The sequence below is a fragment of the Camelus dromedarius genome, chromosome 17 (genome assembly GCF_036321535.1).
Source record: "Camelus dromedarius isolate mCamDro1 chromosome 17, mCamDro1.pat, whole genome shotgun sequence".
In the NCBI taxonomy this organism is placed as follows: domain Eukaryota; kingdom Metazoa; phylum Chordata; class Mammalia; order Artiodactyla; family Camelidae; genus Camelus; species Camelus dromedarius.
The window spans coordinates 35,287,904-35,407,083 of record NC_087452.1 but is presented as its reverse complement, the minus strand read 5'-3'; the positions used below and the strand labels follow the sequence as shown (position 1 = coordinate 35,407,083).

At 44.1% G+C, this 119,180-nt stretch overlaps 3 protein-coding genes, 1 long non-coding RNA gene and 3 other non-coding genes across 12 annotated transcripts; 4 read left to right on the top strand and 3 right to left on the bottom strand.

Annotated features, from left to right (window-relative positions):
• Positions 1–9,681: 9,681 nt before the first annotated feature.
• On the bottom strand, positions 9,682–51,454 carry KIF9 (kinesin family member 9). Of its 3 annotated transcripts, none has more exons than XM_010997283.3 (22): positions 51,303–51,398; positions 50,071–50,320; positions 46,592–46,689; positions 44,916–45,081; positions 43,052–43,158; positions 40,865–41,089; positions 33,509–33,592; positions 33,320–33,412; positions 32,404–32,551; positions 31,262–31,326; positions 29,166–29,243; positions 26,009–26,077; positions 25,049–25,153; positions 23,784–23,839; positions 22,923–23,013; positions 22,332–22,465; positions 20,592–20,768; positions 19,159–19,373; positions 16,264–16,440; positions 15,845–15,960; positions 15,328–15,432; positions 9,682–10,656 (listed from the first exon to the last, which is right to left on the bottom strand). In XM_010997283.3, exons 2-22 carry the CDS (start codon positions 50,105–50,107, stop codon positions 10,606–10,608), a joined length of 2,397 nt encoding a protein of 798 aa, XP_010995585.2. In that variant the 5' UTR covers positions 50,108–50,320; positions 51,303–51,398; the 3' UTR covers positions 9,682–10,605. The 3 variants fall into 3 exon arrangements, with proteins under 3 accessions (XP_010995585.2, XP_031326058.2, XP_031326057.2); XM_031470198.2 differs by having other exon boundaries at positions 50,071–50,317; positions 51,303–51,389; XM_031470197.2 differs by lacking the exon at positions 50,071–50,320 and having other exon boundaries at positions 46,592–46,685; positions 51,303–51,454.
• Positions 38,152–38,255, top strand: LOC116158387 (U6 spliceosomal RNA). Its single transcript, XR_004142693.1, has one exon. It is a non-coding gene; the product is annotated as a U6 spliceosomal RNA (small nuclear RNA).
• LOC135323350 (uncharacterized) lies at positions 40,031–46,037 on the top strand. Its single transcript, XR_010384863.1, has 4 exons — positions 40,031–40,063; positions 40,532–41,355; positions 42,449–42,549; positions 45,732–46,037. It is a non-coding gene; the product is annotated as an uncharacterized LOC135323350 (long non-coding RNA).
• TRNAP-AGG (transfer RNA proline (anticodon AGG)) lies at positions 48,840–48,912 on the top strand. Its single transcript has one exon. It is a non-coding gene; the product is annotated as a tRNA-Pro (tRNA).
• A 169-nt stretch (positions 51,455–51,623) lies between the features above and the next one.
• Positions 51,624–99,336, top strand: KLHL18 (kelch like family member 18). Of its 4 annotated transcripts, XM_031470203.2 has the most exons (12): positions 51,771–51,904; positions 55,515–55,659; positions 56,842–56,945; positions 77,073–77,203; positions 78,543–78,683; positions 85,391–85,589; positions 86,785–86,945; positions 88,164–88,300; positions 90,097–90,334; positions 93,510–93,614; positions 95,225–95,336; positions 96,076–99,336. In XM_031470203.2, exons 4-12 carry the CDS (start codon positions 77,139–77,141, stop codon positions 96,460–96,462), a joined length of 1,545 nt encoding a protein of 514 aa, XP_031326063.1. In that variant the 5' UTR covers positions 51,771–51,904; positions 55,515–55,659; positions 56,842–56,945; positions 77,073–77,138; the 3' UTR covers positions 96,463–99,336. The 4 variants fall into 4 exon arrangements, with proteins under 4 accessions (XP_010995577.1, XP_010995570.1, XP_010995563.1 ...); XM_010997261.3 differs by lacking the exon at positions 55,515–55,659 and having other exon boundaries at positions 51,769–51,904; XM_010997275.3 differs by lacking the exons at positions 55,515–55,659; positions 56,842–56,945 and having other exon boundaries at positions 51,624–51,904; positions 90,112–90,334.
• A 9,682-nt stretch (positions 99,337–109,018) lies between these two features.
• On the bottom strand, positions 109,019–112,073 carry LOC105103932 (15 kDa protein B). The gene is made up of 4 exons (XM_031470206.2): positions 111,871–112,073; positions 111,131–111,235; positions 110,366–110,482; positions 109,019–109,711 (listed from the first exon to the last, which is right to left on the bottom strand). Exons 1-4 carry the CDS (start codon positions 112,048–112,050, stop codon positions 109,619–109,621), a joined length of 495 nt encoding a protein of 164 aa, XP_031326066.1. The 5' UTR covers positions 112,051–112,073; the 3' UTR covers positions 109,019–109,618.
• A 1,087-nt stretch (positions 112,074–113,160) lies between these two features.
• On the bottom strand, positions 113,161–113,234 carry TRNAA-UGC (transfer RNA alanine (anticodon UGC)). The gene has a single exon. It is a non-coding gene; the product is annotated as a tRNA-Ala (tRNA).
• Positions 113,235–119,180: the final 5,946 nt, after the last annotated feature.

Sequence of the window (119,180 nt, the reverse complement as noted above, 5' to 3'; positions counted from 1 at the left end):
GGTATAGCTACTTCGGAAAACAGTCTGGCAGCTATTCAAAAGGTTAAACATAGAGTTACTATTTGACCCAGCATTTCCACTCCTAGGTAAATACCCAAGAGAAATGAACATGTATGTCTACACAAAAACTTGTTCTTGGCTTGTAGCAGCACTTTTCATAATAACCAAAAAGTGGAAACAATCCAAATGTTCATCAACTGATGAATGGATAAACAATTGTGGTATATCCATCAATTAAATATTATTCATCTGTTTTAAAAAGGGTGAAATACTGATACATGCTGCAATATAGATTAACCGTGAAAACATTATGCTAAGTGAAAGAAGTCAGTCACAAAAGACCACATATTGTGTGCTTTCATTTACTTGAAATGTTCAGAATAGCCAAATCTCTTGAGACAGAAAGTAGAGTTGTGGTTGCCTGTGGCTGGAAGAGATAAAGTGAGGAAATAGGGAGTAATGGCTAATGGTACAAGGTTTTTAGGGGGCAACAAAGTGGTCTAATATTAGATTGTGGTGATGATTGCACCACACTGTGAATATCCTAAAAAGTGTAGAATAGCTGTGACAGACCATATGGTCCTCAGAGCCTAACACACTTACTGTGGAGCTCTTTACAGATAAGTTGCCAATCTCTCCCTATTTATAGTAAGTTTTAAATTGAAAAGTATGAGTCCTCCAACTTTGTCCTTCTTTTTAAAAATTGGTTTGACTATCCTGGATCGTTTGCATTTTCATATAAATTTTAGGATCAATTTGTCAATTTTGCAGAAAAGCCTACTAGATTTTGATAGTGATTGTGTTAAACTTACAGATCAAATTGAGGAGATCATTTTTAAGTTAATCTCAAAATGTCTCAGATTTTATTAGTGAAAGCCTCATTAACTGTCTTCTATGTCCTTCTGATAAGAACCGTATCATTCTTTGAGTACTTCCTTGCTTTCTGGCATAACTGATTTCCAGCTCCTTTCATACTTTTTTTTTGTCACAGCCCAGAAGTTCTGGTTCTTTCAGTGGAAGATTTAGAAGTCAAATGGTACTAGATCTTGGTCCATTGTTATTGGGGGTATTACTGCTCCAAAGCCTTCTCAGTGCTCAGAGATAGAGTATATTTGTATACAAATAAATAAATATATAGGTAAATAAATAAATCCCCTATATACACACACTTACATCTATATTATTTATTTCTATGTCTATATGCATATATTTATATATTATATATCTATATCTATATTGACATTTATGAGTAGTTCACACTGAATCCTCTAATTCTAATCCAATACCACAGAGTTCTTCCAATTTTCTTCCTTTCCATATTTGTAACTCCCTTCTTTGACGCTGAGAAACCTGGCTTCCATCTTTCTTAATACACCTATATGATTGTATATTTTATGTAGTTAGATAAATAGATACTTAGCTCAGAGGACTTAGCTAATGCTACTACTACTGCTCAGTGTCCAGCCCAACCACAGCAGAGACCAATGATATGACACTATCCTTTGAGGACTCCCTGATACGACTCCATCCCTCAAGGAGTCAAACGACCACATTGTGTCATGTTGATAATAGGACCCTTTCAAACTGGAAGGAGAATCAATTAAACAACTAGAATTGACACATATTTCCTACCTGCAAGGCCGTGGCCAGCATGACTATCTGAGGACTTTCAAAGTGTTTGATCTACCGACGCAATATTTGTGTAACAATACATGAGACCAAGAATCCCATTTCACAGCAGGGAAGAGGTGCAGTAAGGAAATGACACCTCACTACCCAGAAGCTACCAGCCTAATAAAGCAAATGGAAAGGCCTTCTGAAGGCACAGCTGCAGAGCCAGCTTAAAGATGATATCCTCCAAAGATGAGAAACCATGTACAGCATGCTGTATTTAGCCAAATAGCAAAATGCCTACCTCGTGATCACTTCTGACTTCCCTGACCTTGTCATCAATGATCACATGGTACCCCTGGACATCAGCAACCAAAGTCCATCTAGTGAACCAAACTCCTGCTTCACTTGATGACTCTTGTAGGTAGAATAATGCCCTCCCCCCCCAAAGATGTACATGTCTTAATACCTGAAACCTGTGAATATGTTAGGTTTCATGGCAAAGGGGAATTAAAGGTGCAGATAGAGTCAAATTTGCCAATCAGCAGATTTTAAAATAGATTATCCTGGGTTATCTGGATGAGGGCAGTGTAATCACAAGGGTCCTTAAAAAGTGAAAGAAGGAAGCTGAAAAGGAGGGTCAGAGGGAGACATGACTACAAAAGAACCAACAGAGAGGTGGCTTTGAAGATGGAAGAAGGGGGCCATGAGCCAAAGAATGTAGGCAGCTTCTAGAAGTTGGAAAAGGCTAGGAAATGTATTCTTTCCTATTGTCATCTTGATTTTAGCCTCATGTCAGACTTCAAAATATAAAATAATAAATTTGTATTGTTTCAAGAGGCTCAATTTGTGGTAATTTATTACAGCAGCAATAAACAACTAATACAATCATCAAGAGATTTCTAGGTCTAACAACAGAGTGAATCTTGTGAAATAATATTTATGGTATGGAAAATCAATTAAGAAAATGCTTGATGAGTGTCCTTGACAATGGAATACACAAGGTAATGACCATGAGTGGTTTGGTAATCATAAGCACACAATATTTTGTAATCAGATGTTTGTTCAGACAGTCTCTTTAGTGCAGTAGGATATAACAGAATTATTAGTCAAAGGTAAAGAGTGGGTTACTTTCATCATTTTTCTTCAGGGCAGAGACATTACCTGACCTGTCAGAGATTTGGGAACTGCCTTGTCATGCATATACAAGTTGCCCAAACAAGATGAAATGGCAGTCATGAGGTATTTAAATATAATGACAACAAGGAAACTTACCACTGTTTTTCAATAATAATACCAGCATAGTAGGACTTACTAACAACCAATCGTTGCTTACGACAAAATTATTTTGCTGAAGCCTGGTAAAGAGAACTGAAACCAATTTAATTTCCTGTCTCTGGGTTAAGAAATACAGAAACCAGACATAACTTTCCTGTTCTTACACTAAATAATACTGAGAATAAGCAAAAATAACTATTTGCTCCAAGAAATACTTGATCCTAGACTATGAACTAACAAAAAGCTTACTTATGAAAACTAGTATTTTACTCATTGAGACTTGCTTAAAGACTGTTGCCTCACTGTGCCTACCAATCTAAAATTATTGTTATAAACTCTGCCTAGTCTCAGTCAGTTTCCTGCTTTACAAAACTCTCTTTAAAACCACCCAGTTTGGGCCCTAAAGCCCTGTAAATATCCTCCCCCTGACTTTCTGAGAAATTATTATGCCTTTGTCAAGTTGGCATTCTCTTTAACGCTGTAAATTTAATAAATTTAACTTTATTGATTAACAGGTTTTTAAGGGGTCTTGTGGAGAGTCTGTATTCACTAGAAGTAACCTTGAGAGTGCTAGTATACCTTCTATTAACCCTCCTCTAAAGATTCTTCTATATCCCCACTCCAGGGAAGATTCTGAAGTTGGTGTGTATGCAATGGAAGCTAAGTATCACATGGATATTCAAAGACAGTTTTTTACCTTAAACACTAGTCAGATTTCTCCATAGCCACAGTTCTAGGTCCAAGGTCAAAGGAATCTATTAGAAATTAAAATATATAAGTGAAAGTAGCAATGTTACATCTGATATTTAGTGTTTTCTTCAAGTAAAGCAAAACTCTTCAGTTTGTGTGTTTGCTTCAATGAAATTGTGTCATCGGCTTAACCTCAAGCCCAGGAATTGAAGAGGAGATAAATCTTCACCCAGTCAGTTGACTGTTAGAAAGGAAGGAAACTTTAGTAACTCTATGACAACAGTCAGCTAAACACTTTACTGCAGAACCTATGGAAATAAGATGGCTCCTCTACTCACCTTTGCTAAAATTTAATGTCTGGTATCTCAGAAGTACACATAGAATTGAGCAGCCCATGGTGCTTGGAAATTACAATTCCCATAAGTATTAAAATGTAAAACTTTTAAAAAATTGATTAATAAAATAATTCTAATTGTTTGTAAAAATTACTACATAATAATAAATAATAACTTTAAAATAAAATAATTCTAATTAAAACTTGCATTTGAACAAAATGCCTATGGTACACTTCTGTTATACACAATTAAAATTGTTAAAGGTATTGCCAAATTTTTATCCAAATGTTTGCACTGATGTATAAAGTACATACCGATATATACATGTTTAAGGCTCTGGAGATACACTACGTAATTGTTCTCCAAAAAACGTGAGCCAGTTGATTTTCCAGCACTGAAGTAGAATGTTAATTTATCTGTTGTTAAAAGACAATTTTTCAAAGAAGTTCTAATTGTGAACAGGAATAATAATTGGTATTTATAGAAGACTTCAAACATTGCAAAGTCTTCATAGATATTAACTCGCCTGGTCATTTTAGCCTCCCTGTAGCAGGGTGGGTTGCTTCCCCTATTTTACAGATGCAGAGATTGAGCCTCAGAGAAGTAAGGGCACCCAGAGTCACAGACTCTCAGTGGTAGCATATGGACTTGTATGTGATTCTTAGATCCTGTGTTCCTTTTTCATGTACCTGGCCACATACGTAATCATACTCTCTATGTTCTCAGCCTCTTTGAGAGCCTTCCAGATCCCTCCTTTAGCCCCTCTAGCCTTCTGCATATTTAATAGAAAAAATAAAGAAGATATTCTTTGAAATTTAAAGGGAGAAAAATCACTTTGTTTCATCCATAAACAACCACTTTGACATTTTAGTCTTTTTATTCATATATGTGTGAATATCTGTATAAGATATAATTTTCAACTGATACGTTAAACTGCCTTTATAAAATCACAGCTTTCCACAACTGCTTTTATAGAATCCGGAATTTATATTTAGAAGAAAGCTCGAGGCCTTTAATACCTTTCTTCCTTGTTTGAGGACCTTGACTGGGTCTGCCCAGACACTGCTTACATCCTGCAAGGGCTAGAAGCCCAGTTTGCACCAAGACCATCCATTCCAGGGTTGGAAAACTCTTATCCCATTTTTTCCTACTGAAATGACAGAAGTACCCCTTTGGACTTCTATTCTCAGATTGAATGCCCCTGATTTTCATGATTATTTCTTGCTTGATGGAATTTTCAGTGTCTCGTGATGCTGGTCACCCTCCCTTGGGGAGTCTGTCCACTTATAACACTGCCTTCAGCCCCGAACAAGTGCAGCCTGGCAGATGTGATGTGCAGGGGCTACTACCCTGACCCCAGACACTTGACCTCCAGTAACACTGACCAGGATGTCACTGGGTATATTTTTAGTAGCTACTTTTACTGTAAACTTTTGGATTGGTCTTAAAAATCCATCAGTCAGGATTAATTTTGAGAAAAATAATGCCAGTCTGAACACTGCCTTTTCAAATCCAAAATCTGTTTTGGGGAGTAGAAAGGGAGCCTAACATTGGTTGGTGTGTGTGTGTGTGTGTGTGTGTGTGTGTGTGTGTGTGTGTGTGTGTGTGTGTGTGTGTGTGTGTTCACCATCAGATGTAATGCTGGGCACATTCGTATCTATTATTATTATAGTTACTATTACTGTCATGGCAGTTTCAGTTGATTGGGGCCCAACTGTGCACTAGACATACATTAATATCTTCATTTCATAGAGCCCCAGGACTATTAATTGTTGTTTTACACACAAGGAAAGGAAAGCAGGGAAATTGGACAACTTGTCCAAGGTCTGACACCAGTAAGACAGTGGAGTCCCAATTTAAACTCAGATGTCTTGGCCCAACACCCATACACTACATTTATATTGTATTGCCTCAGAAAAGTGCAACCTGCTAATCAGTGATCAAGTTCAGACTGAGACTCCCTGGGCCCAGCTGATGGTGGAGCAAGTGATTTGGAACCTCCACATAGTGTCAGAGGAAACAGCAACAGAGGTGTCTGAGTCTTTGAAATTAAAGATTCTAGAAGACAGGACTATCCAGAATCCTTTGTCCTACCTTGAATCTCAGAACTTTAGAAAGAAACCTTGGGTGTTATATTGGTTCAACCTTATCCTTTTCATTATACTTTTATTAAAAATTATATAACACTATTAAAACAACCTTAAATATTTCATAATATTATTTCATTGACAATCCCATGAACTTAATATAACAACAGATTTTTTCATTTGGTTCCATTCATGTATATGTGAATTTGTATTTATATTGGGAAATCCCAAGAAATAGTGGAGAACATGCCTCAGAGTTGTCCTATCCGAGGGAGAGGAGGTTGGGGTACTCACCCACCAATCACTGGTTGAGGGTTGCTCCTAAATGTGTTAGCTCCCTGGTATTTGGGCCCACTGCAGCAGTTAAGTACCTATGGTTGAGAAAGCCTTTATGTAGAAAGTTGCAGATGCTTTCAGGGGGATGCCATTAGCAGGAATAGCACAAGGGACTACAGTCAAGGCATGGCAGCATCTGCTACAGAAGGTGATATTTACACAGAGGCTTAAACAAAGGGAGGAGTGACCATGTAAACATCTCAGAGAATATTTCAGGCAGAGGGAAAAGACAATGCAAATGTCCTGAGGCAGAAGCTGCCTGGCATATTTGAGGAACAGTAAGGAGGCCCATGTGGTCAGAGCAGAGTGTGCAAATAAAGTCACAGGAAGCAAGATCCTGTAGAGCCTTGTGAACTGTTTTAAGGACCTGAGTTTTACTCTAAGGAAAATAGGAGCCATTAAAAGTTTGAGAAGAGGCATGATGTGATCTAACTTACATTTTAAAAGGATCACAACCAGGCTGCTTTTCTAGAAACAGTCTATGAGGGAGTAAGAAAATAAGGAAATAAGGACACAGTGTGGAAGCTGTTAAGAGTATCCAGGCAAGAGATGATAGTGGCTTAGACCAGGGTAGGGGCACTAGAAGGATGAGAAATTATCAGACTTTTAAAATAGTACAAAGGTAAAGTCCATTGAATTTCTTGACAGACTTGATGTGGGAGGTAAGAGGAGTGAAGTACAATACTTTAGCCTGAACAATACAACTGAAATAAAGGAAACAGTAGATGGAGCATGTTTTCAGGGGGGAGAGCAACTGAGCATTTAGGGTTTTGGTTAGTTTGTTTGTTTTTGAGCATTTAGTTTTAAACACAATGATTTATAGATGTCTTAATAGACATTCGACTGGAGATGCCAAGTTAGCTATACAGGCATACCTTGTTTCACTGCCCTTTGCTTTATTATACTTCACAGATACTGTGTTTTTTACAAATTGAAGATTTGTGGTAACCCTGCATTGAGCAAGTCTACTGACACCATTTTCCAACATTTGCTCACTTTGTGACTCTGTCACATTTTGGTATTTCTCACAATATTTCAAGCTTTTCATTATTATATTTGTTATGGTGATCTGTGATCAGTGATCTTTGATGTTACTAATGCAAAAAGATTACAGTTCACTGAAGGCTCAGATGATAGCATTTTTTAGTAACAAAATATTTTTAAAATAATATATGTACATTTTTTAGACATAGTGCTATTGCACACTTAGTAGACTATGGTGTAGTGTAAACATAACTTTTATATGAACTGGGAAACCAAAAAATTCATATGACTTGCATTATTGTGGTATTTGCTTTATTGCAGTATTCACTTTATTGCAGTGGTCTGGAACCAAACCTGCAATATCTCCAAGGTATGCCTGTAGAGGTTTGGAGATCAGGAAAGCAGTCTAGGCTAGATATATAAAATTGAGAGTTGGCACATGGATGATGTTTAAAGCCACAAGACTGGACGGGATCATCAAGAGAGTGATCTCCCTGTTATCTCCTCTGAATCTGTGATTAGATGTATACTGGATCTTCTCATTCTGCCCACCATGTCTCTTATCCATACTTTCAGTTTTCTTTCTCTTCCTCTCTATTCTACAATTCCTGGTAATTTCTTCAGATCCAACATCCAGGTCATTACTTCTCTCTTTTACTGTTTCTAGTCTGTCATTTTTAACTTTTAGAGCTACATTTTCTTTATTCCTAGGAAGTCTTGTTTTTAAAAAATATGCACTGTATTTTGATAGCCTTTATCACATTTTTGATTCCAACTTGTCTTTATTTAAAACGTACATATATATTGTATAATCTTTATCCAGTAATTTATCTGGAATTCTTATAAGTCTAATCTTTCATTGTGCCTCCTCCGTGATAGGTTGTTTCCATGTACACCATATGTACATGCATGTGTATGTGTATTTAATCTTTGGAGCTCACGTTTACTAGGGTTTGTGGAAGTTCTGTGTAGCTGGGTAAAGGGGATGTACAGTAGTTTTTTTTTTTAATTTGATTCTACTAGGTATTTCAGCCATGGGCTAATTTTTATGTTAACTCCTTAGCCTGGTGGTTCCTGGCCCACACAGTGTAAATTTGAATCCCAAACCTGTGCATGGTTAGAAATTCTCACAGGATCTATTCTCCCTCATCCTTGGGGAAAGTTTCCTTACTGTTTCTCCATGTCAGCAGGGGAACTTTTGCTAGCTCATCTCTTCATCAAGTGCCACCTTTATGCAGGGGGTCTCATTTCCAAATTCCTATGGCACATGGGCCAAAGACTTATTTCTCACACTTATGTAGACATTAACGCTCAAGAGCAACCATCTGCTCACATACCTTCTCCTGGCTCTAGCGGACACAGCTGGTTAACATGCTGACCATTCTGGTTTTCAGTCCTCCAGCTCCTCGCAGTTCCCTTTCTTTTCTGCAAATTTAACTTTGCAGTTAAAAGAATGTTATACTTTAGCCGGCACCTCTGTTTGTAGCCGGAGTGTTTTCAGGTTACCTTATCTGTCACATTGACGGAATTGGAAGTCCCTTCAGGGGTGATTTTGATGGTCAGATTAGCTCAAAGGGTACTATTTTCTAGAACCCATTTTTAGGCCCATTTGAGTGAACAGAATGCCTCCTAACTCCCTGTTATGTTGGAGGTGTCTGCTCCTGTGCAGAGTTTGCATGGAGGGTGAGCACCATCTTCCTTTATTCCTGTGGCTCTCCCCACACTGATGATCACGTTTCCATTTGCACCAGAACTGACCAGAGAGGCTTATGTGGGGAAGCATGAGCTAGAGACAAATAGGACCAGCTGCCATGACAAAGGCCCAGCTTGCCCCGACCTGTGGGCCCCCAGGACTGGCTGTTCAGGAGTTCTGTGGAGGGACATCCTGTGTGCCACATGCCATTCTAGCCAGTGATGGGGGATGAAGGGAATGGGGCATTGGTAATGCCTCAGACAGCAGTGTCCTGTGACCCCAACAAGATGATGTACCCCCTGTCTGCTGTGTCCTATTTCCTGAGCTGCCCCAAAGACCTGGGAACCCAAAACAGGTCCTGGTAAGGGCAAGGGCAGCCAAGAAGGGAAAGAATCAGAACTCTCTGTCCAAGGCCTCCGACAGCTAAGAGGATGAGTAGAGCCTGGACACATCTGTCTGCTTGGCCACAATTAAAGGAAACATGAGGACTGACCAACAAGGCTGTGTGCACATCGTTAAGTGCTGGTCAGTGACAGCCCCCATGTGTCATCTAGGGGAATGAAATCAGGGACTTCAGAGCTGCTCTGGGAAGCCTTAGCATAGCAGGAGTCTCTAAAAGTTGCTTCAAATTTCACACAACATTGTAAAATGACTATAACTCAATTAAAAAGTTTAAAAAATAAAATTAAATTAAAGTTGTCTCAAGACCATTGTGTATCAGTCAGTGAAAGAGAAAGGGGTAGACAGGAGAGAGGGCAGAGACTTCAAGGAAAGCCTTTCAGCTTTCTCCCTTCAATTAAAGCCCCATTCGGCTGCTCACCGATGGACTGAAGAACACAATCACTGGGTCTTTGATTGGACAGGTGCCATTTAGTTCAACCTTCCATCTGATGCAGGTTCTGCCATCTCCTTGCCAGACAGCCTCCCACCATGGGGCTCTCACTGCTAAGTTCATGGTAGGACTGATCTCATTTTAAGCCTCTTCTTATTTTGAGATAAAAATCTGCCTTTCAGTCATTTCCACCTACACCCCATCCTCTCCTGGTTTCTGAGGAAGGAAGGCCTCCTGCCTTCATTGGCTCAGGAACACAGAGGATGCCCTGAGACAACCTATGAGGGAGCTGTGGGAACCAAGGCTTCGCAGACCCAGGTCATTCCCAGGATGGCCATCCAGGAAAGGAATGAGGTTGACCAGTGGAACAGAGGCCTGCTGGGGGAGCCTGGCTGAGCTACTTTTTCACTTTCTTACTGGAGACTCGGTTAGGATCCCATCTGTATACAGGGAAGACATCCTCCCAGACAGGAAATTAAATAAAGTTCTTGGATGAGCACTGAAAGTCCAGACTAGAAAGCTATTTTATCCTGTTTCTGCACATAAGACAGTGAATTGAAACCAAAAGTACTCTGTGAAGATAGGCAAGAGTGTCTTTTGAAGGCTGTCCCTCTTGGCAGGCAGGCCATTGTGTGTTCTCTGTGCTGGGCCCCAGCCTTGGAGCAGAGGGTTGGAGTCTGGGCAGGTGCTTTGGCAGCTCCACTAGAGCAGGCAGGAGTTGCTGGGGGTGTGGTCCTTCAAGGCACTGGCGATGAGTCCTTATTTCCTCTGTGTCTGCTGGAAGCCCATCATGGTTTTCAAATAATTTTGCTGGACACAGAAAAGGGTTCGAGAAAACAAGAGTTGATTAGGACATGTGGACTTAGGGAAGACTCAGAAACCATGCCACTTACATCTACCCCATCATTCTTCCTGCAGACATCACCATTTAGGTACAAGGATTCCCTCCAACTAGCCCTAACTCTGTGAGAAATAATGTTCCATTCAATCCTTTTCATTCTTTTATCCTAAAGAAAGTGTGTAAAGCTGTTTTTAAATGGTGGGGCAGGCATGCTTAAAAGGAGACATCATGTTTCAAGGGCCCCCTTGAAGGCTTCTGACAAGAATTAGGTTTGAAAAGATAAGAAAAGGGTTCTTTCTCTAGAAGATGGGGGCCTATATACTCTGAAGGGCCCTCTCTCTGCAAATCAACTAGATGTTCATGAATCCTAGCCTTCTAATGCACTGCTAAGCTCTCAGAAAGCTGGTGGAGAAAGTAAGCTGAAGCTGAATCAGTGGGCAGTAACCAAGCAAATGCTAAAACCAACTTGGAATATGGAGGTGAATCTCAGATTCCCCACACAGTGAATCTGAACAGAAACTGAAGGTCCCACGTTAAGCTGGAATTCTTTCTTTTCCCCTAATTTTTTACTGTGGTAAAATACACATAACATAAAATTTACCGTCTGAACTATTTTTAAGTGTACAGTTCTGCAGTATTAAATACACTCCTCATAATGTTGTGTAACCATCACCACCATCCATCTCCATAACTCCTCTCATCTTGTAAAATGGAAACTCTCTGCCCATTAAACAGTAACTTTCCATCCCCCCTACCCCCAGCCCCTGGCAACCACCATCCTTTCTGTTCCTACAATTTTGACCATTTTGAGTATGTCATATAAGTGGAATCTTACAGTATTTGGTTTTTTTGTTTTGTTTTTTTGTGGATGGTTTATTTCATTTAGCATAGTGTCCTCAAGATTCATCCATGTTGTAACATATATCAGAATTTCCTTCCTTTTTAAAGCTATTAATACTCCCCTTGTATGTATATGCCACATTTTGCTTATCCATTCATCTGCTGATGGACACTTAGGTTGCTTCCACATTTTAGCTACTGTGAATAATGCTGCTAGGAACATAGGTGTACAAATATATCTTTGAGACCCTGTTTTCAATTCTTTTGGGTATATACCCAAAAGTGGAATTGTTGGATCATATGGTAATTCTGTTTTTTATTTTTTATTTTGATTTTTGATTTTTAAATACTCTTTTTCACAGCAGTTATACTATATTTTTCCACTTTTTTACTCTGGTAAAATACACAAAATTTATCATCTTAACCAGCTTCAAGTATACAGTTCAGTGGTATTAAATACATTCACAATGTTGTGCAACCATCACTACCATCCATCTCCATAACTCCTTTCATCATCCCAAACTGAAACTCCATACCCCTTGAACAATAACTCCCCATTTCTCTCTCCTACCAGACCCTGAAATTCACCATCCTACTTTCTATCTTTATGATTTGACCACTCTAAATACCTTATATAAGTGGAATCATACAGTGTTTGTATTTTTGTGACTGGCTTATTTCACATAGCAGGTGTACCATTTTACATTCCCACCAACAGCACACAAGGGTTCCAACTACTCCAAATCCTTGCCAACATGTGTTATTTTCTGGGTTTGTTTGTTTGTTGACAGTAGCCATCCTAATGGGTATAGAGTAGTATCTCATAGTTCTGATTTGCATTTGGTTTGTGACATTGAACATCTTTTCATGTACTTATTGGCAATTTGTGTATCTTCTTTGGAGAAATGTCTATTCAAGTCCTTTGCCCATTTTTGAATTGGGTTTTGTTTTTTGGTTGTTGAGTTTCAGGAGTTTTCTATATATTCTGGATATTAATTCCTTATCAAGTTGGAATTCTTGAAGGAGCTTAAAATGGTCCTGGATTGGTTATGCCCCATGGCTAAAGGCAAAAGTAGGTCAAACTCTTTCAGGAGGAGAGTAATTTCACCTTATGCACTCAGGACTCCTAGAGCTTCTTAAGTTCAATCACATTTATGGTCAACTGAATTTCAACAAGGGTGCCAAGACAATTCAATGGAGAAAGAATCATTTTTTTTCAACAATTAGTGCTGGGAAAACTGGATATCCACATGCAACGTTTGACCTCTACCTCACATCATATGCCCCCTCCTCTGATCCCAGAAGGGGTAGGCCTCTCTGTGGTCAGAAGAGGAAGCCCCTGCATGGTGGTCACAGCCAAATGATCTCTGAGACTGGGCTGCCTAGGCCTACTTGCTCCTACTCCATTCTCTCCCATAGAGCTCTACCTACCCACAGAGAGATTTTCATGGACAACCCTGAAGGAGCTCTTTGAAATCAGCCAATATGGTCCATGGAAGCAATCTGGCCAGGGTCTCCTTCCCCAGCCACAGTGGTTGGGTTCCAGCAAACCTTTCCAGAGGGGCAGGGCCCTGTCCATTGATTAGGGCCTCCCTCTGGGGACCAGGTTAATAAAGCTTGATGTTCACAGTATAAGGCTAAGTGGCTACCTGAGTAAAGCCATCCTCTGTCCTGCTGAAGGAGCCCAGGTAACTGGGATGGGCAGGTGACCCTGCCTCAAGCCACAGCTGATTACTCTAAGAATGTACACTTAACTCAAAAGAGTCAATTATGCAAAAGAGACACAAAGTAAGTGGTCCAGGTGATATTGGGCCCTGGGACTATGAAGTCTGGGAAAATAAGAGCATGCTAGGGCCAAGAATGAAGCTACAAATTGGGAGGTGGGGTGCAGAGAACAGATAGGCGAAGGAGCAGACCTCAGGGAGAAACTAAGGCCAGGTCTGGAGGGAGAAAGGCCTGGAGGAAGAGGAGCCTGGGGCCTGCTTCCTACAGATGAGTTCTATGTCCCGCTACTCAAAGTGTGGTCCTAGACTAGCAGCATGGGCATCATCTGAGCACTTATTAAAAATGCAGGCTCTCAGACTCCACCCTAGAACAGCTACATCAGAATCTGCAATCTAACAAGACTCCTGGTGACGTGTACACAGCACAGGATGAGAGGTGCTACTCTATGAGACCTTCACAATCTGTGCTAACAGATCCCTTCACTCAAGCCTCTTTGAGTGGGCTTCAGCTCCTCACAGCTATCAGCATCAGTAAAGGTATCAGCTTAACTGTAAACATAAAGAATGATCTCAGTCAGGAGGAGGGCTTTCTAATTACAACACAAAATCCAGAAGCCAAGGAAGAGAAGACTTCATAAAATTCAACAAAATAGCTACAAAAAAACATAAGTAAAGTCAAAAGACAAATGACAAACAGGGGGAGATATCTGCAACTCATATAATAAAGAGCTATTTTCCCCAATATATCAGAGTTCCTACAAATTAATAAGAAAAAGACCAACAACCAAGAGAAAAATGGGCAAAAAATATGAACAGGCAGTTTACAGAAAAGAAATTAAGATGGCCCTTAAACATATGAAAAGAAGCTCAACTTGACTGATAAGAGTAATGCAAATTAAGACTACACCGAGAGACCATTTTTTTACCTTTCAGATTGAAAAAAAAACACAAAAAGTGCGATTCTACATCTTGTGGGGTAGCTGTAGGAAACAAACATCCCATATATGCTCCTGGGGGGGCAGGGGGGTGTGATGGGTCCAGCTCTAGGTAGGCAACTTGGCACCATCCATGAAAAATCCTTTTGGCCAAGAAATTCACTTCTACAAACAAGCCTCTCACATACATTGACTCCTGTGTGAATTCAGATTTGTACAAGGTTAATTATTCCAGCAATGTCTGTCACAGTAAAGAAACACAACCTCCTAAAAGTCCCTAAATATGAGATGTGCTAAATGAACTGTGATACACCCTGGCAGTGGAGTATTACTATGCAGAGTGAAAAATAACACAGCAGCACCGATGGGTAGACGTGGGTTGATCTTCAGGATATACTGTGAAGTGGAAAAAGCAAGATGCAGAACAACATGCAAGAAGAACTCTAGAAACAAGTGATGGTGGTTCCTTGTCAGAGGGGACTGGTGGGAGCTGGACTGACAGGGAACTAGGTATTAGTACTTTCATGCTTTTTAATGTTTAAACGGAACGAATCACCTATTGGAAGTGTAAATGAGTACCACAAAAATGTTTTTTAAAGGATGAGTTCACTTGCCGCTGCCACTTGCTGTATAAGAACTGCTTCTGGGCACAGAAAAGCACACAGCATTACAGGCCATCTGTGTTCTAGCGCCAGGCTGGGCCTCAGCAGAGTGGAGAGCCTCTGCTCCAGCCCAACCTGCTCAGGAAGGAGAATACCAGGCCTATGTCTACTTTGCCTCAGCTGCATGTGGTCCTCTGGTCCCCTGCTACCTGTGCAATGTGGCTCCCGCTGAAGAGGTTCTCTCCAATAGGCAGTGGCCTCAGGGGATCCCCAGGACCTCTCTTGGGCTGTTAACCACACATCGGCTGGCTTAGCATTCACCAGCCATGTCCAGGCTTGACCATAGTGTGTGGGACTCCTGTTGGGTCCAGCCCAGTCCCAGGACTCTGGAGTTGGCAGAAGACTCTGCATGACTCCGGATTTCCCTGGGCTGGCATATTCCTCCTCTGCCTCTCTAAAGTGGGGAGTATAATCCTGGGTGTCCTAGTAACGAGGTCCCTGAGGCCTTGCCTTCTGGAGACGTGAATCTCCCCAGTTACCTTCTGTTCTGTCTTGACTTTGGCGTTGTAGAAGGAGATAGAATCAGGGCCCTCGGGAAGCACCGTCTGCTGTAGCTGGTTGAACTTGTCCTGGTCATCTTCTCCCTAGAAGAGGCCCAACTCAGCACAGTCCCTTCAGCCTGGCTTTGCTGGGATCCACCCTGACAGGGCCTGTGGTGGGCATCAGGGCTGCACCTTGCTGGGTCTGCAAACCCTCACACAGGGTATCTCACAACCCCTCAGCCCCATGTTTTCCAGTGTCATCACAGACACCCTATATCTGCCACCTGAGCAGGATGAGCCACTCAAGAAAGGTGGCAGCAGCAAGTGATATTTCTGTGTCCTCATCCTTGGTAACTGAGAAAAGATCTGAACTTGCCCCCCTGCCTGGGTCAGCTGGAGGAAAGGCTGGGAGAAGCCCATACACACACTTTGTGGCAAGAACATAGCACAACGGGCACTGCCCACTGCCCCTGTGTTCATCCACCATCCCCACCCCTGCCCTTGTACCACTCACCAGAGACACAATCCTGCTGACAGGCATCATGCCTGGCCTGATGCTGCAACCTGGCTTCACTGCCACCTGCAGGTCCTCAGGGACGAAGAAGGACTCATTGTACCAGATGTCAAATTCTGCACAGGGAGATAGCACTGTGAGTTGTGGAGGAGTCCCTGAGAAAGCTGGTCAAGGAGGTGTGTGCCTGTCTGTCTTGTTCCTGTCACAGGCTTGCCCTCCGTTCGTGCTGCAGGATCTCACCCTTTCCCATCTCCATCTCCTGCCCTCAGAGTCCTGGAAACACACACATCTAAAGCCCCTGCCCAGCCCCTGCCTCTGCCAGAGAGAAGTTCTGAAACTGCTTCTAGAACCCAGGCAGTGGCCCTGACCTGTGCCTCCTGGAATCTCAGGTGGCCGGCCAACCTTCCCAAATGGCGCACCTGTAAGTAGGCGGTGGCGACACTGATCCACCAGGTGCTGGCAGTACTGGATCTCAGCCCTGAGGTCGCGCAAGTCCTGATACTCCGTACGGTACTGCTTCTTGAGGTCTTTGAGCTTTAGGATCAGCAGAAATTCCTCCTCATCGATGATCATCAGCCCCTTGTTCTCATACTCGCCTGCAGGGGGATGAGGAGGTCAGGGAATGAGGTGCCCACCTGGGGAGCGGGGAGGAAGGCATTCGGAAAGAGAGGACAGGGCTGGCAAAGCATGAGGAGGCCAGGCTACCAGGACGTGTCTCATGGGGAGAGGAAGCTCAGATCAGAGGATCACACTGGGATTTTTAGAACAAACAGGAGGGGTGGACAGAGGAAAGGGTAGAAATGTCCCATGTTCCAAGCTTCTTTTCATCTTAAACATCGTTAGACAAAGATATCCAATAATCACCTTTATTATACATGGATGTTTACCTTTTTGTAAATTACATACATGGACTGCCACCTCTGGCTAGTACCTCAAGGCACCTGGGTAAGATTCCTTATTTATATCAATAGATGTAAACCCAGCTGTCTTCTTGATGATTTCAGTGTTCACCAGCTACCTTCTTGTTAGAGACTATTAGATGTGTTTATCATGTTGGGTGGCTGTCAGAGAGCTCCAGGAGAAGAGGGGTCAATGGTGCTACTAGTCATCTCCTCCACTCATGATCTCTCTGCATAGACCTTTTAAGGTCTGTCAGTTTGATGAGGGTTGTTGGGTTAAGACAAAATAGCATGGTCTGTAGAACCACTCACCTGGCTCTTCACTGCTCACAGCACCTTGAAAGTTCAGCAAAGGCATCATGTCAACCCCCTCCAGAGTATGGGGCTTCCATCCCCAGAAACCCTGGAGGGTGAGTCCTGTGTGTGACTGAGGTGTATGGCCAGGGTGCACAAGGCAATCCCAGGTACTGGAGGAAAGCATTAGCACTTCTGCTGATGTTTACAGGGGAAAAGTAAGGCACATTGTGTCACTGATACCATAAATGGAGAGGCAAGGGTTCCAATTCAAGGCGTCTGATATGAGGGGGTCCAGAGTCACCCTCACCAGGTCCCTCAGTGCAGAGCAACCTGGTTTGTGTACTGTGGGCCATCTCTGATGTGGTCACTTTGATAAACACAGATCCTTTACAGAGTTGAGTCTTTTCAGTACTCTGCTGAGATGGGGAGTGACGCCATCTTTTGTACTATTCAGAGGTTCTCTATCTTCAAAGAAAAAACTTAATGAGAGTTGAACTTAAGATGACTTTTTCATTTTTCTTTCATGAAAGACTTATTAATGTTTTAAATTCACTGACTGCTCTAGGCAGATAAGTGGCTACCAGTCAAGGTGCCAGCAGATATTTAAAAAAATGAATTTACTTGATCTGTTCCCTCAAGATGAAGGTATTTTATTCGATGTTTTAACAACCAACTGGAAAATAAATGCTTTGTGGGGAAAAGAGGAAAAAAATTTTTTGATATTGAAAAAATTTTAAAATATTTAAAATATTGTTTATCTCTTCTTGATCTCATCTTTTAAAATATCCATTTTCATGTATAGTGAGGGGCAAATGATATGTCAGCATAGCATGCATATGTGTTATTTAATATATATAAATATGTAATAAACAGTTGCATATTCCAAGAAGGTATGAGCAGAAGGGACAAAGAAGTGCTTCTTGTTGGTCTTGCAAGGCCTTCATTCTGGAAGCTCTGGGTCGGGGGCATGTCTGGAGCCACCATCACCTGCCTTACCCTGCTTCTCAAACCCATGGAGGGCTTTGCCCTGTGGAATTGTCTGTTTGGTCTGTAGGGTACAAGCAGAATGGCTCCAAGCATTTGGAAATACAGTTTACTCTCTGAAAAATGAATGAGTAAAATGCAACCCCTGTGAGTGAGAAGATCCCTCTGACCAGCAGAAAACCAACTGCCATCTGGAGATCCCAGGTGATCAATGAGATCATTCATGAAAGCCAGCCCAGAATAGGGTTGTGATTTACGAGGGAAAGCCCAGTAACTGGTGGTATGCCCTGTCCCTTTCTATGAACAAGGGGGTGACCTCTGAACCAGCAGTCTCACTGTTGGGAGGGTCAATCATTAAAATGCAGGTTCCAGACCCTGCTCCAGATTGTTGAGTCAGAACCACTGGTTGGAGCCTAGGAATCTGCACCTGACCAGCCGTCCCAGATGCTCACTTAAGCTTGAGGGTTCTTGGTGCACAGTGCAGTGTGGGCAGTGTCTGCCACTGGGACAGGGCACTAGGTCAGGGTAACCAGGTGAGCACCCTCTCCATGCAGGAGTCCCTGCTCTTTGAGCCTGAGGGTCACCCCACAACCTACCTTAGGGGATGAGACTTTGCCAGGCCAGCATGGGTGTTGGGGGTTTGGCATGAGGAATGGTCTTAATGAAGTTAGTCCCTTGGCCCCTAGTATCCATATTCTCATTTCCCTCCTCAGTTTCTTATGTCTTGACCAGCATTCCCACCCCAAGCAGACTACCATAGGCATTGAGGAGACCACACCAGGACCCATGGACCTTGTGGGGGTCGTCAGCCACCCATCTTCCTGAGGAAGCCCCTACAAGACCAATGACCTGTTTCTCCATGAGCAGCAGCACATAGCAGATGAAAGGTCCAGCACCTGGGTCTGAGATAATGCAATAATGCAGGACCCACAGGCAGAGGCTAGCTGACACGGAAGGACTCTGTGACTCCCCAGGGCTCACTAGAGCCAAGTTATGATGCAGGGATGAAGGCTGCACCCCAACATCTCCTGCTAGCCCCCTTCCTACTCAGTCCTCCAGTGCCCAAGGCTGGCCCATTTGGAATAGGATGACTCAGATCCCATAATCCCTTAGCTATCTTCCCATCATGTTTACCTTGCTTCTCCCGTAGTGACTTCTGGAAATTTAGCGCCTCCTTGGTCACGTCAATCTCCCGCTTGATGGCATTGATGCGGTGTGTGGTCTCACTGGCCTTTTTCCTCCTCTCATTCAAGATGGATTTGTTTTCTTTGAAGATGCGGTTGATCTCACTACCTCGCTCGTTCTTAAAGTCCTCAAAGGCCACAGGCTTGGAGGGCGGGGTGCTGGGCCTGAAGACGGAGGGAGAGGAGGAGGAAGAAATGAGGCAGTTGTCTTCGAGCAACCAGGCACTTCACCTTTCTTCCCTGGGGCTTCTGTGAGCAGGAGGTCAGAATTCCTGGGCACCACCTACCCCAGATGGGAGCTAAACTGTATGGGAATCATTCTCCCATCTCTGTTTTACTCAGCACACAAAGGCATGTGACTATTGCAGAAAATGAGGAAAGCAAGGAAAAGTAGAAAAAACAAAACAAAAACACGCACACACAAAAACAGAAAACAAAAAGAAACCACTCACTACCTATTGGCAACCACACTTTGATGTATCTCCTTCAGGGATCTCTTTGATAAAATTTTTAAATGTTTGGGGTCATGCAGTATATATAATTTTATATTTTACTTTTTTCACAGAAGCATTCTTTCATGCTATTAAAAACTCTTTGAGGAGTCTGGTTAATGAGATGTCAGATGAAGTGTTGTACAGGGGAAAGTAGATTGTCTGCAACTTACTTTGAAATCCATTAGGTAAAAAAGATGGGTGGAGGGTGAAGAGAAAGAGAGATACATGATGAAATACACATAGTAACATTAATTGTAGAATCAAGAGAGTTTTCACTATACAATTCTTTCAGTTTCTCTGAATGTTTGGAAATGTTCACAGGCTGGGGAAAAATTCTTCATGTGCATCTTTGTACTTTTCAAGGGCAGAGATAATAATTCACTTAGTGCCCTTTTCCTAATGTTGGCTACTGAAGGTGTAACCAAAAAAAAATTTTTTTTCTTTGTAAATTAGTGACACAATGAACATCTTTTTGTATAAATCTTTGTCCACATCTCTAAGTATTTCCTCAGGCTAGACCCCTAAAAACTTAATTTCTGACTCACCAGGAATAGGAATTAGGTGGCTGGAGGAAGGGGTCTCATACCTTGAGAATTTTGTATCTTTTGAATATATTACTTATCCAAAAACATGCAAATTTAACTATTTAAATAATTGCTATTTGGAGGGTCTAATGATTCTGTGTATAATTACGTATCTTGGATGACTCGTGGTCAAACCATTATGATTGTGTATAAGCCACTGTGTTTCTTCTTTTTGGACTGTGCTCCTAGTCTTTGCCCATTACCCCCTATTTTATTTCTCTTCTATCTGCAGGTGCTCTTCCCTTGTTGAAGATCACATTCTGGTTTTGTATGATCTAGGGCAGGAGCTAGCATTAGATGGTCACCTGAGTGGGCGTAATTCCTCCTTTGGGGAGTCTGAAGTATTGGAGGTCTCTCGGTCCCGCAGAAGCATGTCTTTGACATCCCCATCCTTGGAGGATGGGGTCAGCTGGGACTTGGAGGCGGAAACTTCCAACTCCTTGCTCACAGGGCTGCTTGCACCTTCCTTTCTTGCTGAGGAGCTGGAAGGAGAAGGCAGAGAGACCCCAGGCTCAGTCATGCAGTGAGGGGTCTCCAGCGCTGAAGGGAGTGACCTCACTCATCACTCAAACACCAGAAGCCCCATCCCACTCAGGTCCTCTTAACCTAGGCCAAAAGGTAAAGAGTACAACCCTAAGCCATGCAGATGGGGAGGAAGAGAGCATCTCTCCCTTTTGTCAGAACAAGAAGCCTCCCTCCAGCAGTCTGGGCAGTAGACAACTGGGAAGAATGGGCAGTCTCCAGGTTTGAATGCATGACAACCTTTAGGGTGGGCAACAGGCTCTAAGGAGCATCATAGCTGCTGAGGTATTAGTCACACAGGCATCCCTGGGAAGAAGTGGCAGAGCCCCCACCCAGGGTGCATCTATCTGCGGACCAACAGTAAAGCAGGGCACATCTGCCCTGCTGCTCTGACAAGTCCATGACCTGCTTCTCCCCGCCTCCATCAATGGTTCCAGGAAAGTAGCCATCCTGCCTCTCCAAGTGATGGCTCCCGAGATCCTCCCTCCCAGAGAGGCACATGCAGGCAGGACTGTACTGCAGGAAAGATGTCCACAGCTCTTCCCACTGTTTCTTTCTCTTTTCTTCTTGCAGCAAGTGTGGCTTAGGGGTCCAAGCCTCAATCCATCTATTACTGCACTGATTACCCAATGGCAGAACAGAGGGGGCGGGGCTGTGACTGCCCTTCCTGAAGAGGCAGTAGGAAGCCAAGGCATCCTGCTACCTGACCCCAGTCCTGCATGTGACAGTTTTCTTCTACAATCAGCTTTGGCCCATGACATTTTACAAGTGATAATGATGGTAACAACATATTTCTATTGAGTTCTTCCAAGTACAGGGACTGCATTTACTCACTTATCCTCACAACCACGCCAGTGACTTTGATGCTATTATTATTATTATTATTCCCATTTTAGGGATGAGGAAACAGAGGCAGAGAGGCTCTCCTGCCTCACACAAGGTGACCCCTTGGGTGAAAGAAGTACAGCACAGAGACAGGAGCCCAGGCATTACCTCCGGAGCTGGTGCTCTTGTCCACCACGACATTCCAGGGAGGCTGGCTCATTAAGGGAACATTGACCCTCTTCCCACCCTGCACCCACAAACAAGTCTTGCCTGAAAGGGGAATTGGGAGTTTTTAGGTGACAGGGGAGCCAATCAGCTGGGTCACAGAAGGAATTTGGTGGTGCAGGATGGGTTTCCACATGCAGTACCGGAGGGCGAGTGCTGGCCAGCTTCTCACTTCCGCTCTACCACTCCTCAGCAGTGTGACCTTGGGATGACTTCCCCTCTCTCAGCCCTGGCTTCCTCATCAGTAAAATGGAAACATCAACTCCCACCTCATGGAACTGCTGTGAGGATGACAGGTGATCAGCCCCACCCCTGGCTCCACAGATGCTGCTAGTACTGGCAGGAGTGACATCCATTGTGAGCAACCAGTAACTAAGATACCAGGAGGAAGGGAGGGACAGCTTTTGTCCTCCCCTTTACCAGCCAGGCAGGGCCAGGTGCTGAACAGCCAGAACAGCAAGAAGGTCACTCACCTGAACTGCTCTTTGAAGGTCTTCTTGGACTTGGATTTCTTCCCAGGTTTGGTAGAGAAAGGGGCAACTCCGAGTCCAAAGCCTTGCCCGTCAGGCTCGCCGACTAGGTGGCCGTCAACGTCTATGAGCCCTGCCTGAACAGAGGCCAGTTACAGGTCTGTGGGTTAGGTTAAGGGTGCAGGCCCCTGGGGACCCAAGTCCAAAGGCTTAGGTGGGCATGTTCATCCCACACACTGCGATGTGGTTCCTGCTGATGTCAGCTGCAGTCTGTCCCCAGAAGAGCTGTCTCTGACCCCCTTCCCAATTGTCCACTTTCTACATCAACTTCTATCATGATCTGGTGTCTCATTCCATACACTGAGGCTCTTGAAGCCTGTTTCCAACCTACTCTGGGAACTGGTCTTGTCTCCAACTTATGGAGATCATTTTGAATTCATATGTGGTTTACTATTGCTTGAGTCCCCCATGCCCCTGGTGTTGCATCCCACATCTGCTCTAATGTAGGATCTGACTGCCTCTGGAAAGGTCTGGGGATGGAAAAATCTGTCCTCCTCCTGTCTCCTCTTGTTGGCAGGAGGTAACTGTGCTTACCTTCTGGACAGCAGAGATGGTTGCAAAGTCATTCTTGTCTACAAGGGTGTACTTTCTGCGCAAAGAGGATTCCACTTCCTGTTCCTGTTGTCTTGGGAGAGAGAGCAAAAGAACCCCTTACACCTGGGGCCATACTGAACCCACAGGGGCAAGAACCAAGTACTGGAGTTAGAAGTCCAGTGGCCCCTTGTGATGGAGCCACACCCCCCATCATGAACCAGACCAGACCAAATAAGCTCATTCTCAGCTCCCCACTCCCCAGTGCGCATACCGTCCAGTCCCCAGACCTGCTGTGGCCACCCTGGGTGCCAGGCACAGTTGCTCTAAGACCTTTAATAAGGACTGTAAGCCTGCCTTGGGACCAGGCTTTCCCACCCATCTGTCTCTAAAAGCCCCCTCAGAACCACATGCCAGCTATCACGTGATACCACCCACTATGGGCCAGTCGGGCTACAGGTACATCTGTACTCAAATAAACCACAAATGCCTCCTGAGGTGGGGAGGGAGTGCAGGAAGTATTCAAAATACACTTCTCCAGCCATGCTCAGGACTGGCACTTCATAAAGACCTCCTGTCCAATTAACAAACTCAGGAAACCAGGGACAGCCTTCTCTCTGAGGAGCCGTGGAATGGAGGGCTGTCCTCCTCACTTCCCCCAGGGGAAGGGAAGGGCAGGAGGATCTGAGAGCTCAGGGGCAGAGACTGTCTGGGACACCAGGGGCCTGCATGTACCCAGAGGACTCGGATGTGACTCCTCACACACCAGAGAGAAGGTGGTGTACTTGGAGGCTAGCGCCCAGACCACAGGGAATAAAAATGGCAGCCTGATGTAGGAGTAGGGTGGATGGGTAGGTCCCTTACCTCAGAACCACCCGGAACTGGTTGAACACCTCTTGGATTTGTCTGAGGTTGATAATCTGGTAGTAAAGAAAGCAAGGCAGAGGTTAGACCAAGGGCACCATGGGACCGAGGCTGTGTCTGTGTTAGTAGAGAAACCAGGACTTTTTGGCTAATCCTTGGACCACCTGTCGTGAGAATGTGACATCTGAAAACAGCCCCTCAGCAAAGTGGCAATCAAGCCATCTTCAAGAACAGAGAAATACCTGATTAATAGTTTTAAAACTATTTACTGAGGCTATAAAAATCACCTTTTCTGAGTGGACATCTCTCTATACATTTAAAATGATTCTAGTTCTTGAAAATGCTAAGAAAAATTTTAAATAAAATTTATTGTCCTCCTGCTTCCAAAAGGTGCCATTATAAATCTTTCTGTGTGGGCACAGACACACACACACGTGTGGCTGGAGGAAGGCCATCAGCCTCCCTCTCAGCCCCGTAGCCTGCCAGTATTACCACAATGCCTCTGTCAGCTGGGGGCTGCCCTTGCTAGGAAGACCAGAAGAGGCTGCTCCTCAATTGTCCCAGGCCTGCCTTTTGCAGCGGCTCACGGTAACAGGCCAGGCCAGGGTCTGCCCATGAGCTCCCTGATGAGGGACTTGCTGGCCTGTGCTATAAAAACAGAATGCATCTTTCCACCTGAGAGCACTTCCCTGTGTGCTGTCTCCTCCTTGGCCTACTCCAGCATGGGCCCTGGGTCGGGGAGGGGGACAGTCTTCCTTATAGACAACCAGCATGACCATCATCCTTTACTGCCTTCACTCTGCCTGGCACAGCCAAGCACCTGAAATGCTACACCTCAGTTCATCCCCATTTGAAACTTTCCCTCCCCAGTGCACAGGTCAGGCCACCAGAGTACACGAGGTTGAGCATTTTCCTGAGGTCACTCGGCAAGGAGACAGCTGAACTGGGATTTGAGCCAGGGTAGCCTGGCTCAAGGGTCTGTGCTTGTGCCCCGAGTGATGGACCCCCTCCAGTGTGTTCAAAGTTGTTTAAGGCCATTGGCCACTCTGTAGGGCACCCCTAGCCCTGCAACCCCAAAATGTGAATGCTGAGGCCTCAGTGGGCTGAAGAGCCCCTGAGGCCAGGAGTCCAGCACCACCTACCCTGCACCCCCTGTACCCACTCAATGTGAGGTTCTGAGGTTAGCAGGACATGCATCAGGGTGTGGCTGGGAGAGGGAGGCCCAGGCCAGCTGGGCATGGTGGTCCCAGGGAGGGGATCCTTACGTCAATCTCATCCAGCGTCCCCTCCAGGTACCTCCGCACCTGGGAGTTGATCTCAGCAATCTGAATTTCATCCATGGGGTCATAGTTCACAAGAGTGCGATTGGCCTTGGAGGAGAATAAGGAACATGTTAAGTTCCAAGCACTGGAGCCCAAGCAGGGAAGGCAGGGACCATCCTGAGAACCAAAGTAAGGAGATTGGGCACAGACTTTGGCCACCCAAGCTGGTGCCATTCCCTTCATCACCAGGTCCTGGTGGGGCCTGAACCACCAGCCAGGTACTCACTCAGGTCTGCAAGGGACAACCAAGTGGGGCAGGGAAGGAAAGGCTGCCCAACACAGGGCTTGCTACTCTAAGCAAGGGGGTTCTACTGGTTGAGTCTCAGCAGACTCTGTAGGATGAGGGTCACAGGAAGGAGGGGCTGCCTCTGCCTCATGGCTCCTCTGGACAGTAAGCATCAGCTCAGACAGCCTGTTGGAGGACTTCTGCCCCCATCCACTGTCTTCATGGCTCCCTGCTGCTGCCCTTCCCCCACCAACTAGCCTGCTCCACCTCCCCTGACCTTCACCCATCATACTGTCTGTCCTTGTACCCCTACCTGCCAGGCGTCTGGCCAGTGCCCCTCATCCCCCTGCCCATTGCCTGGCTCTGCTCCCTGACTATCTGACACCCACATCTTCCTGTTCTTCCAGTACCCCTGCCCTCCAGACATCCCTGGCCCCCAAGTCTCTCTTCCCCACCCCAATCTCCATTCCCTCAGTCTCCCTGTCTACTCAGCCCCTTTACCCATCTGGCCCCCTGTCCACCAAGTCCCTCTGCCTGCCCACCCCACTGCCAATCCAGCATCCATGCCTTGATGCCTTGCCCCCTCCCTACCTAGTCCTTCTGACCAACTGGTACCCTGACTACAGTTCCTCTAGCATTCCAGCCCCCGCCCTCCACCGTAACCTTTAGCCACTTACCAGGCTGTCATGGATGGCTAGCTCCTGCTTGAGCAATGCCAGCTCCTTCTCCAGGTTCTTGACCATTCGCTGCCAGGGAAACATATTAGGGTGGGGGGAACAGGGAGGACGGTCAGAGAGGCCACCTTGCCTCTCCCATATCACGTCTACAATTCCCCACACTGTGCTGGGACATCCTGGCCCTTCCTGGTAATCTATGGAGTGTGATCTCAGCATTTAAACAATTCCCTCCCCACTGGTGACTTTTCCCCAACTGGGTGAGTTTAGAGACTGAAGGGGTGGTCTCAGCAGTCCCCTGACCTCTGCCTTTTACCACACAGGAGACTGAGAACAGAGTGAGCACAGGCAGCCATGGGGCCACCTCAAATCCCAGCTCCCAGGAGCTACAAGATATTTTCTGTCCACCAGGGTAATGGCCCTCTTAGTGCAGCCCATGCATCCAGGATGCTTTCCACCCTTATCCTTCCCAATCACTGCACAACTATCACCGTTTCTTACTGATAATCAGGTATGCCACCTCCAATCTATTGCTGCTACAGACAGTGCTGCAAAACATCTTCGTACTGCTATCTTTGTGTCCTTATAGGTGCTCTACGAGGCTCTGTGTGGTCTGCCCCCTTACTCCTTTCCTACCTTCTCCTCCTGCTCACTCTACCCCCACCAGATTGGCACACTCCTGCCTCTGCATTCCCTGTTCCCTTTGCCTGAGACACTTTTCTCCCAGGTATTTCCATGGCTTACTCCCTCACCTCCTTCAAGTCTTTGTTCGAAAGCTTCTAAATTAGGCGCACCTCAGTCATCCCATGTCATACTGCAATCTCCTTACCACCCCCATGCCACTCTTTTTTTAAGTCTTGCTCTAATTTTTTTTCATAGCATACATCACCAACATACCCTAGAGCAGTTCTGTCTAAAAACTTGCTAGAATGATGGAAATGTTCTATATTTGTGCCACAAGCCACATAAAGCTATTGAACACTTAAAATGTGACTAGTATAAATAAAGAAGTGAGTTTGTAATTTTATTAACGTTAACTGATTTCAGTAGCCACATATGAGTAGCAACTACTGTATTGGACAGTGAAGCTCTAGAATTTATCTGTCTTGGTTTTAAGAAAAGTTATATATATATTTAAGGGGTATGACATGATGTTTTGATATACATGTATACAGTGAAATGATTATTGCAGTCAAGCTAATTAACATACCATCTCCTCATCTAGTTACCATTGTGTGTGTGGTAAGAGCATCTGAGATCTACTTTCTTAGCAAATTTTCAGCATAACGTACAGTGTTATTAACTATAGTCACCATGTTATACATAAGATCCCTCAAACTTACTCATCTTATAACTAAAAATTATACTCTTTGACCAACATCTCCCCATTTCTCAGCCTGCCCTGCTCCTGGTAACCACTGCTCTACTCTGTTTCTATGAATTTGAATTCTTTAGGTTCCAGACACAAGTGAGAGATTATGCAGTATTTTTTCTTTTGTGTCTGCCTTATTTCACTTGGCACAATGTCCTCTAGGTTCATCCATGTTGTCACAAATGGCAGGATCTAGAACTGACCTATTTCTTATGTTTATTATCTCTCCCTCTCCCACTCTCAGCAGACTGTCAGCTCTTCAAGGACAGAGGTTTGTATTTCTGTTGGTACACTCATGTATCCCAAGTATTTAAAAAAATGCCTGGCACATAGTAAGCACTCCGTAAATTTTAGCTGAATGAATAAATGACACATTTCTAGAAGCAGAATTGCTAAGTCATTTTGCAGTTGATGATACTGCCCTGGTGTCTTTCATATAAGAAGCACAAGGGACTTCATGCTGAGAACCTTCACTGTGAACAAAATGGCTTCTTTTAGTTGTCAAAAAAGGTCAGTTGAGGGGGCCCCGACAGCTAGTTCTCAGGCCTGGTGACCAAAGCATGACCAGTCTGTAGCAAGGGGTCTTGGTATCCTGGTGGCTCAGTGGCAAATCAGGGCACAAAGCCTGACTCAAGACACACAACTGGGGTCCAGATTCTCTGGACAGCCTCAAAATGGTCCTTCAGATGGACTTCCTAGAGGTGAGCAGGAGAGGCTTGGTGGCCAGCCCCATCTCCATCCCCTCCTCCCAGCTGAGGGATCTCAGCTCTAGAAAATGCACCATGCCCCAGCTAGGAAAAGTCTGGCTGTGCTGCTGGGGGCCTCCTGCTGGATGACTCTGTCAAATGTGGCATGAGGAGCCAGGCTTAGACCTCTGGGCCAATCAGGTGATGTGTGGAAATGGGCCATCTGCTCCCATGGGTCACCAGCGTCCATGTTGCACCCTGAGAGCATGAAGACCACTCCTCCTACTGCCTGGTAGGCTTTGTGGCCTGAGGGGAGGGGATGGAGATGAGTAAGGGCTGGCCACCAAACCATGGGGTTAGATCCACAGAGCCCCAGGGGCTGTTACTTTCCTTCAGGATTTAGAATCTGGAAAGTTTAGGAGTTTGTCATGGGTTTAGGCCACACATATGCTCCTCTCCAGTAACTACTCCATAAGTTTCTTAAAGGAAACCCAAGTTATTGGTGTGTTTTTACTTTACTAGATGTTGCCAAAATACTCTCCAGAGTGGCTGTTGATTACACTTTGACCAGGAATAAATAAGCATTCCTGTTTCTGCACATACCCACCACTGTTTTGCATTGTCAGAAAATTTCTAATTTTTGCTAGTCTGAGGGTGGAATTCCACTAAGGTTTTAATTTGCATTTCCCTAGTTAATGGTGATGCTCAGCATTCCCTCTGATTGGTCAGCTCTGTTTGCTGGGAGGGATCACTCCAACTGGGAGGAAAGAGGTTCTGTAGTGACCCAGCTAGATGAGTCTGAGAGATGGTCCACACCGATTTAGCTCAGAAACAGTTAGCTCTATACAGAAACCGATGGTACGCAGAGGTCTTGAAGCCCCATATAAAAACCGACTGGGAGCTCTTTCACCTTTGTGGCAGCCTCCAAGGGGGTCTTCAGGGTCTCCGAACACTGGCCCATCCCATAGTGGAAAGGGAGTGAGCCAGGATTGCATGGGTATCTTTGGTTGAGGCAAGAAAGGAAGCCAGGCTCGTGTGATCCAGGCACCAAACCCATACACCTCCCCCACAGTGAGATGACTGCCCATAAGCCCCTTCATACCTCAGCGTCATACTTTTCATTGATGGCAGGTTCAGTGGTGACCAGCTTCATCCTGCTGGCGAACCGCAGTGAAGACAGCTGAAAAACAGATCAGACCTGTGTTCTTGGCCAGTTACTGATGAGTAGAGATATTTGCAAAACAGGTAAAAGGAGCCCACTAGGAAAGACAAATCCCTGCACAGAGGCATGCTCCACAGTGGACTGAGGGGTCCCCTGAGTCCATGGAATGACGTCTGGGGGGTCCTGCCTGAGTCCCTCTCAGGGCACAGGCAGTCAGGTGTAATTATGGCTGGGAGCCCAGCAGGCAACCACAGAAGCAGGCACTTGGGAAATGGCCTCATTGCACTAATGTCCCATGAGGAGTGGAGGGCTGCTCCCTGGCAGCAAGGAGCAGCCAGTGGTGGCAAGAGGCAGGCCTCACACCATGCTGGGCTGACTCCGTCATACCCACATGCAGTGAGTGTCACTGCATAAAGCAACACAAACCATGACAAACAGTTTGAAGGTTTTCAAACATTTGTAGAAGAGAACCATGAGCTTCCACACCCCTGGTATGCCTTTATCCCAAACCCCTGAAACCTCTCCAGCAGCATCTTGGGGCTCTGTAGGCTCAGTCCCGAGCAGGATCCCCAGTGGCATTGGGACAAGCCTCTGGGGACGGCAAGAACTAGGAGAGTTGCTTCCTGTCTGGTGACGTCTCAGGGGATAAGGGGATAGAGGGTCTTCAATGGTCTTGGAGAACATATTTCTTAAGCAGGCACCTAGGAGGCCCAATATTCACATGAGTTCAGTGAACTCTTGGGGTTCACTTGTGCTTTGCTGTACTGAGACCAGTAGGGTCCTGAAGCCTTCCTCTGGGGATGCTGTCTGCATGTCAGCTGAGCTACCCTCCTCCCTGGCCTCTCAAGTCCCAGGGTGTGTGGCAGAACTCCCCCTGGAAGCCAGGATGGTCCCTAATGCACAAACCTGGGTGGCGATGCAGGAGCATTTTGTTCTGCAGTGTCCCTAGAAATGACCTGTTTCACCTAAGTGGATTCTCCAGATGACTTAAGTTTGCCCTGAATGCCCACATTTGAGCAAAATGTCTAGGGAGAGCTTTCAAATCTATCTTACTTATGAAGGGTAGGGAGGAGAGGCAGGGAGCCCCAGACTGAGTGCCCAGCTGTGTGGACTCACCTGTGTCACTGCCTCAACCAGAATTCCTGCCTCTGGTTCCCGTAAGCTTCTTCTCTCCCCAGATCACCTGTGCCCTGATGCTGGGTTAATCTCTCTGAGTCACAATGCTGGCCACAGTCCTAACCCACTCAAACCCTGTAACAACCCCAGCCACCTGCAAGAGAACAGCCAAGGCCTCAGCCTGGCCACCAGGGCACATCCAGCCCCTCTACCTTCTTCTTCTTCCTCCCCTTCCTGAGCTCCCCACTGCAGTGGCCAGATGTTCCTGGCACGGGCCACACTTTCAGGCCCACAGTTTCCTCTGCCAGGAACATCTCTGCTTTCCCTACCACCGAGCCAGCTCAGTGCCCAAGCTTCAAGAAAAATGCCCCCTCCTCTGAAGGACTCCTCCATCTGGGCCTCTCTAACTACTTAGGGCCAATGTTGGGGACTCCAAGGCCTAAGGCCACATATGCCTCATCTCTACTGAGCTGCTCCCCCCACTGCTTTGCACACGGCAGGTGTTCGACCCCTTTCTGCTCACACCAGCCTTATAACCCCAGTCTGGAATCCTGAGTTGTTTCCAAGATTTTTAAACATGTGATTATGAAGAATGGGGAATCAGCTATCCTCCTTGATTCCAATTCCCAGGAGCAGCACCCCTGAAAGCATGGTCCTTGCCCCACAAAGCTGGCTCTCAGCCTTCTCTCCTCACACTAGCCCCCACACTGAGCTTGCCTCCTGCCTTGCCTCTTCCTCAACATAGCTTCTGCCCCTTGGTACTTGCATCCTGGCTGGGCCCCCCTCAGCAATTTTGGCTCAGACCCATCCCCTGGGTCCCTCCACCCTTAACAATGTCTATGGCTGCTGTGCCAGCTTACCCAGCCCTCACACTCATGAGGAAGGGTTATAACCCTGCTGAATTGGCTGTCTTTACATACCGTCTCTTCTAACTGGGCGGCTTCTCCATAGATGTTTGTCACGAGGACCAAATTGCAGTTTCCCCCTGCAGAAAACAGGACACAGAAGGGCCATGAACCATGTGGACTTTCTGCCAAGAGATTTCTCTGAGGCTAGTGGGGTCTATTACGATCTGAATGTTTGTGTCCCCTCAAAATTCATATGTTGAAGTCCTAACCCCCAATGTGATGGTATTTGGAGGTGAGGCCTTCAAGAAGTAATTAAGTTTAGATGAGGTCATAAGGGTGGAGCCCCATGATGGGACTAGTGCCTTATGAGAAGAGCTCTGTGTCTCTTTCTGGTCTCTCTTTTCTTTCTCTCTCTCTCTCTCTACCATGTGAAGACACAATGAGAAAGCGGCCACCTAGAGACCAGGAAGAGAGTTCTCACCAGGAACCATTCCCGCCGGACCTTGATCTGGGACTTTCAGCCTCCAGACCTGTGAGAAATAGACGTCTGTTGTTTAAGCCACCCAGTCAGTGGTATTTTGTTATAGCAGCCTGAGTTGACTGAAACAGGGTCAGAGAGGACATGTGCAAGCATGCACGTGGCTGGGAGGCAAGTGGAGGAGGGAGAGAAGAGGGAGAGGCTGCCGTCTGTACCTAAAAGGAGAGCCAGGGGAACGGCAAGGAGAAATGGCCTGGGGCAGGGCAGAGGGCTTTGGGCCAGGGCTTTGCTCAGAGGGGCACTCAGTTAATAATCACACACCAACTATGTGTCATCAGGCCCAACACGAAAGCCTGGGAACCCAAGGATGACAGGACACAGCCCCAGCTCCTCAATCGGAGGCTGTAGGGAAGGGAAGACATCATGGGAGAGGCCCTCTACCTGGGTCTTCAAAACAATGAAGGATTCTGTCAGCTGGTTCAGGGATGAGGGGAGAGGATAAGGTATTCCCAGTAGAAGCAAAAGCTTAAGCAAAGATTCTGAGGAGTGAACAGAATGGCATGCTGTGGGTGACATCAGAGGGCACTATGCTTGATTCTGCCTTTTCAAGTGTGTCTAAGGTCACTGTGAAAGGCTGCAGGTAAGTCCACGCCACCAGGAGGGAGCAATTCCATTATCACCAGTAGCAGATGTGGCAGACCTGTCCCTCCTCCCTGGGCACCAACCACACCCTCACCTAACGAGTCCTTCAGGGCGTGGGTGAGCTTGCACTGCCGGAAGGGGATGTGGTCTCGCTTCTGGTCCCCAAGGGCAATGATGGCCTGCTCCAGGAATGACAGCGACTTGTTGATGTAGGTGGCTTCCTTCAGGACTCGGCCCTCTGACTACAAACCAAAGGTCAGTTCCTCTTCAGACCAACTGGAGAGGCTGCCCCACAAAGAACACTGCAGGTCTGTGGGTAGGCCAGAGCCTCCTTCCCAGAACCAGGGTCTTCTCTCACTGTCATGAGATTGTATTCCATCTTGGGCTAATACAAACCCTCACAGGAACATACACGCAAATACTCATGTGAATGCTCATGCGAATATTAATACTTATGTGAATATTCATATGGATACTCACTTAAGAGTCACACTAAATGAATGCACATGGGTATATTTGTGTAGACACTTGAGCAAATAATCCTGGCAACGTACAAACATTCATACAATACATAAACGCATTCATATGAATACACATAGGAATGCTCATCTGAATGCTCTTGTGAATGCTTATGCTAATACACTCATCTGAATACTTATGTAAGATGAAATACTTATGCAAATATTCATCATGTGAAACTCACACTCACACAGAAAAATGCTAACATGAGCATGGAGCATTTACTGAGCTCTGCCTGAGTGCTAGGTCCTTGCTAAGAATTTAGGAGCCATCATCTTATTCAATGTTCACAAAAATCCTGTCAGGTAGGAGCTGCCTCTCTGATGCAGCTGTTTCACTACTGCCAGTTCTGTCCCTCCAGCTCCACTGCGCCTAGCTCAGGACTGTGCTCACAAATGCCCAGTGAGTGATAGCCCACATGCACAGGCACTAAGTTGGAAACCAGGCCATGGCTTGTCTTGTTAAGGAAGAACTTCCTGCTCCCCACTTACCCCAGACTTCCCCAGCCTTTCCGAGCCTGCTAGATCCACCAAGTTGATTTTGGAAGTGATGTACTTTTCATTTGATAAGGTCCGCGAATGGGCCTATGAAACACCCAAACAGAGGTTAGACTGCCACAGTGAGCAGGTCACAAGGGGATCAACTGCCCCTCCCAGGCTATTCAAAGAGCCTGCACCTACCTCCATGTAGATGGTGAAAATGCAGTGTGACCTAGATGAGCTCTTGTTCATCGTGTGGGAAGCTATAATCCTGTTGGTCTCTCCCTGAAGAAAAGGGAAAACACAGACGTTTTGAAAAATTAAAATAATAAGGCATGGGGGGAAGGTATAGCTCAAGTGGTAGAGCGATGCTTAGCATTCAGGAGGTCCTAGGTTCGATCCCCAGTATCTCCAATAAATAGCCTTACTTACCTCCCCCTCCCCGAAAGAACCCAAAAAACAAACAAAAACAATAAAATAATAAGCTACTGGGGTCATTTTTCAACCATATACAAGTGATCTTTGTATCACTGCAATCAGCCAGGCCTTCCAGGCGAATCTCATTTATAAACTAGTAGAAGAGAAGACAAGTTGGAGTCCAGTCCTGCACTTTCACTTCCTGCTAGAGATGTATGAATTTATACAGCTTTCTGAAAAGCAAAGTGGCAGTAAGAATTAAGAGTCTTAAAAATGTTCATGAATACTGAATCATAACCAACCTACATATCCAACAACTAGGGAATGATCTATCTGTACATGGAATGTTATGTAACCAGGAGAATGTTGATAGTTTTTAACAACGGAAAATGCAGAATCATAGCAAACTGACTTCAACAGCACAGTAAAAGAACTGTACACTACAACAAAGTGGCGTTTATCTCGGGATGCAAGGATGCTTTGACATATGCAAATCAGTCAATGTGGTACACCTCAGTAACACAATGAAGGATAAAATCCTATGATGGTACAATCTAAGGAATACAAAAGCAATCACAGAAGAAAGCATAAACAAATGCTACTACCAAGATGTTTATAATGGTCACTTCTGAGTTTGGGGTTTATAAGTAGTATTTTTATGTATACAGGTTTGTGCTTTCATTTTTTTTTACAGTGGATGTGTATTAATTTTGAAAATTAGGAAAAATCAATATTTGTATTTTTAAAGGGACAGCAGGTCCTTGCCTCTAAATCACAGGATTGGGCACTATGACCACAATACACTTAAAAGGAGATATGGCAGAAGGGGCTGTTCTTAGAGAAAAAGATCCTTGTGGGAGGGACTCCCTCCTCCTTATAGGCCCCTGGGAAATGCTGTGAACAAGCTCCAAATCAGTGATGCCACATTCCTCTCCCCATCCTCCTTCAAAGAGGAAGGGAGGCCTTGGTCTGTGGAGCGGGCCTGGCTGACCCCCAGGCTCTATCTCTATAGCCTCTCACTGTCTACTTGTCTTTCAGATTCACTGACATCTGCCAAGAGTTGCAGGGGTCACTTCACCTTTATCCTTTAGTCCTCTCTTTCTGAAGTACCCTCTTTGCTTGTCTTTCTGGCTTCTAATTAAGCAAACTCTGGAGGCCAGAGAAGTGCCTTTTCCTCCACAAAGAGTCCCTTGCTGGCTGTCCCCACCCTGGCCACATCCATCCAGGTGTCTGTCACTCCTGGAGTACAGCTCACACTATGTCCTGGTTGTCACTGGTTTCCCTCCCACCCTTCCCTGTTCAGTAGTGAACTCCTTACGACTCCCATTTAACCTTCCACCATCATTGCCCAGCAAGGATGTGGCCCTTGAGGAATTACTGTTGCAAACAAAATGCCTGGTTCAATTCTAAATATGAGTGCTTGAGCAGTACCAGTCATGCTTTTGAACAGCATCCACTGAGCACTTATTTTATGCAAGGCCCTGTGGTCGATGCTCAAAGTGCCTGATCCCATTTGGTGTAGTCACTATGGAAAACAGTATGGAGGTTCTTCAAAATTTTTTAAGTAGAACTACCATATGATCCAACAATTCCACTTCAGGATATTTATAAAATAAATGAGTCACAGGGATGTGTGTACAGCATGGTGATTATTAATAATACTGTATTGCATATTTGAAAGTCACAAAGAGTTGCTCTTAAAAGTTCTCATCACACACAAAAATAATGTGTGACTATGTATGGTGACAGATGTTAACTAGGCTTATTGTGGTCATCATTTTATATAAATATTGAATTATATATATATAATAAATATTGAATATATATTCAATAAATATTGAATTATGTTGTACACTTGAATCTAATATAATGTTACAAGTCAATTATAAAAATACTTGATCCCATCTGATTCTCATAACAACCCTTGGGATAATGATAGGTTAAAAAAAAAGTGTCTCCACTTTTACAGATGAGCAAACTGGGGCTTGGAGAGATTCATGGTTTGCTCAACACTAAGGCTTCAGAGCTTGAAAGAAATCTGGACTTGAGCCTAGGTTCCCCAATTCCAAGCCCTACACCTTTTGCACTGTATCTCAGCCCAAAACTTAAAGGGGCTTCTCGCAATACAAGGGACTAAGTGTTCAGAAACCTTCCTACTGCAAAACACCTAAAAATAGTAGACAGAATATTTTAAACTTCCTTTTGAATGCATGGCTGAGATTGCAAGAAAGTAAGGCAAAATACCTAGGGGCCAGACACAAAGCAGAAGCAGGAATCCAGGAATTATAAACAAGAACCAATGTTCTTATTGTCCTGAGAGCAACCTGCAAACTGGGTGTTGTCAGACATTCCTTGCTGAATTTCTTGGTGTTTCTCTGAGCAATGAAATTGACCTGTTATAAAGATAGAGAAAATCTCCTCTTTCTCCCAAAGCTCTTCACATTCTGAAGGTGGTAGACCTGGAGCCACCTGTCTCCTTCCCCATCTCCCTCCACTTCCATCCCCCTACCCAAGCTGTCTGCTCCAATACAAAGGGTAATAAAATCTTTCTTCCTCCTTCAGAGCCAAATGCTTAACTTTCAGTGCAGAGGCCTTCCCCTCCTTTCCCAAGAGAGAATTTACTTACATTCCAAAATAAACCACACGCTCTCTCTCATTCTCCCCTTTTGTCCCTATCTGCCCCTCTCCACATCCAATCTCTCTCTATCCCCACAGAGGAGAAGAGAAGTAAATGTAGCAGCTCCTATATAAACCCTGAGATTCACAATTTTGAAATTCCTCTCCAGTAAGATAGACACCCCCTCCCTTCTGTAAACATATGTGACATCTGCCTTCACTGTGTTGCTCTATGGGGACCTGGGGTGTAGGAAACTGTGCTACAGTATTATTAAAACCACTGCGACCACTGTGAGGCTGAGTAATAAAGGTCTGATTTCTGATTCAGAGGCCTGGTGTTTCTAGGTGTCTTTGTCTATCTGTGCATGTGTGTGTGTGTACATGTCTTTGTGGGAGGGGTCCTTCACAGGTTTGGACTCAACACCGTGTAATGTAACTATGCAGATGAAGTCAGAAAAAGGTTTGGATCTACCCAAGGAAAAGTGTCTGCTAACCCATGTCCCTGAAGTCTATGCCTTTTAGCAAAGGGGAAATAGAGGAAAATCTGCTGCAGAAAGTGGAAAGGAGGGAAACTATTTCAGCACTGGCATTATCTCTGGACAGAACAGGGAAATATATATATGTATATTCCAAGAATTTACAATCACAGCCTCAACCAAACATGAGATTGGGGCACAAGTATATACTACTTTAAAGTTCTGATAACCTTAAAATAAACATCTGATTTAAAAAGGCCCTGGATTGGGAATGTCCCCAGGCACCTGAAAGAAAAATCTTCTCTAAAGTAACATATTCTCAACCCAAGCATCAAAGAAGACCCACTAATAAAGGTCCAAGGGAGTAGAGCTTATAATCAAATCACAAAACATAGATGGAAACAAGGTACCATAAGCAAGAATCAGAAAGAATATCTGCAGAAGTGACTCTCAGAATGTTAAGATAGTGGAATTAGTAGGTAAAGAATATAAAATAAGTATGTTTACCATGTTTAAAGAAATAAAGGAATCAAAAACACAGGAAATGAACAAAATTCTATAAAATAACTAGCAAGGTTTATAAAGAACAACATAGAACTTTTGGAAACGACAAAATAGAATACTTTAAATTAAAGAGAAGATTAAATACTAATCTGCAGAAGAGAGAATAAGGAAAATAGAAAATAAATCTGAAGAGATTACCGTTCTGCTTTCTGGTTCCATGTGGAAGAAACTTGAAAGTCATCACTTTATCCTAACAACAAGTAAAAAGCTAAACACACTGAAAAATCAACAACCCTTCTTAAATCTGTAAGAGAAATGAGGTCACAGGGCAAATCGCTGACAAAATTGCAGAGACAGACAGGCAGATACAGAGAATGACATCTCAGACCAGAACTGTCCATGGGAACTTGTGTTAAGAATTTCCTTTTATCCAGTACTTTATGTCCAGCTATCAAGAAAAAATTACAAGACAGCAACAGCAGAATACACATTCTTCTCAAGTTGACATGAAACATCACTAAGATAGACCATATTTAGGGCCATGAAACACACCTTAACACATTGAAGCGAATAGAAATCATACAATGTCTGCTCTTAGACAATAATGGAATTAAAGTAGAAACCAATAACAGAAATATAATTAGATAATTTCAAAACATCTGAAGATTAAATGATACATTTCTAAATAACACACGGGTCAAAGAAGAAATCTCAAGAGAAATATTTTGAACTAAATGAAAATAAAAACATGACATCAAAGTTTGTGGGATGCCATGAAAGCAGTGCTTAGAGGGAAATTACACTGCTGAATGCATGTATTAGAAAAGAAGAGTGCTTGCTTAGGCAGCACATACACTAAAATTGGAACCATACAGAGATTAGCATGGTCCCTGCACAAGGATGACACCCAAATTCATGAAGTATTCCATATTTTTAAAAAGAAAAAAAAAGATCTAAAAATCAATCATCTAAGTTTCCATCACAGGAAATCAGAAAAAGAAGAAGTTAAATCCAAAGTAAGCTGAAGAGAAGAAATAATAAAAATTAGAGCAGAAATCAATGAAACTGAAAATAGTAAATCAATAAAGAAAATCAATGAAACCAAAACCTGACCCTTTAAAAAGACAAATAGAATTGGTAAGCCTCCCCAGGCCAACTAAGAGAAAAAGACAACATAAATCACTAATATCAGAAATCAAAGAGGGGATATCATTGCAGATCCCATGGATATTAAAAGGATAATATTATGAAAAAGTGTAAGCCCACAAATTTGATAACCTAGATGAAATGGACCAACTCCTTGAAAGACATCATCTGCCAAAACTCGCAGAAGGCATAGACAACCTGAACAGACCTGTATCTATTAAAGAAATAGAATTAATAATTAATAACCTTCCAAAATAGAAATCACAGGCCCAGATGGATTTACTGGTGAATTCCACTGAACATTTAAGTTAGAGATAAAAGGATAAATAACAAGAAAGAAAGGTTAAGAGACATGGAGAACAGAGTGAAGAAGACAGAAGTCTGTTTAATCATAATTCCAGAAGGAGATAATTGGGATAAAAAAGGATGAAGTAATATTCAAAAGAATTATGGCTGAGATTTTTTTCAGTTGATAGAAAAGACATGAATCCTCAGATTCATGAAGTATAACAAATCACAAGAAAGATTGCTTCCCATCAGTGACTGAATATAGCAGGGATACTAATACAGATCTGTTCTTACTTGGCCAACTTTGGCTCAAAGATTCCCAACTTATTTACACTGAACCTTCTTTACACCGCATGGCAGTCTAGGATGCTTCTACCCAACTTTCCCTCCCTTCACTTGAGGTAAGACTAGCATCATGGCTTGATGGTTATCCAGCCTTACCTGGCTCCCTTCCTACTTCCTTGACACACAAATTTCCCCTCATAAAATCTTTGCACATTTAATCCCATCCTGACATCTGCTTCTCAGAGAACCCAGACTAACATAATTTTAAAAGACTGTTGAATAGACCAACAGTTGACTTCTCACCAGTGACAATGGAAACCATAATTTTGCAATGATATCTTTAATGTGGTAAAAGAAAACAAATGCTAAAATAGAATTTTATGTCCAGCAAAAATATTTTTCAAGATTGAGGGGAAAAAAAGCAAGCCACAGGAAATAGAAATTATTTATATACATATAACTGCAAAAAGAACTAGTTTTCAGAATATGTAAAGAATTTATACAAATAAGTAAGAGAAAGAAAAAGGATCTCTATAAAGAAAATAAAAGACATGAGCAGGGAAACCCAACTGGTCAATAAACACATGAAAAGGTCCTTAATCTCACCAGAAATCAGGGAGATGCAAACCAAGACCACAGCACGAAACAACTCACACCAGTCAGATTAGTCAAAATTTTAAGGTCAGAATAACGAGGATTCTGATAACCTGTTGTGGGAGTACACCCATTATGGAAAACAGTTGGCATCATCTAAGAAATCTAAAGCCATACATATTCTATAATCCAGCAATTGCAGTTCTTGGCTTTACCTAGAGAAATTCATGCTATGTGCACCAGATAAACATACAAGAATGTGCAACCATCAGCACCACTCTATTTTTAAAATGTTGCATCACTCCAAAAAGTTCCCTCAGGCCTATTTGCAGTCACTTCCTGCCCTCTTTCCCAGGCAACCACTAACCTGCTTTCTGTCTCTATAGATGTGGCTATCCAGACATTTCAAATGAATGGAATCACACAACAGGTGATCTTTTATATTTCTCTTACTTAGCATTTTTTGGAGATCCATCCATGTTGTAGCATGTATCAATGCTTCATTTCCTTTTATTGCTGAATAGTTTTCCATTGTATGGATGTACCATATTTTGTTTATCCATTCTCCAGTTGATGAATATTTTGCTTATTTCCAGTCTCTGGCTATCATGAACAATCTTGTTATGAATAGTTGTATACAAGTTTTTGTGTGCACATATACTTTCATCTCTCTTGGGTAGATTCCTAGGAGTAAAATTGCTAGGCCCTATGATAAAATTAATGTTTAACTTTTTGGGAAACTGCCAAAATGGCTGCATCATTTTACATTACACCAGCAATGTATGAGTTTCAATCTACATGACTTTTAAAAGAATAACATATCCCGGGAGTTTTTTTCATTGATTTGTAAGAGCTTTTATATACCAAAGACATTAATTCTTTTTTTTCTATATTATAGATGCCCATGATTTAATGTAAACTAAAAAAGAATAAAAAGGACAATTTCAACTAAGTAAATAAAAAACACTGCACGGGAAAAAAGACTGGAAGGAAATAAGCAAACCTACACATTACTGTTGCCACATGTGGAAAACAGATGAGTGAATTCATTTTTTGCACCTATATGTTTTCATTACTATCTGAACTTGCTAAATGAGTATATATTAATTTTCATTCTGGTTATCAAAGTGAGTAAAAAACTAAAAAGGAGGGAGAGAGGAAAAGGAAAAAAAGAGAGGAGGGAGGGAGGAAAGAAAGAGAGGAAGGAAGGAATCCTTAGACTTCATCTCACCTCAAAAAGAAGGCTGAATGCATCTTCCTCCTGACTTGTGAGGTGAACTGACAAGCCCTTAATGAAGACCCCCTGAGGACTTTCCACAATGGTCATTGGTGTGACCGAGGGTCCAACATAGGGTAGAGTGGACAGGAGGTCAAACAGGCTCTCATTATAGATTTCCAGGTAGGAAACACGCACAGTGATGGCATGTGTGGGGCGCTCTTCAATCATCCTAAAAACCTAGATGGGAGATTGGACAGAAGTCACCAAGAGCAGAGCTCCAAATACCCATCAGTATTAGGGGAATTTCTTACCTTAGGAGGGAATCCTTGCACTAAAGGAATTCAGAGTCTAGTGGATGTGACGATCATCAAAAACAACAATTATCAGTAGCTCCATCGGGTGATATTTATTATCATATTGTAGGTTATTGAGGCCTAACTTGCAGATTGAGTACAGCTTCAAGAAATAGAGGCATGGTGAACAGAAAGGACTCAGAAGTGAAGGTATCTTCTTTGGTGGAGTTTTACCACATATAACCCTCTTTGACATCCATTGCTTAACTCCATCCACATAACTCCATTGTGATTACAGCAGAGCAGGGGTAATACCCATCTATGCTCACTCAGCTAGTAAGGGAAGAAGCCAAGCCAGAACTCAGCCTTCTCAACTCCTAATAACTCCCCAGTTCGTATCATCACGTGACTTTGGGCTGGTCCTTTCCCCTCTCTGGACCTTAACTTTCTTATCTGTTAAATGGGGAGTTGGGCTGGATGATCCCTGAAGTACCCCCTTGCTCTAACAGTCTAGATCTATGCTGTCCAATATGGTAGATACTAGCTCAGTGGCCACTGAGCACTCGAAATGCGGCTCATGCAATGAGGAACTCAGTTCTACACTTTATTTAGTTTTAACTAAAAATATAAAACTAATGCTAAATTCAGTTATTGGTAAACATTTAAGTACGTTTGGAACAACTTGGGTTTATATATCTGCTTTTTCAGCTGTAAATTTCGTGAAATCTAAATACACATGTAGAATTTGTTTTAAACTTTTCTTTTTTAGGGGGTGGGAGGAACTATGGTTTATTTATTTATTTTTTAAGTGGAGGTACTGAGGATTGAACCCAGGGCCTCATGCAAGCTAGGTATGCATTCTGCCACTGAGCTATACCCTCCCCACCAAATCTAAATACAGAGCCTACTATTTCTGATGAATATTTAGTGCCTAAATTGAAATGTGCTGTTAAGTGTAAAATACATATCATATTTCAAAGACTTAGTGTAAGGAAAAGGAATGTAAAATATCTCAATAATTCTTGTATTGATTACACGTGGAAATAATATTTTGGCTATATTGAGTTAAAGTATATTATTAAAATTAGTTTCACCTGTTTTACTTTTTGACCTGTGGCTACTGGAAAAGTCAAAATTGCATATGTGACTTGCATTATATTTCTATTGGGCAGCGCTGGGCTAGACTATTAGAGTCTAAGAGGCTGAGCTACTGAAGCTTTGACAGTGGGATGTTAAGGATATTGCTTCAAAAAATTACAGCATGGATGGTTATACACTAGACAGACATTTTCACTTCTTACAGGACAGAGCTTTAAAACCTCAAGATGCTTTTAGGGAAAAGTCCTTTGCCTCCCACCTCCAAAAAGAGGGTCCTCACAAAACCCAGACTAGCGGAACTCAAAGGTAAGCCATTCTGTCCTATCTTAAGTCACACTTCCCAGACCCTCAGGGCTGACTCAGTCCTGAAAGCTCATGCCGTGCCTTGCTTCTACCCTTTGCTCTTTTCTGGGGCTGAGGTGGTGGAAGAAGCCAGAGCAGGCCAGTAAGGAAGCTGTGCAAGGGTCCATATCCCTCTCATTAAAACCAGGAAAGAACACGGTTAGGACTCCTAATTCCTCAATTACAAGGTCACAGATCATCAGAATAGCAAGAAACCAGTCAGCATGTCCAACTCCCTCTTTCACAAATGAGGAAGCAGGCTCAGCGTGAGTATAGGTCAGAGTCTGGAAACCAAACTCCTAGTTTTCACACACACCACCCACCACGTATATCCTGTCTCCCCTACAGGCTGCAACTCCTTTGAGGCCTGGACCCCTCTTTCTGCAGGAGCTGGCCTGGGATGGGCAGCATCTGGGGTAAAGACAGCGGACCTGTGTGGCATCCCACCCATAGGCCCACTCTCTACCTGTTGTAGCGCACGAGGGAGGATCCCCCGGTGCTTGTAATTCTCAGTTGCCCCCGTCATGGTGTATGTCTTGCCAGCTCCCGTCTGCCCATAACACATGATGGTGCCTGCAAACATTTCAAAACACATCTTGGTGACATCCAGGAAGATAGCTCCAAGGCGAGTTCTCCTATCCTGCAGCATCCCCAGTGCCAGCCAGAGCCCTGGTGTGAAGATGGCCATCAGGAGTAGCCAAGGACATCAGGAATTCCTGCCATGGAGGCAGCGGGGGCAGGGAAACAGATATAAATGTTCAAAACACAGACGGCTTCTCTGAATCTGGGGTCCATTGTAGTGCTCTACTCCTCAGGCTTCTGAGGAGAGCAAGGAATCCCAGGGAACAGAGGAAGTGAGGATTTTCCTAGAAAGACAAGGGAGATAAGTGCACTAAACTTCAGCCCTTCTTTAGCAAGGTCAGGAACTGCCAGGTTCTCTGGGCTGGGCCTCCCTGCGGGGCTGGCCAGGCAGGAGGAAAGAAGGACTTTCAAAATCACCAGGAAGAGATGGGAGTGAAAAGGGCATTTCCTTTGTAGACTGCAAGTTCCCACAGGACCAAACAGGGCTGCCAGGCCACTTAAACAGAGCACTGTGAGCAAGTCCCGATCTAGTCCCATTGCGCTCTCCGGCAAGACTTTCATTTGGACCTTTCATGTGCTCTGGGTCTACCATCACCACCAGGCTCTGGGACACAAACCGGTCACCCTGGGCTCCAGTTCCTACCTGCTTTTCTTCCTGGCTTGGGCAGTCTGAGCCTGACCCCATCCCAAATGCTGCTTCTGGGCATTTTCACAGCAGACCTGCCCAGGCAACACTGGGCTGTGGAAATCAGTGTTTGCCCTTGCCATGTGGATGCTCTAGTTCCTGGGATTGGTAGATTTTTACACAAGGGGCCCTAATTCAGCATCTGAGCTGGAGTCAGAAGCAGTGTCTAATAGATATTAATCCTGCACAAAAGTGCAGGAAGTAATCAGCTCAGCCGGGACTCAGAGCCCATTTATGGCTCCACAGCACCCAAAACTCTTAACCTCCTGGGGTCTCTTAACCTCCCTGGGCCTTAGCTCCTCTGTCTCCACTTCCTCAGGCCCCCTTCCCCTCAGGACCAGTGAGGACCACACCTATGTATCACACACAGAATACAATATTTGGGCATCTACACTGAACAGATTTTTAAACAGAAGATCTAAAACTTGCAAACAGGGAACATTCTAGTCAGGAGCCACCAGACTATGCAGGGCAAAGTCTATAAACTGTGATATATTTTTTCTAAGGACTTTTAAATCTTTTCAAGATTTTCCCAATAAATTTTAATTTGTTAAGAAAGCTTTTTTTGGTTAAGCTTTTAAGAAATATCAAGCTGTACTCAAGTTTTTAGTGAAATATGTAAATAATCCCATACTAGAATATGAACAGATTGATTGTGCTGGTAGAGTGAATGGAAATAGCTCCTAGTGGGTAACCAAGAGAAAAATGTTTTGACTACATCAAATTTACCATAAAGACATTATGTTAAAAACTAATATTTGAGGGAGTGGAAACAGGATAATAATTGAATCCCCATGACCTAGACAGAGCCAGGCTCATTAAATCTTCCTGTGAAGGTAGGCTCCCAGGACCACAGATCAAGCCATGCCCACAATGTCACCGAGCAAATTAAGTTTTCCACCATAAGAACATGGAAATAGACAAATAAGCAAACAAAAATTAGCAAGTGAAGTTATATTTTATTTTATTCACCATAAAATACTTGCACCTCATACTAGGGGGTAGGTGGGGAGGGGATTTCCGCAGATTCTTATGTAAAACAAAAGTTAATTAACTAAATTACCATTATAGCCATCAAGGGCCTGAGAAACCACGTCCTTCGCAACTGTCTCATAAACCAGGTCCTGGGAGGCATCATGGAGAACCCCATCCAGCTTGAATGACCAGTCTGTCTGCTGGTTATTGACAACTCCTCTCCGAGTATCTTTTTTTAAGTGAATATCAATGGTCTAGGAAGAGAGAGAGAGCGAAACTTGTTATGAAACTGGTATAAAAAAGTCACTGATAGCCAAGGCCTGACCTGGAAGGAACTTTAGGAAGGTTTACTTTAGGAAGAACAGGGACTCCCATGTATTCTGGACGATCTTTGGGAGTGGGGAAGGAAGCTCCTGCAGGGACACCACACCCCCTCAAGGTGGAAGGATCAGGAGACTGGAGCACTTGTTAGTTTCCACACCTCTCACCCTAATTTACAGGGTGCTGTCTGTCTTGGTTCACCCCATCTATGATATGGGGTCAAGAACATTTACCATGTTCTCATTAAACAAGCTTTAGACAAATTCAGTTAAGCACCAGGAGGCCTTCAATTGGGCCAGAGAGAACAGTGGGCTTGGTGACAGAGGTCTGGGCTTGAGCCCCATCTCTCTGGATCCTGGCGGTAAGGACTTCCTCAGCACTGTGGTGAGCACCTACGCCCACATACACGCTGTGGGCCAGTGTGAGTAATGATGAAATGAGGGTCACAGAACAGGCTCTGGACTTCTCAGTTACTCACTGGTATTAGAGTAGATTGAGGGTGACTACCTTCTTGTCATCTGCAGATTTTTAGATGTAAAGATTCCTAAACAATTTTTTTTTAATGTTTTTCATCCCTCTATAGCAAACCACTGTGGTAGCAGCTGGATCAGAAACATACTGAGTTCGGTCAATGGTAGATTCCAATCTTTGAAATGGGGGCTTCTGATATAAACAGACATTCACTGGAATCTTATCCTGGATGCCCTAATCCGAAGCCAAGACACAGCCACATGCAGAAAAAATATCAACAGAGAGAGGCTTGGTCCATTCAGGTAAGAAATGCTCTGTGCTTCAGTGTTCACTGAAGCCATGTCCAGCAGGGTGCACTTCACAAGGCTGCAGGTGAGTTTCCTTTTGACTGCTAGGACTTTCGACTCTTGAGAAGGTGGCCTTTGAATTCCTCCCTTAAAGAATGTCTCAATGTTGCCCATAGGAGATCCACAGACATCTGCTGAATGGAACCATCCCATACTCTCAAGGTGTCTGAAGCCTGTCATAGGCTTCTGAAAACTTCTCAGGACAGTGGTAGGGACATGGGGATGGATAAATCTTTCCAGTTCTCTTAGTAAGAGTTTCGCCATCTGCTTTGGTAAGTTTAACAGTAATCAACTTAAGACATTCCTACTGTACTTCCTGGGAGATTGTATAATGGCAGATCTGGTCACCAGAAAGTTTTGTGAGTGTTGATAAGTGTTAGTCTTGTGTCAGATACAAGGATAAGGTAAACTTACTAACCAAAAAGGCAATTTAAAATGGGAGTTTCATGAGCTTCCTCAACAGCATTGTAGGGGAGTGCTTTGGACTTGAAGGACTCTAGATTCCATCTGAACTTTTACCAATTCTGTCTTGGTCCTTAAAAGGTTGTTTGCAAACAGGGTCATACTGTAGCAAGCGGGTACAGAGAGATGCCCAGACAGGTGAAGGCAAACACACTGCACTTACTTTGTTGTCATCTCCATATGTGATCATTTCATGAGCAAAGTCATCGGTGGGTTTGACACGGACAAACGCATGAACTTTTTTCCTAGTACCCATTCTAGCTAAAAAGAAGACAGCAAACATTTTCAGTAGTCAATCATCAAACAACAATTAGAAGGGAGGTGTCATTCATATCAGAATATCAGAAAAGGGTGATATGTGGTCCATGTTTTCCTCTCCCACTGAGAGCCAGTCTTCCTTTTTACCCCCTAGCATTCTCAGTGCTCTGCCCACAGGCTGCTGCTCCACAAGACCATGTACTTCCTACTTTATAGGGGGTCTCACCATTTTCCACCAATGACCCCCTAAGAGACTGAAATTCAAAGCAAAAAGAATGCTCCCTTCAGTGGCCTAACTTTAAATATGGTTTCTAGAAATGTTCTGAATTTGAGTCCACTTATACTTTGCCTTATTCATTATATTTTCCTCTAAAATACTATGAAATGAATTAGAACTGATTTTTTTTCATGAACATGCCTTACTTCAGATGTAGCATCTCCTCCTCTACCTCCATTAGACTAACTTAGATCAGAAAAAGATTCCCTGGAAGTATATTTAATCTAGCCTATATAGTCAAATATCCTTTTTTCTCTGCCACTCCATTGAGAGAAAAATCACAGTCCCCTACCTCCTCTGCCTCTCCTAAAACCTAGCTATGTATATACATTTTCTTTCAGGTAGACACACATATATTTGTATTCCTTCATTTATAGTACCACAAATAATTACCATGTATAATAAAATGTTAAAATAAATGTTGAATGTAGCATCATCAAATAGTATGAAAGCTTATAGATATAACTGACAGGGAGGTACATAACTTTCTTATTATATAGAGTTGTCCTACAAGAGAAAAGACTTTCTCAAGGGAAGGGCCATAAATACCATAAACACTCAAGCAAAGTCAAGATGCCAACTAGTAGAGATGCTACAAAATGGATTGTTGTATTGCAGGGAGAGTTAATTGATCTCTAATATCCTGTCCAATTAAAGTATTTCATAAACATTTTTAAAAATTCAATTGTACACCCTCCAAATGATAACTAAGAAAGCTTACATTTTATTGGCTACTAGTCTCATTGGTCAAATCGCACCAGGCCCTCTCCTGAGACTGTCTGGGTAAACCTATTTAATACTATTACAAGGTAAATTCTGGTTCTAACCAGGATGGATATAGGGTGGATATTTGGCGGGGAAGCAAAGAGGGTTCTTAAACAGAAGTAATAATTGCACTGATTTTTATTGCATTAAGGGGGACTTAAAACTTAATTTGCTTTTTAGGTGCCTCTTATACACTGATGACAAAGGATTAAGTATTGAGAGAAAATGTCAAAAGCTCTGTGGAAAGCTAAAAATCCATCTGTAATCATCACCAGTTGTGATAAATCTAGCTAAGTAATACTAGAAAACAAGTTAAAGGTCTATGAAAATATGCCAAATAACTTAATTGTTCAAAACTATTGGGCAAATTAACATAATACAATTTTAAATTGTTCCAAGATGAAACATTTCAAATTTTACATATAAGTTTTTCTAAGATAATTCTAATTTTTTTCTTTTTCCTTTCTAAAATATAAGTTGAACAATAGCATCAAGGAGTTTATGGCCATGTAGTCCTAAAACTGGGCTCTCAGATTTCAGTAATTTCACTTTTATGGAACCATGAACACAAGGAATGTTAAAAACTCATTTAGAGTTAATGTGCCACAATACACAAAACAGACTTTGAATCGAGACAAGACCTGAGGGTCAGGACATGTGCTGCGACATACACTTCTCTTTTGATGTCCCTGGTTGGGTTGGGCCAGTTCAATAAGAAATGAGGCATTTACACCTAAAATAACCTGTACTTTCATGGGGCAGAATAGGGGAGTTAAGGCTAAAGAAAACTCCTGGACACTTGAAAAAGCCAACCAGCAGAGGAATTACTGATTTTATGAAGAGTTAGGGAAACATGAGGCATAGGGAGGTGACTTGATTTCATCTTCAAACTGGAAAACAGCAATGTCAACACAGTTGTTAAGGGAAAAAAAATAGCTTGCTCGTGCTATTGCAAAGCCTCTAACAAATAAACTGATAAGATGTTTAATATTTTTAAAAAGCTAATTTTCAAGATGGACTGTAAAGAAAAAGTCACGCATGACAGATTTCTTTTAATTAGGTAATTATTTCACTTAAAAAAAAGCACATTAAATAAAGAATATTAACAGGGGGAGGGTATAGCTCAGTGGCAGAGTGTGTGCCTAGGATGCACAAGGTACTGGGTTCAATCCCCAGTACCTCCACTAAAAAAAACTAATTAAAAAATAATGAATAAACCTAATTACCTCCCCTCTAAAAAAAAGAATATTAACATGTTATAGATATTATCTAAGAGAGGTTAAATGAGTGTTACCTGATAAACATGATTCCAGATATTTAAAATATTAATGTCCCTCCACATTTCTAATTACAACTTGTGATCACCACTTGATTTCCTCTCACAATTATCTTAACTATCATGAAGTGGCCTTAAGTATCTCTACAGAAGCAAGTTAAGTAGAGACAAGCCCTGCCCTTTCAGTTTACAGCTTCAACAAGTGGGCAAAATAAAACTCTAATCCCTATTACCAGCCCTTCAGATGTCAAAGCAAATAATCAAACATGTTACTTTCATATTTGCCTGCTGTAGGGTGTGTGACCACTTCTCACATTCCTCAAGAAATTATTTTATGGATGTATTTTCCAGGCCACTATGGGATTTTTGAAGGCCAAATTCAGATCTTTTAATTTTGAGAAAATGAATCTGAAAGGTATTCATGTGAGTAAGAAGAATGGCTTGTCCAATTTCAGTTCTAAAGTTTTTGTTTGCAGAATTGAGCTCTAGAAATACAAAGTCACATATAGCTCTAACATGACTCCCCAACTGAGGAAACTGAAGAGAGTATCTCATCTTCAAGTTCACTTTGATCTAGGCTATTGGAAAATGGAGAGTAGGGGGGAGGTGTGTTTGGACTCAAGCAAACATTTACACTCCATCTCTAAAGCTCTGGGAACCATTCCCCAAACCAGTCCGAGGGCTCATCCTGCTGCCCAGGAAAGCTAAGATGCTGCCCAGGGACCATGAAGGGCAGCTCTAGGGGCGGATGTCCAAGCCTCCCTCCCAGCGGCCCCTACCCACTGACAGCCCAAGGTCAGCACAGGCCAGTTCCAAGAAAAGCCCTCCCCTCAGAGCCTGTCCCTTTTCTGCCCAGCACTTTGCCAACATGCACATGCACATGCAATCATCCTACCTGTGCTTCCCAAGGCCCTCCCCATGCTTACACCCATGGCTCCACCTGTGCCACGAGCCATATCCACCTAAGGCAAGCCCTCTCTGTTAACTGCATCCCTCCTGTGAGTTCCCTACCCAGTGGTCCCTCAACACCCAGACATTTGGGGACCCCATGCCATCTTGCACTTACTGAAATAACGCTTGTCACCGTTCTTACGCCGCATCATATGAGTGGGTTTCAGCTCCCAAATTAAATTATAAGCAGCTTAAGGGGCAGGACTGTGCCTTTTATCTCTTTTGAATCCCCCCTCAAAGTCCAGAACAATGCCCAGCACAGGGCAGGTGCTCAAGAAAATGGTGATTGGTGGTGATGGTCATGGTCATGGCTGGAAGTCAGAGGGTGGCTGAATCTCCACATGTAGGTCCATCTTCAGTCACTACTGAGAGAGTCCCAAAGGGCACATGATGTCACTCCCCTCCCACACCACCTCCAATCCTGAGCCCACAGCCCTTCCAGGAGGACACTTGGTTTCCAGGCACCACGGCAAGAAGCCAACTTCAGCCCCTCACCACACTCTTCCTTTTTGTAAGTCCTTCCTTTTAGTAGGGTCTTTCTGCCTCAGGACCTAGTAGGGAATGCCTCTCTCTCATGGGCACCACCCTTAGATACTTCTGGTGTAAATAAGAGAACCGCTGAGGCCACCAGAAGACCTTCCTGCTGAGAGGCTCATGGTTTTCTCATTTGTTTTAGGGGTGGGAATGAACAGAATCGCCACCAAGCACCCCTGAAAGCTCGGTAAAGGGAGAGGACCAGGTAGGACCCTATCTTCCAGAGCTTCTGTCCAGAACAGAGTCTTTCATGTTGAACTCTCATAGCCACCAGAGAGGCAGCAGCATCTGAACCCCGCCCAAATTCGGTCCAGGTGCATTTGCACCTAGCCTTGAGCTAAACAAAAGACTCAGATCCAGGTAGAACTGACCTTTCCCCCTTTTCTAACCCAACATGCTGGATGCCTATGTGGAGTCTGGGAGGCAGTGGGCCTTGGGACCATTCCTGTCCCTCTCTAAAACGGTTTCCGTGTCTGTAAAGCGAAGGATTGGGGCTGGTGATCCCGAAGCCCCTTCAGTTAGAAAACCGACGAATACAGAAGGGTTCAGAAGACTAGAGGTCTGTAAACCTCAGGAGCGACGTAGGACCCTCCTGGAGCTAGGAAAGTTAGATCCGAAGACCCTAAGCCGCAGCTAGGCTGAAAGTGTCCCCGCGATACCGCCCCCTCCCCGGTCAGGGTTTCACAGATCAGCGAACCAAGCTGGGGGACACTCGGGCTGTGTTCAGATTTCAGCAACTGCTTGCCGCCCAGGCGGACAACCCCCTTCCGGCCTCCCTTCTCCCAACCCCAGCGGCTCGCGACCCCCGCTCACCGCTCGGGAGGCAGGAGCCCTCCAGCAGCGCGACCGCTGCGTGAGCAGAGACCCAAAACCGGCACGCGCCGCTGCCGGGCTGTGTACACAGTCGCCGTGGCAACGGGCCGCTTCCGGAGATCCCGGAAGTACATCGTGGTGGCGGAAATGAGATCCGCGGTCCTCTGCTGAGTTACAGGCAGGGTCAGGGCCGAATCAGGAGGACGCGAGATGGGACCAACTAGTCTAGAAAGACTTCGGCAGCTGCAAGCACGAAGTCAGGGTCGGGGTAGCGAGGGAACTAAAGATGCGCAAGAACCAGGAAGCAGGGTGGCTGGGCTTCCGGCGCAGAGTAGTCTGAGACTACGGCGGCCGCGCAGGCCCGTCTAACTCCAGCCCTGCGCTCCGGGCTGCTGTCCGCACGCGCCCTCGCCCCGCCCTGCTTAGTCTGGAGTCGGCCGGCCAGGCCTGCGCAGTCGCGGCGTCCGGGGAAGATGGTGGAGGACGGCGCGGAGGAGCTGGAGGACCTGGTGCACTTCTCCGTGTCCGAGTTGCCTAGTCGCGGCTACGGCGTCATGGAGGAGATCCGGCGGCAGGGCAAGCTGTGCGACGTGACGCTAAAGGTGCCGGGGGCTGGACGGCGCGAGGCTGAGAGCCAAAGGACCCAATGGGGAGGGAAGAAAGGTGGGGGATAGGGGAAGAGAGGTCTAGTGCGCAGAGGGTTGGGGAAAGGAGGTTGGAGGGAGAGCGAGTAGGGGAGAGAGAGATGCCACAGTGGGAGAGGGGGATTGGGGCCGAATGGGGAGATGGATAGGGACAGCCTCTTAGCCCTTAGAAGGAAAGGCTGAGAACGGCGCCGCTGAGGCCCTCAGAATGGATGGAGACATTGGGGTGCCTGCCTCCCTTTTCTGTTACACAGACAAGAGAAAATGGACTTACAGCCCCTCTAGGTAAGAAGGGGCGGTGGCCGTGGCCGTCTCTACATTCTGACGGGCACCGCGGAAGCACCTTTTCTTGCCACCATAGACGTTTCTTTATGCCCCTCGAAGTTAGCTGCGCTGTTGTAGAGGTGTAGGCTTTTCCTTAGGAGTCATTCCTTGCCCTTGATTGTTAGATTACTTCCTTGTCTCTTAAGAGCTTTTAACCTCGGATCTGGAAATCTTTTGAGGTGGGCAGCTATCCTTCCCGACACTGAAAGGCACACTCCCAGCACCACCACCTCAAAGGTCTCGGAGAATGGATTGATGGGCTGCGTGGGGAGAGGGATTTCTTGACCACCTGTTCCCTATTGGCATTCTGGGCACAAGAGCCAGACTTCGTCCTGTGCTTTGCATCCGTTCCCACTGGAGAGGCATGCTGTGCTACTCCTTAGCTCAGCTGCTGAGCCACGTGAAGAAGCCCTCCAGGTGGGGAGATGCTGTTGCAAGCCGTGTTCCGTGGTGGGCTTTGGCTAGAAGGCTGCCAGCATTTGTGAAGGACTCTGTTGGAAAAAAACAAAACAAAAACAGAACTATGTAGAGATCTCTTTGTTCTATAGGGTTAAGGAAACTTTTCCTTTTTCACTTATTTGAGTCAGACCTCTGGAGACAGTCGAGTAGAATAGTTAAGAGTGCGGCTTTGGAGATAGAAGGATTTGGATTACAATCCTAGGTATAACCTTGGGCAAGTTACTTAATCTCTCTAAGCATCAGTTTTCCAAATGTAAAAATAAGGATGATTCCTAATTCTTAGTATGAAGGTTAAATGAGAAAATTTGTTGTATTATTTGCATAATGCCTAGCCTAAGGTTTTTGTCAGTCTAAACCCCTCCTGAAGGAGATTAGTTTTCCTGGAGAGGAGTCAAGTGGACTGAGAGGGAAAAGCATCTTTAGTGTGGAACCAAGAGGTCTGAGAAAAATGAGCTGGACTAAAGGAGGAAGAGGAAGTAAATATAAATGAGAAATTTTTGTCCACTGTGATTGCATAGTAGTAGACTTTGAGGCTACTAGAGATTTGTAAGCAAAAGAGTGATCTCGTTATGGCACTAACACTTGGTGTGAGTAGACTGGTGAAAAGCAGTAATGGGGGAGAATTTTCAGATTAAGATTTAGGCTGTAAGGGTGAGCCAGGGAAGACACAGAGAAGTGAAAAGGGCCAGATCGCCTGGGTTTGAATCATGGCTCTGCCACTTATTAGCCATGAAAACAGCACTGGTGATTCTGTTCCTTCATCTGTAAAATGGGGATTGTCACCTACCTAGTAAGATTGCTGAGGACTCCACTAGTTAATGCACTTAAAACGATCATGTAATGAATACTCAGTAAGTAGTAGATATTTATGAATAATAACTTAATGGGGTAAACGCATATGTTCAACCTGCCACTTTGAATTCATTTTAGCTTCTGATTAATTTTGGATGTTTCATCTAAACATTATGTTCATTGCCTTAAAAGAGTTTGCAAACCATTGATCTACTTGAATAGCTTGCATTTTACAGATAAGGATCAAGCCCACAGGGAGAACAGGCTTGTCCAAGGTCGCAGATTGAACTGAGCAGAGCTAGGACTAGAGACTAGACTCCTGGAGTCTGGACTCCAGGTCAAGTGTTCTTTCATGCTCTACTGTTGCCGCTTCTATCACTGACATGACTGAACTGATTTCAGCTGATAGCATGTGATTTAATCTACCTCAAGTCAGTTGTACTCATCCTTTACAACATGTCACCTTTTCTATCTTCCCAAGTTTTAGGGAGAGTGTGACAGGCAGCATTAGCAGGCATGTCACTTTCTCAGAATTCACTGCCAACTCCTGAACCTTGCTTAATTTTCTTTTTGGGAAAATCTGTTGTTTAAATTCCTTGGGTGCCTGTTGGATAGTTAAGTAGAGGCATAACAGAAAAGAGTAATATATTAGATTTTTCAATCACATTCTGTATCTTTGGTGACTTGAACCTCTTTGAAAAACTGAAAGTGCTGAACCCTCTCAGAAAAATGCACATACTTTTTCAAACATGCAAAATTTTCCATTTGGTCATGGGAGCAATTCCCATGAAGCCCATCTTTGGATCTTGGATGATGAATCAAACTGAATAGTATTTTCCTATCAGAAAAAGCCATGCTACTTCTCTTTGGCAAGTCATTTTATCTTAAAGTTTAGGAGGGTAGTAGTGCAAGACTTCTTGGCACCCTGTAGCATAAGGCTTAGTCTGAGTAGAGAGGTTTTCATCCACAGAAGTTCTCGTCTCCTCTTCTCAACAGTTGGTTTCGTCTCCTTTTCCTCTGGGCTGCCAGGAGCCCAGTGCTCAGGCCTCATCTGTCTATTCATCTGGGTCCAGCAAATTTGGCAGACTCCCCAGATGCAATGAGTGTTCTCCAAACCTCTTCTTATTCATGAGATTTATACCTACCAGATTCCTATATTTCTATTCTTCTCTCACATACTCCTTTCTTTTTATTTGTGAGAGCAGAATGGGATCACCAAACCTGCATACTATTCACTGACCCATAATCTTAGAAGAGGGAGGAGCCTCCTCTCCCCACACACACACACACACACACACACACACACACTTTGTTTTGCAACCACTAGTAAATGGTTCCTCAAAGATCTGCTGGCATCAGTCTTCCCAGCATTTTGCCAAGGCCCCTGCCAAAGTTTTGAATCCACATCTGAGCATTTAGCCTTCAAAAGGAAATGTCTTTTCCGTGGGTGAAAGGCACAGTATTAGAATACTTCCTTTTGACCCACTACACTCAAGTACACAGTTTTCACTGAAACTGACTTCAAGAGCCACACATTTGAGTCTGGAATCTCAGCTAATTTGTTGTCACACTCATTTTGTGATGAAAGAGTAGGTGGAGGAGGATATGGAAGTGAGGGAAGGACTTGTTGATGCACATCATTTTTATGTTATGTGTAGTGTAGAGAGTTACGCAGGTATAATTATAGAGCTGGAATAATCATATGAAAAGGAGGCTTAGAGGTCCTCTATCAAAGCCATCCATTTTACGGATGAAAAAAACCCTGAGGCCTAGAGATATTAAGGGATTGCCCAAGGCACAAAGCTGTATTATCTGAGATCCACCACAGCTGTTTGTTGGTGGAAGCGATGCTTTTACATCCTTTGTCGGATTACTCACCTGCCTGCTAATGGTACAAAGCAGAGCAGGGGACAGACAGCATCTGCAGTGTCATCTTTGAGCGTGGAGGACAGTGATGTGTATGGCCAGATGCAACACCACTGTTCTATTTCAGGAGAGAAGACAGATGCAGGCTTTTTCTGCTAGTCTTCTGGACACATGAATTTTTGACTCCTTTGATTTGGAAATGACTCCTGATTGGGAAATACAGTGCTTCTGAATATCATGCATTCCTGGGACTTTCTTCTGACTTTTTTCAGGTAGTTGTGTTTATTTTCAGCATTGCCTCTTTTTAATGAGTAATTAGAACTAAGGGGAAGAATGTGCTCCTTGATGAATTCATATTCATCAAAAAGTCAGTTTTGCTCTTTCTTCTTCTTCGAGTTATGCTGTGGGTGATACTGTTAAAGTTGGACACTGATGAGATGTATGAGAGAGCTTGATGCTGCCTCACACGTAGGTGGGGAAAGAGTTGGAGGTATCTTGGAAAATCAGTTAACTAGCCCGGCAGTATTCATGAGGTTCACCCTTGGGCTGCTGGAGCTTGGCTGGCTAGCTGGGTGTATTTCAGAAGCCTGTGTCTGGGGATGCTTCTTACTGCAGGTGGTTCCTTTACTGTTTTGTACATGAGACTCCATTGTTTGCACCTTGACCACGCCTGGTTCAGTTTGTAGGCTGGTTGATTGAAAATGAGACCACATTGTTTTTCTAGAGGTGCGTTCCTAGCCCCTCCTAAATTATAAACCTGGCATCTACCTTCCTCCTGTGGTTTGTTAGGGTTTGACACTCCCTTTGCCTCTTTGGCATGGAAAGCAGCCAGCTTCCCCACAGTTAGTTTAGACCTTTTTCTACCCAAACAACTGATCATATCATTACTTGTTTCCAGCTGGGAAGAAGAGAGAATGAATCAAAATGTGTGAACCAAGAGATGGCAAGCATTTTCTGTAAAGAGCCAGACAGTAAATATTTTAGGATTTGTGGGTCATACAGTTTCAGTTGCAGCTACTCCACTCTGATGTTGTAGCACCAAAGCAGCTGTACACGATACATAAACGAATGAGTCTGGTTGTGTTCTAGTAAAACTTTATTTACAAAAACAGGTGTGGGCCAAACACGTTCATATACTGATACAGTCTTTGTAAAGTTTAAGGCTTTTGGAGTGGATTACACTTGCTTTATTGCCCCAGTATGTGCTTCTGTGGTTTCAGAAACTAGAAGCATCTCTTGTTAAAGAGTGCAGGTAAACCAGAAATGAAAAACTCTTCTTCCAGATCACTGCAGGTGATCATGGAACTATCCTGGCTGGTGACTGAATAACTGTCGTAGGAGAAGTTTTTGTTCTGTTTGCATCTCATCTTTAAAGTCTTGTAACTCTGCTGAAGCTTGAAGCAGACTATTTCCAAAGCATTAACTAAAGACAACATGCTCCCTTTCTGTCTCAGTTGAAGCTGAGGATGCTCAGCTGCTTGCAGAATGGCAGGCCAGAGGAGACCGTGATGGCTCCTGTGTTCCCGTGGACCTGACGGCTGTGTTCAGGGCCGTGAAGGTAAGGGCCAGAGTTTGGGCATTTGGCAGGCAAAATAGAAGATCAGTAGTTCAGATATGGCCCAATATGTCTGGGCAGTGTGCTGCATATCTGATGAGAACATGCCTTTCAGAAAAGAAGCTCCAAGTGGGAGGGAATAGCTCAGTGGTAGAGCTTATGCTTAGCAGGCATGAGGTCCTGGGTTCAATCCCCAGTGCCTCCATTAAAAAAAATAAATAAGTAAGTAAATAAATAAATTACCTCCCCCTCCCCACAAAAATAAATAAATAAGCTCCAGAACAGATATTCACATGACATACAAGCGTGTTCATAACAGCATTGTTCACAGCAACCAAAAGATGGAGGCAACCCAAGGATGCATTGATGGTGAATGGATAAACAAAATGTGGTATGTTTTGTTCCATTCATACAGTGGAATAATATTGCATACACGCAGTGGAACATCATTCAACCCTAAAAAGAGATGGACATTCTGACACATGCTACAGCATGGGTGAACCTTAAAACATTATGCCAAGTGAAATAAGCCAGTCACAGAAGGACAAATATTTTATGATTCCACTTAAATAAAGTAACTAGAGGAGTCAAATTTGTAAAGATAAAAAGTGAAATGGAGATTGCTCAGGGACTGGGAGAGGAGGGGGTGGGGAGTGAGTGTTTAATATGTAGAGTTTCATTTTAGGAAGGTGAAGAAGTTCTGGAGATGGAGGGTGGTGATGGTTGCACAACAGTGTGAATGTACTTATGCCACTGAACTGTCCACTTAAAAATGGTTAAAATGGTAAATTTTATGTTATGTATATTTTACCACAATGAAAAAAAAAAAAAGATAAACTGGTGAAGACTTGTTACCAGGTGGGCAAGTGAGATTGGATTGCTTACAGTGCAGTGGGGCTGGAGAGACACTAAAGAGAATTTGTCTCTGTATCCAAACCCACTGATCAGAAACATTTCACACTAAGGAGTGATCTTTCTTTAGCTTTTGCAATAAGCTGCTTCAGCTGTTGAGAGCTGAATTTTACTAGCTCAGCCCTGTGGCTGCACTTCAAATGGTCACTTAAAAGGAATCAACCTCTAAGAGATAGACATTTAAGTGATGCACACATGTTATAAGCTTATTTTTCCCCTGGGATGATTTGTAAAAATCTAAGTGTATGTGACCTTGACAGAGCTATCTTGAGGATCAGTGAAACACATTGTGCTAACCTGTCTTCCAACTAAAGGTTTGTTGGCGTAGTCTGCAGATTACAAATGACTTTCAAATCTATATTTCAACCCCTTGTTTTGTCCCTAAACACTCAACTTGCATTTCCATTTGTCCTGTTGATCCTCATACTCATTAAGTCTGAAAATGAAGCCTTTTTCTCTTCTAAACTATATTTTCTTTTGTTCCCTTCGTGTAAGGATCGCACACCATCCACCTAGTCACATAGGATTGAAACTCTGAGGTTGGCTTTGATTCATCCTCTCTCTTTTACACATATGTTGTGGCATTTATCACAGTAATTGCCACATAATTATATACAGTATTATAACTCCAGAGAGTGGGAGCTGTGACTGAATCCTTTACTGAGGTGTCTGCATAACAGGTGCTTAGTAATCCACTGTCCTAATCCAGACCCTCTCCACCTTTCACCTAACCTGGGCTTTCTTTACCTCTGGCAGTATGCTGAGAATTCTTCCAGACCCATTAGGGGAGGATGCTGGTGCAGTCAACAGATTGTTTTTCCTCAGGCTCAGCTCTAATCACGTCATTCTGCTGCTCTGTGTGGCTTCCCTTTCATTCCCATTTGACAGGTTATCAGCAGATATGTCGGTGCCCCCCATGAGCCCAGCACTGTCCTAAGTGCTGGGGCCACAGCAGTGATCAGAGTTGGCAAAGCCTGTGTGAGTGTTAGCTGACCTTCTAGGGGGTAGCAGATAATAAATAAGTAGATATAACATGTCCAGTGACTCATGCTGTGCTGTTTTTGTTAGAGGGACCAGAGCCAGGCCCTCTGAGTAGAGATCTGATGAAGTGAAGGAGGGATCCCTGAGCATAACTGAGGGAAGAGTATTCTAGGTGGAGGGAGTGATGAGCACAGGTGAAGCAGGAGCACAGTTGGCACTTTGGGGAAACAGCAAGCAGCTGGTGTGATAAGAATAGAGTGACCCAGGAAGAAAGTGGAAGGACACGAGGTCGGAGAGGTAGCCCCCAGGCCCAACATAGTTCCTTGCACAAGACAGTATGGCTCAGGAAGTAACTTGTTGAATGAGTGAGTGATTGGATGAATTAATGAAGCTAGGCAGTATTTATTTGTGAACGAAGAATCAGGGCAGGACAGGGCAGAGTGGGTCTTAGAGTTGTACCTAAGAGAGGTATAATGCATTTTCCATAGTTCATGAAGCAAGCACAGGATTTCACGGGACTTTGCCCTTCTTGTCCCAGTCAGGAGAGATGATGCTAACAACCAGAGCAAGAGAGACCAATTCTGGCTTGTTCTGGGAGGAATGTCTGTTCCATACCACAGAGAAAATCAGAGGTCAGAAACTTGTCAGGCAAGCAGGAAGTAGAACAGAGCTGCTCAGCTCTTGGTGGTTTTTAAAGGCACTCCTGCCCACGTTGGGTAAAGTTTGTCTTTTTTCCACATGTCATAGGCTATCACTTTAAGTCAGTGAGACATCTGGGCAGGGCTGTAGGGTAGTGGGAGTGCAGGAGCAGCAGGTGGTGGCTGGTTTTCGGTAGGATTAATGGAAGGACTGCTGATTTAACTGAATCTCTGATTATTCTAAGCTGCTCACAGAAATCCGTCACTGCCGTCTATGAGATACAAGAGGGAGAAGCTTAAGGATGTTCTGTTGGTGTTGACTGCCACTCCTGGGTGACTTTTCTAGGATCTCCAGCAGTGTTCTTGATACTCCAGTTCCTCCAGACTTGGCCCCTCTCTTCCTTTCTCTCCTAGATGCCCACGTTTTCCACCTGATGACTCGCTTAAGATCTATGCTCTCCAACTTCTGGTCCTTTGCTCCAGTATTCCTTTGGCTTGGAGTATCTGCTCCCCTCTGCCAGCAGAGTCCTACCCACGCTTCAAGGCTCCTTTTGTATTTTTCTCTTCTGAAGGGAAGAGAATCGTCCAAACACTCCTTCTGTTCTCGTAAAGCACTTTACATTTGTGTCTGTTCAGCATTGTCTTGCGGTCACAAGTTTGCACAGCTGCCTCCCTGCCAGGCTGTATGCTTCTGTTGGGCAAAGACCCGAGCCATTTTCTTTCTTTTGCCCTGCTGTGTCCGTGGAGAGTGGCTGTGTGAAATCCCAGCTCTCTCAAGACACTCTTCTCATGTCCCTCCAGGTGCAGTAATCCCTCCCTCTTCCACTTTACTTCAGCCCCTTGTTATTCAGAGTGTCCTCATTGTACCTGTAGCATCTGCATTGCCTGAGAGCCTGTAAGAAATGCAGAATTTCAAACCCCACCTCAGACCTGCTAAACTAGAATCTGGTGAGTCTTACATCCTGTGCACACGAAAGTTTGAGAAGCATTGTCTTAACACTTTGCACTCACTCCCCTTGGCACACTGAGCAGTGAGTAGATGTGTCTGAGAATTTTCCTCCCCATCTAGATGTTGAGCTTCAGAAGCATGTGAAGCACCCATTATCCAGCACAGTTCTTGGCATGTTTCAAGTGCTGAAAAGTGCTGAGTTATCTGCAGGGGCCCCTGGCATTACGTTTGAGATGCTGCTTCAGTCAACATATTATTGAAGTGCATTCCACTGTGTGTGGTGCTTTGCTTGGTGCATGAGTCACCCTACCATGAGTAGGAGTCAGCCCATATCTTTGGCATTTAAAGATTGGTAGGGGAGATAGATACACATCAGCTAACTATGAGACAAGGCAGAGTGTGATATAACTGCACAGGTATCACCAGAGGCCTGAGGAAGCACCAAAGGGGTAGCAATTATTGGCATCTCAGAGGGTTTGATGGTTTCATGGAGAAGATGGTGTCTGATTGGTACCTTGCAGGATGAATAGGACTTTGGCAGACAGACATGGTGAGAAGAGGCACTCCAGGCTGGGGAGAGCCTATTCAAGGGCCCAGGCATGAAAGTACACGTGCAGGATGTTTCTTGACATGAAGGAACAAGGTGGAAGGTGCGACTGGGGAGATAGGTTGAATGTGGACTGAACTCCTTGAACACTCATGGTCGGGAGTCTGGATTAGTAAGAAACATTTGTAAATCACATGTGGTTGGTATAAGTAGGTGTTTAGTGGTTTCTGTCTCCCTGTCTCCCTCTTTCCTCCCATTCTACCTTGCTGGATATGGGTGTGGTGGGGGAGGGTTTGGAAGAGGTGGGGACAGGCCTGAATGTTTAGCCAGCTCTTTTCATGGGACCATAGCCCAGGTCTTTTTTTAGTGCTAGCTGGTCAGCCACTTCCTCCCTCTCTCCCTTCCTGAATCACTTACCCAGTGGGGCCCCCTAAAGCAGAGAGACGCAAGCTCCATCATAGTGGGTTTCACAAGTGTGCTTTCAAATGCCATCAAAACCCCAGACTGAACCAGTTCTGTATGTTTATTGTACTTGCCGTCTGTTTCCCACTTGCTGAGTTTGTGAGAACTAGTCATGTCTGCCGATGGTGAGGTGGATGAGCATCCCTTTGCCTGTGTCCTGGGCTGGTGGGCAAGCTATCCAGCATTCAAGATGAAGGGACACACTCCCTACCCCCATTTCATTACATGACACCTTGTTAGAAATGCACCTAAATTGGGCAACTGTGGTGTGGCCTGTTTATTCTTCTAAGGTTGGGACTGCACTATGAACATGTAAGTCAAACCCTCAGCCAGTTGGCCGTAAGCCTTATCATCTTTTGTTTGAGGCTTTGACTTCAGCTAATGAATTTTTGGATAAGGCTAGAGAGTAACGCTCCTTATGCTTTCTTCAGTCAAAAGCCAGTGCCTTCCTCCCACCAGCTCCACCAGTCCTGAACCAGGTTAAAAATAAGAGGTGAAATTTATCAGAAGTTTTGTTATTTGTTTGTATCTCAAATGAAGGACTAAGAGCTACCTTTATGATGAAATCATTTTAGGATTCATTAAGAAGGCTTGAGAATAAGGTACTGTGTTAAGTGCTAGGATACAAGCTTCCCTTTCCGTGGGAAGGATATTCCGCCTGGATGAGGAGACATTCATTAGGGACGAATAGGATGCTATAATGTGTGCTGGTGGCTTGTACCAGGTGCACAGGAAGGGGAGAGCTGACTGCCTGAAAGTCAGGGAAGCCCCTTGGAGGAGGGAGCATTTGAGCTGGATCTTCAAGGATGAGGAATAATTCATGGGACAGAAAAATACAGGAGAAGGATCCAAGTAGAGGGAATAGGATGATGTAGGAGGGAATTGCCAGCAGCTTAGGCTAGGTGGGGGCCAGTTTAGAATTCGGATCTGACTTGTACGTGGTAGGGAGCCCAACAGAATGGGGACTGCCATGACCAGACTCAATTATAAATCGGGATGATTCCTTCAGAAGCTTCATTGATTCATTCAACAAATACTGAATGTTAATTTCTAGACTATTCTAGAAAATATGAAAGAGTACTCCTTGGAATGGGGAGGGTATAGCTCAGTGGTAGAGTGCATTCCTGGCATGCACGAGGTCCTGGGTTTAATCCCCAGCAGTACCTCTACCAAAAATAATAAATAAACCTAGTTAGCTCCCCCACCAAAGAAAATTTTTTTTAATTAAAAAAAAGATGGCTCCTTTGGTGGAACTTACGTTTTAGTAAGACAGGTAAGTTAGCCATATCAGGCCACACCATTTGCTCTTGTCAGGGTTATCAGTAGCCTCTCCATACACAATGACTCACAATGTAGAGCTATTCTACAACCACAAAGATCTCTGTGGTGCCACCCGTTTATAGTCGCACTGCACCCATCCCCCTCCCACCCACCACCCCTAATCTCTGGCAACCACTAATTTGTTCTCCATCTCCTCACAAGAATGTTATATAAATGGAATCGTAGGGTATGTGACCTTTGAGATTGGCTTTTTTCACTCAGCAGAATGTGTTTGAGGGCCATCTGAGTTGTTGTGTATACAGTTTTATCCTTTTTATTTCTGAGTAGTATTCCATGGTATGGATGTCACATTTTGTGTAACCACTCACCCACTGAAGAACATTTAGATTCTTTCCAGTTTCTGCTTATTATGAATAAAGCTCCTGTGAACATTCATTTGCAGGATTTTGCATGAATGCAGATTTTCATTCCTCTGGGATAAATGCCCAAGCATATGATTGGCATGCCACATGGTAAATTCATTTTCAGTTTTTGAAGAAATCACCAAACTATTTTCCAGAGAAGCTATACCATTTTACATTCCTGCCAGCACATATGAGTGCAATGGTTAATTTTGTATGTCAGTTTGACTAGGCTGTGATGCCCACTTGTTTGATCAAATACCAGTCTGGATGTTGCTGTGAAGATATTTTTTAGATGTGACTAACATCTAAATGAGTAGACTTAAAGAAAAGCAGATTACCCTCCATAACGTGATGGGGCTCATCCAATCAGTTGAAGGTCTTACAAGCAAAAGCTGAGGTTTCCCTAAGAAGAAATAATTCTTCAAAATTTTGACATAGAAACCCTGTCTGATTTTCCCACTTGCTGGCCTGCCTTGCAGATTTCAGACTCTAGACTGCAATCTAGAAGTCTTACCTGAATCTCTGTACACACGCACGCACGCGCGCACCCCCCCCCCCCCCGTATCCTACCCGTTCTGTTTATCTGGAGAACACTAACGTAATGAGTTATCCAGTTATCCAGTTCTTCTGCATCCTCACCAACTTTTGATATTATCACTGTTTTTTATTGTAGCCATTTGTGAAATGAGTCGTGCTATCTCATGACCTAAATTTGCATTTCCCTAATTGGTAATGCTGTTAAATATCTTTTCATGTGTTTGTCACCTGTATATCCTTTTTGATGAAATGTCTCTTTATGTCTTTTGACCATTTTCTCATGGATTGTTTTTGGTTTTTTTTACTACTGAGTTTTTAGAGTTCTTTATATATATAGATATGAGTCCTTTGTCAGATAGGACTCATATTTGACAAATATGTCAAAAATATATTATTAAATAGTATTAAGTCCTATTATTAAATAGTAGTATTTACAAATAATAATACAAATTTTTCAGTATATTTTGCAAAAAAATAATACTCTTGTTTTTGTTTCATCACACACCTCTCAGAGTATGTAGTGGGAAGATTTCTACGCTAGTGTAGTCTACCGTTTTTATGAAACTGGGATTCTTCTGCTTATTCAGATCTGGGGAGGCCCGTTCACACCATCCAGAAAACATACTCTGCTGATCCCCGTTCCTTGGATTCCTGCAGAGGAAGGACAGGAGAGCCAAGACCTGCACCCTTAAATGAGGTCCTGCTGAGTCTGTCTTTAATAAGATCTTTCATTTCTTTTGTATCATTCAATTTTGAAAAAGTCTTTCTTAAAGGTAGTGTAAGTGTCCCCCATTTTACAAGCAGATAAAGTTGAGGCCAAGAGACACTGGGCCTTCAATTTGTAAATATAATCTGTTTATTTATATTGCAAGTTTGCAAATATTTCCCCAGGCTTTAGGTTGTCTTTTAATTGTCTTAACAGAGTCTTTCACAGGGCAAATGTTTTTAATTGATTCAGTCTGATTTATCAATTTTTTTCCTTATAGATTGTATTTTTGGTCTCATGCCTAAGAATTTTCACCACCCCCTAGGTCCTGAAGATTTTCTCCTGTGTTTCTTTCTAAAAGTTCTATATTTTAAAGTTTTACATTTAAGAATCTATGACCCATTTTGAATTAATTTTTGTGCAAACTGAGATGTATGTTGAAGTTCTTTTTTTTTTTTTGCCTAAGGATGTCTAATTGCTTCAGCCCTGTTTGCTGAAAAGACTCTCTTTCCTCCATTTGGGGTACAAATGCTTTTGTATCTTTGTCAAAAATCATTTGGCTATACCTGTGTGGAGCTACTTCTGGGTTCTTTGTTCTGTTTCATCGGTCAGTGTCCCTATCCCTGAACTAGTACAACACAGTTTTGCTTATTCTAGCTTTATGTATAATAAATCGTGAAATCGGTAAGGTTATATTCCTCCTGCTTTATTCTTTCATTTATTTTACTTTTTCCCCGATTTTAACCATTTTTTAGTGTGCAACTCACTGGCATTAAATGCAGTTACAATGTTGTGTAACCATAACTGCTGTTTACAAAACTTTATGACCCAAAGCAGAATCTTATAAACATTAAGCAGTAATTTGCTATTGTTCCTTCCCCCAGCCCTGGTAGTCTTTATTTTATTTTTTGTCCCTATGATTTGCCCTATTCTAGACCCTTCATATAAGTGGAGTCATAAAATACTATCCTTTTGTGTCTAGTTTGTTTCACTTAGTATAATGTTTTCAGGGTTCATCCATGTTACGGTATGTATTCAAATTTCACCTTTTTTAAAAAAATAGTCTTTATTTTTTTAGAGCAGCTTTAGGTTCACAGGAAAATTGGACATTTAGACGGAGACTTCCCATACACTCCCTATTTCCACAGCACACACAGCCCGCACCTCTATCATATCCTGCACCAGAGGGTAATCAATAAACCTACACCAGCACATCATTATCACCCAACATCCCTAATTTACATTAGAGTTCATTCTTGATGTTGTATGTTCTATGATTTTTGAGATGTGTGTATGACACGTATCCACCTTTATAATATTCACATAGAGTAGTTCCACTGCCCTAAAAATCATTTGTGCTCCACCTGATCATCCTCCCCAACCCCTGGCAACCACTGATCCTTGTACTATATTGCCATAGTTTTGCCTTTTCCAGAATGTCATGTAGTTGGAATCATCCAGCATGTAGCCTTTTCAGATTGGCTTCTTTCACTTAAATATGCGTTTAGGATTCCTCCATGTCTTTTCATGGCCTGATAGCTCATTTCTTTTTAGTGCTGAAAAATACTCTGACTGGATGTACCACAGTTTATTTATCCACTCACCTACTGAAAGACATCTTGATTGATTCCAGGTTTTGGCAATTATGACTAAAGTTGCTGTAAATGTTCATGTGCAGATTTTTATGTGGACATACATTTTCACTCCTTTGGGAAAACACAGGGAGCGTGATTGCTGGATCATGCAGTAAGAATACGTTTAGTTCTGTCAGAAGGTACCAAACTGTCTTCCAAAGTGGCTGTACCACTTTACATTCCCACCAGCAATGAATGAGAGTTTCTATTGCTCCGCATCCTTGCTAGCATTTGGTGTTGTCAGTGTTCTGGGTTTTGGCCATTTTGGTAGATGTGTATTCTCTCTTTGTTGTTTTAATTTGCATTTCCCTGATGACATGGTGTGGAGCATCTTTTAATATGCTTATTTACCATCTATATATCTTCTTTGGTGAGATATCTGTTAAAATCTTTTGCCCATTTTTAAATTCAGCCGTTCGTTTTCTTACTGTTGGGTTTTAAGAGGTTTTTGTATATTTTGAGTAACAGTCCTTTATCAGACATGTGTTTTTCAAATGCTTTCGTCCAATCTGTGGCTTATCTTTCTCTTGATTTCGTTCTTTTTAAAGCTGAATAATATTCTGCTTTATGTATATAATATTCTATACTACATTTTATCCATTTAGCTATTGATGAGCACTTGTGTTATTTCCACCTTTTGGCTACTGTGAATAATGGTGCTATGAATATGAGTGTAGTACAAATACCTCTCTGAGACTGCTTTCACTACTTTGGGATATTTACCTAGGAGTGGAATTGCTGTGTCATACTGTTATTCTATGTTTAACTTTTTGAGAAACCACCAAACTCTTTTCCATAATGGTTACATCATTTTGCATCTCACCAGCAATGCACAAGGGATCCAGTATCTCCACATCTTCACCAATGCCTATTGTTTTCTGGGTTGGTTTTTTTGTTTGTTGTTTGTTTTTGTTTTTTTGATAATAGCTATCTTCATGAGTGTGAAGTGGTATCTCATTGTGATTTTGATTTGCATTTCCCTGATGACTAACGATGTTAAACATCTTTTCATGTGCTTCTTGGCCATTTGCACTGAATTCTTGTTCAAAATTGTTTTAGCCATTTTAGTTCCTTTGCCTTTCCATATAAAATTTAGGATAATATTGTCCATATCTATAAAAATAATCTTGCTGGAATTTTGATTCCAGAAATTGCATCAAATTTGTACTCCAATTTAGGGGAGAATTGATGTCTTTATTGTGTTGAGTCTTGTAATCCTTGGACGCAGTATGTCTCTCCATTTATCTAGACCTTTAATGTCTTTTATCAACATTTTGTAGCAGATAAGTCCTGTAAATCAGCTTGTTAGATTTATACTAAAATATTTAATTTTTTAAGCAATTATATAATTATAAATTTTGGTTTACACATTAGTTGATAGTATATAGAAATACAGTTGATTTTCTATGTTGATATTGTATCCTGTGACCTTCTGTACTGACCTTACTGAACTCAGATATTCAGGTTAGTTCTGGACAGGGTTTGGCATTTTTTGTGGGTTTTTGGGTAGGATTTCTGCATCTATATTCATGAGGGATATTGGTCTGTAATTATCTCTTTTTTTGTACTGTACTAGCTTCATAAAATATATTTGAGTTGCCCCCTCTTATTTTCTAGAAGAGATTGTTTAAAATTGGTGTTAATTCTTTTTTAAATGTTTGGTGGAATTCTCTAATGAAATCACCTGAGCCTGGAGATCTCCTTTTTGGGAGTTTTAAAATTACAAAATCAATTTCCTTATTAGCTATAGGGCTATTAAAATTATCAGGGTATCGTTATGGTGGGGGAAGGGGAAAGTGGAGTTGTGAGGAAGGAGTAACTTTCTTGAGAATCTACTGTTCACACTTACAGAAGAGGACACTAAATGGCCCTAGTTCTTGTCTGTCTGACCTCAGACACGTCACAGACCCCAGTTATGATGGAGAATCAGATACTGGGTTTGGTTATCCTCTATCCAAAGTTATGGTAACTTTTCCCAGAAAATAAACTGCTAGGAATTCAAAAAATGAGTCATCCATGCAGCAGATATCTGTTGACCACTTCCGTATCCCCTGCAGTGTTCCCAGTCAGTGAAACATTGTTTGCTTTATGCCTTTGATGCCTGAAGCAGATGCCGTCACCGTGGTATTTTTACACATGAGGTCCTTTAAGACTTAACTAGGGATCAGACTGGGGGCCTTGAAGCATCACCAGGGCCCAGGCACAGCTGAAACCTCCTTTAGTTAGAGCTCATCTATTAAGGCCAGGAAGGAGGGATCCCCCTTTCCTGCACTCCCCCAGGGCTTTCTGCAGACCACAGTGTTCAGAATGTTGGCTCTTAATGGCAAAACTAGCCTCAGTAGTCTAGAGCAGTCATTTATTGGCTTATGTAGTCAAACAGGAGAAAAGACAGGGGTGATGACGGTCCTGGGGGACTAAAATACTGCCAAGACTCTCCCTCTTTGGTCAGCATCCTCCCCACCCTGCAGACTGGGTTCATCACATACAGAAGGTGATGGAGTGCCTAATGGCTCCTTGCTGCCTGGGGATTGTCCCTCTTCCTTCTTTCTCATTTGAAGAATCCTGAGGAAGGGTCTAATTGGTAGGGCCTAGGTCGTATGTTTTACAGTGTGGTGGGAATGAAGATAGGAGGCATTCCCAGGAGGGAAGTTATGCTGGATGGAGCTAAACTAGCTAGTCATGTTTTGGGAGGTTTTTTAGTGGCATGTATTGAAGCCACAAGTGTTTTCTGTTGACCTTCAAGTAGCCTAAAGTCATTCCTAGATCATCATCATCATGTTATAGATGATTCACAGTTAATATACTAGTATAACATTATTAATATATAGTTAATAGCTATATTTAATTATAAAGATACATAGAAACCATATTATATCTAGTTTAGTAAATAATAATAGATTGTTGTTGTAATAGCCCTCAAATGTGGTTATTTGCAGATTTATTATACCTATTTATACATGTAAGAAAATTTTGGGAAAAATGAGTGGAAAATCACAATGCCGCCTGCTCAGTCTTCCATATCCTTTTCTAAATTTAACTGAGAGAACCTGCAGTCCATTTTAACTATAACCTTTAATGAAACTGCCACCTTTTCTATGGGGTTAATTTATTTTCCCAGGGAATTATTGATTTTCTGGGCTGCTATTAATGGTAGAGTTGGTATTTTCATTTCAATAAATATTTACTGAACTACTTAGGGGATATACAAGACCCTTACTACCTCAGGGAGTTTGAAGCCCGCCAGAGTAGGTAAAAACAGAAAAGTGCAATACTCGAGGCTTCACATCTCCAACATGGCATAGTCTTACTGGTCTAACATGTGGATAAGATTTTGGTTGGGGATAGAGAGCTGGGCTAAGCTGGCTTTGTACTGGGTGGTAACTGAATAACGTGGAGGATTGGTTGGTACCTGAAGTTGGAAGGCAGATGCTTCCAGTCATCTCCATGCAGTCCACCTCCTACATTTCTGATGGACAAGGCTGCATTATTCCCTGAGGCTAATTAGCGTTGAAACTCCATGGGGCATTGGAGAAAGAATAATTGTGTAACTATGGTTAAGAAAGTGAAGTTGTAAAAAAAAAAAAAAAAAGGCAGTTGGTGGTGGCAGGCCCATATAGGCCATTAATGGCTCCAGTGTGAATGCCTCTATTTCAGGCTTAGCTCACTTCCTTTTTAAAAGGAGCAAGCGTTTTGTATAAGACACTGTTTATATCAGGAGTTCACAGAGTGCTGGCAGTTCACACTAGTTCAGCAGGGGAGTCTGTGAATACCAGCAGCAAATCAGATGTGATGTGGGCAGAGAATGGAGGGTCTTGAATAAGTGATCAGCATCTTCTCCTTTCTAGAGAATGTGTTCACATCCTTTTTCATAATATTTGTTCCCTGTGACTCTAGAGTGAAAGTCAGTTATCTTTTTCTATAAAGAAGCAGACAGTAAATATTTTTGGCTTTGCAGGCCATTGGTCACTACCACAGCTACTCAACTTTGCCATTGTATGAGCATGTCTGTGTTCCAGTAAAACTTTGTCTATGGACACTGAAATTTGGATTTTATATAGTTTTCACATGTCATGAAATATTTATCTTGATTTTTTTCAACCATTTAAAGATGTAAAAACTACACTTAGCTCATGGGCCGCACAAAAACAAGAAGGAGCAAGTCAGATTTTGTCTCATAGGCCAGTTTGCTGACCCCTTCTATAAGTGCCTTAAAAATAACTTCTACAAAGTTCTGAATGTAAGGACATTTTACTTATTTATCTAATAAGCACTTAATATATAGCACTTAATATGTGCCATGCACTGTTTTAAACGCCTTATTTTAAATGCTAATTTAATCCACACAATAACCCCACGAGGGAGGTACTGTTTACCCCATTTTTGCAAATTCATATATTTAGGCACAGAGAAGTTAAGTTACTAGCCCAGAGTTACACAGCTTGTAAATGGCAGAAGCTAGATTTGAACCCAGGTACTTTAATTCCCGGGTACCTGTTCTTATCTATGATAATGTGCTATCTCTCTTAAAGAACTTGGAATTGTTGAGTTTCTACCCTAAAGGAATTTTCGAGATTAATCCATCCCTACTTACTCTTATAGACTCTTCCTTACACACCAGATTCATGGTCTTAATGATTCAAATATATGCCTTAGTAAAATTATGAATTATTACTTATGCACTTTCAGCATCTCTTGTGACTGCCTAAAAGCTTAGTCTTAAATCCCCTGATCCCAAAGGTATTCTGTCTGCACAGGCAGAGCACTTAACCGTTCACTTATTGTTTAATTTATGTTCATTGTGGGCTCCTTGAAGCAGTAGTATCAAAATGTTTTCCATCAAAGAGGAATCTATTCTAGGTATCTCTTTTGCTTTCTTTGGGAACACCTGTCTCAGATTACTCCCAACTCAGATTTTGCCCTGCTGCTTTTCCTTCTTGAATAAGCAACTGGTTGAATCTTGAGCCCCAGCTGCCTGTGATGGGGAGCAGAATTTGTGGTGTCATGCTACATTCTCCCTGTTGATCCAAAGATACCACCAGGGCAGAGCCGGGAATGGAAAATTTCCCAGTCTTTTCAAGAAAGAAAATGGGAAGGGTGTGTGTGTGTGTGTATATTAAGGCAAATCAAAACTCAGGTAGACATGAGGTGCTTAGGACTTCTAGTTCCTTTTGCTTAGTCATGGTCTCAGACTCTACTAACCAGGAGGGACCTCTGAGAACCTGTGATGCAGGGGTTCCCATGCTACAGGGATTTTGAAGAGTTATTGCAAGGGGCCCTCAAATCTGCGTGTGCACCAATCTGTGGTCCAGATAATTGATATGTTTTAGATGTATGTACAGTTATTTTTCGAATGCATGTAGATGCCAACATGATTAAAGAAAAGCTTTACTGAATTCATGTTAGGCTACTGTTATTAACCCAACTACTACCTTTTGAGAAACCTGATCCAGTTAAAGCCCCTTATTTACAGATGAAGAAACTGAGGCTCAGAGGTGAAAGGAAGAGTCATGCAGAAAGGGAATAGCTGGCCTTAGACACTTGCAGTGTATATGTACTCTGGCTTGTGCTGTCTGCCTCCCCTGGGATGGACACGGGTAGAGACTGGCAAGTATTTTAACCTTTAATGCCATGCTGAACTTTCTAATACTGTCTAATAGAGTGGTTGGTTGTGATATATTTTCCAGTATTTATAGTGCTCTTTTGAGAATCTCAAATTTTTTTTACTAGTATATTCCTTGCCATGCCCCTGTAAGTAATAATCCTACATTCCAACCTGGAAACCTGAGCCATGCTAACATTAAGCAATTTGCTTACATCTATAGTAGAGCTGGCCCTGACACTGAGAATTTTAATCTCTAGACCAGGGTTGCTGTGAGGAGTAAAATGAGAAAAATATGTGTAAAGGGGGTTACTTTGCAAAAGGAACTCCATAAATGATCATCTAATTTTTTTTTTAACTGAGATTACAAATGAGAGTATTTGGGGTGTTTTTTAAAGCTTTTCACAAAGTGTATTATCCCAGGACTATAGAATTAGAAGGTCCCTTAATAGTTTTAGAACCAGTCAAGGACTTTCCCTAAACATTTTTAGGTGATAAGCTGTTATTCTTTATGATAAACCAAAATCTGCCTCCCTGTAACTTCTAGATCTGCCTCATCCATGTGATATCCCTTCTAGTCTCTGAGGACAGCTATAGTCCCTGCTAAATTACCTTTTCCAAACTATCCTTTAGCTTTCCCTCGCATAAGATGTAGCTTCCAGACCCTTCCCCATCTTGGTCCCCCTCTTCTAGAGGAAGACAAATTTGTTGTTCCCCTTAACTGAACATAGAATTCAGATGTAATCTGGCCAGCATATCCCAAGATAGGCCTGTCTTCTCTTTAGCTGAGCTTTTTTGGGAAATCAGGTCACCTAGTTCATGCACATATGGCTTGTTTTGTCTCCTGTTTACTTTCTAGATGAAAAATAAATACACAGCAGCTTAACACAGCAAATTGAATACACATTTCAACCTCCATTCCCTGCTGTAATTCTACAATGAATAGTAAGAGGAAGAAGAGGGAGAAGAGAGATCAGCAAATGAGAGGTTAATGGAATGTTGAAACCAGAAAGCAAGTGTGATGAACTTGGTGGCCAGAGGAACTGAAAGTGCCTGCTATGTGGGAGAAACTAAGAAAGAGGATTTGTAATGCAGGACCCTGAGATAGCTTGAGTCTGAGAAACCACAGACTGAAAACAGGAAGATTAGTTGAAAGTCTGTGTGAAAAGCAAGCAGATGCCTGCAGCCTCTCCCCTGCTCTCTCAGGAGACAAAGTATTAGTCTTAGATATTGAACCAGAGGCACAGCAAGCACAGATGATGGAATGGAATATGGAGCAAAACTGAAAATAAGGGCTTTAAGACAAAGTTGTCAATAGTGATTAGTAGGACCATTCCCCTCTCTCACGCAGTTTTCAGAATATCTGCAGGAAGGTGCTCCCATGCAAGAGATTGGAAGATCATTCTCTGATAAATTTAGTCCCAGAGAAGAAGTCCTAAAGATACTGTCTACTTCTCAGGGTCCTCCATAAAATGGCAGATTCTTCACCCTGAGGTGAAGTCCAACAGTTGACAAGCTTTTAGCCCCCATACTCAGCTTTGAAACAACTTTTGAAAGTGTGAGCATTAGCCAAGTGTCATGAGATGTTTAAAGAACATAAAAGACAGGGACCAGAACAAATAAATGGGAGAGAAAAGAACTCAGAGGAGACAGTAAAAGAAGAGAGGAGGAGAAGGAAAAAATTTAACGATGCTATCTTGAGAGAGAGTAGAGAGAAAATACTGCATTCATGAAAGATGAACTAGATTCTTTTAAAAAAAAAAAAAAAAGGAACCTCCAGAACACAACAAAGATCTCTTGGAAACTAAAAGTATCATAGCAAGTATGAAGAATACAACACAGGAATACTGAAATGTAAAATTGAATAAGGTTCCCAGGAGACAGACCAAATCTGAGGTGGAAAGCTGGGGAGAACAGATAAAATAAATTATAAAGGATCATTCCAAGAGTTCTAACACCTGACTGATGGAAATTAAAGAAGAGGAAAAACAGACAGTGGAGAAGAGGAAATTATCAAAGAAGTGGTATGAAAAGATATTCTCAGAACTAAAATAATGTCTATTGATTGATACAGCACAGTGAATAAAAGAAAACTCCCAAGTTCCAGCCCTGTGAGATTTCAGCTCTGAGAATACAGAGGAAGTCCTAACAGCTTCTAGAGAGAACAGGCACATACAGAGGGTTATTATTCAGAACGGCATTAGCTTTCTCAAAGGCAACAAACCAGAAGACATTGGAACAATACTATTAAAATTCTGGCAGAAAAAAAATCCTCAACTTAGAATTTTATAGCCGGGTAAACTTATCACCTGAACTTAGGATAATAGAGACATTTCTAGACATATTGTGCATCTGCCCTCTGGTTGAGTGGTGTAATAAATATATATTTGGCCTTTGTCCCTGGTTCCTGGCACAGAGATTCTAAAATCCTTATAGTTTCCTGAGTAGTAAGGGTGAAAAGAGCATTTGTGGTTGTAATATTTGCTCTTTGTTCCTAGTTGCTGACACAAGAGCTTCTAAAACCCTTGGAATTCCCTGAGTGATAAGGGTGAGAGGAGATGCTGTCAGCCACACCTGAGTTTGTGCTAATGCGGTAACTCCTGATGAGCCCCTAGATAGTGGCAGGTTGGGGCTGGTTGCTGGAGGAACCAACCATGTGGTTGGAACTTTCAGCCCTACCTCTGGGGCGGTGAGAGGGGCTGGAGATTGAGCCAGTCACCAGTGACCAATGATTTAATCAGTCCTGCCTACTTAATGGAGCCTCCATAAAAATCCCATTCTAGCAGATTATCAAAGCTGAGGAAGGGGTTGTGGGAAACCCCCCGACCCCAGCCTTACAGCTTGATGGGTCAGAAGTACGAGTGGCCCAGACATGAAACTGGCATCTGGAACAGGGGGACAGAGTCTGGTGGGACTGAGTCCTTAACCTGTGGGGTCTGCACTAATTCTAGGTAGTTAGTGTCGAATTTAAATTAAATTGTGAGATACTAGTTGGTGTCTGGAGAGTTGGAAAACTGGTTGGTGTGAGAACAAAACCTACACGTTTGCTGTGAATGAAAACAGTTTCTAGTACATCCTTTCTTAGGAAGCTTTACTAGGAGACACTTTCCACCAGAACAAGGGAATTAATGAGGAAGAGGACTAAATGGGATCCAGGAAACAGGGATTCCAACATGGATGAGGGGAAAGGAATTCCCAGAAGGATGGAGTTCCAGTATGGGTGTCCCAAGAACAAACTGACAGGGTACCTGGTGGAACATACTAAAGGGAGTTTTATATATTATTGTCTTAAGGAGAGAGAGAGCGCCGAATCCTAACCACTAGACCACCAGGGAACTTTGTCTTAAGGAAAGATAAAAATTATACCGACAAAGAAATGTAATCATAGTGTGTACATCATGGCTTGGCTACAAATAGTATTCATGTAGACCTAAAAATGCAACTCTTAATACTGATTTAACCAAAATTTGTCATAATTCTGTAGAAAGATGGAGAGAGTAAGTTGAGTAGTTTGTGAAGAGTGTGTCAGAACAAAATCCTAATCTTCCACCATAAGAATTAAATAGATAATATAATAGTTATATTTTGCTGCATAACAGATTACCCCAAAACTTAATAACTTAAGGGGGAGGGTATAGTTCAAGTGGTAGAGAGCATGCTTAGCTTGCACAAGGTCCTGGGTTCAGTCCTCACTACTGCCTCCAAAAATAAATAAATAAACCTAATTACCCGCCCCCCCCACCAAAAACAAACAAAAACTTAATGACTTAACAGATATTTATTATCTCACAGTTTCTGTGCATCAGGAGTTGAGAAGCAGCTTAAAGATCTCTCCTGAGGTTGCAGTCCAGGTGTCACCTTGGGCCACAGTCCTCTGGGCCTCCCCTCAAGATATGTTATTATCTGGCTTCCCTGAGAGCAAGTGATCCAGGAGAGACAATAAGAAGAATTTGCAGTGTCTTTTATGACCTAGCCTTGAAAGTAACATACCACCATCACTTCTACGTTCACACAGACCAACCCTGAGACACTGTGGGAGGGGCATGCACAGGGACATCAATGCCAGGGGTCTGTTGGGAGCTGTTTGGAGACTGACTACCACAAGTAATAACTAAAAGTGAAAATTCAAGAAGTAATATTATAGGCATATTACTTAGAAAGGTGGAGATAAATACCAGAGGAAAAAGGTTGCCCTTGGGAGCAGGAATCAGGGAGCCAGAAACTTTGGTTTTTCATTATAAGCCTCATAGAACAACTTTAAGAAATATTTGTGTGTATTACTGTGATTTTTTTTTTTAAATTATGAACAACCCTCAAAGCATGCAGCCATTTAATGTCCCCAGCACTGGTAGTAGAACAACACATGGATTATATGAGCTCATAGAATCTGAATCTGCTAAGGATCCTTTGGTATTTGGAAGATTGTGTGTATGTGATCTTGAAGGACAGTTTACAGATAGTAAACTTAAAGTTTAGTGAGAAAGAGGACATAGTGACAGAACCTGAACTAGAATCCTTCAGTAAATGTGACGCAAAAAATTGATGAGCCTCAGGTAGTGAGATGGCTCTGGCATTTCACTAATGTGGAACTTGGGTGAGGGGGTGGGGAAAAAAATTCTTTTGCTCTTTCTGAAGAGTAGAAAGTTCTTAAGTGGAAATGTTTGTATGTCTTGGAGCTATAAACGACAAAGCTTGTTAAAGGGAATATCCTTTTGGCAGGTAGTTGGAAAGCACTTTAGAGAACTCCCCAGACTAAGGATGTGTCCACGAGGATTTGGTACAAATTCGTCTGCCTCTGTCCCCGTGAGCTCTGTGAGCTGTGCAGAGCACTGGCCAGTCCACAGCCCCAGTCCTTCTGGCTGGCTGCCTCCAGGGTCATGTTCCTAAGAGAACTCTGGGCCCCTTGTGGTCTACCATGGCCTGATTGGTGCCCAGGGACCCCCAATACCTGTGCCTACAATGCCTGCTCTGCCCTTGATCCCCTTGATCCCCTGTTTAAGCCTGATCTTGTTTCTCCTCATCTCTTCCTGTCACTACATGTTTATACTCTTCTTAAGGAGCCTACTGTAGGTGCTTCAGGGCTCTTGGCCAGGTTGTCTCTTCCATCTGCCATTTAATAAAACTCAGATTGGGATAAAGTGTTAGAGAAATCAGGTCTTTGAGTTGGTGGGGGGAATTTGGAGGGGTGCAGTAAAGACTTCCGTGTAAATAAAAACTGCCACTTAAAGCATTCAGGCTTATAATTTTTTAACCATTTTAATACCTCATTAAAATGTGTTGTCTGCATTCCCCTACTGTAACTGAGTATGCTGAGTTTAAAATACCTCAGGGTCTCCGTGAAAAGCCTTGGCTGTCATGTCCTGGGATGCCTTCAGTACCACTCCAGCGGACAGAGGGTTAAGCTGTGGAAGGAGGGGGCAGGGTGGGGTTTTGTATTTGCATTCCTCAGTACCTGTCTTTGTATTTTACTTTGCCCACAGATTGGGGACCACAAATTCAGTGCTCACCGGATCGTCTTAGCAGCTTCAATCCCGTACTTCCACGCTATGTTTACAAATGACATGATGGAGTGCAAGCAGGATGAGATCGTAATGCAAGGAATGGACCCAAGGTACTAACTTCCTCCATTAGGTTCCACGATCTGCTTTCTAGGTGCAGCTTCAGCCTTGCATTTGGTGCCATTTGACAGCCTCCCAGCAGGACCCAGTATCTCACACAGCTCCATACACATAGTAGGTGACCAGTAAACAAGCTAGAACTTCAGTTGGCCTGAGACAGGGTTAAGATGAAGAGAATTTTGATGTGTTTTTATTATATTAAAGTGTAACGCATCTCACAGGAACTAAAGTCCAGGATTTTTTTTTTTAAACTAGGACTCGGTACAAAGTTCATGGTGTATTATTCTTTCTACTTTTCTGTGCTAGCCCTTTTGCTGGCAAAATAGGTTTTTAAATAAGTGTCTTCATTCTATACCCTTCTCATCAGTCTAGAACAGTGTTGTTCATTAGAACTTTCTGCATGAGTGAAGATGTTCTGTTTGTAATCTCCAAAATGGTAGCCACTAGCTCATGTAGCAGAGTAAAGACTAGCAAATGATGGTAGAGGTCTGTGCTCTTTCAGGGTGATCAGGGAAGCCTTCTGTGATGATGTGACAGCTTGAGCCAAGACCTTAATTGAAGGGAGGGAGGGAGCCATCTGGGGGAGGAGCCCTCCAAACAGAGGGAGCAGCCAGTGAAAAGGCCCTGAGGTGAGTGTGTGTTCACCATGTTGGAATAGATTGAGGAGGGAAGAGTGGAAGGAGGTGAGGTCAGAGAGATGTAGAGGGGCCAGACCACATACAACCCTGTAAGCAGAATTTGGATTTCATTCTTGGTGTGAATTGGAAGGCAGGAAAAAATGTTGGAAACCTCATTCTGGAAGTTTATCCCAAAGAAATAATACAAAAACATTATTTATAATGGCAAAAAGATGGTAATGGCTATTATACCTACCAATAAAGGAAGTAAATTATAGCATATTTACATGTTGAATTACTGTATAGCAGCCACTAAAAATGTTAAACCTGAAGACAGTGTAGCAACATGGGAAAGGACTTCCTAAGTATGACATGATTCTATCCATACAGTTTATGAATGCAGGCAAACAGGAACTGAAAGTGAACCTAGGACTCATTCAGTAGTGAGATTGTGGGTCATTGCTTTCTCTTTTCAGAACTTTCTGTAATAAAATTATTTGGACAGTAGAGACAACCTAAGAAGTAGAAGTAGATGTGTGGTGAAGTAACTATTCCATTTAGGTAGATTCTCAAAGGACATGGACTAAATGTATTTGAGAGCAGGGTCCATCCATTCCTCAGGTAACAATGTCCATTTAGGCCCTGAGTCTCCTGTGGGCCCAGACCCATCTCTGAAGAGCATAAGAGCATCTTTCCTCTTTCCTCTTTCCTCTAGCGCCCTGGAAGCTCTGATCAACTTTGCCTACAACGGCCACCTAGCCATTGACCAACAAAATGTCCAGTCGTTGCTGATGGGGGCGAGTTTCCTGCAGCTGCAGAGCATCAAAGACGCCTGCTGCACGTTCCTCCGAGAACGGTGAGGTGATGTGATGGGCCTGGCCCGTGGCAGGGAGCAGACCATTTCATTGCTGGAATCCCCTGCCAATTTGCTGAGTCTTCGAGGCATAGAGGGTCTTAGGAAGGGAGTGAGCTGGGAAGTTAACTGCAAAAATGACATTTCTTGAAATTAGTATCAAGTGGTACCCAGTTCTTTGGGATGAACCTTTGAGGAACATGATTTATAGAACCCCGCCTGCACTCCGCCTTGGTCCAACATGTACCTCTTCTCCTGTCCTCTCTCCAGTCCGACCAGCCACCACCCAAGGTATTCACTGTTCCACAGCTGTCTCCATGTTTGTTTAGGTCCTTGCTCTTCCTTGAATTTCTTGATCTTCCTTTTTCCTTCTGCTCTGTAAGAGCCCACCCCAGTTTCACTTCCTGGAAGTCTCTGTCCCCCTCAGTCCCCTGGAAGCAATCACAGTATGTTCTTGTAGAGAAGGACCGTGGATTATACCCCTACCTATGTATGTTCCAACACTTGGCTATGACATTTTGAGGACTGAGCAGGCAAGAAGGCTCTTCCTCTCTTTCAAGAGACAGCTCTTAGTCACAAGGTAGAAGCCGCCTTTAACCCCTTGAGGCTTGGGAGTGAAGGTCAATGCTGGGCTGCACACAGGCAGGGAGAAACCAGAACGGCACCCCGTGTCGTTGGTGCTCTCCAAGGCCTGGCTTCTCCTGTGCTTCTCTGAACACAAGGCCCCTGGCCTGAAGACCAGCATTCCTCTCTCCTCACATCTGCCCTCCTGAGCCTCATCCATTCTGAGAGCCAGGCTCTCCCTCTCCCATTCCTGCTTCAGCAGCCCAGCTCACTGGGAAGCTCTGTGGACCCTGCCCACTGTCGACGTCCTGGCCGTGTGGTGCTCAGGGGCATCAGTGAGCACTGCTGTGTGTGTGGCTGGTCGTAACAACCATGGTAACGATGCTACCACACAGGGCACGCTGTGCTGGGCTCAGGGTGAGTGGTTTCATTGTGAGTTAGGTGGTCCTATTCGGTTTTGTATCTGGAGGCCACGTAGTGAGAATGTAACCCCAGAGTCTGGCTTGACCTGCCCTGGGATGCCTTCTGGTTGGGCTGGAGGGCTGAATGGGGAGAGGGGGCAAACATTGTGAGCTTCTTAGATGCTGACTGGACTTGGTTCATCCCTGTGTTCCCACAGAGCTTGGAGAATGACTAAGGGATGCCCTCTGGAAAGGGTGAAGTTGGCCACTCTCACAAGGGGACAACAGCTCCACCTAGGGGCTTTTGAGGTCCTCACTGTCCACACTGGATCCAGGCTCTGTTATAAAGAAGTGTCACCTCAAAGATGCTTAGAAAAGTGATTTTTTTAGACCATTGCAGTTTTTACATGCACCAATGCTATATTAGGCAAAGGTACTTAAACACAAAGGCTGATATTTTGAGTTCATTCTTGACATTTTTCTGTTCATCCCTGCAAGTCCCCTTCTGAAGCCTAAACTCACACCTTATTCCTATTTTTATTCCCTGTCACAGGCTCCAGAGGCGTGGCCTGCTTTCTCTTTCCTTCCAGCAGGTACCATCACTACTTCTGTTCCCTGGGTTGGTTCTCCCTGAGTCCGACTGCAGAATGTTATGGGGACTCCCAGCTGCTCCCTTCCTGTGTGCTCTTGAAGAGAGCCCTTCCGTTTCAGGGTTTGCTCATTAATAACTTGAGGGAAGCCATCCCAAGCAGTAGTGGGAAGGACCGGGAGTGACGGAGCACAGAGACGCTGCAAAGCCTTCAGAATTCTTAGAGCAGTTCCTGAGGCCACTCTGCCTGTTAGGTCTTTAGCCGGCTGATTTTCTTTTTCCCTTAAGGTTGGGGTTGATTTTTCTTGTGGCCCTTTCCCTAGCCTTCAGATGAATGGGCCTCCTCTGTTTTAGGTGAGCACTGTAGTGTGCAAAAAACTCTTCTCTCAGAACTGGATTGGAACATCAAATGCATCAGTGAAACAAGCCAATAACTTATTTAATTCAGGTCACTGCTTCCTGCCTCTGATGTTGCATTACATCTTTTTTTTTTACTTTAGTAAATGACTTTATCTGTTTATATTTGTTTATTTATTTGTTTTACAATATCTTTTTTTTTTTAATTGAAGTACTGTCGATTATACTGTGTCAGTTTCTGGTGTACAGCACAATGTCCCAGTCATGCATATACATACATATATTCATTTTTACATCCTTTTTCGTTATAGTTATTACAAGATACTGAATACAGTTAGTTTTTTGAGGAATCTCCATACTGTTTTCCATAATGGCTGCACTGGACTACATTCCCACCAATAGTCTAAGAGGGTTCCCTTTTCCCCACACCCTCTCCAGCACTTATCGTTTGTACACTTTTGAATAATGGCAGTTCTGACTGGTGTGAGGTGATACCTCTTTGTAGTTGTGATTTGCCTTTCTCTTATAGTTAGCAATATGGAACATTATTTCATGCGCCTATTGGCCATTTATATGTCTTCAGTGGAGAATTGCTTGTTTAGGTCTTCTGCCCATTTTTGGATTGGGTTGTTTGTTTTTTTTGTTGTTAAGTTGTGTGAGCTGTCTATATATTCTGGAGATTAAGCCTTTGTCAGTCGCATCATTTGCAACTATTTTCTCCCATTCCATAGGTTGTCTTTGTTTTGCTTATGGTTTCCTTTGCTGTGCAAAAGCTTTTAAGTTTAAATAGGTCCCATTTGTTAATTTTTGCTCTTATTTCTATTGCCTGGGTAGACTGCCCTAGGAGAACATTGTTAAGATTTATGTCAGAGAATGTTTTACCTATGTTTTCTTCTAGATTTATCGTATCTTATCTTATATTTAAGTCCTTAAGCCATTTGGGGTTTATTTTTGTGTATGGAGTGAGGGAGTATTCTGACTTCATTGATTTATATACTGCTATCCAGTTTTCCCAAAACCACTTGCTGAAGAGTTTTTACAATATCATATTTTTGTAATTGAAGTATAGTTGATATACAATATATGTTATAGATATACAGTATAGTGATAGACAATTTTTAAAAGTTTTACTCCATTTATAGTTATTATAAAATGTTGGCTGTATTCCCCATGTTGTACAGTACATCCTTGTAGTTTATTTTATACCTGATAGTTTGTACCTCTTAATCCTCCACCTCCATCTTGCCCCTCCCTTCTTCCCTCTCCTCACTGGTAACCACTAGTTCCTTCTCTACATCTGAGAGTCTGTTTCTTTTCTGCTATATTCACTAGTTTGTTGTATTTTTCAGATTCCGCATGTGATATCTTACAGTATTTGTCTTTCTTAGACTGACTTATTTCACTTAGCATAATGCCCTCCAAGTCATCCATGCTGTACACGAGAAACTAATACATTTTAAATCAGATGTACTTCAGTTAAAAAGCAAACAACCAAACAACCAACCCATTTAAAATATGAGCGGAAGAACTGAACAGACATTTTTCCAAAAGAGGAAATGCATATAGCCCACAGGAACATGAAAAGTTGCTCAACATCACTAATATCAGGGAAATGCAAATCAAAACCACAATGAGATATCATCTCACACCTGTCAGAATGGCCGTCATCAAAAAGAACATAAATAACAAATGTTGGCAAGAATGTGGAGAAAAGGGAACCTTTGTACGCTGTTGGTGGGAATGCAAATTGGTGCAGCCACTATGGAAAACAATATGGAGGTTTCTCAAAAACCCAAAAATAGAACCACCACATGGCCCAAAACTCCACTGCTGGGATGTGTTTGAGAAAAACAAAAACATTAACTCAAAAAGATACATATACCGTACTATTAAGAGCAATATTGTTTATAATTGCCGAGATAAGGAAGCATCGTAAGTGCATTATCAATAGATGAATGGATAAAGAAGACGCAGCATGTATTTGTAATGGAATATAACTCACCCTTAAAAAGAAGGATATTTTGCTATTTGTAGCCCTTCATTCACTTTTTTTCACTTCAAAAACCAGAATTTTATAACTGGCATAAACATTTCCATTGCATCAAAAACAACGAAATACCTAGAAATAAACTTAACTAAGGAGGTTACCTATACTCTGAAAACTATAAAACATTGATGAAGGAAAATGAAGATGATACAAAGAAATGGAAAGATATCTTGTGCTCTTGGATTGGAAGAATCAACCTTATCAAAATGGCCATACTACCCAAAGCAATCTTCATATCCAATGCATCCCCTGTCAAAATACCCACAGCATTTTTCACAGAACTAGAACAAACAATTCCAAAATTTATATGGAACCATAAAAGACCCCGAACTGCCAAAGCAATCTTTTGCAGGTTTTTTTTCTCTTCTTTTTGTTCTCTTTTCTTATGGCTTGATGCCTAGAGAAATTCCTTTAACGTTTGTTGTAAAGCTGGTTTGATGGTGCTGAATTCTTTTAGCTTTTGTTTATCTGTGAAGCGTTTGATTTCTCCATCAAATCTGAATGAGAGCCTTGCTGGACTGAGTATTCTTGGTTGTAAGTTTTCCCCTTCCATCTCTAAATAGATCGTGCCACTCCTTTCTGGCTTATAGAGTTTGTGCTGAAAAATCAGCTCATAAACTTATGGGAGTTCCCTTGTATGTTATTTGCTGATTTTAATATTTTCTCCTTATCCTTAATTTTCATCAGTTTGATTACTGTGTGCCTTGGGAACCATTACCTCTTATCAAGTTCTCCTTACCAAGTCAAGCTATGTCAGCAAGGAAGAAGGTTGTGAAGGGGCTCTTGAATGATGTGGGTCTCTACCTGCCCCCCTAGGTTTATTTTCTCTCTTGTCTCCTTGCTTCTCCTGATGGTCCCCTCTCCTGCATGGCAGCTCTCCCTCCTCCTTCCTGACTGGTTGGCTTACAAACAGGCTCCCCACATCCCGTCCTCTGAGATGGGAAAGCCTAGTTAAGTGGAAGGTGTATTCTGCTATCTGTATTATGCTAAGGCAGTCAGAGACAACCAGAGGTGAAGCACAGGAATCCTAACCTGAGAGGGAGAGGATGGAAATGTGCCAGTCAGCAATATTGATCATCCTTTCCCATGTCTTTGGCCTCTTGCAGTTCCCTGTCCATGGCATTTGAACCGTCCTCTTAACTTGATGTCAGAGCATCCTGGGGATGAATGACACACTTGCTGTAGAGGCCCGGGGGGGGGTTGTCTTCATATCTGACCTGCCATACACATGTAAAGCGCTTTTAACAAGTCTCATCCAGGAGAAAGGCTGACGTTATTTGACGGATAACTGAGCTAATGTTCTGACTTGAGACTCGTGTTCCTCACTGGCCATGCTGCTTGCCTACGTGTGCTCAGTGCTCCTGTTTCCTTGGCCTTTGGAAATGCACTTAGGTTTTCAAAGCAATGGACAGAGCCAGTTGAGGCTGGACTGAAACAACAGCTGTGTAGAATTTAGAGTAGTCATAAAGCTAGGCTCCTGAGATGCTCTGCCCTTTCTCTCCCTGCCAGGTCTGCTGCTGGGGGCATTGGCAAATATTGATTAATAAGTATAACTTACTTTAAGCCTTAAATCAATACGGGGTTGGGGAGGAGAGAGAAAGCATTCTTGCAAAGAAAAGTAAACCCGGGCAGTTTAAATCTGATACATACTATCTCCCATTGCAAGATTGTCAGTCACAAAATCAAAATGAGGGTCTACTGCTGTCACCAAGGGTCTGCTGTCACCAAGATTTCTGAACTACATAGGATTCATTTGAGATGTTCTCAGATGCAATAGTAGTAAGGAAAACAACCATAATAAAAATTAAAACAGCAGCTAACTTCATACCAGGCACCGTGCTGAGTGCATTTTCTGCATTCCTACTTAATCATGGCTACAGCCCTAGGAGTTGGGTAACTATTGTCATCATCTTTTTCCAGGTGAGGCTTTTACTGAAACTTGAGGAGCCCAAGGAATCCACCCAAGTCGCCCAGGGCGGCAGGGCCAGGATTTACCCCGGGGTTCCCTGGCCCTGATGAGTGCAGGTCTGCCCTGGGGCTGTGGGACCGTGTACAGAAGACCCAGGTTCAGTCTCAGCAGCACCACCTGCTTTTAGAGAGACTGTGAGCACGTTTCTTAGTTTCTCTGAGCCTCAGTTTTTGATCTAAAAATAAGAGCAATTACTACTTTGGAGTGCTGTTAAAAAGATTCTAGGAAATGTGTATAAAGGGCCTGGCAAAGTACTTTACTCCCTGATGGTGCCACGTACGCGATAGCTGCTGCTGTTTCTCTATCTGAGTTCGGCTTGAATGGAAACAGGAAAGAGTGTAAGGGTCCCAGTGTTAAAGAAGTCATCTCTCCAGGTGGTTTAAACTCTCATTCTACAACTTCAGGGCCTTCCTGGTGACCAGAGGTGGACACTCAACCAAGAATGTTTACAGCTGAAAAAAAGCAAACGGTTTTCTAGTATGTGCTCTAGTCTTCTCTCCTCAGAGCTGCTTGCCGGGACTTCCCAGAGAGTTCACTTCACCTAGACACACAGAGCACTAGGTCCAAGAGGTTGGGACCCTTGAGGATAATGTGTCTTAATTTTATACCTTTACGAGTTGAGTCCACAGAGGCTCACCTGATGTCACACAGTGGATGTCAAACAAAGCTGAGGGCCAAGCTTGTTTTTTTCCATTCTGCAGCCCTGCTCAGAACCAGCTTGAGAATGATGGGAGAAAACATTCTTCTTCTGAATTTTCTTTTCATATCCTCTCCTGCCAAAAGGCTTCACCCCAAAAACTGCCTGGGTGTCCGCCAGTTTGCTGAGACAATGATGTGCGCCGTGCTGTATGACGCGGCCAACAGCTTCATCCACCAGCACTTTGTGGAGGTGTCCATGTCAGAGGAATTCCTGGCCCTGCCCTTGGAAGATGTACTGGAGCTGGTGTCTCGGGACGAGTTGAATGTGAAATCAGAGGAGCAGGTCTGTAGAGCATGGCGCAGTCCACAGGTGACACCAGGGCTGCTGCTCTTCCTGGTCTTCGTTTCCTGTTTCGCTCTTTTCAAAATGTAGATCCTGGTGTGTGTGCAACTGTTGTCTGTTTCGGGTTTGTTTTATTATACCATATGCGTTTTTCATTAACATTTTAAAATACATTTTAGTGTCTTTAAGTAATATTCAGCTGATATTATCAATCCCGTGTCCCTCATTCTTCAATGTTTGGGTTAGTTCCAAAATTTATTATTAGAAATGTTTCTGTGAACTGGAAATGGCTGAGCAGTGGATGGTGTTGGATGTGGGGATGAATCGGACCTGGCCCTGCAGGCACCCAGAGCACCACCACAGCAAGGTCTCTGCCTGTTAGGCCAGTTGATCAAGAGTCCTGGCCTATCATGAGGCTGTGCCTGGGCAGTCCTAGGCTCCAGGAGGCAAGCCCTTGGGATATTAGTCCCAACTCAGCTCATTTCCTTAATGTCTGAAGAGTCCTCACTTCTGCGTATTAGTGACCATTAGAAAAGTGGATCCTGAGCTCAGCAGCGTGGGTGCTGAGATTTGGGGAAAAGAGCCCCATCCCAAGGGCAAGGAGTTCTGTCCCTGGCTCTGCCACTAGTTCACATGACCTAGGGCAGCTCACATTTATTCGAGTGACATATTCTGCAAGGGCTGCGGGGCTTTAGAGGAAGATACCCTTGTGACTGGAGTCATTAGGGAAGGCTTCTTGGGGAGCATGGATCTGTAACCAGGCCTTAAAGAAAGGGCAGGAGGTTTAGATGAAAAGGAAGAGACGGGGGCATTCTAGGTGAAGGGGGCAGCCAGCTTGGCTAGAGTAGTGGAAGGAATTTAGGAAGAGGGTGCAAGAGCAGCAGGAAGGAAGGTCAGCAAGCACTTGCTTGCAATATAGAAAGGAAGAAGGAACCTTTGACAGGTTTTGGTGAGGAAGTCATAAGCCAAGAAGATGTTACAGTAACCTAGGCTTGCCTTTCAAGAGACTGGACCCAATGGGATAGCTGGGGAAGTGGAAAGAAAACAGTGGATTCAGGAGAAAAGTAGAAGGAAAGATTGCTGGGCCCAAGGGACTACCTCAGTATAAGGAGCAGAGGGTTTGTGATTAGGGTACAGGGACGTGGCCTCTGGATGGAGGAGTTGCTGCCAGAGCTTCCTCTCTCTCTCATGGTAGGTCTTTGAGGCCGCGTTGGCCTGGGTCAGATACGACCGAGAGCAGAGGGGGCCCTGCCTGCCTGAACTGCTGTCCAATATCCGCCTGCCCCTCTGCCGGCCCCAGTTCCTGTCCGACCGAGTGCAGCAGGATGACCTGGTGCGTTGCTGCCACAAATGCAGGTGAGCAGAGGTGGGCCTGCATGGAACACTGCCGAGGGTCTGGGCGGAGAGGAGAACCTGGCCACTCAGCTCAGGGGAGAAAGGGTTTGGAGTGGTAGTTCTTAACTCATGGCACACAGGTTGATCTGCCTTCTGTCTCCAACCCGGAAGAGCCCAAGTCTCACGCCTTGGGCAGAGAAATGTGCTGCGTGGGAGCATCAGGATAGAAGGGGCTCCCTCCCCTACGTTATCTGGTAATTTTTTGGCATCTCCATCCATTGAGCTGTTTATGGCCTACAGCTGTTTGGACTGCCTGCCCTGACCCCAGGGCACACCAGCAGCTGACTTAGTGGTGACTCCAGGGGCTCTTCATCCTCTTCAGTAAACATTAGTCAATGTGCTGGCCTCAGGGGGGTTGGCCCAGCTACAGCAATGGGCTGGGGTGGAGCATGTTCTCCAGAGTAAATCAACAACAACCTGATGCAGCAGAGGAGCTGGCAGCCCTGAAGGAGGGTTGTTATAAGAGTAGAGCAGCAGAGGGAAATGTTCATCCTCCTCCAAATTGCTTATCACAGTCACAGCTGGCTCAGGAGGAAGTCAGCGGCTTGGTGCCAGCGATGTGAAGGTGTGTGTCAGGTGGGGGTGGAAGTGTGGCTGGAGGTGGCTGAGACCCTGTGATGAGCAGTCTCAAGGATGCTTTGGGGAGTTTGAGCTTTGTTCTGTAGGCAGTGGGTAGTTATCAAAGGTTCTTAGAAAACCAGCTTGGACTCTAGTGTGGAGAGGGGGTTAGAGGGATGGGGCTGGAGACAGGGAGATGTGTCAGGAGCAGTTGGCTTCTGCTGCCATAGCCCAGGTGAGAGATGGTTAATTGCAGGGTGTGAGCCATATGGATGGAAAGGAAAAGCTGGGTCTGAGGATGCAGGCAGCTTGTTGAACCTCCCCAAGGCCAGCTATTCTAGGAACCACCCTGTTTTCCCTCTGCCAGGTATGTGCCTGTTAGAAGTTACTCATCTGGATTACACTAGTGGAGGTGGGCTCTGCTCCTCTTGCCGCTCCGGTTTTGAGGATGTCTCAGTAGCTCTGTCTGGTTTGCCCTGGACTCACCTGGGTTCTTTGAGACCGAACCTTCCAGAAGGCTTCTCCTCCCAGTTTTCCCCTGCAGTTGCAGGTAGGGGACCAGGCTAGCAACTCCAAATGTGGAGAATACTGCCCGTTCTCACATCTTGTACCTCATTCCAGGGACCTGGTAGATGAAGCAAAGGATTATCACCTCATGCCAGAGCGGCGGCCCCACCTGCCAGCTTTCAGAACTCGGCCTCGCTGCTGCACGTCCATCGCCGGGCTCATCTATGCTGTAGGGGGCCTCAACTCAGCAGGTATCTTGCAACTCCCCTTTGTAGAGCCCTGTCTTGGACTTCCTGGTTGAGGAGGCACCAAACAACCTAACCTGGCCCTCTGCTTCCTCTCCTTTGTTACCACTCATGTCCCTCTTGATTTTATACAACTGTTCTGCAGTTAAAGCATGTCAGATATTAATACCTTGAAGCAGAATATCAGAGCAAAAGAGGCCTTTAAAAATCCTGGAGACCTACCCCCACCTACTTCACAGATGGGGAAATTGAGGCCCAGAGATCTTTAGCTACAGTCACATAAGTTGTTTTGGCTGAACAAGGACTAGAACTTGGGTCCTGGTTCCTGAGCCTGCACTCCTTCCCTGATAACACGTCAGCTGTGGGATTTACTCAGCCCTGGATAGGATCTAATCAGAGCCCCAATTCTGTTAGCAGGCTAATGACATTCGGTCACGTGGAGCTTGGGCTTATACTGTGAGAGTGTCACCATAAGAAGGAAATTCTCCAAATACACAGGGTCGGCACTATCAATACTTTTTACTCTTCACCTCTTACCTCTGATGAAACACACACGCCTTACAGTCCGTGTGTTATTGGCAGCTCTTGTATCATATAGTCAAGTTTTCAGGAAAGCTCCAAGGGGCCCTTGTCCCTCCTGCCCACCCCAGACACCATTGCAGGCCAGTAGTGATCTAGGAGAGGGCAGTGTGGACATCTGAGTTTTTACAGTGCAGTGGCACAGGGAGTTGTCACCTCAGATGTAAAGAAAGGCCTTTTCACAGAGTCAACCCAGGTTTGCGGGAGGTGCAGAGTCAGTGGGCAGTCCTGGGAAGTTTTATTTTTAACTGAAAGTTAATGAGAGAGTGGGGTACATCTCTGCTGCCTGTTAACCATATGACCTGGGGAAGGTTAAGTCCTCAACTAGGAAATGCTAGAGGCTGGCATGTGGTAAGTGTCCCAAAGGAGAATAAAACAGGCAGGGGGTAATTTTATTTGATCCTAAAAAAAACTGATGAAAACAGAAGGGTTGGAATTAACATGCCTTGCTACTGTGACTGCTATATATTGTTCTAGAATTATGCTAGGTGTTTTTTTTAAATTTTTTTTAATTTATGTATTTATTTTACAATAATATTTTAAAAATTGAAGTATAGTTGAAATACAATATTATATGTTACAGGTATACAGTGTAGTGATTCATGATTTTTAAATGTTATTTTCCGTTTATAGTTATGATAAACTGTTGGCTATATTTCCCCATGTGGTACAGTACCTCCTTGTAGCTTAGTTTATACCTGATAGTCTGTACCTCTTAATCCTCCACCTCCATCTCACCCCCCCCCCCACTGGTAAGTACTAGTAGGACTATGCTAGGTGTTTTACCTGTTATGTCATTTAATCCTCATGGGAGCTCTGCCATAGAGATTATCTCCAGTTCACGTGTGAGAACAGAAGCTGGGGATACACAGCAGCTTGCCCAGGGTCACCCACTAGTAAGTGAAAGTCGCCCTGGAAGCCGTGCTCTGCTCTGTGGGTCTGCCCCTGCCTCGGGGAAGTAGTGGATCCAGTCGCCTTCACCTTTGCCTTTAAGCTGGTGAAGTGCTTCCTTGCCCTCTCTAGAAAGTAAATAAATGCCTCCTGTCTGATTCTGATTTTCCTTAAAGGTTTGAGATTATCATGGCTGCAGTTTCTTAGTGGGCCATCCTGGCTTGAGTTAATTCTGTGGGAAGAGCTGATAGGATCATGTCAAACGTTCCATATAATCACTGCCCAAGAGCTGTGATCTAAACGAGCGGTCTCATTTGTTTTAATTTGAGTAGCAAATTTTTATGCAGGTGATTCCCTGAATGTGGTGGAAGTGTTTGACCCCATCGCCAATCGCTGGGAGAAGTGCCACCCTATGACCACAGCCCGCAGCCGCGTCGGTGTGGCCGTGGTGAATGGGCTCCTCTATGCCATCGGGGGGTATGACGGCCAGCTACGGCTGAGCACTGTGGAGGTCTACAACCCAGAGACGGACACGTGGACCAGAGTGGGGAGCATGAATAGCAAGAGAAGGTATTCTGGACGCACACACACTGGCATCTGGGGAGCGCTATGCTAGGCAAGCAGGACACATAATAAAGTAGACACAAGCTCTGGCCTGGGAGTTTCCTGCAGCCGGGCTGACCACCGCCAGTACATCCCGGGAGCCGGCCCCCATCTGCTTAAGAGTAAAACCCCTGCCTTGTCATTTGAAGAACTTGGGGAGATGAGACACAGACATGTGGAAGTTGTACTGTTATTTAAGTGCCAGATAAAGAAGGAAAGAATGTTTTGTGGAAGATGCGAGGAGGGAGAGAAACTGGACCAGAACATCTGGGAGATTTCAGGAAGTGGTAGGATCAAAGTTGAAACTTGAAGCATAAGGAGGATTTAACTTTATTAGTCACAAAGGGAAATGCAAGGTGTTTCTCTTTATACTTTCTTTCCCCCAGGATCCCTGCCCCACATGTGCTTTCGCTGCCAGGGAGTATGTGCAACAGCGCAGTGCACCACACACTGCCCAGGCCTAAGCACACAGCTGTCTGTGAGGTAGACCAAGTTTATGTCTCTTAACACCTTCCAGCCGCCTGACTCCTCCATCGCTTGCCTGCTCACGTTCCCGAATAAGTTGTGAGACTAGAGAATGTACACATAGTGCTGCTGTTTAGCCTTCTTAGTGCTCAAGTGACATGGCGTCCTCCCTTCCATCCGCCGGGTGTGGAGTATTGACATGGTTGGGTGATGGGAGCTTTGAAGAGAGGGCGTTTAACTGGACAAGTTGCTCTGTTCTGCCCTCGGGGCGCATCAGTGGTTTCAGATGCCTCTGACATTTCTCTTCCAAGACTGACGGAGGAGAGGAAAGCAGCCTTGGGCCCCCTACCCCTTTGACCAGAATAGCTCTGCATTTATCCCTTTTACGTATTGAGCTTCTTTGACACATGCCAAACTTTAGGGGGGAAAAGTTAAAAAAACCACTGGACCAGTTGCTCTTTAAGAGCCTTTCTGCTTTGTAATCCTGTGATCTGAGTATTTGCCTTACAGACCCATTTGTCTGGCCATGCTTTGGATTTTCTACTTGTAAGATCACGTGACCACCATTTAAGACAAGATCAAGTAACTGCACTTGGTGAGGAAGAAGAGTCCTGTTTCAGTGTGGACGTCCTTTGCCACACAAAAGTGTCACGGCCATGCTACACATGGTCCGTGTTCAGTAGGGTTTGTGGGTGGCTTTGAACTGGGAGGAATCCACCTTTGTACCAGTAAGATTGACAAAGGGGCAGAGTAGGTTCGTTTTGAAAGAAAAAAATAGTATATAAGATCTGCTCCTCCCGAAGCCGTAAACAAACGTTCTCATGGTTCCTTCTTCCCACCACGTCCACCTCCAAGCTTCCCCTTCTTGCTCCTTGGATACTTTGCAGTTTTCTGTGGCCTCGAATGACTCGTTGCTCCGTATTCCCCACCAGCAGGGCTTTTTTTGCTTTGACAGCAGTCATTTGTTTTTCCTGGCATGTCTGCTCTGGGCCACTTGCTTGCTGTGATGTCACAGGGTTTGGAGGTTTGTCTGGGTGGAGGCTCTGGGTATCCCTCCCCCTCACTGTGGTTAATGCCCTGTTACTAATAGAGTGGACCCAGCTCCATTTCATCCACTTTAAATTACCAGCTACCTTGACATGTTCTTAGTCACTTCTGTCCTGATGTCCCACATGCCGTCCTGCCAGTTGGTGACAGCCTCCTTTCCGCCATTGTCCCCTCCCCTCCTCCAGTCTTCCGGGATGCTTCTGTGGAGCATCCCCGCTGGGCCGTCCCAGTTCTCACTGATGAGCCCTTATCTCTTCACACCGTCTTCCCTGTTTCATTCACAGTTAATCTCACACAGTTCACTGGCACCTCTCAGTTCTTTCTCACATCTTTGTTGAACTCCTCAATTGTTACTTGTGTCCACCTCTGGAAGGATAGTGACATGTCTAGTGATCTGTGACCTTCCCACAGCCCTCTCCCAAGGCAAGTCCTTTTCCTCTTTCAGGCTGATTCAGGGACATGATGTGGACCACTTTGATTTGCTCTATACATTCGAAAAAGGGCAGTAAAGCCTGGTATATTTTTATTTTCCTGTTTGCTAGACACCCAGATTCATTTTAATCTTCTCCAGTATCAGGTTTGAAAAAAGTGAGTTGGGCAGCTTGGCACTTATGTTTAATATTTTATGAGGCCTTGGGTAGAACAGAAGATGGCATGATTACACCAGACCCCTGAGTCTTTGATGCTAGGAAAGCTTGGCATGGCAAACAGCCTAGGGGTTGGGCCTGTCTCACTGAAATCCAAGGCATTCACCTCTCTGGGCCACCCTGAAAAGAGCCCAGCCTCCCTGAGCCACAGCTACTCACTGGTACAGAGATGTGGTAATGCTTCCTGCAGGATGTGGAGAGGGTGGAAAATGGCACATATAGAGCGCCTGATGTGTGTCGTAAGTGCGCAGCAAGCAGAAGCTGTTGCCTCGCCTTCTGAGACAAATTAAGGGACATGCAGGGCCAAGTGTATAATGAAAAGATGTCTATCAGACTTTATAGTGAGATGAGAGGGAAGATCATCGGGTAACACAAACATATGTTGAGGGCTTCTTACATACAAAGCACCACTCTGAACACCGTCAGGGTCACACTGATGGAGACCCCTGTCTTTGGGGAGGTCTCCATTTGTTAAGAGGTGGTGGGTCGATTCTCAGTACCCCATGGGCAGGAGCCTTGGCTAGCTCAGCTCTCAAAACCTGGTGCCTGGGCCAGCATGCCTCTGGAGGGCCTGATGAAAATCTGCTGAACAAATGGATGACTGCCAGGGGCTGCAGTAAAGGAGCGGCTCCAAAAGTGTGGGGTTGGGAGAGTGATTCTTGCTGGGGCATTCACCATGAATTTTGAAGGAGGAGAGAGGAGAATTTGACCTGGGCCATAAGGGTAAATCAGACCCTGATCTCAGCAGGGTGGAAGATGAGCATGTGAGACAGATCTGGGACTGAGGCGGGAGGGGTAGGAGGCCAGAGGAACCGCAAGGCAATTCCTTTCCCCTCAATTTTACACGCTGCTTAGTCGTACACCTGGGATTTAGATGTGTACTAGAAAGAGGCAGTTGGGGGCTAGGTTTACTTCTCAGTGAGCATGAGCAGTTGCCCTGGGAGGTCTGAGGCCCATGGGGTTGACAGCCCTGTCTGTTCCAGTGCCATGGGGACGGTCGTGCTGGACGGGCAGATCTACGTCTGCGGGGGCTATGATGGCAACTCTTCCCTCAACTCCGTGGAGACCTACTCACCTGAGACAGACAAGTAAGGACACCAGCTCCCCCGGGGCAACTGGAGCTTGCTAAATAGAGTATAAAAATTCAGAACTGCAGTCTTAATCACTCTGCTCCAGGGTAGGGCCTATCTCACCTATTTAGCTCCTATGGTACCTTGCATATAGTAGGTACTACATTTAATAACCTTTGGCTCAGTGAGTGAATGATTAAATAAATTTTAAAAACAAATAGACTGCGTAGATACTTGGAAGCATTTATTAATGCTTGTACCTCTTAACTAAATCAGCCCATTTTAATGGAAATGCAGGTGAAAGGGGATGAGAAATAGATGATCAGCACTTTCCAAAGTGAGTAGGATATGATTTTGGGGGAAAAAAGTTAACTGGCAGATTGTCATAGAGGTTTGGGAATCACTGATGTCTGTAACACCAGAAACCTCACCTTTCCATAATACATATTAACATTTTAAAGACTAAAATATTCTGCAGTGAAGAAACCTTTTTAACTGCATTTTACTAACATCTATCACTGTCTTGTGGAATTATTTTGCAAACACCCTTTCGAAAACACTGGCAAGGTGAGCCCAAGTTTTTCATTTCAGCATTTGAATCTTCTCTGCTATTTAACAATGTAAGCACACTAGTAGAATGGATTCATCATTATGCTTTTAAGCCAATCCAATATTCCACTCACTTAACCAATTTATTATGTATCAGGCAGCAAACAGGGTGTCTTAAGATCCTTAAGTAGCACCCAGTCTGCTGGGACCATGGCACATTGTGAGCGTCCCCCCCAGGAGGCCTGTGTCTGGAGCTCTTGGGCACAGAGTGGGGAGGGCTTTCATCTTCCTCGTAGCTGGAGGGAGAGTCAGGCTGCAGAGAAGTCTTCTGAGGGGAGACCTGTCCTGGGTAGTGGGAGATGCCCATCCCAGGCGGGAGACAGCAGAAAGAGAGGGTTGGAGATGAGAATGTGCTCGGTGTGGCTGAGGAGCAGGCGTGGGTGGCGTGTGGCAGGAGGTGAAGCTGGAAGGTAGATGAGGACCACGTGGTAAAGAACCACATTAAGGAACTTGGAAGTCTGCCTGAGAGGAAACAGTGAGGAGGCACTGGAGGACGTGCTGTGCAGGGTTGAGATGGGAATGATCTGAAAGCCATGCCACCTGTGAGGGGGCTATTGAGGTGTCCAGGTGAGAGGCCAGAGCCAGGGCAGCGGTAGTGGGATGAGGACAAGCAGTGACTACGAGGCAAACAAGATGGAACTTGGTGACCACAAGAATGTTGAGGATGTTGGAGAAGAGGCCATAAAACCACTGGAATTCTAAGTATAGCAAGTGGCTAGCTGGTAGTCCCATTAACAAGACCAGGGAGTGTGAGGGAGGAACAGATCTATAAGAGAGACCTTGTTTGGAACGTGCTGGTTTTGAGTGCCAGCAGAGATGATTGGCTGTGGGCCTGAAGCTTAGGCAAGAGGCAGCCAGAGTGAGCCATCTGCAGAGGTGGTGGGAGAGTTGATAAGTGGGGAGATTGTCCAGGGTGAGACAAAGCATGGCATAGTTCGCCTGAACCATTCTAAGCTGTCTCGGGGGGACAGGAACATGGACTCTCACAGCTCCCCTTCTGCTTTGCCTCTTTCCTGAAGATGGACAGTGGTGACCCCGATGAGCTCAAATCGCAGTGCTGCGGGGGTTACAGTCTTCGAGGGCAGGATTTACGTGTCCGGCGGCCACGATGGTTTACAGATCTTCAACAGTGTGAGTCTAGGCTCCTCCTGGGCTAAGGGCACCTACCCCTTTTCGTCTTTGAGAGTTATTTTGAAAGGCAGTTCTTTGGGAAAAAAACCTCAGCCTTGCCATTGCTTAGGCAAAGCATCACCTAGAGGTCTCTGGCCACCTGCCACGTGCTCTGAAATTCTTCTAAGAATGGGAGCCAGTGTGCAGAGAGGAAGTGGGTAGATTGTGTCCATGTCACCCCCAGCCTCACCCTGTTCAATTCCCCATCAAATGCTTCATGAGACCTGATAAAATTCCTGCCCCAAGTAAGCCCAACTGTATATGGAGTGTGAATTTGCAAACAGTTGCATTCTTCTGGATAACTTGTTTGAAATTGGATTTATTCTTTAAACAAAACCTCAGCAGCCACTTAGTGGTCATTCCAGAGTCAGTCAGTGCTATAGGGGAACACAGTGCACAGATCTCAGGAGACCCCCACTGTCATCTTGGCTCTGTCACTACATAGCAGTACATCCTAGGGCAGCCCCTTAATTTGTTTCCTCAGTGGTAAACAGAACTAGTCAGGTTAGGCCATCTCTCACCTGTCCCTGTAAGCCTATGAGCCGGTGTGCAACTGAAGAAACCGGGCATCAGGGCAAAAATGCAGACTGGCAGAGCTCATGGTCCCCAGGCCTCTCCTGGGGCCTGACACCATGTGGGCCGCCGGGGACCGAGCTTTGGCTCTGACCGTCCTGAACCCTTGCCTCTCTCCCCGCTGCAGGTGGAGCACTACAACCACCACACGGCCACCTGGCACCCCGTGGCTGGCATGCTCAACAAGCGCTGCCGGCACGGAGCCGCGTCCCTGGGAAGCAAGATGTTCGTCTGTGGGGGCTATGATGGCTCGGGCTTCCTCAGCATCGCTGAGGTGTACAGCTCTGTGGCGGACCAGTGGTGCCTGATAGTCCCCATGCTCACGCGCCGGAGCCGGGTCTCCCTGGTGGCCAGCTGTGGGCGCCTCTACGCCGTGGGAGGCTACGATGGACAGTCAAACCTGAGCTCAGTGGAGATGTATGACCCAGACACGGACCGCTGGACGTTTATGGCCCCCATGGCCTGTCACGAGGGAGGGGTCGGTGTGGGCTGCATCCCTCTCCTCACCATCTAAGGCAGAAGGTGGGATGTGGTGGGGTAGGGATCTGGTACAAACCAGGCACTTCCTTCTAGGGGCAGTCCCCCTCGGGAGAGGTGGTGGACCAGAAGACGGGGTGAAATGTGAGCTCGCCAGAGGTACAGTTTTTCCAGGTGCTTAAGTCCTCCCTCACTGTGCGGCCCTTGTGGCCTCCAGACCTAGGTCACCAAGATGTACAGAGTGGGACAGAAGCCCCTCTGGGTCCCACAGCCGGTGACACAGGACTGCTTTGCTGGTCCACGCGTCCACAGGCTCCACCCAAGCCCAGCTCCCACCCGCCACAGCTCTGTAGGCCACCCACCTGCAGAAGACCTTCCATCTGACACTCCTCACCTGCTGCTCACCAGCTGTGTTGTGGCCAGTTTGCGATGGGATGGCTGCAGTGGCCAAGCCTGTTGGAATGTGTGGGGTGTGGCTGGGAAAGGAGGGCCACGGTCCAGGCGTCCTCACTGCCTGTGAGGCTGCAGCCACCACAGTGATGGCTGCACATGGCACCTCCTTCCCTCCGAGGGCACTGAGGATTTTGTCCACATCGCTGAGTAAGCAGGGAGAACAGAAGCTTTTCCTGTTTCTAATTTTGGGATTTCAATGAGGACTTTTTCATCTTGTTCAGGAGAAACAGAGGGAAAGAAAAAAGATACTTGAAAGAAACTGAAGGAAAGTTAAATGAGGAAACACTTGAAAGAAACTGGAAAGAAAAATACTGTTTTTTAAAGTGAGCTTTTTTTTTTTTTTTTTGCAAGAAGAAAACATAAAAGACACTAAAGGCAAATGTGTGTTTAAATGGAAAAGCACCCAACCCATGAAGGGCGGTATCCGCTCCCATATTCGGATCCCAGGGTCCTGAGCTCCCGCATGGCACTCAGGGTTCCCTCTGAGACCCCGCGTGTCTGGAATCAGTGCACTCTAGACTAGTCCTGTAGCAAGGTGCTTGTGGGGTTTGTCTTCACACCCACTATCAGAGGACTTTTTTAATCATAGTCTTAGCGAGTTGGCTAAATTATTGCCGCTCTTCTAGGTGGGAGCTCCCAGCTTGTCGCTGGAGGTTCCAGATGCCCCTGTGGTTACTCCCTCTGCCACCTCACCATAGCGCTCACTCAGATTTCCACCCCCTGCTTTCCTTCCTTCTGTATTTGACCAGCAGGAAACAGCAGGTCTGGCCAGATTCTCATTTGCCCATTTATCATTCTTAGATAGTTTTCCTCATCGTGATGCTTCTGAGGCACATTGACCATTTGTACCTCTAGAACCTAACCAGGGACTTGGTCCTTCCACCAGCCATGGGCTGGCTTGGTCCAGTAACCTCATCTACCCTGCCAGTCCACTATTCCTGTATCTACTCGCCAATTCCAGGGGTCTGGCTTCCCCTCCAGCCCTTGGCAGACCGACCAGCAAGGTGGACCTTTACATTCTAGCAAAGCTGGCTTTATGACATAAAGAACTAAAAGCCGAAAGAATCTCTTGCTGCTGCAACGAACAGATTTTATATTTCTTCCTGTGATCTTAGCAAATGACCTCTTAAAGGGACTCCATGCTCCTCCTTCCTCCTCCCTGGATGGGACCTTGGTGAAGCACAGCAGGATCTGAACAGTAGGACACTTCTGTTACCAGTGCACTGGGTAGAGGGGCTGTCCTTCAACTGCTGCTGCCAAAATCTGGTTTTCTCAAGTTCTTCCAGTAGAGACTGAAAAAGGATATGATTCCAACGCAAGATTGGGTCTTAGGGTCCCCGTCTCCACTTGGTTGGTCTCCTGCCAGTTGCTGCCTGCCTGCATGTCCTGGAAGGCTGTCCAGAAAGGCACCACATGGCACCTGAGACGTCTCTCCCATCCTGGGACCAGGAGGTTTCCCAGTGTGTGCAATCGCCATGTTTCCAGAGGAAAGTACCTTTATTACCTGCCACTTAGGAGCTGGGTCTCTGCTGCAAGCACTTGAAAATGGTATTTTTATTTTAAAAGACTTAGCAATCTGATAGAATTTAGCCCCGGCTTGTGCTGGCGCTCCGCCACTTCTCCCTCCCTCTCAGTTTGCCTGCAGTGGTAGACTTGGAAGGAGGATGAGGCCTACGTTTCGTGTGAGGAGTTATCAGTGCTCCTCGTCTTATCATAAGCCCCTTTCTCTTGTGAATTTGAAACAGCACCAAGGAGCCAAGGTTGTGAATGTGTTAAGAATCAGCAAGTGGGCCTCGCCAGGTCCTTAGGATGCTGACCCCGATTTCACCATTGGGGTTGAGAGATCATTTTCCCATGATCTGCTGCTCTTGTAGTGGCCTTCCTAAGTCCACTCCCACCTCCTGGTGTAGAAGTTACTCTGCTGCACCTGAGGTCAGTGTTTCCAAGTAAGGTGAAGCCAGTGATTTGATCTGGGCTCTGAGCACAAGTGAGCAAACACCAGCATGTTCACACTCTGCATTTGGTTCTTCCGTCTGATGGTGGTAACTGTTTACAAATGGCTGGTCTGGCCCTCTGATGGTGGAGCCTTTCCAATATCAGCATGAAAAGAAGAGACATCAGCCAAGGATATTGTGAAACGGGTGTAGGACAGACATTGTGGACAGTGGGCCTCGGTCCAGCCCAGCTCTGAGCAGGGGACTGTGGCATTTGCTGTCCTTGGGTGTTTCCCCTTCTTGGGTAACACAGGGAGACTTCTCTTCTGGGTTTCATCTGAGAACAAAGCCAGGATGGGAGCTGAAGACCAGCTTTTTGATGTGGCCACAGAGATGTGAGTAGGTGGGAATTCTGATCCTCCCCTCCAATTTATTGTTCCCCAGAAAACCTTAATTCCTTTTATTTATAGAACGCATGTCTTTTGTGTTAAGAAACCAAAGAGAAATAAAGAGTACACTCCTAATATCTCCTTGCCCTTTACTGATTTTTTTTAATATTAGAGGTAAATAATATTTTTACTATAAGTCAGTGAGAAAAAACCTGGACAATATGGAAAGATTACCATGAAAATAAGAGAAGAGCCCAGCTGGTTAGCAAAAGTTGTCTTTGAGGAGACGTGTGAGTATTTTATTTTATAAGAATGGGTTCTGGTCGGGGGAGGGGTGTAGCTTGGTAGTAGAATGCATGCCTAGCATGCACAGGGTCCTGAGTTCAATCTCCAGTACCTCTATTAAAAAAAATTTTTTTTAATAAATAAACCTAATTACCTCCCCACAAAAAGTGTACAAAAAAAGAATGGATTCTGGTGAAAAATACGCAGAAGATTTCATGAGAAGCTTGCATATTTGCTACTGTCCAGATTACCGCTTCTCTTAGATTTCCCCCTTTCTTCAGTCACTGCTGTAAACCTCCATTGTTCCCCAGTGGAATGTAGCTGGCCTGTGACTGCCTGGAACCGAAACCCTCAGCTCCTTTTTTGTATCGCAAGCTAGATCTGTTTAACTTTGGTGTGCATAAGTCACTGGAAATTTTTTTAAACCACAGATAACACTTGTAGACCCCTCCCCAGAGACTGATTTCCCAGGGCTGGAGTGTAGCTCAGGCCCTGATGTGGGCAAGTTTCTATGGTGGTTCATAATGCTCATCCAGGTGTAAGAACCGGAGTCCTGTGTTTAGTTTCCACTTCCTCAGATACAGCCACATTCCAAATCTGCCTTCCTGCGATTGTACCCTGTTTACCATGGTAGCAGATGTTAGGAAACTCTTCATTCATACTTTTCCAAAAGTCACTTTATGGTTGGCCTCATCCAATGGGTAATGGTTACACTCTTGGATGGCAACTTTTTAAAAAAGTTTTTGGGCAAATACCCACCAGCACAGGTTTCACACATTAACACTCTGTTGAGTCTCTCTTGGTATTCTCAGTAACCTCCCCGGAGTAGGTAGCATAGCTCATTTGAGCATAAAGAAATTGCCTCAGAAGGGCTAACTGATCTGCTTCATCAACTGGTAGTAGTATCAAGAATTGAGATAAGATCTCTACTCTCACAATCCAGTTTGCCTGAGGGGAGCAGTGTCTTCATCCTCCGAAGCAGTTAATCCATCCAGCCTCCCAGCCAGCCTCACAATGTGGAGGTCTACTGCCCAGTACTGTGATGGGTCTTGGAGAAGCAGACTGGGCAGTGAGGGAGAGAAGGAACCATTTTTGGATTATGGAAATAAGCCCCTTTGTGTTGAAACAGGAAGTCAGATTATCTGCAGGCCCTGTGCTATGGGAGAAAGGTCAGATGCCTATAAAGTAATAACAGCCCTTTGCATGTAACCTATACACTCTTACTCGGAACCAAATAGCCCATGGGTGGAGAGTGGACTGGTGAGTTTTAGCTGGGCTCATCTGCTTGACTTTCCATCTCTTTGTTGTTCTTTGGACGCCTCTCCCCTCACAACTAGCAGCAGAGCCCACTCCTCTTCACCCCATAGATGAGCACTACTGGTTTTTACTGCTGCTCACAATAGCATTACCCACCCCACCCCCAAAAAATGGCAAGGTAATCTCACTGTTCTCACAGAAATTATCCCAGGCTTATAGTTCCCTATTTCATCTCTAGTGATACACAAATCTTTTTCTCTTTAATGGAGCTCAGTTCCCTGTTTAATTCTCTTTTTCTGGATTTGCAGTTCAGGATAAGAACCCAAACTACATAGCATGGCATAGAAAGCTGCTGTGGTCTGGCATCTCTGGTCGGCCTGGTAACCCTCCTCCGTGCTTGTCCCTGACTATCCCACCAGGGCAGTGGCCTGTTTGCTTGTCTTACTGGCTAAATGGTGAGCTCCTTGACAATCTCCATTATTGGTGTACCGGCACCAGGCACATAGAAGAGACTCAACACTTAACGTTTCTTGAAGACCTTGAGGACAGTCAGGTACGTCCAAATTCAAAGGTCTCCTAATCTGCTTCCTAGTCTCCCTCTGTTTTGCATCACTGTTTCTAAAATAATTTTATTGAGGTATAATTTACATATCTTAACATTCACCCGTTATAAGTGTGCAATTCAGTGCTTTATAGTAAATGTGGGAATTTATGCAACCGTGACCACTATCCCATTTTAGAATATTTTCACCACTATGTCCATAAAGTTCCCTCATGCCTATATGCAGTTAATCCCCATTCTTACCCCCATCTTTGGGCAACCACTGTTTTGCCTTCTGCCTCTATAGATTTGCCTGTTCTGGACATTTTGTATAAATGGAACCATACAATATGTGATCTTTTGTGTCCAACTTCTTGTTTTTGAAATTCATTCATGTTGTAGAATGTATCAGTAGTATGCTCCTTTTATTTTATTGTTCCTGCATAGTATTCCACTGTATGGATACTTTTGTTTATCCACTTTTTTACATCAATTGATGAATATTTAGATTGTTTCCAATTTGGGACTATTATGAATAGTACTGCTATGATACACAAGTTTTTATGGATATGTATTTTCATTCTTGGATAGATTCCAAGGAGTGGAATTGATGGGTCATATGGTAAGTTTATGTTTAACCTTTTAAGAAACTGACAATTTGCATTTCTGTAACATGAAATGTATGTTACATCATGTTATATGATTTTTGAGCATCTTCATGAGCTTGTTAGCCATTTGTATATCTGTAGTGAAATATCTACTCAAATCTTGCCCATTTTTAAATTGTGTCATACGTCTGAGTTATAAGAATCCTTTACATATTCTGGATACAAATCCTTTATCAGATACAATTTGCAATATTTTCTCCCAGTCTTTGGCTTGTCTTTTCATTTTCTTAATAGCATCTTTTTTTTCCTTAATTGCATCTTAATAGTGTTTTAGAAGTTTTTAATTTTGATTAAGTTTAGTTATATTAATTATTTCTTTAATGTATATATATGTATTTATATATATATGTATTTATTTATTTATTTATTTATTTATTTATTTATTGAAATATAGTCAGTTTACAATGTTCTGTCAATATCTGGTGTACAGCACCCAATATAGGAGCACCTAAATATGTAAAACAAACACTAACACACATACAAGGAGAAACTGATGGGACTACAATAATAGTAGGAGACTTTAACACTCCACTATTTAACACCCCACTAACATCATTGGACAGGTCTTCCAGACAGAAAATCAATAAGGCAACAGAGATTCTAAATGACACAATAGAACAGTTGGACTTGGTTGATATTTTTAGGACATTACATCCCCCCAAAATAGAATACACATTCTTTTTAAGAGCTCATGGAACAGTCTCTAGAATTATTTCTTTTATGAATTGTACTTTTGATGTCATATCTTAAAAACTTTACTAAAGCCAAGGTCATGAAGAAATTGGTCTAAAAATTGTATGGATTTAGCTCTTGTATAGGTGTATGATCCATTCTGAGTTAATTTTTTTTAATTCATCTTTTTTTGTGTGCGTGGATATCCATTTGTTGTAAAGACTATCTCTTCCTGCATTGAATTGCTTTGGTATCTTTGTTGAGATCAGTTGACCATAAATATAAGGGTTTATTTCTAGACACTCAGTTCTATTCCACTGATCTATATATGCCTGTCCATGAACCAATACGACACTGATTGTATGGTATTGAGTTCTTCAGCTTTAGAGTTAAGTCTTAAAATTGAATAATCTAAGTCCTCCAACTTGGTTCTTTATAAAAATTATTTTGAATATTTTAGGTACTTTGCATTCCTATATAACTTTTATAGATTAGCTTGTCAATTTCTTCAAAAAGGTTTCTGAGTTTTTAATAGATACTGTTTTGAATTTATAGATCAGTTTGGGGAGAATTACCATCCTGACAATACAGAGTCTTCCAATCCAATGAATATAGAATGTCTGTCATTTGTTTAGATCTTCCTTGATTTCTCTCAGCAGTATTTTGCCATTTTTGTTGTATAAGTCATGCACTTTTTTGTTAAAAATAATCCTTAAGTATTTTTATTCTGTATGCTGTTGTGGATGGAAATACTTGCTTAACTTTATCTTTGGGTTTTTTGGGGTGTTAGTATATAGAAATGCCATTGATTTTTGGCATTTTGATCTTGTATTCTGTGACCTTACTAAATTCATTTATTGTATCTTTTAAAAAAATTTTCCCGTATATGTATTACTTGGGATTTTCTGCGTACATAATATGTCATCTGTGAATAAAGACAGTTTACTTTTTTCTTTCCAATCTGGATGCCTTTAATTTTTTCCTGCTTTATTGCACTAGCTAGAACCTCCAGTACAGTGTTGTATAGACGTGGCAAAAGTGGACATTCTTGCCTTCTTCTCAGTCTTAGGGAAGAAGACATTTAGTCCTTAACCATTAAATATGTTAAGCTGTGGGTTTTTCATCAGTGACCCTTTTTCAAGTTGAGGAAGTTTCATTCTGTTCTTACTTTGTTGAATTTTTGTCGTGACTGGGTATTAGATTTCATCAAATGCTTTTCCTGAATTCTATCGAGATGATTATGTGGTTTTTGTCCTTTAACCTGTTAATATGTCATATAAATAACAATTGATTTTCAAGATGTTGATCCAACATTGCATTCCTGTGATAAATCCCACTGTCATGGTGTAGAATCCTTTTCATGTTGCTGGTTGGTTTACTGATATTTTGTTAAGTAATTTTTGCATCTGTGTTCACAAGAACTATTTTGTTTTCTTTTCTTGTGCTATCTTTGGCTGGTGATACTGGTTTCACAGAATGAGTGAGGTGTTTCTTCTCTATTTCTGTAAGAGCTTGTGAAGGATTGGTGTTATTTTTAAAATATTTGATTGAATTCACCAGTGAAGCCATCTGGGCCTTTTATTTGAAGGAAGATTTTAAATTTCTAATTCAGTTTTTTAATTTGCTTGGGGGGCCCCCTGAGGACAGGCACCCATAGGAGATTCAGGAGATTGGATCCTTGTTATTGGGGAAATTCTTGCCCCATCAACAGGGATTGATACTACCGGAGTGGGCCTGGGCTGTATCCTTGCAAGCCCTTCACTTTCCTTCTCTCCCTTGTCTGGAGATGCTCACTTCTCCTTGTTTCAAAGATTATCTCTTTTCTCCAATCTGGTACTGCCTACCTTCACCTCTTTCTAACTTCCAAATATAAAGAGGCCTCAGAGCTCAGAATGAACTCTCCCTAGCTGTTGCTGCCCTTTCCCATACGTGAGGAAGGCATCTGGATTCTTATCTGTGGCCGGCACACATTCACATGTTCTCTTGTAGGTCTTGTTTTTTTATCTGTTCAGCCACTCTGTGTTTTTTGATTGGAGCATTTAGTCCATTTACATTAAAAGTAATTATTGAGAGGTTTGTACTTAATGCATTTAATTCATTGTTTTCTGGTTATTTTGTAGTTCTCTTTGGTTCTTTTCCTCTTTTGATATCTTCCCTTGTGATTTGATGACTATCTTGAGTGTTATGTTTGGATTCCTTTCTCTTTTGTATGTGTTTACCTATTATAAATTTTGTTTTGTGATTACCATGAGGTTCATATGTAACAACATACATGTATGGTTAGTCTACGGTGATGATCTCTTAAGTTCAAATGCATTCTAACAACCTAAAAATGCAATTTTTACTACCCACCCCTACACATTTAATGTTTTTTACATCATATTTTACATTTTTTGTGTGTGTCCTTTAACTACCTGGCATATATACATGATTTTACTACTTTTATCTTTTAACCTTCCCACTAGCATTATGAGTGGTTGATCTACTACCTATACTGTATATTTGCCTTTACTAATGAGATTTTTCCTTTCCTAATTTTCATATTTCTTGTTGTGGTCTTTTCCACTTAGAGAAGTCCTTTTAACATTTCTTATAAAGCCTATTTAGTGGTGCTGAATTCTTTTGGCTTTTGCTTCTCTATAAAACTCTTTATCTCGCCTTCATATCTGAATGATAGCCTTGCTGAGTAGCATGGTTGTAGGTTGTTTTCTTTCATCACTTTGAACATATCATGCCACTCCTTCTGGCCTACAAAGTTTCTGCTGAAAAGTCAGCTCATAGTCACTTGGAAGTTCCCTTGTGTGTAACTAGTTGCTTTTCCCTTGCAGCTTTTAAAATTCTCTGTCTTTAATTTTTGCCATTTTAATTATGTGTCTTAGTGTGGACCTCTTTGAGTTCATCTTGTCTGGAAATCTCTGTGCTTTCTTGACCTGGATGTCTGCTTCCTTTCCCTGGTTAGGGAACTTTTCAGCTATTATTTCTTCAAGTAAGTTCTCTGACCCTTTCTTTCCCTTTTCTCCTTCTGGACTCCTATAATGTAAATGTTAGTATGCTTGGTGTTGTCCCAGGAATCTCTTAAACTATTGTCGTATTTTAAAATTCTGTTTTTCTTTTTTCTGTCTGGCTTGGGTGATTTATCCTACTCTGTCTTCCAGTTCACTGATTCATCCCTCTGTATCATCTAATCTACTGTTGATTCCTTCCAGTGTATTTTTTTTATTTCAGTTATTGTAGTCTTCTGCTCTGTTTGGCCCTTCTCTGTATTTTCTAACTCTTTGTTAAACTTCTCACTGTGTTCATCCATTCTTCTCTTAAGTTCATTGAGCACCTTTATGATCATTACCTTGAACTGTTCATTGGGTAGATTGCTTATCTTCACTTCACTTTGTTCTTCTACTGGCATTTTGTCTTGATCCTTCATTTGGAACATATTCCTCTGTCTCCTCATTTTGCCTAATTTTTTGTCATTTCTATTTATTAGTTAGGTTGGTTACGTTTCCCGATCTTGAAGAAGTGGCCTTATGTAGGAGACATCCTATGGGGCCCAGCAGCACACTCCCCTCTGGTCACCAGAGCTGTATGCTCCAGGGGTGCCCCCTATGTGGGCTATGTGGGCTTTTCTGTTGTGGTTGATATGACTGCCGTGGCTCTGCTGGTAGGTGGGGCTGGCCTCTGCTCCCATTGGCTGCCAGGCCCTGCCTTGTGTGGTGGCTACCAGTCTGCTGGTCCTAGCATGGCTGGCTGCATGGCCCAAGGGGTCTTGGGGCTGGTGCCAGCCCACTGGTGGACAGGTTAGCCCTGGCACTAATAGGCTAGAGGGAGGGCTCTAAAATGGTACTTTCCAGTACCAGTGTCCTCATGGTAGAACAAGCTCTCCAGAATGGTTCCAGCCAGCATCTTTGTCTCCAGAGGGAGTCCCAGTTGCCTCCTGCCTCTCCAGGAGACTGTCCAAGATCAGCAAGTAGGTCTGACTCAGTCTCCTTTCAGATTCCTGCCTCTGCACTGGAGCTCGAAGCATGTGAGATTTTGCATGTGCCCCTTAAAAACAGAGTCTCTGTTCCCTACAGCCCTCCAGCTCTCCTGAATGCAAGCCCTGCTGGCCTTCGAAGCCAGATGTTTTGGGTCAGTTGCCTTTCCAGTGTAGGACCCCCAGATTCACAAGCTTGTTGTTAGGCTCAGACCCCTTGCTTCTTGGGGAATCTTTGCAATTGTGGTTATCCCCCTATTTGTGGGTTGCGTACCCAAGGGTGTCGGTCTTGACTTAATGCCACATCTGCAGCCCTCCTACCCATCTCGTTGTGGTTCCTTATTTGTATGTTTAGTGTGGAAAATCTTTTCTGCCAGTCTTCAGGTCATTCTCATAGACAGTTGTTCTGTAAATAGCTGTAATTTTGGTGTGCCCATGGGAGGAGGTGACATCAGGGTTCTCTTACACCACCATCTTAGCCACACCTGTGTTCTATCTTTAAGTTTTACTATTAAGTGTATTCTGAGACTAAGAAAATGAATTGATGCACTTTCCATCTTTTTCCTTAATTTTGAATTAAATAACTATTAAACATAAATATATAATTTTATGTAAATTTTATATAAACTACAAAATTTAAATAACTTTGGAATTATATATCCTTTAAAGCCTTGCTACTCCAAGTGTGGTTCATGGACCAGCGGTGTCAGCATCACCTGGAAGCCAGTTACAAAAACAGATTCCTGGGGCCCAACCCAGGCCTACTGAACTAGAATCTGTATTTTAATAAGACTCTTCAGATGACTGTTGTGTACCTTGAGAAACCCCACTCAAAACACTAGGTAAATCTCAGCTGTGGGCCATCTGGTCCTGGGACTCTAATCACTGCTCCAGACTCACCTGAGAAAATTGGTCTTTTCATGTGTTCCCTTTCTGGTCCTGGGTCAGTGCAGATAAGTCATGTTTAGCTAGGAAATCACTCATTTCCTCCAGGTTTTCACATTCTCTGTGGTAGAGTTGTAAGTAGTCAGTCAAGAGGCTGAGCCGTATTTGGAGCCTTGGCGCTATCTCCGGGCGTGACAGTGTCGGGACTGTGAGAGTATGCAGCAGTATGGTCCCCACAGAGCTGGGTCCTATAGGCCCACCTCTTTTGCACGGTGCCGCACAATGGGCCAGTTTCCCCAGACCTTCTGGGATGTGGTATTGACCCCCATAGGTGAGCTTTGAGCTTCCTCGGAGAGGGTGCTCAGCCCAGTCTCATAGTCCAGGGCCCAGGCAGCTGGGCCTGGCATCCCCCAGAAGACCTGGATGAGGCCTGGAAGAACTCTTTGGGGTAGGGGTCTGGCAGAGGAGTGGTATGTGGTGGTGGGCTTGTGGTGCTGGTAGCTTCTGTGGGGCTGCAAGGGTTTAAAGTGGCCTTCTCCAGCTGAACATCATTTCCTCACCATGGGGGGAGGATCTAGGTTCTCAATTTATCCTGCTCAGCCCAAACCTGCCCCTTTTCCAACCCCACCCCAGGGTCCTCCCTGCAGCATCCCCCTACCATCTTGCCTACCAGTGGGTGCTACTCAGGATTTAGGTGGCAAGGGAGTTGGTGTGGACTGTAGGCAAGTCAGCCAACTTTCTTGAGACTTTGTTTTCTCACTAAAAGTTGCAGGTGATGCGTGCATCTTGCAAGGCAGTTCTGAGAACTGAGAGGCTGTGTGGGACGTGGCATTCATAAGTGATGGCTATTATTGTCAGTAATAGAGAGGAGTTCCTGGGACTATTACTAAAAAGCCCATTTCCCCCAAGGGCTCTACACCATGGTCCCTCAAATGAGAGAGTTTCCTTCAGATATTTCTAGAGCAAAGACTAGTAGGAGCATACCAGTGAGGGAAAAAAGGGCATCATCCACTCAACAATTATTTACTGAGCAACTACAGTGTGCCAGGGTCTGTCCTCAGGGCTGGATGTATCCATGACAAAGACCAGAGTTTACTGATGGACCAGATGCGGTTGTGAGAGACAGCAGGGAGCCAAACACTCGGGCATTTGTATGGATGAAGCTGCCAACAGCTGGGCTAGGGTGGGCTGTAGGAAGGGCAGGGTTTGGAGGGAAGATACTCAGTGTATGACACCCTTTGGACATCCATGAGGAGGTGTCCAGGAGGCAATCTGATATGCAAGTCTAGGGTTCTGGCTGGAGGATACATAAAGGAATGAAAGGTGGTCGAGGAGGCCAGGGGCAGATTACTCTGTCTTATTGAGCCTTCAGATGCCCCCCCAACCCCCTGTTTCTCTCCATCATCCTGCCCTGACCTCAAGGAGTCTGGGTCCTAGGAAGTACAGTGGAACTGTCCCCAGGGCCTGCCTCATTGGTCTCCTCACCCCATGTCCAGCCGGTCCAGCTCTAACCCTTTATTCATTCACATACTGACCTAATCATTTACTTCAGAAACATTTTATTGAATTTCTCTCCTGTGGCTCTCACCAGAGGGTGAAATGACCCCCCCCCCCCTTAGAGGTGCCTGGATATATGAATTTAGTTGTCACAGTAGGCAGGGAACAGGGGAGCTCAGTATCCTGCACAGAAGGAACTGCCTTCCCAGCATTCTGGGAGCACCTTGCTGAGAAACTCATTCACCAGCCACCTTCAGCTGGCTCAGGAGGGCCCAGCTATTGAGTAGACACAGTGCTGTGTAGCAGGGGACACAGCAGGTATTGCCACCGTGGTTTGAGGATTGTGAGTGCACAGATGAGGGAAAGACAGTTCTGCCCAGGGAGGAGCAGAGAGGCTTCCTAGAGGAGGTGACTTTGCAGCTGCGCCTTGAAGGATGAGTAGGATTTACAGACACAAGATAGGCAGGAATTCCAGGCAAGGTGTACAAATGGGCTCTGCCTCTGCAGGAGAGGGGGTGCTGAGGGCAGCAGAGGAAGGGGACAGGCGGGAAGAGGAGGTCGTGGTGAGAATGCAGGGTCTCCGGTCCTTCTCCAGCCCTAGAAACTCCTCAGGATGTTGGCGATGATGTCATACTTGGCCCTCTCTTACTGGTCCCTGACCACCGGTGGCAATTTGTAGCTGTCACTCTCCAGAGTGGCTTCTTCAGGCACCTCAGCAGGACGCCTCACCCCGGGGACCTAGAGAAGTGATGCTGGATAGTCACTCCCATCACCATCATCGATTGGCCCCCTTTCCTGTTCTGCCTGTGGCCTCTCTCTCCAGGTGGGGACCAGACTGAGACACAGGCAGTGACCTTGGAGATGGGGCTGGAGGTGGTCCCAGTCAAGCCCTTCCCCTCAAGGGTCCTGAGGGTCTGGGCAGGCCTGGGCAGGCCTGGGCTCTGCCACTCATTTCCACCCCGGCTGTTAAACTCACTCGCCAGGAAGCTCCACCTCTGGCTTCAGTTTTCCCGAATGTGAGGTGGGAAGGAGGGTCCGTTTCCAGAAGTCGCTCAGGGCCCAGAGTAGAGCTAGTGTCCTGAGAAGGCTGAGTACCCCTAGCCCACCCACTGGATGCCCCTCAGCCCCGACCACCAGTCTTTTCTCCCTTCCCCTCCCGCCAAATGTCTAGCAGTCAGTTATCAAGGTCCAATCCCGCCTCACACCCCAAAGCCTCCCCATTCCTGACGACTTGCGTTGAGAAGGGCTCAATCGGCCTGGTTTCTCAGATGAGGAAACCGAGGCGCCCCGGATGGTGGCCTCTCGGTCATCGGTGGTCACCGGGCAGAGCGCCGCCCACGATGGGAACAGACGGGGACAATGTGGGCGGGCTCGGCGGGCGCAGGGGCTCACCTGTACCGCCGGCCCGGGCTCGCGCTCGCGCTCGCGCTCGCTGTCCTGGGGGCAGTCGACCGACAGGAGGCGGACGTGACGCAGCCTGAAGTAGTTGCCGGTGCAGTTTCGCTCCTCCTGCGGGGCAGCGAGCACAGGGGCTGCAGCGGCCCGGCGCCCTCGCCCAGGTCTCCGGGCTCCGGCTCCAAGCCCGTTGCGGTCCCTCATCTCCCGCCACCAGTCCCTCGGGGGCGGCGATCACTGGGAGGACCCGGCCGGGCTCCGTGCGGGCCCAGGAAAATAAAGGACGTTCATGCAAGTTACCAAATGGGAAAAGGCCTCCATAAATTAGCCTCAGAGGAAGCTATGTCTGTTGAAGGCGTATATGTGTGCATTAAAAAGATACGGAAGATGATACACCAACGGTTACTGTTGTCTCTTCCTGAGTAGCGGGGTTGCAGATTTTTGTTTTATTTTCTCCACGTTTTATTTTCTCCACATTTTGTTAATTTGCTATAATAAAATGTTATTTTCCTAATTTTAGAAAAGCTATCTCTAGGTGGATTATGGTTCCCCTTTTTTCTTTCACTTTATTTAGTCATTTTTTTTAGCTTTTTTAAAAGGATTGATAATAATTTGTAGTGAGAAAAAACAATAAGGAAAAACCTGCTTTTCAAAAAGGCTCCCACAGTCAAACGTCACTGTGTCAGATGTGGCGAGTGGAGGTAAACACAGCCTCAGGGAGGCAGGACAGGGGGACTGGGACCCAAGGGATCGGAGACTCACCCCGCCCTCCCTGAAGGCACATCCTCGGGGCTGTCTGCGGAGCCAGGTTGAAAAGCACACGGTCTCTTTAATCCTGAAGTTAAGCGGGATAGTTGTGGTCGTGTTCTAAAGAAACAAGAGAAAACTCATGATTATCTCCCTTTTACAGAGGAGAGAGGTCACAATTGCAAGTTGGAAGGGGCTTAGCTGAGGTCAGCACTTTGCACCTAACAAAGGAAGCCTCTTCAAGCAGCCTCAGCAGAGATTAAGGTGTGCTTTTGGAAACTAGTCGGAGGACATCACTTCATGGCTGTATCGCCTTTCCATCTTTGCCCATCAATTTCCTCTTCTGTGACGAACAGGAATACACCCTTGCATGCTCAGCTGCCAGGAGAGAGGTAATGGGGTGGGAAGGAGACACTGGAAAGCTCTGTTGAGGCACTGGTGAGACCAGTTCAGTTCCAGTCTGTCCTTTGAAACAGCTCTGCTTATTCCTTCAAGCCCAGGGCCTCAGTGCAGGCTGGACTACTAGACCCCATATTTCATCCTTGGGCGAAGCCCTGAATTGACCAGCTAGCCAGCTGTCTGGCCCGAGAGAGATTACAATCTTTCTTACCCTTGTCTTACTTTCCAATGGAGAAACATTGTAATAACAACAACAGGTAACGTTAACCAAGCACTTTATGCCTGTGCCAAGCATTCTCCCCTGCCTGCTGCCCTCACAGGCAGGTGTTACCACTTCCCCAGCTTCTGACACTCACCAAAGTAAGCGGCGGTGGAATGGCTTCCAGCAGGCCAAAGAGGCGCTGTCCTCGCCGCCCGTAATTGAAGAACCGCAAAGCGTGGTTTACAATCTCTTCATAGCTCAGACTGCGCTGGGCCACACAGGCCACGGCTGCCAAGCCTACCACCAGCACCAGTGCCCTCCAAGCCCCTGCCATCGTCCCCTCTCTGCTCCACTGTGACTTGCAGCCCCTTTTAGGTGCTACTCCAACCACCTTGCCCAAGGGCTTCTGGCGACATGCAGGGCTGGTGCCTTCCTGAAAGGGGCCTCTCCTTTCCTGTGCTGGAAACCCATTGTTGACCAACACTCCAAAATATCACTGGCTAAGAGGCAAGTAAGATTAGGCAACTGGCCAGGGCCTAGGAGTGAAGTGAGGGCCCTGACCTAGAGGCAAGAGACCTGTGTGATGCTGGGCAAGGCCCTTCACTCTGGTCTCAGCATCCCTACCTGTGCCATGAGGAGGCCGCCTCCAGCTCTGACAGCCCAGGACTCTGGGCCATCTCTGCCTGGCTGTTCTGGTTTGATTCCAAAACAACTGCCCAGGATCCATGAACTCTATGTGACAGTTCCTCAGCGGAATGCACAAAGAAGTAGTCCAATTTGAGGCTGTGCTCAGGCTAACATCCACCAGGTCGCATACATTTTTAAAAACTGGTTGTTAACCTTTAATAATCTGGATGCCTGACTGACTTTGAAAAATCACCAGATCTGATAGTCCACAGCTTACAGCCCCTCATGGCAGCAGCCTCTCCAGGAAGAGACTCACTGTCTGCTTCCCCCCCGGGAAGCTCCCTGCCCGCAACGCTGGGAGGCTGTCCCTGACAGGATCCAGGCAAGGATTCCAGGCAGCTGGGACAGGCAGCCCTAGGCAGCAGCTCAGAAGGGGACCAACAAGGGCCTCACCTTCCTCCAAGGGCTCCCATTTTCCTTGGCACCATCAGTTACGGGAGAGCTGCCTGTTAAGGTCCCAGCTCACCCTTGGCTATGGGGCTCCTGGTCTCCTGAAGGAGACTCAGAAACTGGGGGGAAAGGACAGCAAATACCAGGTGTTCCCACTGAAGCCCACCAGTGGGGAAATCAAGGCACAGAGCAGCTCAGGATACTTCCTCCAAAATGTAAGGGTGAAGCTGAGCAAGTCAGAGCCAGAAGTGGGGAGAAGGGGCAGAGCAAGAACAGTCCTCCATAGGCCCAACCGGGCCTTGAAGCCCCATCTCGTCTTTTTTTGGGGGGGGCAGTTAATTAGGTTTATTCATTTATTTATTTTTAGAGGAGGTACTGGGGATTGAACCCAGGACCTCATGCATGCAAAGCATGCTCTCTACCACTTGAGCTATACCCTCCTCTCAAGGCCTGTCTCATCTTTAAAGCCAGTCAGGCATGGTGTATAATGGTGAAAAATTGGAAACAACGTAAGTATGCTTCAAGAGGGGATTGTTAGAGCAGTTGTGGTATGTCCCCACATGGAATACCACTGCTTACCGGAATACAGGTCCATTTATTGGTGGGTGATTATGTTCATTATAGGTTCTTAGCTGAAGAATGAGGGTTCTGGTGCAGCTGGTCTTGCGGGAGCTGGTCTGTGTCCATCATAAGGAGCGCGAATAAGGAAAGATGGTGGGGTGCTCCCTATGGAGTTCTATGTAGCAGTTAAGCAAAGATTCTCAACTGGGGAGATTTTGCCACTTGACCCCCAGGACAATTCTCAGTGTCTGGAGACAGTTTTGATTGTCACAACGTGGGAGAGGGCGCAACTGGTATCTCATGGATAGAGGCCAGGGGTGCTGCTAAACACACTACGATGCACAGGACAGCCCCCACAACAAAGAATGGCCCAGCCCCCAAAAATGTATATATAGATATGTATGCATATATCATTTTGCTGTACGCCTGAAACTAACATTGTAAATCAACTACACTGCAATTTAAAAAAAAAAAAAAGAATGGTCTAGCCCCAAATGTCAATAGTGCTGGGGTTGAGAAATCCTGAGATAGAGCAACAGACCAGATGAACATACAGCAACCAGATGGATCAATCTTAAACACATGGTGCTTCGTAACAAAGAGAAGCAACAGAATGAGATACGTAACTTAACTCACTCACACTCTCACTCCCTCTCCCTCTCTCTCTATGTGTGTATGTGTGTATATATATGTATGTATTAGAATGCATCCTTCAAACTGATAAACATTTACACCCCCAAAGTACAGGTAAGAATGACTGATGGTTGAGAGGGTAGGAAATGGGATGGGAAAAAAAATAAAAGCAGAGAGAGAGCTTGCACAGACCAAGGAAGATAATGTGCCAATGCAGCCCCCAGTTTAAGGTGTGATTCCTTGTACAGAAAATTGTGCACCAATCAATATCCATAACAATATCACTAGCAAGGTGCCTGAAAAGATGTTCACTAAAATGTTAATAATGATTATCCCTGTTTTTCTCTGTATGGAGGTGGCAAAGGATTTTGACTTTGGTCTTCTGACTTTTATCTCTTGAAAAAAAATTTTTTTACAGTAAACAACTTTGTTTTAGAAAAATAGTAGAAGTATTTTTTTAATTTAAAAATACTTATTGAAGTATAGTCAGTTATAATGTGGCAATTTCTGGTGTACAGCATAATGTCCCAGTCATGCATATACATACATACATATATTTGTTTTCATATTCTTTTTCATTAAAGGTTATTACAAGATATTGAATATAGTTCCCTGTGCTATACAGCAGAAACTTTTTTAAATCTATTTTTATATATAGTGTCTAACATTTATAAATCTCAAACTCCCAAATTTATTCCTTCCCACTCCCTTTCCCCTGATAACCATAAGATTATTTACTATGTCTGCAAGTCTGTTTCTGTTCTGTAGATGAGTTCATTAGTGTCCTCTTTTTTCTTTTCTTAGATTTCACATATGAGTGATACCATATGATATTTTTTTCTCTTTCTGGCTTACTTCACTTAGAATGACGATCTCTAGGTCCATCCATGTTGCTGCAAATGGCATTATTTTATTCTTTTTTATGGCTGCGTAGTATTCCATTGTATAAATATACCACAACATCTTTTTTTTTAACATTTTTTATTGAGTTATAGTCACTTTACAATGTTGTGTCAAATTCCAGTGCAGAGCACAATTTTTCAGTTATATATGAACATACATATATTCACTGTCACTTTTTTTTTATCCAGTCATCTGTCGATGGATGTTTAGGTTGCTTCCATGTCTTGGCTATTGTGTATAGTGCTGCTGTGAACATTGGGGTGCACGTACCTTTTTGAATTAGAATTCCCTCTGGATATATGCCCAGGAGTGGGATTGCTAGATCATATCATATTTTTAATTTTTTGAGGAATCTCCATACTGTTTTCCATAACAGTTGTACCAAACTACATTCCCCCAACCAAACTAGGAAGGTTCCCTTTTATCACACACCCTCTCTAGCATTTATCATTTGTGGACTTTTGAATGATGACCATTCTTACTAGCATGAAGTGATACTTCTTTATTGTTTTGATTTGCATTTCTCTGATAATTAAGGATATTGAGCATTTTTTTCTATGCCTATTGGCAATAGAAGTATTTTTTTGGGGAGTGATATAGCTCACTGGTAGAGTGGATGCCTAGCATGTGCAAGGTCCTGGGTTCAATCCCCAGTACCTCTATCTGAAAAATGATAATAAATAAATAAACTTAATTACCTCCCCCCAAAAGTTTTTTAAAAGTAAAAAATAATTTAAGGAAAAGATTTTTTTAAGTATTTTTAAAATATCCACATGGAGTCTACATTTTATTCTACATCTGCAACTATTTTTTTTAATATCAATGAAATTATTGAGATAAAATTCACATATAAAATTTACCCTTTCAAAGTGTACAATTCATAACATTCTCATCATTGCCCCCAAAAAACCTTGTGCCCTTCCGCTATCACTCCCATTTTTCCCTCCCCCTGCCCCTGGCAACCACTAATCTACCTTCTGTCTATGCAAAACCTCATATAAATGGAATCATACAATATGTGGTCATTTGTGTCTGGCTTCATTCACTTAGCATCATGTTTTCAAGGTTCATTCATGTTGTGGATTCATTCCTTTTTACAATTGAATAATATTTCATCATATGCATATACCATATTTGTTTAGCCATTCATCAGTTGGTAGACATTTGGGTTGCTTCCACGTTTTTGCTATTATGAATAATGTCACTTCTATTCACAAACAAGTTTTTATGTGGACATATGTTTTCAGTTACCTTGGGTATATATACCTAGGAATGGAATTTCTAGGTCATATGGTAACTCTGTGTTTAACTTTGTGAGGAATTGCCAAACTGTTTTCCAAAGAGCCTGGACCATTTTACATTCCCATCAGTCAATCTGTGAGGGTTTCACTGTTTCCACATCCTTGCTAATAATTGTTATTGTCTTTTTTATTATTATTACAGCCATCCTAGTGTGTATGAAGTGGTATTCCACTGTGGTTTTGATTTTTATTTCCCTAATAGCTAATGATGTTGAGCATCTTTTCATGTGCTTATTGTCCATTTATATATCTTCTTTGGAGAAATGTCTATTCAAGTTCTTTGTACAATTTTTAATTGGGTTATTTGTCCTTGTATTGTTGAGTTGTCCCCAACTGTTTTAACATTAAAATGTTTTAAATTTTCATTAGGGAAAGAAGCCTCCAGCAAAATCAAGGCTTTAGATGTGTAGAATATTTTTTCAGGGACTTTGAAGCCCCCCATTACATGGTTCCTACAAGTCTGAGAAACTCAGGTTGTCCCCAACATTGATAGATGAGGAAAATGAGGCCTGGAAAAGTTAGGAAACTTGCCCAAGTTACACAGCTGAGTCCTATGTAGAAAGATGGGAAACTGGGAAGCTTTACCTCGAGGAGAGGACACAATTTCCTATTCCGTCTCTGCAAGGCTGCCCCAAACAAGAGGACCAGGTTGTTCTTGTCAACTCAGAGGGTGGAGACAGGACCAAAGATTGGCTTCCCAGGGGGAGATATGTCAATAAGAAAGATCTCCTGACAATAGTTGGAGTCCAGCATGGCGGAGGTGGCCTGGGATACATTGAATTGAGTCTGGACAGCCTCTTAGCAGGGGATTGTAAAGGCCATTCAATGCCTGGCCTCTCGAGCATCCATTTTCTTATTTTTTTTCTTCTTTTTTTTTTTTTTAAATCCAGGTGATCTAACTTCAGAGCCCACTCTCTCTCTCTCTCTCTTTTTTTTTTTTTTTTTGAGGGGGGGTAATTAGGTTTATTGATTTTATTTTATTTATTATTTTTTTAGATGGAGTTACTGGAGATTGAACCCAGGACCTCTTGCATGCTAAGCATGTGCTCTACCACTTGAGCTATACCCTCTCCCTCTCCTGCATCCATTTTCCCTACCCCTTCTCCCTCCCAATCAGTCCCCAGTTTCCCTTTAAGGAGCTGCATAGTTCTGGGAGAGGAACAATGGACTTAGCCTCTTAGTCTAAGTCAAGCAGTGCTGCCCATCTCCCCACCACCACTGGTGATTGGTTCATGGTGCACATGTGATTAAGCTCATCCGCCTAGAATACATCTCAGAACTTTTGGTGGGAATACAAGGCACTTTCCTTCCTCCTGGAAATAAACAAGAAAGTGTGACTAGATGTGACAAAGAAGACATTTTGGGATGTGAGGTGTGTCCCTTAAGATGAGATCAGGACCACAGAAGGCAAAGAAGAGAAAGAGAAAAACAGATTTTTATGACATCACGAGCTTCTGGGTCACACCTTGCCTGAAGGTGGAGGGCCTCTGGAGTTTACTGTTTGAGCTAGTTTGAGTGGGCTTTTCTTTTACTTACAACATGACGTTGCAACAAATGTAATGGTCAGGCATCCAATGGAAATGGGTGGGGAGAGACTATGTTACCTTTATAATCCCATCAAACTAAGACTCTGCAACATGTCTGAAGCTTTGAGGTTGGAAGGCAGTAGTCAAGCCCGGGAACTCAGGTTGGGGTCTCTCAGGTAGAAGAAAGTGGGACTTTTTTTTTGACAGGTAGACTTTACAAAGTATAAGTTCAAAAGGTCAGACGCTGTTATAGCTACATAAAAATACTTCAATAACTTGTGCTTGCTAAGTGACCCAGAGCAGGGGTACAGCCATGTGAGCCCCATCTCAGGGTCCTGGGTTCAAATCCCACCTCCGCCAATTTCCCACTGGTTCTTAGCCAATGTTTCTGGGATTCAGTGTGCCTCATCTGTAAAGCAGAGATAACTCTTACTTTGTATTCCTGGTGATAAGAGTAAAGCTAATGTGGGTGAAGGACCTGGACCAGTGCACGAGGTCTCAGGTGTGGTATCTTTTAGGGCAGTGATAGCTCAGAGATGCAGCTAAGACAGTTAGCAAGCACAGAGCTCTTACCCCTCTAGGCTCTGATGAGGGGACCCGATTTTGCAGATGAGAAAACTCAGGCACTGGGATGTTAAGAACTGGGCCCAGGCACAGAGCTGGTAAGTGGAGGTACTGGGATTCCAACCCAAGGTAGTGTCATCCACCACACTGCTCTGCTTTCAGCATGGGGACTGTGGGTCTGGTCTCTGGCTGTTGAGGGCTGAACTGCAGAGGGTGAGGGCAGAATTCCAGGTGTCCAGCAGGAGGTTTCTCCAAGACCCACCCAGTGTGTAACTTGATCCTTGGGCCTAAGGTTGGAGCAGAGAGTAGGTAAGGCTCTGGAGGGCAGCTGAAGGATGCAGGGAGCTGGAAATAGACACTCCAGGGGAAAATCTTCCACCTTTGGGAGACAAGAGATCCCATTTAAGTGAGCAGTTCTGCACCACAATTATCTACTCAGCCAGCACCACAGGCAGCTGGGATCTGTGACTCCTCCTGAATGTCCCCACAGCTGCCGTGCCTCCTTTAAAAGATTTTTTTTTTTTTAATTTTAAAGACTTCCATTGAATTAAATCAAAAGTTTTTGTTTTTGTTTTTGAAAAGATGGTTGGAACAAAAAGCTTTCACAATGTGTGGAGAATGATGAAGAAAGGAGCCTGGTGGGCCCTTGGGCAAGCTCTGCCCTTCTTGGGTCTCAGCTTCCTCCTTGCTGTAATGGGGTGGTCAGGAGTGGGGCACAGATTCCGGAAACCCTTAGCCCTTGCCCAAATGGCCTGTGCAAGTCAAGTGGGGTGGAGAAAGTGGCTCTGGCCACACCTGTCCTATGAGGACACACACCTGATGTTCTAAAACCAGCAATGTGGACACAAGTTGCCCCACAGACACAGAGACTTTGACTAGGAAGACCCTGGCATCTGAGA

What these genes read in the sequence shown, in the direction of transcription:
- KLHL18 (XM_010997268.3), top strand. Translation starts at nt 51,776, where the DNA reads ATGGTGGAGGACGGCGCGGAGGAGCTGGAGGACCTGGTGCACTTCTCC. An exon ending in ATGCAAGGAATGGACCCAAG is followed by an intron (nt 77,204 to 78,542) that starts GTACTAACTTCC and finishes TCTTTCCTCTAG; the next exon opens with CGCCCTGGAAGCTCTGATCA. An exon ending in AGCATGAATAGCAAGAGAAG is followed by an intron (nt 90,335 to 93,509) that starts GTATTCTGGACG and finishes TGTCTGTTCCAG; the next exon opens with TGCCATGGGGACGGTCGTGC.
- KIF9 (XM_031470197.2), bottom strand. Translation starts at nt 51,436, where the DNA reads ATGTACTTCCGGGATCTCCGGAAGCGGCCCGTTGCCACGGCGACTGTG. An exon ending in GGACGCTGGATGAGATTGAC is followed by an intron (nt 23,840 to 25,048) that starts GTAAGGATCCCC and finishes CTTTACTACCAG; the next exon opens with ATTATCAACCTCAGACAAAT. An exon ending in CAGTTCCGGGTGGTTCTGAG is followed by an intron (nt 23,014 to 23,783) that starts GTAAGGGACCTA and finishes CTCTCTCCCAAG; the next exon opens with ACAACAGGAACAGGAAGTGG.
- LOC105103932 (XM_031470206.2), bottom strand. Translation starts at nt 112,050, where the DNA reads ATGGCAGGGGCTTGGAGGGCACTGGTGCTGGTGGTAGGCTTGGCAGCC. An exon ending in TTCCACCGCCGCTTACTTTG is followed by an intron (nt 111,236 to 111,870) that starts GTGAGTGTCAGA and finishes TTGTTTCTTTAG; the next exon opens with AACACGACCACAACTATCCC. An exon ending in AGCCCGGGCCGGCGGTACAG is followed by an intron (nt 109,712 to 110,365) that starts GTGAGCCCCTGC and finishes TCACTTCTCTAG; the next exon opens with GTCCCCGGGGTGAGGCGTCC.